Source organism: Sarcophilus harrisii, chromosome 3 (genome assembly GCF_902635505.1).
Source record: "Sarcophilus harrisii chromosome 3, mSarHar1.11, whole genome shotgun sequence".
Classification (NCBI taxonomy): domain Eukaryota; kingdom Metazoa; phylum Chordata; class Mammalia; order Dasyuromorphia; family Dasyuridae; genus Sarcophilus; species Sarcophilus harrisii.
In genome coordinates, this window is record NC_045428.1 from 118,377,700 (window position 1) to 118,521,878 (window position 144,179).

Consider the following 144,179-nt stretch of genomic DNA (forward strand, 5'->3'; position numbering starts at 1 on the left):
TAGACCAAGGACTTTTGCTTATCCTAACTCTGGCTGATTCTAAGGTATCCATGGTGCTAACTCAGTCTTCATAGATGTATATACCTATTTTATATATCTACTCAGATTCTTTTATTCAAAATCTAGCAATTTTTTTCTTATTCTTAGTAGCATTTAATAGAGAATAGTTGGGACCCCATGTAGAGTCACATAAGAAAGTGGGGGTTGTGAAATTATGATTTATTATCAGTAAATATTTGATTTGTATACCTATTTCATATACCTATATATCTTGACTGGCATCAAAATTTCTCAAGCAAAAAAAATGAAAAAAATTTAGGTCGTATTATAGAGGAATACATGAAATTATGTCATCTCACTTTCACTGTCTTTACATCCTATTTTTTATTTGAGCAATCTATGTTCATGGCTTGTCCAAGTTTGCATGGCTATTTACTGGTTGAACTGGAACTTAAACCTGTAGACATTATAATGAAATTTTAATTGTCGAAGTACTTTCAGATGTATGTCCAAAGAAGTGTTTTTTCAACAAAGTTAAAGTTTCAGACTGAAAATTAATTCAAAACAAACACCTCAGCCAGTCATTTAACTCACAGGGTTAAAAATCCTGTGATTTCTATAGTATTAAGTGACTATGTCAGAAAAAAAGTCTTAAAACCTCAAACCAACAGCATGAATGGTCAGAAAATCTTTCTATATTGATTTAAACAATATGAACTTGTGGATTCCTATAAGATTTTCATGGTATCTAAGTACCAAGCAATAAATTAAGGATTTGAGTGTGAAAGACTTTCCAGCAGTAACTTTGGCTGCTATAAAAGAAGTTCAAATTGCACATGTTTTGTCAGTACTCCAGGTTAATTTCATATCAAGCATGCATTTTTCCTCATTGTTTAATTATCTTAATTCTACTCTTCTATTTAAATTTAGGGATAAAAATTTTGAATGCATGAAATACTAATTAAATATAAAATGTTATACTTATAAGGACATTAGTCATTGACTACATTCCCCACCCTATAATTTTTTCCTCAAGTATTGAATTGTAAAAATGTTTCTATGCCATGATCACTTTATAGTGATATATATATATTTTTTTTCTTTTAGAATTAAAAAGGACAACTTCATTAGATAAATACAAATTAGATAACCCTTTAAACAGCTAAACCACAGAAAGTTGGAGCATTTAGGAGTGCTTTGTGGAAAATATTCATACAGGAGGGAAAAATGGAATTTCTTATTCCAACCCCTTTCTATCATGCCAATTAACAGAAACTTTTCCAAAAGGAGACACATCTTCCAACACTTCAATAATCCACTGCTTATGAAAGTTCAAAGCACCATTAGGGGAACATTTCAGAGAAACATGGATACAGAAGGATATTTGAGGGAAACTGTACCCTGAGTTTTGGGGAGAAATGTTTTGCAGCAGCTGTTTTACCTGTGCCTTGTTTAAAAGTTTATTGCATCTGATAGTGGATTTTGAATGGAAACACTCTGGTGGAGACTCCTGAAGTATTCTGTAATGAGTAGGTCCACAGGGTTACTCATAAAACTCAAGGTAGTCATCCCCGTGGGGACCTGTCTTGTTACTATAAATGCACCAGAGGAGATGCTGATTTACAATTATACTATTACAGTATCTCAAAGTAGGAAAGAACCACAAAGACTTTTAAATCAAATCCCTATATGATTCCAAATCATTCTTCAATAGTACCTAAGAGCAGCACATCCTACCACTTCATATTCTCAGATTGGCTAAGATGCCAGAAAAAAGATAATAAATATTGGAGAGGATGTGGGAACTAACACATTGTTGCTAGAGTTGTAAATTGATTCAACCATTCTGGAGAGCAATTTGGAACTATATCCAAAGGGCTATAAAACTGTGCAAATCCTTTGATCTAGCAGTTTCACTACTGGGTCTATATCTCAAAGACATCATTAAGGAAGGAAAAGGACTCACATATGCAAAAATATTTGTAACGCCTCTTTTTTGTAGTGACAATGAACTGGAAATTGAGTGGATGCCCATCAATTGGGGAATATATCTGAATAAGTTATGATATATGAATGTAATGGAATATTATTTTTCTATTTAAAAAAATGATGGGCAGGATGATTTCAGAAAAGCCAGGAAAGACCTACATGAGTGAACTGATGCTGACTGAAGTGAGCAGAACCAAAAGAACATTGTGCATAGTAACAACAAAATTAAGCAATAATCAACATTGATGGATTTGGCTCTTCTTATCAATGCAGTGATTCAAGGCAATTCCAATGGACCTGGGATGGAAAATGCCATTGGTATCCAGAGAGAAAATTATGGAGACCAAATATGGATCAAAGCTTAGAATTTTCATCTTTTGTTTGTTTGTTTTATTCTTCCCCTTATCTTTCCCCTCTTTTTTGGTCTGATTTTTCTTTTACAACATGACAAATATGGAAATATGTTTAAAAGAATTGTGTATATCTAACCTATATTTGATTACTTGTTATCTTGGGGAATGGGGAGGAAAAGGAGAGAGGGAGAAAAATTTGGAACACAAAGTCTTACAAAAATGAGTATTGAAAACTACCTTTACATGTTTTTGGAAAATAAAATACTATTGAAAAAATAAAACAAAAAATTCATCTCCCATATGTAAAGACAAATAAATCAAATCGAAATAACTATACCATTTTCATTCATTCATTTATTCAACACACACACACATTTACACACACACACACACACACACACACACACACCCCACACACAAATACATGAGTGGCTCCCTTTTAAAGAGAGTTTCCTTTTATATTGCTCCTGAGCTGCTGGCTGATATTTTGTGAAGTTTCATGTGACAAATGTAAATCAACAAAGTGCAGCATATCCAGGGAAGGTTGATCGGTATAGTAAGAAGATGGAAACCTAAATTCATGAATATCAATAGAAAGTGTAGAATATTTAATATAGAGCAAAAATTTATAAGGAGTTTGAAAATCATCTTCAAGCATATGGACTTATTCTACTTGATTCTATGGGGCAGAACCTTTGAAGGAAAAGTCTCAGTAATGTGCTAACCAAAATTCAGGTTTCCCCTCAAAGAAAAATTCTTACAAACATTCAGAAAGAAATAGTACAAGTTCTAAGGTATTGCAAATGGGATAATATAAGTACAGATAAGCAGGACAATTTTGAAAGTACTACATAGAATTTTTAAAATAAGTGTCATTTAATAGAGAGTTAGTTTCATTTTGAATCCTTTGTGTTCTGCTGTGTATGTGGAAATGCTCTTCTTTTAGTATTTAAGTTCATATTTTTTTTTGCAAAAATAAAAAAAACCCCACTAATGGCTATGTTAAAGTAATGATAATTTTCCAATAATGAGATCCTGGAGATATCAGAATTCAGGTAAAAAATGACAGATCCAGAGTAACAGGGCATTGGTTTAAATGCTACCTGTAACATTTATTACTTGTGTGATCTTGGACAAGTTTTCTATCCTCCCTTGGCCTTAGTTCCTAATCTGTAAACTGAAAGATTTGAATAAATAATATGACCATTTGACTCTGTTTAGTTTTCTCAACTGTAAGATGACTATATTAACAGCATGTACCTTGAAGGGTTCTTGTGAAGATCAAATGAGATAATATTTTAAAGCATTTAGCATAGCAACTTGCTCATAATAGAATTATGTCCATGCTTATTCCCTTCTTCTTTACCTTTAGCTGTATAACTGTGATCCTATATCGTCCCTTGAATAAGTGAATTGGACACAATCCAAGAATTTACCATTTGAAATGGGAGACAGCTCAAATGAATGGAATATGATACCCCATTTGCCCAAGACAAAGTTAGAGAATCTCCCTCACTACAATGACTGCAGGTTATTTATAGTCAGATATTTATAGTCAGATACCTAAAATAAAGGGGATGGCATAAATCCAAATTTGATATAGTTGGGACTCAACAAGATTAAAAAAAAAACTATCCAGAAATACTCACCATCTACCTGGTCACCTGAAATATACCAGATCTTATCATGTACCCTTCCTTTATCCCTTGCATAATTCCCCTATCTTCCATAATTTCTATTGCTTTAAGATTCCTGGCTCTTAACCATTTGCTTTGCCATGGCATACTTAGGATTTCTTAGCTAATCATTTCTGTGTGGCTGATGTCCTCCAGGTTGATTATGTGCTCCCGGAGAAAAGGAAATAACTAATTTTGTCTATTTGTGTCCCTAAAACTTAGAACAGTGCTAAATAATTTTTCACTCATTCTGTTTCTTCTTCAGTCAGCAACTCAGGTTGGGGTCACTGAAGAAAATAACTCAGCCTAAAACTGGAGTCTAGATATATGATAAACTAGAAAGAATGAACAACATTCCAAAGTGACACAGCTCAAGGAAAGAGATGGAGGGAAGAAGAATCTGCAACATATTATTTAGTATGTTAACATTGTGGCAAAATAAACTTTTCAAAATGTACTGAGAATTTATACCCCACTTTCTTCTAACAAGTACTTGAGGCTGTGCCAAAAGGAAAAAAATCCAGCATGTAGAGCGCATACTTGTGACTTTCCTCCACCACATACCGTTCTTCCTGGGAGTTTTTGTCATATTGTAATGAAAAATAGTTGTGCCCATTATATAGGCTCAATACACTGAACCCAAGTGATAACCTGTTAGAGGAGGATTGTCACAGTGAGAGCAAAGGGAAGACTGAACATCTCTAGGGTTTGTTGTTTGAAGGAGAATTTTTTCCGTAAGTTCTGAGAGAAATAAGGATGGAAAATTCATTTGGGGAAAACCTACCATCAGAGGGAAGGGGAGGGAAATTCTTAAGTTTCATAAAGGAAAATGAGATGATCACATAATTGTGTTCCTTTCACACATAGTAGACTTTAAAATAGCAGGTGCTCTCTCAGTACTCAATAGTTCTTAACCTTCATGCTCTGGAGGTTCTTGGTTAAGATTGAAAATTCTAAAAGTTAAAAACTCTAGTGGGAATCTTAATAATTCTAAAAACTAAATCATCATAGGGAGAGTTGTGAATTCTAATCATTTATGAGACATGATGTTTTTTAACTCAATAACAGAACCATGTATCTGCTTTTGTGCATGCCTGAGGAATAGAGCTTAGCAGTAAAATGTCTCCCCTACCAGACAAAATCCCCAAGATCTTTTTTTTCAGTTAGACTCGATTAAAGCTAAGATGATTTTGGGTTTGAGTTTTTTTTTTTTAATTGTATCCCTGTTTACATCAAACTTACCACAAAGGCACTTTAGTTTTTGCTGTCTCTAAGCCCAGACTCTGGAAGTCTTAGATCAAAATAATCCTCCCCTCTGCACAGCATATTCTAACTGCTCTACTTCTGTAAAATAAGATATTTGGCACCAATGTTATATTTTTCATCTTATAAAAGCTAACTTACAATAATTCTTGAGCCCCCAAGGTGAGAGTGAAAGGGGAAAAAAGATAACACATTTTTAAAATGTAAAGCTATTTTTATTAAAATAATTTTATTAAAATTACTCCAATGCTTATCATAGCATGAAGATTACTCTCAATTTTTAAAGAGTATAAACTCTGAAAACAGGTCCTACCAGACTGAAAAGATTCTGAATAAGGGCCTGATGATTGCCTATATATCTGTCAACCAAAGACAGCCTAGGTAAATTTGAAGAGGTTCATTGCTGAAAGAAGTGATTTTTTTCCTTTCCGTAACAATTTAGAAGACCTGACTACTAAGGAATGGAGAAATTGCCAGCTGAATTGCCATGCTGATTAATTCATGAATTCTTAAAGCAGTTTTTTTTTTTTAAGTAATTTACAATAAAACAATGTTGAGCACTTCTTAAAAAGAGTCAACAAATGTTTGAGGCTTCATGTATAGGGTTGTAACACTGTACACAAGATTCCTTATGGAGTACAGTAAAAACATGTGCAGAATTTTTTAAAAATAGGAAATAAAAAAGCAATTCTATGAAGACTCTGAAATAATTGTTTGCTTAGAATATTTTGAATATCCATTTGGATATTTGAATACTGAAATTACATGAATGTCAGTAGCAACTATGGAGGGCTGGAAAAAAACAGTGGTGTGCCACTCCAAAAAAATTGGGTTCAAGTACTGGCCCTGACTAATTTATGTGATTCTGACCAGATCAATTGATCTGTCTCAGTTACAGTCTGTAAAATGGGGATGATTACTTGCAGTATCAGTTTTTCTGAGTAGGTCTAAGGTAATGTACTATTTTTAAAAGTAAACATTTAGTACTAATTTCTTTTTTGGTTCAAGTTTATTAGTCTAAATTAGGATAAAAGATAAGATTCTTATTTTCAAAATATGTGAAAGGGAATTTTCAAAGAGATTTTGATAACTCCTCCTTTTTTGCTTTTGCCTAGATACTATTTATTCTTTTAAGGAAAACTTCATTTATTCCTATGTTCTCTAGTGTTTTTAATAGGAATGGGTGTTGTAATTTGTCAAATAGTGATGATGATAGTGGACAACCTTATTTCACCCCTGATCTTATTGGGAATTTATCCCCATTACATATGTTTACTGGTGCCCCCATCTTTTGGTGGAAATCTAAAGGCTTTAAACTAAGCAGAAATGATTAATATTATACATACAGGGGCACATTTTTTTGATTATTAGTGTGTTGACACTCTAAAGATTTCTGAAAAAAAAAGTTATTACATTCCTATCAGTCTTGAAGAAAATATAGGCAGCTCTAGGCTGTTGAAATACTCAACCTTTCTAAAGGCAAGAAATGTCTCATTTTTCCTTCCATCTCTATCTTCTGTTCTTAGAGAAAGAAAATGGATGCTAAGTGGGAGCACTAGTGGTGTTTCTATAAAATAACTGTAAAAAGAGGAGTATCTGAGAGATCTTGAAAAATCTTGGTTTTCTATCTCCCAACTTCAAGACATAAAGAAACCAACAGTTAAGTAATATGAGTTTCTTCCCCTAATTTCTCTTCCTTCAGGATTCTCTCCGGAAGAATCAATAACAAATAATGAGAGTTCCATCCAAATAGTCTCTTAATGTTGGATTGTATTTAGAACAATGAATTTGAGAAATTTGAAAGGGAAAAAGGGAAAAAACCCTGCTCTTATTGATTACTAATAGAAATTTAGGCACACATTTTCCTATATAAAGTTCTCTTTACTGAGTCAAATTTATTATAAAATAAGAACCATTCCCCAATTAATAAATGATCAGAAGACCCTTTGACCTAACAATGTCACTACTGGACATGAATCCCCAAATAGATTTTTTTAAAAAGGAAAAGGACCTATATGTACAAAAATATTTATAGTAGCTCTTTTCTCAGGGCAAAGAATTAGAAATTAAGGGGATACCCATGAATAAATTGTGATATGTGATCATGATGGGATACTGTTATTTTATAAGAAATGATTAGCAGTATGTTCTCAGAAAAACCTGGAAAGCCATTCATGAAATCATACATAATGAGAAAATAATATCACTGTTGTGTGATGATCAGCTGTGAATGACTTTGTTATTCTCAGCAAAACAATAATCCAAGACTTCCCTGAAGGATTTTTGTTGAAAAATGTTAACCATATCCAGAAAAAGAACTGATTGTGTCTGAATACAGATTAAAGCATACTTTTTTAAATTGTTTTTTTCTTAAGTTTCTTTTTTGGGGGAGTGGGGAAATATTGGAAGTCTGTGTTTGCTTTCACAAAATAATTTTATGGAAATGTTATGCATAAAATAATTTCTCTCTTCCCTTTCTCATTACTCAAAATTCTCATAATCACTCAATCTTTATAGACTATATAACACCCCACACACAATTTCCCCCTTTTTTATCCTTTTCTACTGATAACATTTTATTCATCTTATCATTACTGTTACCTAAAATACTGGATTACTAGTACAGCTCTAGCTAGCACCTCTCTTTTCACTTTCTTCATTCCAATCCATTCTGCATAGAGCTTCAAGTTGAATATCCCTAAGATACCAAACTTCTGTAAATAATGGTTTGGCTGATTATTATTGGTGTAAAAGCTGTAATATGAATTGTTAAATAGTACCTGTCTGAGCCAGAAGAAAAATATGATGAAGAGCTTGAACAAAGATATCCTTTTTTCCCCCTGAGGCAATTGGGGTTAAGTGGCTTGCCCAAAGTCACAGTTAGGAAGTGTTAAGTGTCTGAAGCCAGATTTGATCTCAGGTACTCCTGACTTCAGGGCTGGTGCTCTATCTACTGCACTACTTAGTTGCCCCAAAGATATCAATTTTAAAATAAGTTGGGAGTATACCTGCTAAAACAAATCAGAAATTACATAAAATTATTTTTAAAAAATTTTATACAAATAAATTCAGGTGTAAATCATTGGAGAAATATTAATTGTTCATGGACAAGCAGAGCCAATATAATAAAAATGGTATTTCCTCCAAAATTAATTTATATATCCATCCCAGTTTAATTATTTTTAATAAATTAAAAAATAATAACAAGTTCATTTAGGAAAAAAAAGCTGAGACTATCAAGGGAAAAAAAAAAACATAAAGGAGGCTTAACAGTACTAAATCTTACCTTACAAGGTACTAATTATCAAAACTATCTGATAATGCGTAAGAAATAGAAAGGTAGATCAGTTGAATAGAATAGCCATACAATTCACAGTAGCAAATAAACATAATAACCTTGTATTTGAAGGGCAAAGAATTAAGATTTGGGGATAAGAATTCATTATTTAGTAAAAAAAAATTTTTTTCTGGGAAAACTGGAAAGTAGTATGGCAGAAAATGTGTATTATCTTACACCATTAACTAAGATAAAGTCAAAATGAATATATGACCTAGATATAAGGCAGATGTTTCAAGAAAATTAGAAGAATATAGAACATAGCTTTATCAAACTTTATCCAACTTGATAAGCAAACAATTTATGAATAAACAAGAGATAGAGAGAACAATGTTAGGTGTAAAATGGATCATTTTGATTACATTAAATGAAAAAAAGTTTTGTACAAATAAAACAAATGCAGCCATGATCAGAAGCAAAATAGAAAATTGGAGGAAATTTTATAAGCAGTTTATCAAACAAAGGACTCATCTTTAAAATATATAAAATGTTTTGTCAAATCTATAAGACTGCATAATTTCCCAATTAATAAATGGTAAATGATATGAACAGGAAGGTTTCTGATGAAAAAAAAAAAAACAAAATTTATATACATATGAAAAATACTCTAGTTTAAATCATTCCTGATTAGAGATATGCAAATTAACAAAACTTTGATATGTCATTTCAGACCTACCAGGCTGACTAAAACGACAGGAAGGGAAAGTGACAAATCTTGGAGAGAATGTGAAAAATTGGGACAATAATTCATGGTTGATAGAATTGTGAATTGATCCAACCATTTTGGAGATACAACCAATCTGGAAGTATGCCCCAACAGTTATTACTTGGTTTGTTTCCAAAGATAATTAGGGGGAAAGGAAAAAAATGTTCTTAATGTTCTAGTATTCTAAAATGATTATAGTAGTTGTCTTTGTAGAAGCAAAGAACTGGAAATCGAAAAGATACCTGTCATTTAGGGTATGGCTGAACAAATTATGATATATGATTGTGTTAGAATAATACTATAGCATATGAAATTATGAGTTTAACAATTTTACAAAAATATATTAAAACACAAAATAATGAAGAACAGAACAAGAGAACATTGTATATAGTAAGAGCAATATTGTTTTGAAAGTGACTGATCAAATAAGTGATTTTGACTATAATAAGTATCCAAATTAATTAAAAGAGACAGGAAAAAGATGTTATCTGTATCCAAAGAAAGAACTGATAAAGTATTGAACGAGATGAGGTGAGATCTTTCAAGACAGTTGTGAAAATCGAGTAAGGCTTCATCTATTTCAGAGTTGGAGTAAGCCTGAAGGACTTTAAGCATCAAGTCAAGGGCATACTTAAGTTCCCTCCCTGCTATCCCCTAAGGGCATACTTAAATCCCCTTGTTATCCTCCTATGATATCAGTGTCTTTCTGTTAGGTCAAATATGGGCAACTATGTACTTATTGGTCAAGTTCAATTTCTTGGGTAAGATCCTCAGCCAATAAGGATGAGGGTCAGTGGTGGGAGAGGGTATTTGCGTTAGGGATAAAAAGTGTTGACCCTGCCCCCTACGGTGCTTCCTCCCTTAGATTGTCTGCTGGATGGGTGGGACGCCCGATTCTCGAGAACGTGTAATAAACTTTGCTTTGCTTCTAGATATTTCTCCAGCTTTTTTTATTAAATGTTATCTGAACCACACAGTATGTTTAGAAAAATTTTACACATACACACATATACATGTATATAACATATATGTATATATGATTATATATATATAATATGCATGTGTGCAGATACACAAACCTATTTATATCTAATGGTATGCACCTCTATGGTGGGGGAGAAAGAAAAAGAAATTTACATGACAATTACAGGAATAGCAAGTTGTACATTTGAAAAGAATAGCAAGTTGTACATAGTATATTTACAATTTCATATATAATCTTTTTTATTATACTATGCTAGAGAAGTGCTCATTTTATTCCATAAATTTGGAATAAAATTCCAAAATAAATTTTAAAAAAATATTAAAAATCTAAGTTTCTCCCCTCCCCCCATGATAAAATGATTGTTAATTTAGATAGGGGTTCTTAACATGTTTTTAATGTCATGGACCCCATTGATAGGCTGGTCTTATAATGGTTTTAAATGCAGAAAATGAAATACATAGTATTACAAAGAGAAGCAATTATATTGAAATACAATTATAAAGATGTTTTAAAATTAAGATTTTGGATCCCAAGTTAAGAACTCTCTATAACCAACTTCTAATTTAACCATACTCTAATATCTCTCATGGTCTAGAAAGGACCCTGTACTCTTAAAATCCATTTAGCAGAATGAAACTTCTGGCAGTTTCTACCAATTTAAAGCTAAAAGTAATGCCATTTAATACACAGACTACTGAATGTGTATACAGAATATCTAAAAATCAGAGGGTCGAACTGGGTGAGCTCTGGTTACTTTCAGTTCTATCTATTAGAACTATGCATTTTTACTATCATCTTTATTAAATAAGTTTTCCATGAATTAAAAAGAACAAAAAAATTTATATGTAAGAAAAACTGAATTAAAACTTAACTATCAACTTGTTTTATATGCTCAATATTTGTTTTAATTCAATAGAAGTAATTTTTAAAATAAAATGAATGGCATTTTCTTATATATCCTCAAATTTTTCTTGCTTTGCCATTGCTCTGTTCTGTATAAGTAATCTTCAAAGTCTTTACAGATTTAACTCTCTGTTTACTTTAATTCATCTTTAAATTGTTTTCTTCCTGAACTTCTAGAATCAGTGCTTTGTTTAGTAAGTCAAATGCTCATTAATTCTAATAATCAGTCTTTCAATAATTTAAGAAATATTTACTAAGCACCTATTATGTTCAAAGAACTATGCTAGTTGCTTAAAATGATCCCATGTTCCCTATAAGATAATCTTCTCCAAAAATGTAATGAGTTTTATTTTGTATACACTCAGTTCTATCTTAGTGATGAAAATTCAGGAGAGGTTCAATAATGTCTCATTTTCTTGCAAAATCACAAATCTGTAGATTTAATGGTGTTCAGAAACTTCCACAATGAAGTGACAAATGATATACCACTTTTTAAAAATAAAGATATTTAAAATTTTGAATATTGCCTGCATTTTCCCTGGGGCAAGTGAAATGAGAGGACAGAGAAAGAGTGTCAATTCCCAAAAAATGTTCAGCCCTTACCAAACAATTTTATTATTCACTTAGACATCATTAATTGCCCTCTGAAAAACTAATTTCCTCTGCAAACTAGTAAGGCACTAGTATAGATATTCTTTGGTTTATTTTGTTTACACTACAGACTTGAATCATTTGCTTTAGCAATTTAAAAAGTGAAGAATTGTATTCATTGTCTTACCAAAAACTAAGCTTGCTAGCAATCTTGACCCAGGTTTAGTACCTAAGAACTGAAACCTGGTCTGTGTAAGTAACCTCTAGCCTGAAGTATGTTTTGTAAAGCTAACTCTCTGGACCTCATCACCTTAAGCTTGGAAGAGTGAGAATATATTAAATATTTAATTTATAATTATTCAATACTTAATTTAATTATTTAATATTTAACATCTAAATATTTAATGAATAATTAATTCAAATATATTAAAACAATGATAATAATGATGAGCAAAAAATGTATGTATAGGTATATTTTATAAGAATACAGACTGGAAAACTTTAAAAGCTTAAGCAATATTTGGAGCTTGCTATAAAGAAACTGAAATATTATTGAAGCATTAGATCCTAGGTCCCAAAGACCTTAATTCAAATCTAGATACTTATATGCATTAGGTGATGGAACAAAGTCCAATTCTTTTTAAAAAAAATTTTTAATTATTTATTTTTAATACACATTGCTTTATTAGTCATATTGGGAGAGAAAATCAGAGCAACAATGAAAAACCATGAGAGAGAAAAAAGAAAAAAGTAAACATAGCATGTATTGATTTACATTCCATCTCCGTAGTTCTTTTTCTGGATGCAGATGGCATTTTCTGTCCAAAATCTTTTTAAGATTGCTTTGAATCACTGAACCACTGAGAAGAACCAAGTCTTTTATACTTGATCATTGCACATTCTTGCTCTTATTATGTACAATGTATTTCTGGTTCTACTTGTTTCACTCAGCATCAATTCACGTATATCTTTCCAGGCCTTTCTAAAATCAACTTGATCAGCATTTTTTATAAAATAATAATAGTCTGTTATTTTCATATGCCACAACTTATTCAGCCATTCCCCAAGTGATAAGCATTTTCCAATTCTTTGTTACCACAAAATACACAGTTTGATAGCCTTTTGGGCTTAGTTTCAAATTGCTCTTCAGAATGGTTGGATGATTGCAGAACTCTACTAACAATGCATGTGTCCCAGGTTTCCCACAACCCCTCCAACATTTATCATGATCTTTTCCTGTCATCTTCTCCCATCTGAGAGGTGTGAGGCAGTACCTCAGAGTTGTTTTAATTTGCATTTCTCTAATCAAGAGTGATCTAGATCATTTTTTCAGAGATGTCTTCAATTTTGTCATCTGAAAATTATTCATATACTTTGACCATTTATCAATTGGGGAATGACCAAGTCCAACTTTTAATAGAATGCCCTTTATATAACAATTGTTTGATAATTGCTTATTAACTGACAATCTCTCTCTGCTTCAGTTTTACTTGTCTATAAAATGAAAATAACAATAACACTTATCCTTCAAAATTGTTGTGAGAATAAAACTAGATAATCTGTTAAGTTCCTTGCGTAAATTTTTAAAAACAAAAAACCTTATTTTGTTGTTTTAAATTATATAATGTTCTATATAGAGATGACTTCAGACTGTCTAAAATAGATGATCATTGAGATCAACTATGAAAGACTTGATTCTTTTCAGGAATTCAGTGTTGTAAGGCAATTCTGATAAGCTTTGGGTAGAAAAATGCCATCTGCATCCAGAGAGAGAACTATGGAGACTGAATGTAAATCAACATATGCTATGTTCACTTTTTTTTTTCTTCTTTTTTCTCTTGTGTTTTTCCCTTTTGTTCTAATTTTTCTCTAACCAACATAATTCATAAAGAAATGTTTTTTTTAAAAAAATTAATGTACATGTATAACCAGAAAAAAACAAAACAATAAAAAAGGGAAAAATAAAATAGACGATCATTCAGCACCCCTTGGGATTATATTGCCTTGCCCTTCTATCAACCAAACAACATATAATTAATGCTCTGATTGAGGAAATAGTGATAGGAACAGAACCTATGATTTTATTTTTATAGACAGCTCACTGTTTCATTCTTTTTAGTCTTATATTCCTAACTAGAAGCTAAACTTGAAAGCAGAAGCTATATATTATACTTTTTCTTGTTTTCCTCCTGGCATTTAGCACATTCTAGGTACTGATCTGTTGTCAATAAAAGCATGTTAATTACTTGGCTAGAGATTTCCTGATTCAGATTTTTAGATGGGTTAGTTACTTAAGAAGCAATATAGTACAGTCAGAAGGGAAAAAAGATAATCAGAAAACTGAAATTAGGATTCTGATTCTATTGTTTATGAAATAGATTATGTAATAGAGAGATTAAAGAAGCAAAAAATTGAGATCAAATGTGGCCTCAGACACTCATTTGCTTGGGGACCTGATGCTCTTTGGTAAAATTATAACAGTAACTTCATTGTGAAGACAAAATGAAATGATAATTGGCAGGTGCTTTACAGAACTGTGTAAATGTTAGCTGTTTTTATTATTAGCTGTGTGATCTTGAATCGATTACCTTCTCTGGGTTTCAATTTCCTCAATTGTAATGTCATAGTGATAATCTAGAGGAACTTTCCAGTCTCTATATTTTTATTGTCACTTCCTTCTTATCAGTTGTCTTTCTATTGGTACCATAGTCATTTCACCAGCTATTCCTTGGACACTAAGTAGTAAAATATTCTTTTCTTGAAGAATCAAAGCCAAAAACTCCCCTCTGTATGAGACAGTCATCTGTTGAACATGTTGTACTTGTTGGGATGTTCAGAATATACTTATGAAGAGATGAAACATGTGGGATCAGGAAGAATCAGTCTCTACCTTTAAGAGAAAGGCAAATAGTATACATTAAAGAGAATCCTCCTGTCTTAACTACTTACTGACCTCAAATATTTAAGATCTTTGATCTTCAGGCTCACTAAATACTGCTTATCTCAAAAGGTGTGGTGAACATTGAATGAGATACTGACTATTTTCAATAAATTGTTACTCTTATGTAATTCCCAGAGCTGGTATAAGCTCAAGTCAAGGATAAATGAGGGTAGAACAAGGAATTTACTCTTTGGATATGATTAATTTGACTTTCAACCTAAGTGGGGTTAATGCTTACATTATTATTACACATATTATGTTATATAATCATTATGTATTTTTTAAGTTAAAAATATAAACTATTGAGTCAGGCAGAAAGGTAGTGAGTAATAAGGAGCAATATCCAATCAGGAAGGATATTCAATTTAAAAAGCATACATTTATTAAATATCTATTATATGCACTGGACAGTTAGATGGCAAAGTGGCTAGAGTACCAGATCTAAAGTTAAGAAGTCTCATTTTCCTGAGATCAGATCTTGCCTCAGATGCTCACTAGTTGTGTGAACCCAGGCAAGTCATTTAACCCTTTTTGTTTCAGTTCTTTATCTATCAAATCTATAAAATGATCAAGAGAAAGAAATGACAAGCCATTCCAGTATTTTCCAAGAAAATCCCAAAAGGTGTCATGAAAAGTCAGACATGACTGAAGTGCACAGGGAGAGACAGCATGAGGTGATGGCTAAAATGCCAGTGTCAGTCAGGAAGACCTGGATTTAAGTGATTGTTTGACCCTGGGCAAGTTACTTAACCTCAAAGTGCCCCACATAAGTCCCTAAAATTATAAATTGCAGAGAGAATATTGGTTTGCTTTGGTAGGTAATGAAAAGGTCTTCCTGGTAGTTTTCACACTTGCAACTCCCTTTACCTTAGAAATTTTTACTCGACCCTAGCTATATAGTTATTTAAAATTGGTATAAAAATCAAACATTTACTAATATAAAAATCATAATTTCATGACCTCTCACATTCAGTTACATGACCTCATATGGACCCATCGTTTAAGAAGCTTTGCTCAACACCGCTGAAGTTACAGATCTATTAAAGAAAAAATAAAACAGTGAGGTATAGGCATTGGTAATATGACACTAGAAAATAATACAATCTTTGATTTCAAGGAACTTACCATCTAATTGCAATGGAGAAAATGTGCTCATATTAGATAAAATATAATTAAGGCAATAAGATATAAGGCAATTGAAGGAAGAAGGTATCTTTTATTAAGGAAGGTTTCATAAAGAAGTAGAATCTAAATTGGACCTTAAAGGAAACATGGATGGATTTTATTCTTCCATTCCAAGATTTACAGAAGAAAGACCTATAGACATTTTTAAAAGTGAGAACAGAATGAGATATAGAAAGTTAGTAGACTAGCTTGAGTGAGGGATGAATAAAAATCCTCCCTTCAAAGTACCTGTTAATAGTTCACTTTGCTTTTGCTTGAAGACCTCATGAGAATGAACCTTCTACTTACTAATGATTCCTTAGGATGCCCATTCTACTTTTGGATAACTTGTTATGAAATTGCTATTAAAATTATGAAATTATTATTATTGTTATGAAATTTCTCCTCACATCAAACCTAAATCTGCTTGTTTGTAGCTTTTACCTATTGATCCTAGCCTTCTCTCTGAGGATAAGTACAATAAATCTCATGCTCTTTCCAAGTGTCAGCCCTTCAAATTCTTCAAAGCAGAAATCTAGTCCCCTTAAGCCCTTTATTTTCCAAGCTAAACATCCCCTCTTCTTCATTTGATGCTCATATGGTATGATCTCTAGATCTCACATTATTTTGTTTTCTTTACTCTACATGTTCTCCAGTTTTATGAAAGTTCTTAAATTATGACAATCAAAATGAAACTTGGTATAGTATGAACAAAGTATGAATAAAGGACTGCTATGCTTAGTCCTATTATTTTTCTTTGATAGCTCAATGTGTTCTGGAATCAAATTCCCTTTTTAAAAAAACTATGTCTAGACTATATTGGTTGCATGCTGAAATTTCAAGCCACTAGAACTACTTGGTCTTCTTCCAATAGCTGCCTAAGCAAACCATACCCATCTTGTGCTTGCCAAGTTGATTTTTTAAAACCCAAACTAAGATAGTACATTTATGTCTCTTATATTTCACCTTAATAGATTTGTCACAACAGGATATCCTGTTAACATTTTTTTGCTTGGAATACAGTGTATTAAAAGGTAAAGTCTCAAATAGTAGAAAGACAAATTAGAGTCAAGTTGCAGAGGATATAATAGAAACAAAAAAAAACAACCCACCACTGAATTTGAAATTGGATGATCTTGGTTCAATACAATCCCAATTCAGGCCTTGGGCACACACATAAACCATCTTTAGTCTTCAGTTTTATCATCTGTAAAATGAGGAGCTTGGGCTAGATAGTCTTTAAAATCTCTTCCAGTGCTAATTCCTATCACTTTAAATGCCAGACTTGTATTTTATTCAGTGGACAACAAAAAATTACCCAGATATTTTGAGTGGGGCAGTTAGATCTTTTTATTTTGAAGGTTAATAAAGCAACTGTTTGAAAGATGGATAGAAGAGGGAAGGAATTATAGATAGAATATTTAAGAGGCTATTAAAATAGTAATAGAATCCTGGGATCATAGATGTAGAACCAGTAGTTAACTGAGATCATCTTACCTATTCCTCATTTTTAAAAAAATGATTTTACTGATAGCCTTTGTTTTACATCACCTAGATTTCTCCCTGTATCATTTATCCTTTCACTCTAATGAAGCCTTTTTTAGGAGAGAAAAACAATTAAAAAAAAAAACTAATGCATCAAAAATAAATCAGATATCATAGGCAAAATTTCATACTTGTGGATCCAACATCTACAAAGAAATTGGAAAGGTAACTTCCTTTGTCTCCTCTTTGAAGCAAGCTTATTCTTTATAAATTCACAGCATTTTTATAAACCATATTGTGGTTATTGCTCTATTTACATTGTTTTGGTTACTGTATATATTATTTACTGAGTCTGCTGACCTTACTTTGCCTCAATAAATGTAATTTTTGTCATAGTTCTCTTTATGTAGCATGTATTTCTTCTACTACATTCTGTAGTAATGTTCTACTACATTCATGTGCTACTATTTTTTTAACCATTTGACCCAAAGATTCACCCTTATTTTGTATCCAGTTGTTTATTCTCCCTCCCCCCCCAAAAAAAAACCACACACATAGTTTGGTATATGTGGCCTTGGGATATATGGCTATTTGTGGAATCTCTGAGTGAAATGATATGAAAATTTATTAATTCACTTGCAGAATTCCTTGGTGCTTTCCAAAATCCTATACCATCTCACAGTTCACCAACAATGCAGTAGTGTGCCTATATTTCCATAATCACTTCAACATTAAATATTTTGTTCTCTTGTCATATTTGTCAATTTGTTGTACAAGAGCTGAATCCTCAGAGTTGTACTGATTTGCCTTTTTCTTATTATTAGAAATCTGGAAACTATTTCCTATTTCCATCCCACTCATTTTAAAGATGGAGAGACCTCTCCAAGATCACAGAAATCATCAGGTTGAAAGAAAATATTTGAACCCAGTCCCCTGGACTCCAGAACCAGTGATCTTTCCATTGTCCCATACTGCTTCCTTTTGAATGGGTTTAGTATGAAGATAATAGAGTACATAAAAAATATATTATGGAGATAGAATTATTGTGACTTATACCTGAGTGAGGGAGAGGAAAATAAAAATATTCTCAAGGTTTGGAGCCGAAGTGAGGAGTATGTTGTATACATCCACAGAAATAATAGATTTAAAGTAGGGTCAGGGTTTCTTTGGGAGTAAGATAAATTATCTGTTTTGGAATATTGTAAGAGCTTAATTTTGGAAGCAACCAATTAATGAATGCTTCATAGTCTGAACATCATAAAGTGGACTTTCTGCTGACTCTCTAGACTGTGTTAAACGGGAAAAGAACTATAACTATTCTAGATTCAGATATTGCCACTGAACATGGTGGTGGTTTTTTTTTTTTTTTTCGAGCGTGACTGTCACTTTAAAGAGCAAAGGCATGCAACCAAATTCAATAAGCAATCTGTAAAAAGAAAACTAATCTCTGCTGGTTGGCTATGATGAATGCATAGCCAGTCCAGCTTCTACTGTTGTTGTCAAGGGGCTTTTTCACACCAAGTGATGGGCCAAAGTGCTTGGCTGAAAAAGGACAGCATCTGCAATAACACATCCTGGGAGCACAGACTTGTGCTTTGGCTTGAGAAATATCTAATCCAAGTCAGATACTTTCCCATTATGGGGTGCATAGTAATAGCAGAATAACATACACCATCCAAAGTCTGGCTGTGGTTTCTGCCCTGGGAGATTGATTAATCACACTGACAAACTTGCAAGCTCATCTAGAAGCCATTAGTTACAAGCATAGGGAAATGATTTAGTTCCACTTCACTGTTGCTAGTGTTCGGATTGAAAAGAAACATTTCTAAAGCCTTCTCTGTATATTTATATATGTTATAGGAAAATACTAAGTGGTCAATGCCAAAACAGGTGCCATTAAAAAATGAAAGCAGAGAGCCTTCCCAGACTCAGTTGACTAGGATTGAGAAAGTCGAGAAAGTCAATTTATGCCTTCCTATCTTTTCCTCAATCCCAAACAAATTAATCTCAAAAACTTTTTTTGCATTTTGTTACCACCAATCCCTTCAGTTCATTGATTGCCTCCTCTGACAATTTCTTATTTCTATAACTCATTTGACAATTAGCTTTGGTAATTAGATTACTGTAAAAATAGTTTTATCTTAAGAATCTACTAAAAGGATCTCTCAGATTCCTGGATGATGCTATGTAAAATGCTAGTAGGAAGACTTCATGGTTCAAAAATTTCCTTTACTCAAGAAGGGTGACATGTTGACTAAAATTTACTGATTTAGAAAGGTGATCAAAGCAATGAGAGATTAAGGATCTTGCTCAGGGTTGTATATGCATCAGGTGTGGGACATGAACTCAGGTCTTTGGAGCTGTGAGTTAGATCCACCTTCCCATATGCAATATTACCTCTCTATTATGATGATGTAAGATAAATTTAGAAATAATTGTGATTAGAAAAGAGAAAATAATGCCAAGAATATCTTACCATTAATCTATCCTAGAAGGACAATACTTACTTGTGATCAAACTATATTTACCCCTTCCACATAGCAAGGATTAGGAATATGGCACTCTCCTAATATGGAAAATCTGCAAAAAGGTTTTTGACCTTTACATCATACCAAGGAAAAAGTCTGAATTATTATGGTATTAAAAGTAAAATATGTTTATATTACAAAACACTTTACACATATTTTATATATTTATGAGTTTCTAAACTTTTTCTGTGTCATCTGCTGGATTTCATATATCATATGCAGCTTCCACAAAACAAAGGTTCCCCAAACTGCCAAAAATTTCTCAACTTGACTTGCAATAATGTCAAAACTATATGGGTAAAGTCACAATGTGGAAGAGAAGGCTGTATAACTGACACAAAAATAGCAATCCTTTACTGGAGAGAAGGGCAAAATCTAAATCAGGATTTATGAAAGCATAAATAAAAAATCCATGTTGGATTAATACCTGTATCTTTTTTCTGCGCACAAAAATTTAAAGGTCTGAGACCACCAGGAAAACTGATTGCAAAAAATGAAATTATCCATCCTCATAATGAACTTAATATTCTAACTTAAATGACACAAATAGAAAGTTAATATATATAACAAATGCAAAATAGTTGAATACATAGTAGTTTGGCAGAGCAGGCAGGCACTATTAGCACCTGGGAAATCAGAAAAGGCTTTGTGGGAGGTTGGGACATTACAGTCTCCACCCTGGAAACAGAGCCCTACTTTAATAAAGAGTTAAAAATCAAGCAATGAGTTGGGGAAAATGTCAAACAATGGAAAATGTTCTGACCAAAGAAAGTTACTATGGAGATAAGGAAAATCACACACTCAGAGGATAATAAAGTCAAAGCTTCTACATTCAAAGCCTTCAAGGAAAGTAGGAATTGGTTTCAGGCCATGAAAGAGCTCAAAAGGGATTTTGAAAGTCAAGTAAGAGAGATAGAGGAAAAACAAGGAAGAGAAATGAGAGTAATGTAAAAGGAAATACAAAAAGTTAGTAAGGAGAACAATGTCTTAAAAAAGCAAAATTGGTCAAATGGGAAAGGATGTATAAAAGTTCACTGAGGAAAATAATTCCTTAAAAATTAAAATTGAGCAAATGGAAGTTAATGGTTTTATGAAAAATCAAGAAACAATCAAATAAAACCAAAAGAGTGAAAAATAGAAAGCAATATGAAATTCTTACTGGAAAAAAACTACTGACCAGGAAAATAGATCTAGGAGAGATAATTTTAGAAATTATTGGTCTACCTGAAAATCAAAAAAAGTCATGAAAACTTCAGATGCACCTTGTCAATTTGGCTGGAATGGGGTGGGAGAAAGGGTAAGAACCTAGAATGCAAAGCTTTGAAAACAAGTGCAAAAAATTGCTTTATATGTAACTTATTAAAAAGTAAGATTTTTTTAAAGAAAAGATTTCATGGTGAACACAGTACTTAAGTTAAAGGAAGATACAGAGTCTGGATGGAAGTAATGGAGAAATATATTCAGGCACATCAGATGTCCATTAGAAAATCATAAAAGGGTTTTAAAATAAAGAATAGAGAGGGGAAAACGTACCTAATGTATCTATCACATGGGAAGATCCATATTGGCTATCTAAATGTACAGGTATGACTTTTAGGTATTATGGATGGATTATATCAGACCTGACTTGAGTCTTTTGAGAGAATAATCAAGGGCAATGCCTGCATAGTAGCTAGAAGGGAGGAATAGGCAGGCCCCAGAATCCCTACCAAAGCTTTCTCCAGTCTTAAAGAGGGATATGGAATTATATCTACCTTGCCAGACCTCAGATTGGATATGTAACAACTCTACACTGGCATTTCTAATCTCTCAGATCCTCTGAATTTCTGCCTCTGAAGGTAAGAATCAAGGGATATTATATATCATTTTTTTTCTCATTCAATCAGTTTTTAAGAGAAAAGATTCACAGGGTAAAGGCATGGTGATGGAGAGATGGCCTATGAAAGAATGGATCCCCAAATAATAACAAAAACATCACTCTCTTTAATAAATTATATTTTATAAAGCTGAGTATTTTGACATACAACTGATACAGAGTTCTTCAGTTTACTAAAGATGCCCTTGACCTTTGCTATTCATCGATAAAGCTTTGGAATGCTTCAATCAATGGTGAGAGATATCATCAAGGTGAATTAACTTGGAATAAAGCAGTAGTAGAAAGAACTTTGCAAAGCTGAGAAATCATTGGCAGTCCTTCAAGGAGGAAGGGGTCCTTTATTGTCTTATGGCTTCTGATTCACATGAATCCATAAAAAAAAATCTGTGCCAGTTTTATGAGCCACAGGAATCCTATCTTTCCCTTCCCAAACTAGACATTTTTCTATTTTGGCAAATAACAGGTAATGGCATAGGCATTAGAAGGCAGCTTAGACCAATTCAGTATGTTGGGTTGGATCCAGAATGACTAAGTGCATCATCAAGATTAACCACTATCTCCAGGCTAGCAGATGCTGAAATATTGAATTCATGAACCTCCAAATGACAGTAGGGCCATTACAGAACTAAAATGGCATAATCCTATACTCATACAAACTATGTTAGGGCTGAGAGACCATTCATTTCTCTCTTTGTACCACATACAGCTGTATTCCTTCCAAGAGAGCTCACTTTGCTAAATATCACCATCCCTTTCACTTGTTTCATTAGGAGAAGAATATCAATGATAGACAACATATGTCCCAAATCATGTTTAGGACACTATGGTCTTAACATCATACAGTTATGGGATTTTTCAACTGGAAGAGAGTTTAAAGGTCATTGTCTACTTCTATTGCTCTTTTTTCATGAGACAACTTAGATTACATTCATAACTGTTTTTTCTTCATATAATATAATTATCTATACATCCATAAGTTCTACTGATGAAGATACATACACACAACACACATATACTAAAGAATGAAACAAAGATAGATCTTATGAGCATTATTTGACATAGAACTAGAAATGCAAACTGCAACAATTATCCAAGAAAGAAAATTAAGGAAATACAATATGAAAAGGAGGTAATATTATTTCCAACTACAGATGCTATTAGGGTTTATTTAGAAAATCCTGGAGAAACAATAAAAGAGGAATCAAGACAAATAAAAGCTAAAATTAAAGCCATAGAATATAAACTAAAAACACCAGCATTTTTTACAATACTAAGAAAAACCAGGAAGTAGTGCTGGGAAGAAATAGTATTAAAATAACAAAATTTATTAAATATCTTGGAACTATCCTTTCAAGTACATGTAATATTCATAATTAAACAATAAAAAAATTTTCATAGAAATAAAGGGAAAGACCACATAATCAGCAAAATGATAGAGTAGTTGGTTTTTCTCAAAAATCCAACCCAAAAGTCTCTGAAAAAAAAGGACATTATGTGCCAGATATAGAGTAACTGAAGCTAAATTCACAAGACAAGACAGGAACGCTTGAAGAGGTTTAAAATGCATGAAATAGCAGTGGAAAACTTAATTTCCTTGAATTTCCACTTAGCATTCTCACTCCACTCTCAACCCAATCCATAAACAAGATGAAGTAAGTACAAGCAACCTCCCAGATGTTTATTTCATGAGTCACCTAGGCCTATTCCTGTCTGACACTCCATGGTAGTGACTCCATCTGAACCCTATCTTGCACTACCAGAGACTGTGGACATGATTCTTTCTGCCCAGTCACAGGAAAAAAAGGTAAGGAATGAAAAGGGGAAGAAAGATGTCAGAAAAGAAGATGTAGGCAGTATACATTCCGGTACAGAGTACACTTTAAAGTTGACTAGATAAGAAAAGCATTTCTATGTCTAAGACAAAGAAAATGCAAATCTGGAGTCACTCTTCTCCTCATAGAGTTTACTCCCAGGACCCAGGACAGGCCCCTAAAACATTTAAATTTAAGAGGCTGAAACACACACCTTTAGCTGGGAAAGAGACTGTGTAGCAATAGCAAGGAAATGGGAAAAAGAATGAAGAGGAAGGCCAGAGACAACTACCAGTTAATGCAACAAAAATCCTAAAAGACCAAAGTTCAAGGGAAAAAATTAAATCTGAGTGAAATCCTAGCACTCAAAGAGATAAACCAATAGAGAAACTCAAATAAACCAAGAATAAATATATAAACCCATAAAGAGCCCCTAACAGTATGAACAAATATTATTGTTCCTTGAAGAAAAATCATCCAAAGTTCAATGATTAAAAGGAATTATCTGAATTCTCTCAAGAGCAAGAAACTCCAAAATTGTTCAAAAGAAAATTATTAAAAGAAGCTATTAAGAATGAAATTACATTTTTAAAAGTTTGATGAAAAATAAGAGAGAAATATGTGGGAACAGAATTTGGAATGTAAAATATGGAGAGTGCCTCTAAAGAAACAGTATCTAAAAGAGGGTACGAGAGATTTAAAAGTCAAAATATAAAGGTCAATAGAAATTTGGCAGAAGAAAAGAAAAAAAAAAAAAAAAAGATGTGTAAAATAATACAAGAATTCTCTACAAGCCAAAGTGACTCACCTTGGAGATTGAATGCACAATGATAACTTAGAGATTACAGGTTTCTGAGAAGAATGTAAGTTAAAAAACATGAGTACCATACAATGCATCAGAAAATACTTAATGGAACTCTGATCTTATTGATTCTTGGAGCTGCCCATGAGAACCCAGATTACAATTCATTCATCCATGCCAATTTTGTGAAATTCTCATCTGTGTCTCTTCAAAAGTTTACCAAAGGGAATCTATCTTATGTGCTACAGATGTTCTTCCCTCTCTTAAGTCTAATAAGTATATCAGTGTAGCATTTCTATCAGATCTATCTCCTCTTTCTGTCATATTATTCTTTGATGACATCTTTTCCTTCTGTGCCCTCACTGATTATACATTGCAACTTACTCATTCCATTCATACCTTTCTATTGTCTTCTTTGTGACATTTATATTTATTTCTTCAGAGGCAATAGTGTTTTGTTGCTAAAAAATTCCTTTTAAAGAAAACTGTGCAGAATTGCTTAATATATGCAACAAAGCATAAATTGATCACATGCACCAAGTAATAACAGAAGAAAAGGGTCATTCTTAAAAGCAAAAGTGTTTAAATTTCACAATACTAGTAATAATGAATTTTAAGAAATTCCTTTTAAAGAAAACTTTGCAGAATTGCTTAATACATGCAATTAAACATAAATTCATCACATCTACTAAGTAATAACAGAAGAAAAATGTCATTCTTAAAAGCGAAAGTGTTTAAATTTCACAATACTAATAATAATGAATTTTAAAGCATCCAGGAAAAAAGTGTGACTTATTCAAAGGCAATTCAAATCAGCCAGGATTATTCTGGAGTTATGAAACATCAAAGAAGACAATTGATATTTCAAAAAGTAGAGGAGCAAAAGCTGCCATACAAAAAACCAAAAACATCTCAAAGTGATTCTGATTGTCAATAAAAAGAAATTGACTGGAGAGGCATTTAAGACATTCCTACAAAATAAAAAAAACAAATTAAGGAGAATATCTGACCCTCAAACATCCTCCTCCCCATCCCCCCCAAAAAAGAAAAAGGTAAATCATTATTATAAGGATGAGGATTTTAAATCCACAATTCTCATGAAGATTAAAGTAATTAACATGAAATTCTACTCTTTCATACCATTATCTGGTAAGAACACTTATTTGCTTGCCTTACATAATCAAATATGTGAACTACTTGTCAACAGTTTCTAGAAACTTCTATTGAACCAATCAGTTGAAGACAAAGTAAATAAGAAAGGTCCTAATAAAATTAGAAGGATCAGAAGTACTGGGTGAAATGAAATGCTATTGAATTAGGATTATCTGAAAATGTTCAAATTATTCATCTATGGAGCTTGAGTAAAAATACAGGCTGTTTTGCAACTTGAGATTTCAATAGCAGGACAGCAGATTGATTAAATGGTTCTAAGAAACAACGCTCTTAAAATATTATCTATACCCAGAGGGGGAACTGATGATATTTAAATGAAGATTGAAGCATATTTTTTCAACTTTATTTTTCTTGAAAGTTTTTTTTTTGGGGGGGAGGTCCATATTTTCTTTTACAACATTACTATTATGGAAACGTTTTGCATAACTATACATGTATAACCTATATTGAATTGCTTCTCAATTGGGGGGTGGGGAGGGAAAAAGGGAGAAAATGTGGAACTCAAAGTTTTAAAAACAAATGTTAAAAATTGTTTTTATATAAGTGGAAAAATAAAACACTGAATTAAAAAAAAGAAACAAAAATATTTTTTTAAAAAGAGTGAATTACTGGAATGGGGAGGAATCCATCCTCTTTCTCTTCCCACTCTCTCTTCCATTCCCCAAACCAAAAACAGAAGACCCTGAAAAAAAAAATGGACTTTCCATCTGTGAAAGTGAGAATATTCAGCATCTCACTTCAGGAGAAGGCACGTCTAAATCCTTGAGAGAGGCTAGCACCCAGGGTGGTCATGGAGAGAGAGAAAATAGGACCAGAAATAAAACAACCTGGCCTTAGGAGAGATGAGAAATTAAACTATGGGCCAATGGAGATCCAGGCCTCTTAATTATAGACACAGCAAGACTCCCACTATACAACTGTACTTTCATTGACCATTCCTTCCTTCATGAATTGTTATTTCTAAGAGTAAAAAAAAAAGGGGGTGGAGGCAGAAAAATGAGAATTTGAAATTAGATCTACAAATATAATAACTCAGAAAGAGGAAAAGGGGGAAGTTGAAATGTAGCACTCCAGTATCTTACTGCGAGAGTTATAAAGGAGAAAATAATTCATTTATTTCTATAAAAAGAAATTTCAATAAAAAGAAATAACCTATTAATTGGATGAGAGGATGCAGAATAGATTAAAGGAGAAGAAACAAAAGGGGGAAAAGGGAGGGGAATCCATTTTGGTAAAAGTGCTGCAAAAGAAAGTTATTTAAATTAAGAGGCTGAAGGAGAGGGTTCAAAGAAAAGGAAGATTTTGAGCTAAATATTCAATTAGATATCTTTGAAAGTATAGCTGAGTAAAACTAGAAATATATACAATAAAAAAAGAGAAATGAAAGGTGTAAGAAAATTTAAAAAAAATAGGATGGAATAGTTAACCGGAAAGCCTGTAGGAATACACTAATGTATCAAGGTACTAAAAGCAAACTAGTTACAGAGAAAAATGTTAACTTAGGAAAGATGATAAAAACTCATTGAAAATAAATTAATGAAAGAAAATTCAAGCCCAGAAGTTATACTCTAAACAATGAATATACTAAACAATAAAATAAATGAGTGGCAGCTCTGATTAGAAAACAAACTCTATCAATTTTCTGTGCAAAAGAAATATAATTTATTAAATAGAAATACATACAAAATGAAAAGTAAAAATTAGTCATTGTTCATGATATGTTTAATAAAAGTGACTATTCTACCTGAAAAAACCTACAGACAATGCTACAGTAAAATTATCAAAAGAATTTTAAATAAATTTAAAATAGAAAAGATAACACAAAAACAAAATATAAAAGACATGAAAGAAAAAAAAGTAGGAATAAAAAAGTTGGCATCACACAACCTCAAAATATATTTCAGAATAGGAATTATCAAAGACTATTACTGATAAAATAGGGAAAACCAAATGCATAAAGAGCAAACACATGCATCAATCTAGAATTTGATGTTATAGAGGGGAAAGAAAGTTCAAATGACAGGTAGAGTTAAGTGAAAAGGTCAAAAGTTATGTTTTGTTCATGTTGAGTTTCACATGCTTACAGGACATGCTGTTCAAAATGTGTAAGAGGCAGTTGAAATTGTAGGATTGCATCTCAAAAGAGATGTTATAACACAGAGATGGTAAGTGATCCATGAGAGGCGATATCACGAAATTGCGGGTGGGGTAGGGGAGGGATGGAGACAGAGAAAATGAGAGAGAACTAGAGAGAGAGAGAGAGAGAGAGAGAGAGAGAGAGAGAGAGAGAGAGAGAGAGGGAGGGAGAGGGAGGGAGAGAGAGAGAGAGAGAGAGAGAGAGAGAGAGAGAGAGAGATCAGAAAATTGTAAGCATTGAGAAGATATTATATTTGGCTGTTAAAAGAGCATGGGTAATTCTGTAGAAAGCAATAGTAGTTGAATGACAGATGATTTAGGAAAGAATGGGAGAGAGAAAAATGAAGAAAAAATTTCCCCCAAAATGGGGGAGTTCCAATGAGTTTGATTGAAGTAGGAAGGAAGAATAGTTTAGGATAGAGTAGGATCTAATGAGGTTCTCAAAGTCCTCAGGATGATTTTGCTTAATTGGCTCTGTCTCAAATTTGTTTTAAAACTAGACTTACCTACCACTGCATTTATTTTAAGAGGTAACCCTTTTCATGATATTCCATCATACTTCTCCCTAAAGATTTGACAAATAATTTTATACTGTAAACTTGTTTCTTTTCATTGCCACATCTGTTTACTTGATCAGTAAATTGGGTGCTTAAGATGTTCTCTTCATACTTCTAGTTAAAAGGATTGATTTATATCAGCAAAACTTCTATACAAATTATTGTTTGTGTCCATGCCATTTCTTCCATCTATTATTTATTTTTCATCTTCATATTACTCCAAAATGGCACAACTGCTTTTTCAGCCTAGAAATTTATTCCATTGCTAAAGTCCCTTCCTTTCATTGTTTGGTTCTTCACAGAAGTGTTCATATCATTGTTCTTTTCCAGGTTCTGACTTTCCAACTTTTCCTACCATAAACTTATCTATCCTTATTCTCTCTCCTGTGATCTCCACCCCTCCATGCTGAACGTCTGCATTTTTGGTTATTTTTTCCAATTAGAATTTGAGTTCCTTGAGGTCAGGAATTGGGCTTTTTTTCTTGTATTTTTATCTCCAATATTGCACAGTGCCTAACATATAATAAGTACTTAAATAAATGCTTATAGATTTGTTGAATCAGTAACTTTTTGAATAGAATTATTTTAAAGTACCCTGTATTGTCATTTTATTTTAATTTGTAGCAATTTTGATCTTTGCTGCAATGAGTTATCATTCAGATTAAAGAACAAATTTTCCATTCCATTTTTCTTTTTGATGGGTGTTTTGCAAATATGGAAATATTTTAATATCTCACATATATTTTATATCATATGCTTTGCTTCTCAAGGAGTGGAGGAGGAGAGAAAGGAAAATTATTCAAAATTCAAAATTTTTTTAAACAAATGTTAAAATGTAATTGGAAAATATTCAATAAAATAAAATATATATTTAAAAAATAAGCTAGCACTCTACACAGAATTAAAGAATAACTTATTTCAGTAATTAAGTGATCCTATCTGATAATATAGAAATAATTTCCTTATTTGTTAGATTATTCAGTGCTCCAAAGCCTATTCATCTCTCTTAGAAAGTAATGACTTCAAGATGACAGAATAAAAGCAGTAACTCAGCCTTTCTCTTCCAAACTCCCCTCCAAAAAATGTTAAAATAATGCCTTAAAAATGAATTCTGGAGCAACAAAACTAACAAAATGACAGGATGAAATAATACTCCAGTCTAAGACAATCTAGAAAATGGGGTGGAAAAACTGTCTCATTAAAGTAAGAGGGTAAGTTCAGTATATGCATCTGGCATATACTGGCATATACTGTATGTTTCTGTATCTGGCAAACCACCTGGGAAGCCCTGAGCCCCTGCCATTAAGAACTTTGTTGCCATTAAGAGACCACTGACCACACTCTTTTAAAATTCAAGTCAGAAGTGAAAATTTACAGACTCCCAGCACTAGATCTGAAAACAAGAGGACAAAATTGTGAGTCTTCAGACAGTGTCATCTCCATTCTGGGAGAAGGGACCAACTTTGATAAAGTAAAAAGTCAAGAAATGGTTTGGGAAAATATGCAAGAGGAAGGCAGAAGAGAGTATGGCCAAAGGAGAAGAAGAAGAAAGTTATTATGGTGACAGGGAAAATCAAAACACAAATTCAGAATAAAGTAACAATGTCAAAAGGCTACATGCAAAGAGCTCAAAAAGTATATTAAAAATCAAATAAAAAAAGAGGTAAAGAATAATGGAAAAAGAAATGAGAATGATGTAAGATGAAAATAGCATCTTAAAAATAGAATAGGCCAAATGGTAAAAGAGACACAAAAAATACACTGAAAAGAACTCCTTAAAAATCTAAATTAACCAAATGAGAAAAGAGGTACAAAAATTCACTGAAGAAAACTTAAAAAAATAGAATTGATAAAATGGAGCCAAGAAGGCAGAGAGTAGACAAGACATTGTCTGAATTCTCCCCAGCTTCCCCATGAATCAATGCTAGATCAAGCCTGTGAATGAATTTTGTAGTGACAGAACCCTCAAATATGAACATGACCCAGGATAAGCACAGCATGAAGAAGTCCAGCACAAAGAAGTTGACTGGAGAGAGGCCCAATGCAGAGAATCTAGCAGGAGGCTGTTTGTGAAAATACAGTAGCATTAGTTACTTTGTTGTTGTTCAGAAAGCCAGTGAAACAGCAGACTAGCTGTGAGATCTTCAACAGAGCCACAGATTGCAAATTGAGTGCACTCAAACCCTAGCATAAGAGATGGGATCCTACCCAGTGTAATGAGAAAGTCTGCAGCACCCCCAACACCTGCACAATCACTGAAAATATCTTATCCCCTGCAAAAGAAGCTTGGAACAATCTTCCCTGTGGCATTAAGTGCAGAGCTCAACTTTTTAAAAATGAGCAAAAGAAGCAAAAACTATAGACTATAATTTGCAACTATAGAGTTGCAACTTTGCCTATAGAAATCAACTATGGAGACAAGAAAGATCAAAACATAAACCCAGAAGAGGAAAGCAAAGGCAAAATGCCTTCAGATGAAGCCTCAAAGAAAGATATCTATTGGTCTCCAACTTAACAGGTTCTCTTGGAAGAGTTCAAAAAAGATCTTAAAGGAGAGAGAAGAAATGAGAACTATGAAGGAGAATTATGAAAATTTGGTTTAAAAAAAAGCCAACAGTTTGAAAAAGTAAGCACAGAAACTGACTAAAGAAAACAACTCCTTAAAAAATAAATTTAATTAAAAGGAAAAAGAAAACAACTCCTTGAAAAATAGAATTTACAAGATGGAAAAGGAAAACAACTTAAAATTCTTAAAAACTTTTAAAAGTTAAAAAAATCCTCATTTAAAAAAATAATTTACTAAAAATTAGAATTGGACAAATGTAGGTTCATGACTCAATGAGACATCAAGAATTGACCAAACATAATCAAAATAAATGAAAAAAATAGAAGAAGATGTAAAATACCTTGGTGGGGAAAAAGCTGACCTAGAAAATGGATCAAGGATATACAATCTAAGAATTATTGTATCTCCTGAAAGTGTGATAGATAAAAGAACCTGGACAATATTTTTCAAGAAGTCATTAAAGGAAAATTGCCCTGATATCCTAGAACCAGAATGTACAATAGCCATTAAAAGAATCCACTGATCACCTCCTGAAAGGGATCCCAAAATGAAGACTCCAAGGAATATAGTAGCTAAGTTCTAAAATTATCAGATCAAGGAGAAAATATGGTAAATAGCCAGAAAGAAACAATTCAAATATTGAGGAGCCACAATCAGTATTACCCAGGAACTAGCAGCTTCCAATTTAAGCATTAATGAGTCAGGAATATAATATTCTGGAAGGCAAAGGAGCTTGGACTACAATCAAGAATCAACTAATCAGCCAAACTAAGCATTGTCTTTCAGGGGGGAAAATGAATATTCAATGAAATAGAGAATTTTCAATCATTTCTGATGAAAAGACTAGAGCTGAACAGTAAATTTGATCTTCAAATACAAGACTCAAGAGAAGCATCAAAAGGCAAAAAGTGAATTAAGAAAACCTAAGGTTTTTAAAGGTTAAAATGTTTACATCTCCACATGGGAAGATGATACATGCAACTCCTGAAAACTGTATCTTTGTCAAAGCAGTTAGAAGGCATATACTTAGAGGGTGTTAAATTGACTTTGATGTGATGATATTAAAAAATAAACTAAAGACAGAAAGGGGAGATAAAATGGGGATAAAATACATTACATGAAAAAGGCACAAAAGATCTATTACAATTGAGAAAAAGAATGGAGGGAAATGAACATTGTTTGAACCTTAATCTCAACAGATTTGGCTCAGAGGGGGAGTAACACATAGTTTGGGATAGAAATTTGTCTCACCTTATAGGGAAGTTGGATGAGAAAAGGAAAGTAAAGGGGGAGGATAATAGAAGGGAAAGCAGAAGTAGAAGGGGAAAGGAATAAGAAAGGGGAGATCACAAAGGGAGGGAAAATTGAGGGAGGTGGTGTAAGAAGCAAAACATTGGAAAGGGTAAAAGGAAAGAGAAAAGTAAAACCTGGAAAAAACAGGATGGCAAGAAATACAGAGTTAATAATCTTAACTATGAATATGAATGAGATGAACTCTCCCCTAAAATGGAAGCAGATAGCAGAATGGATTAAAAGCCAGAATCCTACAATATGTTGTTTACAAGAAACACATTTGAAGCAGAGAGATACATACAGAGTAAAAGTAAAAAGTTGGAGTAGAATCTATTACACTTCAGCTGAATTTAAAAAATCAGGGATAGTGATCCTAATCTCAGATCAAACAAAAGCAAAAATAGATCTAACTAAAAGAGAGAAGAAAGAAAACTACATCTTGCTGATAATACCATAGATAATGAAGTAATATCAACATTAAATATATATGCACTAAGTGACATAGCATCTAAATTCTTAGAAGAGAACTTAAGTGAATTGCAAGAAGAATAGACAACAAAGCTATACTAGTAGGAGATCTCAACCTCCCTCTATCAAAATTAGATAAATCTAATCACAAAATAAAAAAGAAGTGAAAGAGATGAATAGAATTTTAGAATAGTTAGGTATGATAGACCTTAACAGAAAATTGAATGAGGATAGAAAGGAATATACATTTTTCTCAGCAGTATATGACACCTACACAAAAATTAATCAAATAGTTGAGCATAAAAACTTCACAATCAAATGCATAAAAGCAATAGTAATTGCATTCTTTTCAGATCATAATGCAATAAAAATTATGTGTAATAACAAGTAATTAAAAAATAGAACAAAAACTAAATAGAAACTACATAATCTCATTCTAAAGAATGAGTAGGTCAAACAACAAATTACAAAAACAATCTATAATTTCTTCCAAGAGAATGACAATAATGAGACAATATACCAAAATGTATAGAATGCAGCCAAAGCACTTCTTAGGACAAATTTTATATCTTTAGATGCTTACACGGTTAAAATATAGAAAGAGAAGAAATATTAATCATATGATTAAATCAATGGATGCAGAAAAAGCATTTGAGAAAATACAACACCCATGTCTAATAAAAACACTGGAAAGCATAAGAATAAATTGAATTTTCCTTAAAATGATAGGTATCATCTACCTAAGACTATCAGCAAGCATGATATGTAATGCGCACAAGCGAAAAGCATTCCCAATAAGATGCCTATTATCACCACTATTATTCAATATTGTACTACAGATATTAGCTTTAGCAATAAGAGAAGACTAAATAGGTAATGAAGAAACAAAACTAACACCCTTGCAGATGATGTGATTACAATGGCATATTTAGAGAATTAAGTAAAAAAAAAAACTACTAGAAATAATTAACAACTTTAGCAAAGTTGTAGAATATAAAATAAGCACAGATAAATCATCAGCATTTTTATATTACCAATAAAGTTCAGCAGCAAGAGACACAAAGAGAAATCCCACTTAAACTAAGTAGATACTTTAAATATTTGGGAGTCTACCTATCAAGACAAAGCCAGGAAATATATGGACACAATTACAAAACAATTTTTACACAAATTTCAAGGGAATTAATAGAAAATGCAAAGGAAGCCCAGCTGGCAGTCATCAAAACTATTTGATACTGTCTAGGAAATAGAAGAGTACATCAGTAGATTAGATTCACAAGATATAATAGTCATAATAATCTAGTGTTTGATAAACACAAAAATTCCAGCTTCTTGGATAAGAACTCACTATTTGGCAAAAATTGCTGGGAAAACTGAAAACAGTTTGGCAAAAACTAGACATTAACCAACATCTAACACCCTAAAACAAGGTCCTTATCAAAATGGGTTTATGATACAGATATAAAGGATGGTACCTTAAGCAAATTAGGAGAACAAGGGATAGTATACTACTTAAGATTTGTGGAGAAGGGAGGAATTTATGGCCAAAGAAGAACTAAAGAAGATTATGAAATGCAAAATGGATAACTTTGATTACATTAAATTAAAAAGTTTTTGCACTAACAAAACAAATACAGCCAAGATTAGAAGGGAAGCAGAAAGCTGGAAGGGGGGAGGTTTTTTTTTTTTTTTTAACAGCCAGTGTTTCTGAAAACAGCTTTATTTCTAAATTTATAAAGAATTGATTCAAATTTAACTGATAAATAATAAAAGAATTTGAACAATTTTCAGATGAAGCAATTAAAGACATTTCTAGTCCTAAAAAAATACTCTAAATCACTATTGATTAGAAAAAGGCAAGTTAAGACAACTCTGAGGTACCACTCCATACCTCTCAGTTTACATAAGATGACAGAAAAGGATAGTGATAAATGTTGGAAGAGATGTGGGGAAAACTGGGACATTAATGCATTATTGGTGGAGTTGTGAAATGATTCAACCATTTTGAAAAGAAATTTGGAACTAAGCCTAAAAGGGTATAAAACTGTGCATACTCTTTGATCCAGCTGTGTCTCTACTGGGGCTGTATTCCCAAAGAAATCATAAAAAAAGGAACAGGACCCACATGTGCAAAAATATTTATAGGAGCAAGGAATTAGAAATTGAATGGATCCCCACCAGTTGGGTAATGGCTAAATAAGTTATTGTATATAAATGTAATGGAATATTATTGTTCTATAAGAAATAATGAGCAGATTGATTTCAGAAAAGCCTGGGAAGACTTACATGAACTGATGCTAAGTGAGCAGAACCATGAGAAGGTTATACAGTCATAGCAAGATTATGTGATAATCAACTGTGATGGACTTGGTTCTCATCATCAATGACGTGATCCAAGGCAATTCCAATCAATTTGTGGTAGAAAGAGCCATCTGCATCCAGAGAGAGAACTATAAAGAATGAATGTGCTTTTCACATACATGGCCAATTAAAAATGATTAATTATGTAAAGGATAGGGAGCACTATAAAAGGAAAAGCAATTTCAAGTACATAAAATCAAGAATCTCACCTAAATAAATTCAGTAAAACATTATGAAATAGTTGAAGTGTAGGAAAATTTTTCTATTAAATGTAACTCTGATATCCAATTATATACAGAACTTATACAAATGTGTATACATATATTGCCAAAAGCTATTTCCCAATAGATAAATGGTTTAAAAATAGAAATTGATAATAAAGAACCATTGCAAACTAAAACTGATCATATGGAAATGTGCTGCCAATCACTAATAGTAACAGAAATGCAAAAAAAAGCAAGTCGTTGGTTTCATCTTATACCGAGCAAGATAGCAAAGATGATTTAATGGGAATAGTAAGTGATAGAGGGACTATCAGAAGATAGTCAGTTTTGCATGTAATTGGTGATATTAAAAATTATATAATTATTATGGATATCAATTTGGATTTTTTTAAAGTGACTAGTCTATCCACATATACCTTGACCTAATACTAAAGCCAAATCTCTAATTTATGGTCAAACTATTTCATCTTTTTGGGAATAAAGAAATAGAATCAAAGTGAACATCTCTCGAATGAGGGATGGCTATTTAAACTTTAATATATAAACGTAATAGAATATGTAGTAGGAAATGATGATTATGAAGAATCAAGAGAAATTCAGATTTCTATGAACTAATAACAAAATAAAGTAAGACCATACTTCCATCTTCCATTGATCTGTTGAAATATACATAATTTATGATTTCATTAATATAGGAACACTCTCTAATGGTGCCAGCTATAACTTATGTATCCCTTCTTACCCTGGATAATTTTTATCTACATCCTCTGATTAATCATCCTTTGGAAGTTGATCCAAGACTACATACTAGAAGCCTTTTTGATCTTTTGAGTTTAAGTAGCCACCAAAGCAATCTGAGATCTTTCCATGTGATATTCTTCACTTTTATTACATAATTGAGTCACCTTTTTTCCAGATGCCCATTGGAGATGTCCAACTCAACCTGTCCAAAATTAGAAGTCATAAACTTTCCCCAAAAATCTTTCTTTGTCCCAGTTTTCCCAGTATCATAAAGGGCATTGCCTTCCTCCTATTCACAAGACTTATAATCTCAGTGTTGTACTTTATTCCTCATAAAGGGCACCACTCTCCTATCATCCACAAAATTCATAATGTCAATATTATCCTACAGTCCTCATACTAATCTGTTGTCAAATTTGTCATTTCTACATTTACAATAGCTCCTACATATGTTGCCTACTCTCTATTCACACAACATAAGCTTTTATCTCTTTTCTTACCATATTATTGCAGTACCTAAATAGGTAGTGTTCCTGCCTCAAGTTAATCCTGGAGTGAGGATTAACCTCACTCCAGTCCATCCTCCACCCAGCTGCCAAAAAGATTTCCCCAAAGAGTAGGTTTAAATTCAATAAATTCTGGTGGCTCTGTATTTATCTCAAGCATCAGGCTTAAATTTTCTTTTTGGCTTTTAAAACTCTCCAAAATACAATTTCTTCCTACATTTACTTCATCATACTCCCCTCTGCATACTCTATGATCCAACTTCACTGGTCTAGTTTCTATATTTCTCACATTTACCATTCCATCTCCAGATTCATACTTTTTAATCATTCCCCATGACTGCCCTTTCACTGCTGTCTCTTAACCTTCACATACTTCAATATTTAATTAAAATGTTTCAATATATTCAAATTATATTCAATATTTAGCTAAAATTTAAAAAGGGGGCCATAAGAGGCTCTTCCCATCTTCCCACCCTCTTCCAATGCCTCCCTCTGATGTTACCTGAAATCTTGGATATCCCTAAATTCTCTCCCTTTAGAATTGGAGTTTCTAGAAGACAGGAACTATAGTTTTTGGTTTTGTTTTTCCCCATCTTTGTATCTCCCTATCTACAAATAAAGTGTTCCACTAATAGTGAGCACTTATTGACTGGCTGATGCCTTTAATGCTACATCATAAATGTGATTCAGTGTTCAAAATGTGCTTCACCCTATGTGCACCCACAATGGATCCCTCCAGTGACTTTTGAATGACCCACAATTGTAAGCCCTTAGAGATTTGGGTAGTTTATGAGTCATACCTATTATCATCAGAAGGATTTTAGTATTAGTAAAGAGAATTTTAAGGTCATTGAAAATGTTGCATAATTTTCTAAATATATTCTAGCCAACTATCTTTTTCCCATTTAACTACTTACAAGCAGTATGACCTTGGTAAAGTAATTTAACACATAATTATTCTCTTTGGGCTTTGGTTTCTTCATCTGAAAAGTAGAAGGTTTGATCATATGATCTTAAATTCTCCTTCCAGATCCAAATATATGATCTGGTAATAATTCAATGACCTTGGAAATTGTATCAAAAGAAATATACTGGTTACAACAGTTATAATTAGTTAACTCATACATGCTGTCTTTTGCCATACCCGTGCCTAGAAGGTTAGGGGGATAATAGTTTTCACTAATGAAGAGCAAATGTTAATATCTTCAGAGAAGAAAAAAATAATTAACAAATTTGTGACAGCCTTCTTTGTACATTTTAATTTTCAAAGCTAGATGTTAACTTAAAAATGGTAATTAACTCTACTAATCTTCTCTCAGTTTAGTTCTGCCAATGAGCCATGCCACAACAAATTTTCTCTGGATGTATTGCCAGTTCCAGTCATAAAAACTAAGCAAATGCTTCTTGATTAACTGATGTGGTCATCCAGTTGAGGAACTACAATTTAAGTGTCATGTTCATGCTTCTTTCTCTCATGTTCTTAACCGTATTAACCCCAATTCCACTCCAATAAGGTTCACACATAAAAAGTGTGAGGATACTGAATAGAGGATGTTTCAAAATGGATGTCCTTCAAACTTCTCAAATGTATCATGTCCAAAAATGAACTGATCTTTTCCAATCAAATAAATCTCCCTTCTAACCATTCCTATTTCTTTCAAAGATACCATCATTTCCCCTCAGGTTCACAATCACAGCATCATCCATTTTCTCATTTTCTCAACTCATAAATTTTATCAGTTTACAAATGTTTCTGTTTTCTACCCATTTCACATTCAATACCTTCTCTACTCACACAGCCACCACTTTAATTCAGGACCTCATCATCTCTTGTGTGGACTACTGCAATAGCTTTCTAGTTGGTTTGTCATCCCTCTCAACTTTAATCCATCCTCCATACAACTACTCAAGTGATTTTTACTAAGTACAGAACTAACTATGCTTTTCCCTCCTAACCCATAAACTATTTTAGGAGAAAATATCAACTATTATATTCAGTCAAATTATATTTCATGTCTAGCACTCTATATTAAGCTCTACCTTTGACATGGTGTCTTTCCTGTTCTCCTCAAATGCATGTATCATCCCCAAGTTTTTTCTTGAATTTTCCTTGATTTGTATTTATTCTCCAAATATTTTGATTTCTATATGTTATTCTCCTATTAAAATATAAAGTCCTTTAAAGAAGGAACTATTTCAAAATTTTTATTTTGGTCTTTTTATCCTTAACACCTAGAATATGCCTGGAACATAACAGGTCCTAAATAAATGCTCATTGATTAACTTGTGCATGGAAATAGGTAAATATTTTCCATGACTTTCATATCTGAATCATAGTTTTCCTATATTTCAGACTTTGCCATCAAACTCTGGAACTTCAATATTATATTGGCCATCCTTTTGACAAAGTTAACTCTCCCTCAATTTTGCCAATTCTAGTGGTCTTTTTCATGGCAATTCTATACCATAGTTGTATGACCACATCTATTCCTCAAAATCCCTTCTGGATCATACTGCTTCACAAATCTAGAATTTCACAAAAATAGTTAGCGAAGTCGATTTTTGTTTTATTATTTCTGCTCTTTCATTCACACTAAAATCATATTATTCAGTTTATCCCTTTCTTTGTATTTCATCTTCCTGTTTTGGTGTCTATTCCTAATTTTTATCCCATTGCTTACCACTCATTTTTTTATAGGAACATTGTGTTGCCTTTTATGGTAATAGGAAGGCTAGGACAAGGAAAATGATTCTGTTTTAGTGTCAGAGGTACCTAAAGGGCAAATGAATAATTTGAAAAGAAACTGGCTCAGTTATGTATTAAGAGTGAATAATGTCACATGGAAAGACTTTGGACTGCTTCAGTTCCTACCTAACATCAAAAGATCAAGAAAGCCTCCAGTAGTTAGTGTTGAATCAACCCCCAGAAGATGGTTATTCAGAGGATATAGACAGGAATTATTCAGGGTAAAAAGAAGTATGTAAGTTATAGCTAGCACCATTAGAAAGAATTTTTATTTTAAAAAGATCATAATTTAAGTATATTTCAACAGATAATGAATGATTCATTCTGCGATTAGTTTATATATACACACCTATTTATGGCTGATGGTAGCCAACTTTAGAGTGGGGGGAGAGAAGAAAAAGGAATTTACATGATAATTTTCTTTTATATTTGAAAAGAATATCAAGTTATACTTAGTAGATTTGAAGTTTCATATGCAATCATTTTCTTATTGAATTTCTAAAGAAATGCTTTTTTATTCCATAAATTATAAATATAGTAAGATTGAAAAGCAGTAAGCAAAAGAAGAGAAAGAGAACCGAGAGCATTGTAAAAAAAAAAAAACAAAAAAACCCTGCAGAGAAGAGGATACCAAAGAGAAGAGGAGGATCAAGAGAGTCAGTGACTATAAGAGGTTAAGGAGGATAAAAAATTTAAAAGACCATTAAACCTTTCAATTCAGACATCTTCTGAGGATTCTGGGAAGATGGTGGAATAGGTTGGCAAATGCCCAACTTCCCCTACAAATAGAACAAATTTGCATTTCAGGGCAAATATAGACTGGTGAAAAATCAAGAAGACAGAGCAGAACAGGGGTCCTCTTGATACAATAGGAAAAGATCTGAAGAAAGACCAGAGAAGATTGGAAGAAAGACTCAGTGCAGGATTAACACATGTGAAGTACAAACACCTCTGGGCTACCTTCAAAAACATCAAGTAGGAACTTCTCAGGCTAGCATGATATGGCTGGAGCATCAGCAGGAACCACAGAAACTTTCACATCTTAGACTATTTGTGGATACGGGATCTGAGTCTGGCAAGACTGGGGGAATATTTCCTGATTAAGAATGCCAAGACCAGCTGTGCTGCAAAGATTCTGGCTAGGCAAAAAGGAACCAGCACCCAGTGAGTGCAGAAGTGGTGGGACAGGGACACTACTGGCTGAGGACATTTTCAGGAGGATAGAGCTCTTGGTTTGGGGATCCTTATCAGAGAGAAGAGCTAAAAGGAATCTTGAGGCACCATTCCCCCACCCCATTATTAAGAGTGCTTACACCAATACTTCCCATTAAAAAAAATTGAACCATCAAAGAAGAAAGAACCCCACCAATGAAACATATTGTGGAAGACCGGGATTTATCTTCAGAGGAAAACACTTGAGTAAAAAAAAAAAAAAAAAAAAAAAAAAGCTTCTATCCCAAAGAGTAACATGAAATCAAATGAGAGACACTGAAGAAAAACTAAAAAATAAAATTCTAAAAACAAGATCATGAGAAAAAATTTAACCAATTAGAAAAGGCGGTACAGAATCTCAAAGATGAAAATCATTCTTTGAAAATTAGAATTGGGCAAGGGGAAGCCAGTGAAGCTATAAGAGGGCAAGAAATAAAAAAACATATTATAAAGAACAGGAAAATAGAATAGAATGTGAAACATAAGAAAAACAATAGATCTGAAGAACAGATCAAGAAGAGAAAAGATAAGAATAATTGGACTGCCAGAAAGTTATGACCAAAAAAAAAAAATTTGACACAATAATACAGGAAATAATGCAAGAAAATTTTCCTTGAATGATAGAATATGAGGGGAAAGTAAAAATAGAAAAAAATCTACCAATCCCTTCCTCAAAGAGATTTTTTGTGAAAAACATACAAGAATATTATTGACAAATTTCAAAACCCCCAGATCAAAGAGAAAATTTTGCAAAAAAACAAGATAAAACCAATTCAAATATGCTGGAACTACAATTAGAATTGTACAAGATTTATCAACAGCTACAATAAAAGACTGCAGGTCCAATAATGTCTACTGACAATCAAAAGAACTAGGCCTGCAGTCAAAAATATCATGTCCAGTAAAAACATACACTTTATTGATCTGGTAATTTGTTGTTCTATATTTTGAGTTTTCCCTGATGCTCTGCTGGACATGGCAAAGTTCTCTTTTGTTTTGTTTTTTGTTTTGTATTCCTTTTCTGTTTTTCTTTTTTTTCTTACTTTTTTTTCCCAAATAAAATGAATTTTAAAATATAAATGCCAATTCAAAAAAAATGATCCTTAGCAACTTCAGAAAATACTTTCAGTTGAAGAATGAGGTCAGAAGTCAAATTTCACAGAGAAGAGCAATGAACTACACAAGACTGACATGTGGCCTGTGGGTATAGTCTTGTATTCTTGCTTCTTTATTTTTGTTTCTTTTAAGTGTAGGAGGTTGGAGATGGGTATGACCTTGAGAGCTGTGAAAGGGCAAAATGATGATAAGAGGTCTGAGAATCAGAATGGCTAGAAGCCAAATGATGAGGAACAAACTCCTAAACAACTTGCCCAGTTAAAATCTAGCAAAAGTACAGATGCATACTCATCCAATCACTTACCAAACTGCCTTTATAAATAAATTTGGAAAGGTGAATAAATTCATGTTGAAATTGCTTTCAATCTGTGCTCATTTTCTTTGGGGATTGAGGTAGTTTCATTAAGCATCTATCCCCCAAATGTTTGGAGGAAATACTTGTGCACCTAGTTAGAGTAACTGATAGAATTCTGGACTTGGAAATTCTACCTTAGATACTTATGAGCTGTATGATCCAAGGAAAAAATTTTAACCTCTCTCATGTGGTTTTTTAATCTATAAAAAGGGGATAATTAATAGCACCTTTCTTCCTGGGTTATTGTGAGAATTAAATGAGATGATGTATGTGAAGTACTTTGTAAACCTTAAAGCATTATATAAATGCTATTACTTTTGCTTCTGTTTTTGCCTTGTCTTCCAAGTAATTGCTTTGTCAAAGCTAATTGATTCCCTAGCTGATAAATGGTCAAGGGATATGAATAGGCAGTTTTAAAAGGAATAAATTCAAACTATCAAGCAAATGAAAAAAAGGTCCCAAATCACTAATTATTAGAGAAATTCAAATTAAACAACCCATCTACCACCTTATACTCAACCAGACTGGGAAATATGACAAAAAAGAAAAATGACAAACGTTAGAGGGATTATGAGGAAACAAGCATTAATTCACTGTTGGTAGAGCAATTCTGAAATACAGCAGTTCTGGAAAGCAATTTGGAACTTTGCCCACAGTTACTAAACTATGCATGCCCAGAGCATACTGATTGACCCAAGAATATCTCTGCATGTCCTATACACTCAGATAAAAAGAAAAAAAAAGAGGACAAAGCTATGTTGTGTATTAAATTATTTGTAGCGGCTCTTTTCCTAGTAGAAAAGAACTAGAAATTAAAGAAGTGCTTGAATTGGGAAATAGCCGAACATGTTCTTGCTATATGAATATAAAGGAATACTATCATGCTATAAAAATGACAAAATGAGTGTTTTTTCTGAAAAGTCTGAAAAGACTTGGGTGAACTATATAAATTGAAATGAATAGAACAAAAGGAATATGTTATATAATAGTAACAACATTACAAAAATAAACAACTTTGAATGATTTAAGAACTGTTATTGGGAAGAGAGCCATCTGCACCCAGAGAGAGAACTATGGGGACTGAGCATGGATCACAACATAGTATTTTCATTTTTTTGGTTGCTGTTTGCTTTCATTTTTTTTGTTTGTTTTTCATTTTTTTTTTCTTTTTTGATCTGGTTTTTCTTATGTAGCATAATTGTGGAAATATGTATAGAAGATTTGCACATGTTAACTTATGCTGGATTGCTTGCCATCTATGAGAGGGAGTAGGGGGAAGGAAGGGGAAAAAATTAGAACACAAGATTTTGCAAGGGTAAGTATTGAAAATTTTCTATGCATATGTGTTGAAAGTAAAAAGCTTTAATAATAAAAATGCATTAAAAAGAACTTTTATTGGGTCAGTGATCAATTATAATTCCAGTGTATTAATAATAATACATGATACCTACCTCCTGACCTAGAGGTGATGGACTCTAGGAATAGAATGAGACATATTTCTATACAGGGCCAACATGGATATTGTTTTAGTTGTATGTGTTTGTGTCTCTGTGGGTATGTATATACACATATCAATCTATCTATCTATGTTTATATCTATCTATATATATAGGCATACATATACACATATATGTATATTTCTTAAAAGGATTCTTTTTATTTTTTAATGAGAGAAAAATAAATTTCTTCTTCAATGAGAAAATGTTTTACTTGGTATGTTAATGCTTATTGATTGAAAAAAATACATTTTAAAAAAGTTAATCACTGTTAATTGAGCACTAATAACACTAGAAGTTAACAGCAGGGTAAACATACTAGAAGGGGCTCTAGCTTATATAGCATTAGCAAAAAAAAAAAAAAAAAAAAAAAGTGCCTCCCCACCTTTTAAGAGGTACTGCCTATTATTATGAGGGAGAACTACAGCTGGCAATTCAAGAGTGAGTAGAGGCACATTGTTCCAACTTATGTGAATATAAATAGACAGTTACCTGAGGGAGGAGGTAGCTTCCAAAAGTAGAATCTCTGGCAGCTTAAAAAATACAAAAGAGAGAGACAGGGAGACAGAGAGAAAGAGAAAGAGACAGAAAAAAAGAAACAGAGACAGAGAGACAGAGTGGGGGGGGGAGAGATAGGAAGGGAATGAGAGAGAGGGGGGAAGAGAGGAAGAGAGTCACTTGTAAATTCAAGATATTCGTGGCATTAGAGAATCAGGTTACAGAAAAAATTCAAAAGAATAGAAAAGACTTCTAGGCCTAAGAATATGACTTAGCAGCTGCCTGAGAAAGAGTGGATTCTCTACATGTGTGCCTTGCTATTTTTGTACTCTAAATTTCCCATGTGTACCATTTGTATTTGTTGAAGAATACATTGAAGCATAAATTTGTACCTCCTAAACCCATGAGACCCCCATATCTACCTCTGACCTTTTTAACTTCTGTTCCCTTCCTTGCTTTGGTAGTGGTACCAAATTCAAACAGAAACAGCAATCACCAAGCCATAATGAAGAATTGGAGACTATACATTGACTTAGAAATCCACAGATTAACAATATCCATGTATTATATCCATTTATTTTTATTTATTTTGTTAAATATTTCCTAATTGCATTTTAATCTGTTTTGGATCCCTTTGAGCTTTCATATTTGACACCTGTCTTAGAACTTTGGCTTCTAATATTAACATTCATGATCATGAAGTCCTCATCTCATCCTAGCTACCCCACTCTACTAACACCTTTATGCCATGTCACAGGAAATATTCATCCCCAGTTTGGAGCTTTGGAGTCTGCATTTTGCTAAGTAGCCTGATCACCAAAGCCAAGCATCTGGTCATTTTGTCCCAATCAAATTCTCAACAATGTTTGAACCTTCCTTTTTTGGGACACTTTGTTATGGCTTTATAGCACAATCATGATATGTGAATATATTACTAAAGGGACAGATGAGGATGTAGGAATGAAACTCTACTCACCAAGAGCCCCTATAGATTCACCAAGAATAAATATTTCCAGACTAACTTCATTTTCTTTTGCACGGACTCAGTTTGCCACAATGCTCTACAAGCTGAACAAAGGTATTAACAAATGTTCTCTTTTAGATGTCATTAATTATTCATTAATTCACATTAATGCCATTCACAGGTAAACTTTACTAACAGAATCCTCTAGGTTAACAAAGTAGAAAAATCTGTAACACTTTTACTCCAACCAAATATTAGCTTTGATCCTTTATTTACTCTTGATTTTAAGGATTATTAAAATATTTTGATTGTCAGTATAGGAGACTATAGGTAATGATGCCTACTTCTATTGTCAAACATGATTGACATGTTCATTGATTGTTCTGAATTTCTTTATTACTGCCTTTTTTTTCATCTTTGTTGCAAAGGATGGATTTCTGGGAGTGGGGAGGGGAAGGAAACTATTCAGAAATCAATTCATCAATATTGATGTTTGTCAAGGTCATGATTTTTAAAAGACATAAAGATGATATAAAACAAAAGTTGTCAATAATATCAATTGAACTTAAGCAAGATAAAAATAATTTTAAAAATTAACTCCCAGGGGAGTATAATAACTGATTTTATAAAGCTTTTTCAAATTTACAAAATGCTTTACACATATAATAAGATTTGAGCTTTACAGCAACCCTGTGAGGTAGGTTCCATGAATACAATCAACCCCCATTTTAGAGATGAGACATCCAATGTACATTCTTAAACCAACAGGTTATCATAGGATAACAAAGTTGGAAAGGAATCAGTGATTTAAAATAATAGTTATTATATAACTAGGATAAAAAGAGAAAAATGCAATAGTTTCTACTTTCAAGGACCTTACATTCCAATTACAAAGGACAAAACAGGAACCTTGGATTATATCTAGTTCAACTTCTCAGTTTTACAGACAAAGAAACTGAGGCCCACAGATGTGAATTATCAGATATCAAAAGTGGCATCTGAACTTGGGACTTCTGCTCCTCTCACTGTAGCTCTTAGCTTCCCATTCTTCTATAGTGATTTATTTAAACTATCCTAAGTCAGAAATATGCCAACATAGCAATTCTCTCCTCCTTTCCACTTCCACCACAGAATTACTATTTACAAGATGGTTTTCATTGTCCTGCTCCCCATATGCAACAATCTCAGCCAATTATAGTAACTTCAAAATTTTTAGAAGGTACAAATTTCTGGAGAAAGGTTTAATATCTGTGATGTTTTATTCTAAGATCATTGTTTCCCTTTTAATGAATTTACCATTAAGTTAACAGGTAATTAGTTTAAACATTAAGGAATTCTTTAATAATTTTTTCCAGGAATGTGTTTATGGATTTGCAAATGATGAATTATCATTCCTTTTAGCAACCTTAGTTTCCTCTTGAATATGCTTGGGAATCAGCACTATCTATAATGTGACCAGGCTTGACCAGGCTTTGTTCCCATAGACAGATTTTTTCTTATAACTTAACTTTTGCATATAAATTTACCACTTAAAAGAACAAGCATTTATTGGAATATTATAATGCAAGGTAAAAATTGTAAGCCTTATATTTACAAATATTGTTGTTTTTGTACAAAAGAATGTTTTGGTTTTCTCTGCCTCTTCATATAAGAAGACATTTTTGTTTAAATTCTGTGGGTTTAGATTTAATCAGTTTTTGCTATTTGAAGATAAGTTGGAATGTTGTATTTATTTATTTACTGGACATTTTTTTCAAGTGAGGTAACATATGGAAAGCACTTTGCTGACTTTAAAGCACTATGTGAATGCAGGCTCTAATTATTATCATTATTACTACTTATTACTATTATGCTGATGACCTATTTACCAATTAGTAAAATATAAGCTCATTGCTTTAAATATCTGTGAGGAAAATTAACAGTGAATGCTGTATTGAAATTTATTTTTATATGGGCAGGAATAAGTCTTATTGAAGATATTGATAATTTCACCTTTGGGTCTATAAATGATGGTCTGAAACAATGAGTGAAACTTCCAGTGGGAACAAAAGAAAAGACTCTTATAGAGTGACTTAAGATAGCCTGAGAGTGGGCTACCTTCATATAACTCTGGATGCTGAGGGACCAAAAATAAGCAATGCTATCCATATAATATGAGAAAATTGATTAATAATGAAAGATCAGGAGCCAGAAAGACTTAAATGTGAACAACCTTGTATTTCCAATCTTGGCTTTCATCTGAGATGGTAACAAGATACTCAGGCATAAATGCCTGAGGCAGAAAGGTATATCTTAGCTAACTGATTAGGGACAGCAAATCCAGATGATTTTAGATTTTGATTGTGAATAGAAAGAGAAAAAGATGATAAGTTGGTGGGAGGCTTAGAGAAAGGCTTTTTTTTTGCTTGTTTGTTTTTAATTAGGATAGGAGAAGATAAATATCATACAGGGGGCAATAGAAAGGAACAAGGTGGGTATTAGCAGATTACATCATATAAATAATCTATCAGGAACTTTGAAGAATAGGAGTAAAAGTTGCATGATGGAGAACATGAAGAAAAATAAGCATTCTTCCTGATGATTAATAGTTTCTCTGACCCTGAAAGAGAGGACATTTTCTTTGTTATCTTTTCATTCTTGATCATATTATGGGGTTTTAACTCTGAAGAACTGGGGAAAATGTACCTGCCACTCCACCTATTCAGTCTTGTACATGTAGCTTGAGAAATACCAGCCTCTGTTGCCCCCTGGTGGTAACTTCTGAATTTCTTTCCCTGCTATGATCAAGTTTTCTAGATTATATCCAATTAATATTTACGGAGCCCTTTTTACGACCAAGGGGTAACACTGGCTGTTTTCATTGTCCTTTATTTTTGTCCTGCTTTGCTATCACCCTAAATTTTTTTTCTCATTTTTCCCTACCAAAAGAGATGCTCATATCCCCTAGAAATTCTGAGGGAGGGCAAACCAGATAGCCACCTAAAAAACATAAAAACGAAAACCACATTTAAAAAGGACTTAGTTACATGGTACTATGGAAGTAGGAAATAAGAATGACTTTTACTGAATCCAGCAGCCATTATAGAAAGGTGTGAGCAGCAATCTAAACATTTATATAACTTAAATAATGTTATTTCTTAGAAAGAGTATGTCTATTTCCCTCTGAGTTCCCAATAACAATTTTTCAGCTTGCATTTTTATAATCCCATGTATCTCTGTGCCTATGCTTTTGGAAACCCAGGATAAACATTGGATGCTTCAAAAGCACAGGAAGAGGTTGAAATTCAGTCCCTCTTTTGCAATCTTTTCATCAGCCACATTTTGGTATTCATCAAGAATTCTGCCATGAGGACCTTTTGAATTATAGGGCTGTTGGTTTTGAGGTATTTTTTTAAAGTAGTCCAGAAAAGTACATCTTCAATTGCTAATCTCTACTTCTGATATCTGGAGACTATGACAGAACTTCCATCTGATTATATATCTTTTTTTTTTTTTTTTTTTGACTGAAGGGCCAGTGAAGAAAGTCTTTTGTCATCGTCGATTTCATTTGAAGAAATATTTCCTAATAAGATCATTTTCATTGCGTGGGCAGGCATCTGTTCCCAATTTATTTGTTGGATGTCAGGCAGAATCCCTAGCCACTTAAAATGATGTGATATTTTTTCCATCTTTGTTGCCAGTAGAATGAAGAACACTTTCACATTTTTATCCCATCCAGTTGAATTAATATCCCTAGTTTGTGTTCTTTTCAAATCTAATGTTCAAAATTCAGAGTGATTGCAATCAAAACCTTCCCCATGGCTATTTGGAGGAACAAGGTGTTCTGTGCATTTTTGTTTATGGAACTAAATATCATTCTAAACATCCAAATGACATCATACTGTAACTAGCAGACTCTTCATTTGGTGTTTTTAAATTTATATACTCAGAGGCCATGTGGTTTATTTTACTATTGCTTAGTTCTGATGGAATTTGAGGATATGTGGTGTCTTTCCTGGGGTGTTAAAGGTGTAGCTATGATACATGGATGCTTCAAAAATGCTGGAAAATTCAGTTTGTTTTTCATCTCTCCCACAAATCATAAAAGCAACTATGTATTTTAGAGCTGACCTACATGCCTCCCTAGATATTCTATTATTATAAAGTAATCTAATCTAGTCAGAATAGAAAAAAATGATTGAATGGAAATACAAAGGGGAAATTAATTGCAGTTTGGAGCAAAACAAACAAGAAAAGGCACAAAATTGAATTAGCAGAAACCATCCCAATTCTGAGTTAGTCCTGGGATTAGTGTGACTTTTGGCTCAAACTAAATCCCAAATTGCTTAAACTTTGTTATAAATTTTGAAATACACATGTAAACATTTCATAGACTTTTCTAACAGTTCTCTTGTATATGATCTAGTAGGGAAAGATTTCACTTAAAAATTATACTTTTTGAAGATCATTTTCTTTGTATTCCTGCATGAATATTTAAATAATTCTGGACATTGTTTTAGCAAAGTTCATGAACTTTTATTTGGTTGTGGGCAAGGCTGTTTTAAATGCAGCTTTTTTCTCAGTCAGATTTGGTTCTGGTTGTCAAATATATAACTTTAATGTAACAGGACAATGGATTCTTTTGTATAGAAGTGGGCATCATAGAATCAACCAATTAGCATTTATTAAGTGTCAGATTCTGTTTTGATGCTAGGGATAAAACAGAAACAAACAACAAATTCTGAAAATAGTCCCTCCTTTAAATCATCTTACATTCAATCAGTAGTGATAACATGTAAATAATAGATAATATATAATAGATTATATTATATTTATATAGGTAAGTATAATAGATTATAATATAAAACAAATATGAGATAATTGAGGGAGAGAGCTAATGATTAAGAGGTTCAGGAAAAACTTTGCACAAAAGGTAGTGCTTGAGCTATATGGAAGGAAGGGGATTCTAAGAGGCAGAGGTAGGGAGGGAATGTATTTCAGACATTGAAAGAACCAGTACAAAGTCATGGAAAAGAAAGATGATATACCACGAGACCAATTTAGTTGTTTCATAGCATATTTGACAGGGAAGAATATATAACAAGGTTGAAAAAGTAGATAGAGGCCAGCTTGTAAAGGACTTTTAAAGTTTTTATTTTATCCTAAAAGCTTTAGGAAGCCATTGGGGTATAGTGTATGAGGAAATGATCATGAACAGATCTGACGGCAGCTGTGTTAGATGGAGTACAGTGTTCAGACAAAGTAGAAGACCAATTAGGGGACTATTAAATAATGAAGGTGAGAAGTGAGTGAAATAAGGTGGTAAAATTCAGTGTAGAAATATGGTAGAGCCTTCCATAAAAATAGGGAAGTCTGAAAGAAAGGGTAGATAGTAATTCACTGTGCAACTATAAAAGAATAAGTTAGAATTATTCAGTCCTTCATTAAACTAGCTGTGCCCTGTTGGGACTACTAATTTAATTTCTGTTTATCATGAAAAAAAAATTGTTAAAGAAGGAAAATTTATTGCTTTTTTTTTTTTTAAATAGAAGTTCTTAATCTGGGATCCATTGATAGATTTCAGGGGATTCATGATTTTTTTTTTTAATGATCAGAGTTTAGTGTAGGTTATTACCCCATACCTGAACTACTAAGTAGCCTGCTGGTTGGTCTCTCTTCAAGTCTCTCCCTACTCCATTCTGTCCTTCACTTCTCTGTCAAATGGATCTTCATAAACACAGGTATGAGTTGTTGTCACTCTTCCATTCAATAAACTTCAGTGACTCTATCATCTCTGTTTGGTATTCAAAACCCCTCACAACTCAGATCCTTCCTATCTTTCTAATCTTATACTTTATTCACTTCTAAATAATTTGGGATGCAATGATGTCATGTTCTTTGTTGTTTCTTGACTTAGACACTCCATTGTCTAACTATGAATTTTCATTGCCTTCCCCATGCCTAGAATTCCCTCCCACTCCATCTTCACCTTCAGTCATACTTCAAGTTTCAGCAGAAATTTAAAATTCACCTTTAATCCTCTTGCCTTCTCTTTATTATCCCCAATTTATCCTTTGTATCTTGTTCAAACATAATTATTTACCTGTTATCTCCCATATTTGCTTTTTAATTTTTTTAAGAATAGAGATCTTCTTTTGCCTTTATTTGTTATTCTTAGCATAGGATCTGGCACTTAGTAGGTATCTAATAATGTTTACTGACAGACTAAAACGTTTTTAAATCTGTATCTTGACATAATTGGTTTCCTTTGTTCTAATGTTCATTTTTTATGCATTTGAGAACAGTGTTCTGTGAAAATATGCATGGGTTTTACGAGATTGTTAAGGCAGGCCATGATGCAAACACAAAAAAGATTAAGAACTCCTCCTAATGTTTTTTCCATAGTCTAATATACTTGAGAGGCAGAGAGTGGGAGCTTAGCATATAAACTTATGTTCATTAAAGGCAGGAGAAAATAAAAAGTACTTTCAAATCAATTTTGCTCTACTCTGTGTTTTAAATACTGCATGATTCTGATTTATTTCTTCTGTAGGCCCTCGGTCCATGGAAGCCAAAGGTAGCTATATTCCCCATCACATATGAAGAAAGGTAAGGGTATGGAAAGGCAAGAATCACAGATGACCTATTAGCCAGCCCCCGAATCTATAGAGTAGTTAAAAAATATTTTTTGTAATTGTGCCAAAACAAAGTACACTTGTCCACATCTTAACGGCTGGTAGATTTCAAATTCACTTCAAAGGAAAAGAGAGGGATGATCCCCATCAAGATTGTGCCCCAGGCAAGAGCATTTTCTCTGTTCCTCCTCTTCAATATTGTAACTCTCTTCTGCCCTGTTCAGTATACATAGATGTTTAAAGTGTACAAATTTCCAGTAGGAGAAAATTTCATAATAATCTATGCTCAGCCTGAATGAAGCTAATGGTACTTGGTTAGCTTGGTTTTTGTCTATGCTACTTGGACAAATCATTTAACCCCTCAATTTAAGTAAGTCTCATTTTCCTCACTTGCACATTGTGGGGGTTAGACTAAAAAGGGCCTTTGATATCCCAGCCAGGTCAAGGTCTATGATCTTTTTTTAAAAAATGCATGAATTCAAAGTACTAAACAATATCTATCATTTTCCCTGTCATGAACCTTTATTTTTTCAGGCTCTTCTATTTAGACTTGACTTTTACAGTATACATTAATTTTAACAACATCCTCAAATTCTGAGCACCAGCTTCTTGCTCTGCTCAAGAAACATCAGTTGCCCACTATTGCCTTTAAGATAAGAGATAAATATCTTTCTGGGGCATTTAAAATTCTTACAATTATGTCTCCAATCTGATTTTCCAAATGGATTATAAATTATTTCTCTCTCAAACATTGTTTCTGCAAAACTGACTTATTGACTTATTCCCATATGTAACATTATATCTTTCATGTCTGTGGCATTGCATGGGATTCTCTCATTCCTAAAATCCTTTCTCTCTCTCTCCCTTCCCTCTTTCCTTCTCTACCTAACCTCCCCTTACCTCTGCTTTTTGGGATCTTTAAGGACAAGTTCAAATTCTACTTCTTCCAAATGGCCTTTCCTTATTTTCAAGTTATTCTTCTGATTCCTAAATTATTTGTTATGTACTTGTATGGATCTATGTACATATATGTTTTATCCCCTCTCTTAGGTTAAACTTTTTTTTAAATATAATTTCCTTTTTATCTTTACATCCGTAGTACCCAGCCCAGAGTCTATTCACATAGAAAATGTTTTCCCTTAGGCCCCATTTTGGTTTTGGTGGAATATATAATCTTTCATTTTTAGACCACAATGTGCCTCTTTTTCTAGTAAGAAAACCTGTCAGCATAGGTAATATTCTCATAAAATCATTCAGCATCCCTCCTCCACCCATTTTGACATAAGATTACTGCATTCTCTCTTTTCTTAACTCTTTTGTATGGGATGGCACTGGAGAGTTTATGAGGAAAGAGGCAGGAAACTGCAGATCACACTACAAGTAAGAAACAATATACAAAGCCAATTGTAGAAAGAAATAAAAGGAAGACAGAAAATAAAATATCCAAACAGCCAAAAATCCATCAGAGATTTAAAGTCCTTAGTTGAGATTCCTTTAAGTCTTCAAAGAATCTGCTCATAATTAAACAGTGGCTAAGAAAGGCTTATGCTAAATTTGGATTTAGACAATGTCACAGGTCAATAACAACATGTGTTGACAACAAGATGAAAGAGTAAGGTTAATTCAGTTTAGTACTTTATTGGATTCTGTCCAACTTTCCAAGAGAAGAACCTTGCATTGAATCTTGCATTCAATTGTTATAGGCTATGGCAAAATTCTTTTCAGAATGCCTCCACACACAACATTTAGCAGAGGGCATGTCAGTTGGAATGCATTTACCAACTCTTGAACATGAATGTAAAAAAGGAGGTTCTTTCCTTTGATTTATAAACTCCTTATACTTGACCAATTTGAAGAGATGCTTTTGATACCTTCAAGAGTCCATGATTCTATAAATGACATCATAAACTTATCAAACTCTCATGACATCTAAGAAGCGATTTTTGTCTATAAGTTAGGTAGAAAATGGGTTTCCCTTAACATGGATCAGTAAAACGTTATGCAAGTTTAAGTCAAGGTGGGAAATTTTGAGCAGTATATCACAAAACTTCTTATGTTACCATAAATGGACTTGTAGACCAGACAACTATCTGCTTTTATGAAATAGATACGATAGGATCTGGAATATACAGAGAATCATGAGCTGGGGGAGAGGAATGGGGAAGCAGGTAAAATTCAAGACATACTGAACCATTTTTCTCTATAGGCACTTGCCTACTTGGTGGGTAACCATTTGGAAATAGGTACTGGAGTACATATTCTGTTGATAGCAATTCAGATCCAGAACATTTGTTTGAGGTTCAGTTGCCATGAAATTCTCAGGGTGCAGTAACCCCAACCAAATAGATATACTGTTAGAAGAATCAAGACACCAGCTTTCTAATTGTGGCATCCTGGAAAGAAAATTAAAATAAAGTCAAACTGGGCCAAAAAAATTTATCCCACTGTATCTGTTGCTGGTTAAATTTGTAAGTGGTTCTGGAGATAATCCAAATTTTTGTGATTAATGCATGCCATTTTAAAATTCTAGGACCCCTAAAATGTACCCAAACTTAAGTATGGTTTTGTAGATAGGAACTCATCTTTTTAGACAAGAGAGTTCCTTCTGACTGAAGAAAGCTTACAAGAGAAATACAAACAATGTTGGAGTACATCAAAAACCATGACAAAACATGAGAGGATAGGGCCCATGGCTATACTTGATGATTAAATTTCAAATATAAAGGATAAGAGTTAGCCTAGTTATATATTCCCAGAGGCTGAATTAAACTATTCTTGGGAACTTCAGATGGTTCAGGTTTGAGGAGGTCAATCAACAGTTGATCAGTAAACATTTATTAAGCAACTACTACAAGGACAATTCTAATTTTGGAGGGTACAATGAAAAGCAAAATGAAAACAGGTGTGCACAAATGAGCTATACAACAGTGAGTGAAAATGCAAAAAGTCAAGAAATAGTCTCTTATTGGACCTCAAGAAGGTCAGTATCACTGGGTAGAGACATGCAAATTTTGTCCTTTTTTTTTTGAAAAGACATCTTTTCCACTTATCACCTTTATGAGAATAATTGTGGAGTGCATTTGATTAAAGGTACACTGTGATATTTGAAGAACATAGTGCATGTGCTTATTTGTTTTTCAGTTGTGTACCGCTCTTAGTGACCTCACTCGGGATTTCTTTGGCAAAGAAACTGGAGTGGCTTGTTATTTCCTTCTCTAGCTCATTTTGCAGATGAAAAACTGAAGCAAATAGGCTGTCCAAGGTCTTTCATCTAATAAGTGCCTGAGGCTAGACTTGAACTCAGGAAGATGCATCATCCTGACTCCAAACCAAGTTTTACCCAGTGTGCCACCCAGCTGTCCAGCCATTGTTTTAATATTTATAATTCTTAAAAAGATGAAAACTAGTCTGAGTTCTGTGAGAATGGGCATATGGAAAAAATGATAGTAAATATTTGGTTCAGGTATTTTTTAGCTGTGAGACTTGGAGAATGAGAAGCTTCATTAGTAGTTACAATGAGTGTCCCTTTTAAGCAAAAAAAAAAAAATTACCTCTAAAAGGGAGAGTTAGGTGATTGCAGAATTTGTGTGCCCTCAGTGCTGTTGAACTATACTTGCAATGGAATTCATTTCACCATATGAGCATTGAGACACAGTTGTAAATTTAGGGCTTGTGACTTGTTTGTTCTCTTTTTCACATAGCATATATCAATCAATACATCATAATCAAAGTTTGAGTAAAACACAGTGAAAAATCATAGACAGCTAAACTCAACTTTCAAAATTAATCTATGGAAAACTGAGTCCTGGGCAGTCAATCTACCATTTTCAGAGGCATTTTCTATCTTTAGGCTTCTCCAATATACCTGCCAAGAGGGCTGATAAGCTAGGCTTAAAACCAACTTTCCAATACATGGACCCAATGATCTTTGAAATCTTTCAGCTTTAATATTCTTACCTGTTCTAGTCCATGAAAATACCCTATTCAAGGATTTTAAACATAATAAAGGTAAACCTTACTTTACCCAAAGAAGGTCATAGACTCATTTCTGAAATATATAGAGAACTGACTCAGATTTATAAGAATTCAAGCCATTCTGCAATTGGTAAATTGTCAAAGATATTTTTCAGATGAAAAAATTAAAACCATTTCTAGTCATATGAAAAGGTGCTCTAAATCACTTATTGATCAGGGAAATGAAAATTAAGACAACTCTGAGATAGCACTGCACGTCTCTCAGATTGGCTAAGATGACAGGAAAAGATAATAATGCATGTTGGAGGGGATGTGGGAAAACTAGGTCACTGATACATTGTTGGTGGAATTGTGAATGCATCCAACCATTCTGGAGAGCAATTTGTTACTATGCTCAAAAAGTTATCACACTGTGCATACCCTTTGATCCAGCAGTGTTACTACTGGGCTTATATCCCAAAGAGATCTTAAAGGAGGGAAAGGGACACACATCTGCAAGAATATTTGTGGCAACCCTTTTTGTAGTGGCTAGAAACTGGAAACGGATGCCCATCAATTGGAGAATGGCTGAATTATGGCATATGAATGTTATGGAACATTATCATTTTATAAGAAATGACCAGCAGGATGATTTCAGAGAGGCCTGGAGAGACTTACATGAACTGATGCTAAGTGAAATGAGCAGAACCTGGAGCTCATTATACACAGCAAACAAGATTATATAATGATCAATTCTGATGGACATGGCTCTTGTCAACAATGAGATAATTCAGGCCAGTTCCAATGGTCTTCTGTTGAAGAAAGCTATTTGCACCCAGAGAGAGGACTATGGGAACTGAATGTGGACCACAACATAGTATTTTCACTCTTTTTGTTGTTGTCTGCTTACATTTTTTTTTCTTTCTCATTTTTTTTCCTTTTTGATCTGATTTTTCTTGTGCAGCATGATATTTGTGGAAATATCCATGAATTGCACAAGTTTAACATATATTAGATCACTTGCTATCTGGGGAAGAGCTGAAAATTATCCATGTATATATTTTAAAAATAAAAAGCTCTAATTAAAAAAAAAAACAAGAAGACCATAGGAAATTACATTGGCATCCTTAAAAACAAATATTCTTATTTACATTTTAGCAAAGGAACATTGCTCCCTGGTTTGCCCCTTTCCTTTAAATTTATAGTAACTCCAGATTCCCACCATTGAAAAGCAGGTTAGAAGCTCCTAAGGGAGGAAATGAAAATCACAGGGATATTGGTGGCAGTAGTACACGAGATCACAATCCTTAGGTCATAAACCAGAATAAAAATCTTAGTCATTCACATGGAGGCGTTATGAGACAAGCTGCAGTATAAATACCATCTAGAAGTTCGCATAGCAAAGAAAATCAGGGCAGTCCAGGGATCATCAGTAAAAAGCAGCAGATAGATTAAGTCCAATTCAATATATGTTCCAAAGGGGAATCTTTCAATAAGGTCAAAGAAAGAAGCATCACCAGGAGGTTAAAATATAAAATTAACTGGATTTGCATTTTGGGAATGGGGAAGCTACTTTTGTCTTTTATATAGTATTCACTAGTGTTCAGTGCTATGTAGTACTCAAGAATGATTTTCTGGATCTCTGCTACACTGAGTTAAAAAGTCATTGCCAAATTCTTAGTAGATACCATTAATTGTATTACTAGGATATCTTCAAGGGGAGCTATTTTTAAAGTATTTTTGTTCCTTTTTTTGTTTTTTTCTTAGTTTGTTCCTTTGCTTTATTTCTCATTCTAACTCACATTTTATATTAAATAGGAACATATAGTTGGGTAAGATTTTTCCAGTTTCAATAACAATTTAACAATAATGTTATGAATCATGATCATTAAATTATTAATTTAATAAATTTAATGTTTTACCATCCACTACTGATTTCCATGTATATCTTTCACATGGCTTTAGATGCTGGTCAGTAGTCCTGGATTGCTTTCAGAAAACACTAGTTATCATCCAGAACAAAAACCTCTCTCATTAGAAGCAGTCATAACTACAACACTGATTATTAATGTTGCTTCTTTAAGTGCTTGGGGGCAGAATTCCAACCTTAGCACTATTTCTATATTCAAAAGATGTTAATATACTATCTTCTAGAGCTCATTTAGCACAAGGATGGAGAAAAACAGATAAATGTCTTATCAGGCAAAAAAGTAATTTCATGTTCTTGAAATCTTTTATGCTTCTATTCAAACTGCTAGACACCCTTTCATCTTCTCCAAATGGCTTTCTCTTAATCCACAAGAAACTAGTTCATTCTTCCTAACAACATCATTATATTTTGAGTGAATTATCATAGAACAATTAGGAGCTGTTCATGTGGCACACTTATCTTTGGCTGTTTGTTTTAGGATTTGATTCAGCTGCACTCCAAACTATTTCCTCATTTTGTTAAATGCTTTTGTCAGCTTCAAGGGAAGAAGCAAAAGTAATAGGGGGAAGGGTAGAAGTCAATGTACTGTGGGGCATCATTTTCAATAACAATAGTGCTCTATTCTAGAAAGTAGTTCAAGGAATTTGTAACCACATATTGTACTCTTCAAAAGAGGTTGCCCTTACAGGGCCATGCTGTCACTGAATGCAATCCACTAACCTATGAGGCACCTAAATGAAAGGAACAAGTAGTTTCATTTACACGTTGGAAGAAATGTCTTTTTTCCAAAAAAGAAAGAGAATTTTCTCACAAAGCCTACTGTTTCCTTTATGTTGTTTGCAAGAGATTTGGGGAAGGTGAGTGCATCTGTATCACAGAATCTTATTTAGATAGTTTGGGGCATGGTAACTTCTGTATGGCTTATGTGTGAGCGCCCCCAAAATGACTCAAATCAGTGAAGACTCTGTCATTTCATCAGATAGACAAACTTCTCCATGTCGGATTGTAATCCTTACATACCTTAGTAGAAAAGTCCCAGGTCGTTGTCTGAGGTTCTGAAAGATTGTAACAAGTCCATGATCACACAGCTAGAAAGTTTCAAACATAGAATTCAAATCCAGCTCTTCCTAAATTAATTCTTTTTACCATACTACCTCTAGTGGATATAGGAGTATTTATTCCATTTCTACCCCATCCCCACACCCCCAAGAGAACCAGCTCTCTTGGTGTTTAAAACATAATGGAAAGAAAATTACCATGATTCCAACTGACTTAAGGACTATCTCATGGGCTAATTTGCTGTTTTGAAAGCTCAGGTTTTTATTTTGTTTTATTTTGTTTAAATTAACACTTCAGTCACAATTTTCTAAATACCTAGATTACAATTGTTTCCCCTCTTCATTTATTTCTTTTTTTCTCCTTCTTTACTTCCTCCCCCTCTTCCTGCTTTTTTTAATGGTTTGTGTCATGATGGTATCAAGAATCCCTGACAGCCTCCATGGTACCTTTTAGCAGCATCCACTGGCAACAACACTGAATGAAATAAACAGCTGTAATGATAGGACTACTTGATCAAACTTAGAAAGCTAACTGCCTTTGTTAGCACCTTTCAAAAACATCAGACTACTAGGGCTTTGTTCTCCCTGCTTCTAAATAATGTCTTTGAATTTATGTAATGAGTCCAGCAAATTCAATGTTTGCTATTCACAAATGTATAAATAAATTCAGTAAGGACTCCTGTTACTAAATTAAGAAGAGTTTATAAAACAAAATAAATATGCTAACTGCACAGAAAGGAAGGTCAAAATGTATCTTTAAATAGCTGTATGAGTTTAACAAAAATAAAGGGGTTTATTTGTCCCCCAACTGAATAAGCTCCTGAGAGCAGGGATAGTATTACACCTTCACTGTACACTTAGGGCTTATCACAGTACTAGGTACATTGTGGCCATTTAAATGTGTTTTATAATTTTCTTTCAATCCTGTAGGTATCAACGATCCTTTTAGAATCCTTTTCTGGTTCCAAATTATGGGAAATCTAATATCTTTAAAGAAGTCATCTGAGCAAATTGGAAAGATAAGAAAAGTTGGGAATAATTGTTGAAGGGATACTGGAGGAGTTATAGAAAGGCAAGTATGCTTAATGCACCATTAGTAAAGCTTTATATTAGCTTCAACATTCTGAAAAGCAATTTACAATTAAGTGAAGAAAGTGTCTAAGTATACCTTTTGATTCAGAGATTCCATTACAAGGCATACACATCAGGGAGATCAAGGATATGATGACATGACCATTTACATCAAAATATTTACAACAGAGCCTTTTGTAGTGCCAAGAAACTAGAAACAAAGGAGATATCCAGTGAAAAGAATATGTCCAAACAATTGGTGATAGATAAATATAATGGAATATTTATCAGTGTAAGAAAGAATGAATGTGGTAAATCCAGAAAATTAGTGATAGATGAATTAATTGATACAAAGTTTAGTAAGCAAAAACAGGAAAACAATATATGCAATGTTCTATCAAGTCATTTCAGTCGTAACCCCATTTGTTGTTTCCTTGGCAAAGATCCTGGGTTAGTTTGTCATTTTCTTCTTCAGTCCAGTTTATAGATGAGGAAACTGAGGCGAACAGGATTAAGTGACTTATCCACTAGAAAATGTCCACTAATCCATTAGTCTATTAAGTATTAAGTCCACTATTTGAACTCAGGTCTCATCTAGCTAGCACTCTATTCACTGCACTATCTAGTTGCCTATATATATATTATACATAATATATATACATATATATATTATATATATAATACAATATCTATTGCTATATAAATGAAAAGAAAATTTTTATTTGTTTTGAAAAAGTGATAATAATAATAGCTAACTTTTATATATCTAATATATGCTAGAGACTATGACAAACACTTTTCAAATATCATCTCATTTGAGATTTGCAACAACCCTGAGAGGTAGGTATTATTATTATTATTATCCTCAAATAAATTCAAAAAGATGAAACTCAAGTGACTTGCTCAGGGTTATGGCATTAGTAAGTATTTGAGGCCAAATATGAACTTGGGTATTCCTGATACCAGATCCAGCACTCTAGATACTGTGCCCCTTATTCTTAAGTTACCAAAGGAAGCATATAAGAATATGCTTATTCTTCTTCTTATTTTTTTTATTTGTAATGTTCGGGTTAGCTTTCTGGAAGTCCTCCAGAAGGGCCTTGGTCTCAGCAGGATAGATACCAAGAGAAAGGACAAGAATAGAGTCCAAAGTCTTATTGTCTCTTACACAGTTTGTGTCTGTCATAGTCTGACCCAATCTCCTCCAGCAGTCCAGCAGTCTAGCAGTCTGACAGTGTCAACCAGTCTGTTTGAGTCTGACTTTGTCCTCAGTTTAAATACCTATTACAATTATATTATTACAGAATACTAAATATGTGTGAACTAGAGAACCATTACATTACCATGCAAAGTACTAAGTATATATGTGAACTGGAGAACCATCTTTTCATCAATTCCACTGAGTTAATGCCTTGTTTCAAGTATACTTGTCCAGAGTTCCAGCCCTCTACACTTATTCATATATCAATTCTTTGCAGGAGTATGGAATGATACCTATAGAATATTTGATCTAATACTGAATTTGGCTGATGCTGGTTACTTTCACTAAAACACTAAAATGTCTTTTTCCCCTCGCTAGTTTTGTGTTAGAAGAGAGGACTTTCTTGGACAGTAGGATAGAGAAGGTACATTGAGAAATGTAGGGGGTATAAAAACAAAGTACAATTTTTATATATATATAAAAGATAAGCTGGAGAGTATTTGCCACAAATCTACTAACTGAGGCAAGAAAACTTCACAGAGTCAAATGTTATTTAGATTGCAACTTGTTTAATTTCCTCAAGGCCTGGTTTTACCTGAAATGCTTCTCTGATACTAGATTTCACCTTCATTCCTCATTTGTCTTCTCATCTCATCTCATCTCATCAGGCTACTTCATTGAACCTTCTGAACTAAGTTTCAACATTTGTAATATATAATTGCTGGCTGTTTCTTTAACTTTGACATCCTCAACATCTGTTCCTGGCTATTATTTAGACATTGGCATTCTCTAGTGTCCACTTATGGTTGGTTGTTATTGGTTCCTGGCTTAATGGAGCCTATCCGCAAATCACCTGGCAACTATTATTAAAAGCCTTATCTCCACTCTCAGACCAACAGATGTGGCTGGTCAGTAAGTGGTGATTCATCATTGCCATGTTTGGTGACATGACATTTCACACAAACACAGAGTGTACACATATGCACTACTGGAGTTTTTATTAGTCCTGGCTTTGAACAGAAAATCAGTAACACACTGTGGCTGACACTACTTTGCAATGACCTGAAAAGATGGAACTTTGGCTCAAAAATAGGAGTCGGTCTTGATGGGTCCAAGCTTCAACACTGTATTTCTTGTATTTCTCTCAAGTGAAACAGATCCTTTCCGATCAATCCTCTCCCTCTCCGCCCTCTCCTCACTGTCTCTCCTTTCTCTCTTCCCTTTCTTTTCTCTCTTGTCTCCTTTCTTTCCCATCTGCCCCATCTCAGTTTAGAGGATGCTTGGATTAATTCCACTTCTATTGCTGTAGGGAGGGAACAGTGTTAACCACTTGACTCCAGTCCTGCTTATCTGGAATGCTTTAGGGCTTCATCTACTTCTGAGGTTGCTGCTTTTCTTCTCCTAAATTCTATTCCTGCCTCTTTATGTGATCTCTTGGTCACAGATACTGTGATGCTATTGCTTTTCCATTAATTTTTCCCTTTATACTAGTGAATGTAGACCATGTATTCCAGTCTCCCTAGTGCTCAAAACTAACCAAGATTTTCATTCTTGTCTAGCAGATGGAGTAAATCTACATAAATGCCCTATTTTCCCTTCCTCGGTACTTGATCCTTTTCCAATTATTACACCAGGTACATTTTACACAACTTCCTCACATTTTCTCCATAGTTTTCTTTCTGTCAGAATCTTCCTCTATCTCATACTACCAGAGGATCATGTATAGCAGGAAAGTTCAGAAGGATGTAAATTTACACCAGATGTGGAAGCAAGAAAATGACCTGTTTTTTGAATGGCTCTGCTTGGATTCTGATGTTATGTAACTATTTTGTTTTCAGGTTTTAATTTATTTCCATGTCCCTTAGTAGGAAAGTGATATGATCTGATGTCTAGGTAAGGAATTAGTAGCATTAACTGGACTAATTACAAAGACCCAGTACTTCTTTCAGCAATAGCCAAATTCTAGGGATAGGAAAAGAAAATAAACTCATCTACAATTCAGATAGGCTCTTCTCTATTAAATCTGACTTCACAGTTTTTTCTTCACTTCCTTCCCAAACCATTCTGGGTATTGCAACAACATGAAATGTAAACTCACACTGACACAAACATCTAATGATAATGCACAGAAAGAAAATCCAAGATAAGTCAAGGTAAAACACCATCATTGGTATCCCCACCAAACAATACCTCTTGGCTTTTATTGGTCATAGAACTCAACTGGTGTCTCCATCATATTTCTTTTCAAACCTATTTCTATACCCTGCTCTTAAATAACACTCCAGCTGAAATGCTAACATTATCAACCACTCTTCTTATCAGGTGCTATCTCAACAGAGAGAGCTGCTGAGAAAACTTGTTCTCAATGATGTGAATGATAACAATTATGCTCCGATTCTTCCAAAAGTGGAAATAGGAGCACCCCAATTCCGCCATACCATTAAGTGATTTCCTAATTGGTTGAGAATGAACCTGTGATTAGAAATAATGAGCCAATAAACTTTTTTTCAGGAAGCCCAGGTGAATGTATCCCAAATTCAGGTTGAAATAAAAAACACCATTCTTGCCTATGATAGGAAAGGAGATTATGTATAGCATTGCATTCCACTCCTGGACTGAAGGTGAAACAGAAAGGCTAGACTAAGCTTGAAGAACAAGATAATTTCTAAATTAGGGCAAGTTAATATATTTTATTTTCTTCACTAATTACCTGGTGAATATATTACTTATGAAATTATTCATTCTCTTTTTCCTTGTAAATAAACTTTAGAAAACATATTCTTCTAGTATAGAGAATAGGTTAAAGGGAAAAAGGTGGGAAAACAGGTGCTGAGAAAAATCATTTAAGATAGAAGCTGTAATAAAGAAGTCAGGTACAACAGATTTCTTAATTAAGGGAATCAGGTCAGTTCAGGGCCCAGAAGAGTCCATGAAGCTCTGTGGGTTGTTTTCAGGGCAGTTTTGATAAAAACTGCAAGGTGAAAGAACCCTGAGGCTAACAGCAAGCTCTTCTAAACCGATTCAGTATAAATGAGCTAGTGGTCTGAGAAGTTGACCAAAGTGGGGCCAAAGTCCTTGGTCTGAAGCTCTTTATCCTTCACACAGAGCATTGGGACTCAAGGCTTGATTTTTGTTTCCAACTCCCAGACTCATATTCACCCCATAATGCAGCCTGCACATTAACTGGAAATCCAAATTGCCTGAGTTACATTAAAATCGAATGCCCCTAAAGATTTGCTTGAGTCTTAATTCCCCATCTTTGATTAAGCATTGTGCCTTTGAAGAACATCATAAAAATATGCCACAGGGATCTAGCTTAGTACTAAAGGGCTGTGTTCAAAGGACCCAAGAACATGGCTCCAGGCTTTGTTTGTTTCTATTTGGATAAATAATTGACTTTTCTCTCTCTGATACTTTGCTAATTTATTACTTTCATCCCAAGAAGTAATTCCAAGATTAGAAGTTTAATATTTATTATATGCCATGCATCACATTCTTAAGTGTGAAGAGGAAATACAAACAAGCAACAAATATTTGTTGTGTACCTACTATGTGCAAGGCATTATATGTGTTTGCATTGCTACATTGAGCAATTGTATTGCTCAAATGTACATTGAGCAGCTTTCAATTTAAAAAGAAAAATGCTGTTTTTTTAATCAATCAATAATCCATTGACTATTATCCTAAGAAAATATAAAGCAAATTAGGAAGCATGGTTCAAAAATAATTTTGCTTCATTACTTTTCTTTCTCTAGATGTAATTTAACAAAGAGTACTTCAATTTAAATGCTTATACACTTATACATACATGGACATACACACAGGTGAAAAAGGATGGTATAGGGAATAAAAGGTAGGCTTTAAAACCAGGAGTATCTTCGTTCAACCCTTACTTCTAACACATTGACTATGTGTATTCAAATATTTTGATCAAAACATAGGTTATTGCCTTGTGCAGTCACACATATAATGTACTTAACCTCTCAGATGCCCAGATAACTCTGAAAGCTGAAAATAAAGTGATGATATGCATGAATAGAGAGAGTTTCCTCAACTGGAAGTTTGCTATATTGATGAAACCACAAGTTTCATCTGTATACATATATATACACAGATTATAGTTATGTCCATATCTATAATCTGTGTATATGTGTGTATATATGTGCATAAATATATGTATACATACATATATACATGTATATATGTATACACATGTCTATAGATATGTCTATGTCTGCATATGTATGCATATATACACATATATATAAAGGCATGTATATATATGTACACAACATATTATATATATATTTAAAACAGAAGTCCATTGATACACTATATATATGTGAGTAGTATATGTGGGTATATGCATGCAAACATATATTTATTTATTGGCATATGTTCAACATTTTTGCCATAGTCCAAAAATTTGTCATTGTATGTCCAACCTAGTAATGATGAGCCTCTTTATATATAACTAGACTGGTTCTCAGAAGACAGACTTCCTTTGTTGCTTCCTTTGCCTTCAAGAACCCCTAGTCACCTCCATAATGTGATGAGACCTTAGAATAAGACTTTGTAGTTATAAAGATCTTGTCAAAGAGATCAATAATTAAAAGATGGGCTGGTCATGTAGCATGAATAATTAACAATTGACCAACAGCCCATATGTTCCACTGTCATTCTTACAACATCAAAGGAATGAGAGGAAAGACCTTAGCAAAATGGGTTGACTCCCAGTGGTAAACTTATGGGAGTTCATTAATGAGAGTAACAGGATGTTCTCACACACATGAGGTCTGATATACAACTTAAAAAGGCATACCGGTGTTTTTGTGATAATATCAATTGAAATGCTACAGTATAGACATAATCAGCAATGCCTACGGTGACCAGACATCAAAAGAAAGGGATGAAATATTCTCAGATTTCCCTACTATTGATTGGTATATACCCAAACAGACAATATTCCTGTCTTGCATCTTTCATTATTCCCAGCCTTTCCAATCCAGTATATTCATGGCAACGGATGCTCATACTCCCTGAATAACTGGAGTTATTACATCATAATATCATATCACTAAAATCCTTAAGAACAGGGGTATACAATTCCTTTCCACAGAGAATATTTTTAAAATAAATATTCTATCAAAAAGGTTCTGTCATATCAACAAACTTGAATATTTCAGTTCCTGGGTCAATCCTATATCCAAATCTTAAAATATCTGTTATGTTTATATAGCCTCATGCATATTGTTTATTCTGAGTTTCTTAGTGATTTTTTTTCTTTTGAAATAGCATATTTTCTTAAAGGAAGGAAGGAAATCAGCATTTATTGAGTACCTAGTATGTGCTAGACAGTATGCTAATATTTCATTTGCTTCTCACAACATCCCTGGGAGGTAGATACTATTATTAACAGCATTTCACAATTGAAGAAACTGAGGCACATAGGTTAATAGATTTCCCTAGAATCACATAGCTAATAAGTGTCTGAGACTGAATTTGAACTCAGGTCTTTCTTCTTCTAGGCACAGCCTTCACTACCAAATTACCTTAAAGACTTTAAAATTTTGAGTTAGGAGATACCTGGATTAACATCCTTCTTTGGCCACTTACTAATTGCATGACTGTGCAGAATCTATAAGAACACTGGTATTTGGCTTTGGAGGAAGTACTATATTGATAGCAAAAAAAAAAGGAGATTCCTTCCTTCAGAGCTGTCAGGAAGAACATCACTGTGGACTGCAGCAAAGATGGAAGAAATGGGAAGTTGCAGTTGCTTAGGGCTTTCCCCTGAGTTACAATTGCTGGAATTAGATCATCAATGTCTTTGTGTCAAGAACTTGAGACTAGGCTTTCTTCTCTAGCTTGGGGTCCTATGTGTGGGCAGAATGGGGCAGGAAGACCCAAAAACTATTGACAGGGGACCCTGTAGTCCAGAGATATCCTAATATTCATTGTTCCAGGTTGAAGTAAAATAACAGGATAGAGATCAGGCTGAGGAAAGAAAGATAAGAAAGCAGATGTCATCCATTATATGTGTGCACTTCTGGACACCACATTTTAGGAAGATTTACCAAAATGTTGATAGAATACAATCTTGAGGAGTAGAAATGTTTTATTTTATTTCCTAGTTTAGTGACTGGCATGCAAAAAGCATTTAAATTCTTTTGATTGATTGATTCATGGTGAAAGGACTAGAGACCACATCATACTAGAATTAGCTAAAGGAACTTGAAGGAATTTATCATGGAGAACGTAAGACTCAGGGAAGATATGAGAGTCGTCTTTAAATATTTTAAGGGTTATCATGGGGAATAAGAAAAAGATTTATTCTGCTTGTTGCCAGAGGGCAGAGGTAAAAGTGATAGGTGGAAACTAAAGAGAAATAGGTTTCATTTGTTGTAAAGAAAAAATTCTGAAAAGTCCCAGCCCTAATTAAATTGAACAACTTCTACAACTACTAAATTTCCCATCATCAAACATTTTTTTTAGTAAAGATTACTTCTTGAAAATTCCAAGTGTTTAGCAAGGGGTGAACTAGATGGTTCCAAATCTCTTTGAACGCTGGGATGCTATGATACATAAGAAATTTCCCAATATAGATTTACTAAAATATGGATCAAGTTGAATCATGTTTCTATTCTGATATAAATTAATATAAAATAAAATGCAATTCTATCACAAGGTTATGTTATCATTCCCACTAATTTTATAAAGATTTCTCTCCTACTGAACTCACTGCTTAGTTTTTTATTTAGGTTGGTGAAGCTGAACATTTTCTACAAGAATATATGACCAGTTGCACTAGTTAAAACTATTGTAAACGAGTCTGATCTCTGTGACTTTGATATTGGACAAGTTATATAAATTTTCTTTGTTTCTTCATCTTTAAAATAACAGTGAGGAAGGCATAGAGGAGATTCAAGTTATGAACCTATATTCTTATGGAATATCCCACTCCATGTAATTGGGACATGAATCTTTAAAGATCTGAGGCCTGTTCCAATCCTTAGTATTCAACATTTTTGCTTTTCAAATTAAAGCACTCACTGAACACTGAGCCAGTGAACTAGTGGTCAACCAAACTCTAATCCTCAAGACACAAACATTTGGATGGAAAGCTTGTATAAATATCAGAGAGTCTGTGAAACTTGAGATTGTCAGTATCAAGTCTAAGTCCCAAACAGATCAATTGTATAGTTCTTAAAGTTCATGATTTTTTTATGTAGCCTACGGTTACAGTTTTTTTTTTTTTTAAGGTAAACACAAGAATGGCAGAGAAAAGAGAAGTCTAAAGGAAAATTAGAACTTTTCAGTGTCAAAACAAAAACAAAATAAACCCTAAAAATATCCATTCATTTTTTCTTATTTCAGCGGAGAAATAATAGAAAAGAGTAGACTCTTCAATCTCACACAAATGAGTAAGTATGATGTTGATGTTGGACTAACTTGTTGCAAAATACATAATAAAGAGAAATACACTGCTTACCCTTGGCACTTTTCTCACTTTGGCCCAGAGCATGTTGATTCTGAAATGAAGGAACCTTCTCTAGTCCTTTTAATCAAAGTCAAAACTCAAAAGGATAACCAAACCACATTAAAATAGTCATTTAAGTAACTCTAAAGTCTGGATCTTATCTACTTTTGCTATTTTATTTCATATTCTTGCCTTTTGCTAAAACCACAATGTCCAAATTAGGTTATTAGCTGTTCCATTAGAACTTGATACTACTTCTTCCAGTTTTACAATCCAACAAGAGCCATTATTCTGAACTATGTTACATTTTCTCCTCTCCTCTCAAATCTCTTGTCTTCCTTCAATGATCAAATCAAATACCATGAAAGTTTCCCTAACTCTCTCAGTGCTTAATGCTCAATTCTCTTTCAGTTTTTCTTGAATTATACTTATTTGTGAACAAGCTGTATTCCCCAACTCTCTCAAAATGGTGGCAAGGCAACAAGTAACGCTTTTTGTTCTCTGTCTTTATATCTGCCCATTGCATAACAGATGGAATGCTGGATGCCTGAAGACCTGGTTTTGAATCCTGCCTCAGATATTTACTAGCTATGTGACCTTGGAAAGATCACATAATCTTCCTCAACCTCAGTTTCCTCATCTATAAAATGGGAATGATAATATTATTATCTATTTTACATTTATAAGGATCAAATGGCAAATTGTATGTAAAGTGCATCGCAAACTTTAAAGTACTATGAAAACATAAGGTGCTTCATAAATGTTTCTTCAATTGAATTGCCACGAACATTGTTGCTGTTCATCATTTCAATTATATCAACTTTTCCGGACTCCACTTGGGGCTTTCTTGGCAAAGACAATGGAATGATTTGACATTTCCTTCTCCAGCTCATTTTATAGATGAAGAAATGAGGCAAACAGGGTTAAGGGACTTACCCATGGTTCATACAACTAGTAAATATCTGAGACCAGATTTGAACTCAGGAAGATGAGTCTTGCTGACTATAGACCCAGCATCCTATCCACCATGTCACCTAGCTGCTCTATTCATGGATAGGGTATTACTAATGATTACTTTTTATTGCCTTTAAATCAGGATATCACCAAAATGGATAAAAAGGAAAATACAACTTTGTGTAACCTGAAATGCACTTGGTAGACATTCTTAGCCTTTATTATGCTCAGCAGCCTCGCAGACAGCAAAGAAAAGCTGTGCTGACAAGGAATCAGACAAAGAAAAGAAAGGAATTAGCGCTCTGAAAAAGTCCTGTTTGTTTTTGCCACTTCAGCACTGCTGTAGAAACAAGACAGCTTATGGAAGTCGATGGCTCCTAACCACCCCCTCTTCTTGAACAAGGCATCTTAGATTGTGTTGTGAAAGCTTTTCCACTGTATGAGTGTGATGGACTTTTTGTCACACTGATGTTAATTTGACAATGCTATTTCAGGTCTGGACTAAATTCAAAAGCACTATCTGATAACCAGAGTTTGCCTATAAAGGGAAAAGAGAGAAAGAGAATTTTTTTTTTAACAATCGAAGACAACCACACAAACCAAAGGAGATATAACATTAACCAATTACAGCTTATAGCAAGAAAAAAAATATTTTTTAAAAATCTCAGTCTATTTGACTCTACTCCCTGCAATTTCAGATCTATTTAGATGATTTCAATTAATCAACAAACCTAGATGTGTAGGATACAATGACAAAAGTGCCATAATCATTTGTGCTTTTACAGTGCCTATGGTCCATCATACTATACCATGACCTCTCTTTCTTTGACAAGTCACAGTTAATAATCTCTGCTATTCTAACCCTTAAGCCTATGAGTTCAGCTACCTAGTTTCAAAGGAATTCTGATTTGCTTAACTAGGGAAATCTAAACCACACCCTTTTTAGATATTGCAGCTAAGAGGATCAGGACTTTAAAATGCTTTCCTTGGCATGGAAAGCTATATTTACAGTCCTTATGTCTACCTGTCCACAGAGGAATCTAAAAGAGTCTACTGGCAATTAGATGAAATAGTCCATCTCTGCCAGCTGCCAAATGCTCACACCAAATGGGATACTATAAATTTTAACTGCCCATTTCTCTCAACCCCTCATGTCTGCCAAAGTTGGACCAAATTGTTGAAAAGTCCTAGAAACGCCAATAGATTTAAGGTTCAGATCTTCTAAGAACAATTTATATTTCCCAAGTCATTTGAGAACTACTTCCCGGTACTTGGATGGTGAGACCTTAACAATCCACAATTCATATATTATTCTTACAGAATTTGCTAAAATAAAAAAGTTACTTGGATTGGTTATTTTCTAAAATACTGAACAGAATCCTAGAGATCAGGGGGCCTTTTGAAATCACCTTGTTTAATCCATTCTCTTCTTTTTACAAAGAAAAAAATGCAATCTAAGAGAGGTGAAGAGATTTTAGTAATATACAACCAGATATACTTGCAGAATTTGCTAAAATGTAAAAAGCTGATTTTGATTTGGTTGTCTTCTAAAATATAGGACACAATCTTAGAGATAGTGGAGCTTTGGATATTATCCTGTTCAAATCAATCCCTTTTTACAGATGAGAAAATGTAATCTAAGAGAAATGAAAGAACACATGAAAAGTCACATAATAATTATCAGTACAACAGGGGGTGTGTGTGTATAGAAATGATGTATTTGTAATTGAGGAGTTCACAGAATGCAAGATGAGTATATTATTAGGTATGTTGAGGACCTTTTCCTCATAAAAAAGTTAAAGTATATACTCCAAGTCTTGATCTTCTTGTAGAGAAAAGGAGAAGTTGTATGATTTTGCCTTTAATCACATAGTTATTAAATGTTGGAGCCAGAACTTGGATAGAGAGCTAACCTTGAGATCAAGAAGAAATGGGTTGAAATCCTGCTTCTGGCACATCTTGGCTTTGACCTAAGCAAGTCATTTAACCTATCTATTGGTGTTATAAGCAAATAATTGAGACCCTAAGTTGCAGAGAAAAAGATGCTGACTTCCATTGGTGGAAGGCAGTTCCTTATCCACTGTGTTCCCTATACCCAAGAAATCTCAAGGCCAGTCCTTTTTCCTAAAAAGATAGGATGTTATTTGTCCAACATTCTTTCCTCTATCATCATGCTGCTTTATATTTTTAACAATAGTCAATAGTATATTGGTGGGCTGAACCTTACTGAATAGACAATTCTGTTGAGTTAAGAGAGGGGACAGATCATTAATGAGAATATTGCATATGAACTTTCAGAAAATTTCTAAGTACAGGCATACAATTCTAAGATATAAGTAGAAAGAGAGATGAATTTGGATTTGGTGGACCTCCATTCAGTTCTTGGCTACGTCAATTATTACCTGTATTACTTTAACCATATAACTTAATTTCTTTGTTTTAGTTTCCTCATTTATAAAACAAGTTGAACTAGATGGAACCAGAGATCTTCTCTAGGTCTAAATGTATAATCTTTTTTTAAAAATTAATCCTAATGAAAGAAGATAAACATATATTATCATAAATAACAAGTATAATCATAATAATGGTTGACATTTTCATAGAACTTTAAGAATTTCAAAGTATATTAAATGCACAATCTTACTTGGAATTAGGCTGTCTTTCTTAAGCTTGGCTGAAGCTACCTTGTGTGAGACTATGTAGACTTCCCAAATCATAGGTAGGAGAGGAAGAGAAATGAGGAAAAGAGGTTTAGGAAGCCACAGTAATGATAAGTGGTGTCCTAAGGCTATCAACTGTAATGCCCAAAACAGAAGTAATAGTAATATTAATTTGATTACTGTTCTTGGAAAGAGGCAGAGGAAAAATTTACATCAAGCAGATGGGCAGTGTTGAGTTTGCCCTCACCAATCAGAATATCTCAGGTTTAGGGTGGAATTCTAAAGCCAAGTATATTAATTCCCTTATAAACTGTCTGTGAAGGTCTGGTCTTGTAGGTACTATTTCAGGTAAGAAAAGCCAGTAAATGCAGGGAAGATGGCAAGATGTCCAGGGTGGATGGATTTCTGCTTTCTGTAAGGGAAACCAAAAATAAAGAACACGAGACTCAGAAGACCTGTGGACATCTTCCCCCTTCCCCCTTTTGTTACTTTAATTAGCTTATGTGTAAAAATCTGTCTCCTTTTAGGAATTTTAAGACTTTTAAGAGTTAACATTCCCTAAAGGTTGGTGACAAGATCATCTCTTGTGAATTCTATTGTCTATGCCAAATCTGAGAATGAATAAAGATTTCCTCCTTGGAATGAATCCAGCCATATTTTGTGAGAGTTGGGGGGAGGGGGGTTGTTTTTTGTTGTGTTTTTTTTTTTTTGGAAGGAGATTTGTTTTGTTTTGTTTTTAGTGTAAGTTATCTTTTGGAATCAGTTATCATATCCTGATGAAATCGTAAGTACAATAATTATAACCAACTCTGTTGCTTTCTCCATAGCTGATGGAGAAGTGGGATCTTATGATATTCTGCCCCCCATACCAAACAGCTGCTAGAAGGTAACCCACTGATAGTTGACAACCGTGATACTTTCAAGGATTTCTAAACAGGTAGACTCCCAAATTATCTTCACTTGTTACGAAAGTTAAGTAACCAAGATCATCAAAATGAAGTGACCAATAGCATGAAAATAGCAGTGTGTTACAGGAGGAGAAGCAGGGTCTCTAAAACAGAGTTTTTAACCTTTTCTGTGTCATGGACTCCTTTGGAAACTGAAGAAAGCTTACTCCATTTTTCAGAATAATGTTTTAAAATGCATAAAATGCATTTTAACAAATGTTTCTAAATATTTTAAATGCATAAAGTAAAATGCACGATTATAAAAGAAATGAATGCTGTTGCATATCAGGCAAGAAACAGTGTAGTGGACAGAGTGCCAGGCCTGGAGTCAGACAGACTTATCTTCCTCTGAGTTCAAATGAGGCCTCAGATATTTACTAGGTGTAAAACTATGAACAAGCCACTTAACCCTGTTTGCCTCAGTTTCCTGATCTGTAAAATGAGCTGGAGAAAGAAATGGCAAACTACTGTAGTGTCTCTGCCAAGAAAACCCCAAATGGAGACACAGAGTTGGATACAAGTAAAACAACCAAACAACAAATAAAATAGTTACCAATTTTATTTAAAAGTCCCAGGTTAAGAATAAATGAATGAATGAATGGAAAAGTATTTATTATACCCTTAACCCTGTGCAAAGCACTGTGCTAGAGATAGAAATAGAAAAATTAGGCTGAACTTTCTTTCAGGAATCTCACATTCTACTAGAGGAAACAATACTTATGGAAGATTTCAGTTGCAGATCAGACAAAAAATATCCTGGAAAGTTAAATTGGTTCTTAAGGCACAATGACAAAGTAGATGGTAATGTTCTTTTTAAATGACATTTTCACTAATAAAATCATATTGTTTAAAAAAATTGATAAGAACTTTCCTTTTGTAGATCTCCAGTTAGCTATGGTTATAGTTACTGCAGGGGTAGTCACCAGGCTGCATCTCCATAGGGTTGCTCTTCAGAGGTTTTTGTTTGTCCTTTGTTGTTGAAGGGACATCAGGGAGATAATGTCATGTAATGAAAGTGAATTAGATTTAACTGAGGTCCAGTGGCTATATATAGATCAAAACAACTAAAGATGGCCTTCAGTTGCTCTTCAAGATGATGACTGAAAGCCCTGGATTAGTAGCATGGCTATTCCAAAGGCAAATAGGCTCCCAGTCCTGAGTAATAGTGATAGGGTAATTATAGCGATGGTGATGATTTTACTTGCCTGGTACATGGTAATTCAGGTACCTTAATACTCCTGCTAGGTTGGCCTACCTATATTGTGGGTGACAGCTCACTGGCAATTGATGGGGTTGACCAGCCCCTTCTTCACAAGAGATGCTTACCTGGATAATAGTTCCAAACGCTGGTATGGAAGCAAAACTGATTCAAATTCCATTTCTGACAATTATTATCTTTATGACTTTTGGCAAATCATTTAACTTCTAGGCCGCAGGCTTCTGTCATTGCAGTAAAAAGCTCCAAGGTCCTTTCCAGTTCTATATTCATGATTTTCCAAATGCATGAAAAGGATGTGATCATGCAAGATCAATTAAAGGGCATAATTCCAGGGTTATTCTATTATCTCTGAGAAAACCTCTTTGATTCAAGTGTCTATGTATCCCAATTTGTGTTAACATGTTTCTATAAGCCAATCATCAACATGTGTCAGAAAAGGATTGGAATTAGAAAGGAGAGAACATAGAGTAAGAGATCAAAAATAAAAAGTAAAAGCAATTTGTGGTTATATTAAGTAGATAGTGCTATCCCTTAAACATATCTATAAAGATTTACAAAAGGTTTAATTAGCAAAAGGAGCTATTTCCACTCTCCACCCATATGAATGTCATAAACTTAAGTGGATGCTAATGGACAATAGGAACCAAAACTGGGTATGTGATTATTTTTATTTTATTATTTTATTTTATTAATTTTATTATTTTTCACTACAGATTGTCTTGCTAAAATAAATGCAAAAATATACAAATATAAAAAAGTATATGCTTCATAAAATTTAAAGGTAAGAAAGGACCACAAGGGATAACCAAGCAGAATCATACTATGAAATTATCATTGATAGAGGAGAATCAATCCAATTATTAAAGATTGCCAGAAGGAATTCTATAGCCTCCCATAGGAACCTAATATATTATTCAACAGTTCTCACAGCCAGGAAATATCCCTTTTTATTCAGGAAATTCCAGCTAAAGCACTTCACATTACAACTCAAATTCCTGGGGAAAAAAAAGGAGAAATACTGAAGGACTGGAGGAAGGTAAAAGTTTTCTCAATTTTCAAAAAAAATAGGATCTCCACACTATATGCTAGTAAACTTGACTTCAGTTCTTGGCAATTCAGAAATATATTAAAAGAGAGAATGAATGAATATTCAAAGGAAGAAGTGATCATCACAATACAGGATGGCTTCATCAGGAACATGTCATGTTAAACTAACCTTATGTCTTTTTCTTTTCAGTTATGGAACAGGCTCATCAAGGGAAATGCAGAAAACAAAATTTACCTACATCTTAGTGAAGTATTCACTCATATTCTAGTTGAAAAGATAAAAAGATACAGGCTGGATTAAAAAAAAATAAATTTGAAACTAGTTGAATGGCCACACATTTTTTAAAAAGCTATTTATAATTTGATGACTTGGAATGGTGTCTCTAGTGGAGTGCTCCAGGGTTTTGTGGTTGGCTCCATTCTGTTTAAGTCAATCAGAAAAGATAAATGCAAATATACCACAGATATCAAATTTTCAGATGACAAAAATTCTGGAAGAATACTGAATGATAGTCAGAATTAGATCTAAACAGACTAGAACAAAGGTTGGCAAACGATGGACTATAGACCAAATCCAACCCATTAGCTAAGGCTAGGTTTAATGTCCAGGCTATAGTTTGCCAACCCCTGTTTTAGGAAATTGAGCTTAATTCTATGAGATGAAACTTAATAGGGATAAATGGAAAAATCACACTTGGGTTAAAAAAAATCAACTTCACAAGCACAAAATATGAGAGACAGGGTTAGACATAACTGTGTCAGAAAAAAAGGTCTAGGAGTTAGTGCTGCCAGCTCCATAGCAGGCAATAGTATGACATGAATCAGTTAAAACTAATGTGATCCTTAGGTATATTAAAAGTGTCATAAGTGTAAAAACTACAGATGCCAAATTCCCACTAATCTCTTTCCTGTTTAGATCACTCTTTAATATATTGTGTCTATTTTTGGATGCTAGAATTTAAGAAGGATGTTGTTAGTAAATTGTAGTTAGTGTTTTTTTTTTTTTTTGATAAATAAATGATTAACAGGATCCCCCAAAATTCCTGGCACACTTTTTACTTTGATCTTCATCATTAACATTTTCTCCTTCACTTCTTTAAGTCGAAATAATCAACAACAAAAAAAATCAGGTCCTAATTTGGAACATTTGCCAATGTCTGATGTGTAACAGTTCACATTGAAAGCTTGATTAATCAATTCTAATCAATTAATATGAGTTGTCTCTAGCACACTCCTAGAAATGTAGAACTTCTAGAGGTTAGTAACTAGGGGTAAAGAACTTGAAATTCATCCTGCAATAGTAGTCTAAGCTTTTTATTGTGTCTGTCTCTTTGTGACCCCATTTTGGAGGATTTTCTTCACAAAGATGCAGGAATGGTTTGCCATTTCCTTCTCCAGCCAATTTTAAAAATAAGGAAACTGAGGCAGAGTTAAGTGAGTTGTCCAGGGTCACAAATAGTAAATGAGACCTGATTTGAACTTATAAAGATGAATCTTCCTGATTACAAGCTCTATCCATTGCACTACCTAGCTGCCTTCAGTGACCTTATAATTTGACTCTTATCCAAAATAAAAACTGCATTATTGAGTTCTCTTGATTACTACTTATCTGATGAATAATTACTTATGAAGCTCTCTGATATAGAGTAACAATACTTCCCAAGAGAGCCTGTTCCACAATTGGATAACTCTAATTGTTAGAAAGTTTCCTCTCAATTAAATCTAAATTTGCTTCTTTGCAGTTTCTACCAACTATCCTTGTTTCCTTCCTCTGAGGAAAATTAGCACAAAGTCTAATCCTTCTTCCATATGACATATTTTCAAATACTGAATAAAATTCTCATTTTCCCCCAACAAAGTCTTATCTTCTTTAGGCTTCTTTAAGAACTATCCCAGGTCTTTTAAATTATACTATCACAGGATGAATTTCAGATTTTTAACCCTAGCTACTAATCTCTAGAAGTTCTGCAATTTTAAGAGTATGATAGAGACAAGAGTCTGGAATTCTAGGGTTCTGTGATTGTCTATTCCCTGTGACCTATGAGGCCTTCACCACTGGGGATATATGAAAGAGATGAGAAAAGGGAGATCATTTCTAGCCCTGAAACTCCCCAATGCATTCTCTTCTTCCCAATTTTTAACATCGATTCAATAGGTACATAGGCCATGCAGTGATTATATCCATACCACCATTCTTGAAGAAAAGGAAAATTTAGAGTCTAAATATGAAGAAAAAGTAGAAATACAGTGATAGAGATGAGGAGGTAAAAGGACCCTTGACAATCAGATATATTGAATTCTCTTAGTATTATACTTATTAGAAGAAAAGGAAATACGTTAAACATAACGGATCTCAGAGAAATCCTCCTAACTTGCCCTAGTGAAATCCCAGAAGCAAAAATCTAGGGAGGATTCTCTACTCTTAGTTATATCTATCATAGGAACTCTGAGTATATCTTCCATCCCAAGCATACACATTTCCCAAGTCCTCTGTGTTTCTGAACTTGCAAGATACAATAATATCAACATCCACTGGAGGTGGGAAAAATCCAGATTATCATCTCTTGGATGCCTACCATTCCCCAAAACTGCTACTTGTGAGGATCTCTCTGGGCCAGAGAATAGTCTGTTTTCCTTCAAGTCAGTCTATGCAAGAAAGGCTAGGAGTTCACTCATGTATTTTTCCTTTGTTTTACTTGTCCTCTCAAATGTCAAAACTAGAATAAATCAGTAAAAATTTCAGAGAGGAAGATTTTATCTCAATAATAATGAAAAACTTTCTAACAATGATGGCTGTCCAATAGCAAAATGTATTGTGACAGAGTGACCTTGGAGAGTTCTGAGCAAAGGAAAGATAATCACTTCTTGGGCATCTTGTGGAATTACTACTTTGGGTAAGGATAAGGATGAATGATCTTCAAGGCTCCTTCCAGTTCTAAGATTCTAGGAAAATACTTTGTATGCATAATCTTATCTAACCTTCTGAACAATTGTATTATATAATACTTTTATTATTAGTTTGGAAACTAAAAAATAAGGGATAAACTATGTTAAAGAAGTTTATCTTTTCACATAAAATCCTCATTTTTGTTCCTTGTGTTTTAAAAATTTATGTTTGTTGGGAATTGTTAAATACACAGAATTTTGAAAGATTAAGTGCTATTTTCAAGGTCACATAGATTGACAGTGTCACATTTAAAACTCATTTATCACAAATCCAGCATTCTTTTGACTTTACTCATGTTGTATAGTGAACTTTTTCTTTCTCAGCTTTAGACTTCATTATTCTCACTATTTTTCTGATCTTTTGCCTATCTTTCCAAGGTTATTTTAAATTCTAATTCTTTTTCCAAAGTCTAAGCACTACATTCTCAGGAGCTGGGTATCATCTGCAGGCTTAATGAATGTTCTCTTTGCTTCCAATCTTTCCCTACAAACTTTCCTATTACTAACCATGGAATTCTTCATGAATCAATTTTATAAATCCTCTTTTAATAGTTGTAATAAATAACTATGATGGACTGTTCATGTCATTCTAAAGATCAAAGTAAAAAGGAGTGGGGGAAAGTCCCAGTGCAATGCTTAATTTTCTTGACCCATTTTTTTGTGTGTGTGCTTATCTCTATTTTATAGCTGTTCCAGTGATATTTTCTAAAGTTTCTCTTTTAAGTCTTACAACAGTCTCAAAAGGACTTGTTCCTTCCCTCCTTAAAGTTACTAGAATACACAGCTATTTTTTTTAATCTGGATTGCTAAACCTCATTTCAAGCTGTGACCAAATCTCTTCTCTGTTATTCTGCCTAATATAAAAATCTCTTCCTAAAGAGTTTGATTGGTTCCTTCCCTACTTGCCTACCCACACCATTATTTAGCACTGCTTGATCAAAGAAGGAAAAATGGTAGCTTTCTGGTTCACAAACCTTCTGACTGAATATAAATGCACATCCTCCTTCAAGAAAATACATTCCTAGTGTCCATTTGACCTCCTAGTGATTTATTACCCTGAGAAATACTGTCACTGTCAATTAGTTGGATGTGGGAGAAGCTTTAAGAATAAATAGAATTTCCTCACCTGTATCTGGACTTGCTACAAAGTTCCTTTGGTTTACCCATTATCAAAAACTTTTCATGAATTAAGACCACAGGGAGAACACAACCAACTGAAAAGTCAGTTGGGACCATTCCATTCAACCTCAGGAGACAAAGATCAAGACCCCCTTTATGTTCTTAGAAGAGCTAGAAAGTGTCTTAGAGAAGAAGATAAAAACTATAGAGAAAGACCTGTCCAATTACTTTTTTAACTTGTCATGGTACCCAATGAAGCATGCTAATTAGTTTATGAGGAGCCAACCTTTTTTCTTCCAGTCATATGTAGTCCTGATGATGTCCTTTCAATCACTTTTTATGTACAAATCACTATTGGTAGCATGCTACACACTAATAACCATTATTCATCTTTCCATTTACCTAAGAGCCATCTGCAATTATGATTTTCTAAGGCCCATGATTCCCAGACATATTAGATTCCCATATTTCAATTCCTATGTTTCCTATTAATTTCAATGATGTGTTTTTCCAGCAGAAAACAACTTACTGTTATTGAAAGTACCATACAGTACATCAATTGAGCCCACTTTCCTCCTCCTCCTCAATAATGGATCAAAGTCTCTGAATAAAGTACTTTCCCAGATATGTACAATAACAAACTGATTTAATGACCTTCCCATCCAATTTCATGTCACAAACTGGGTGATCAAATCTTCATCTACTTAGGGTTTTTTTTTCTTGTGTGGTATTGCTATACCAATCTCTTTTGATCAATTTGGATACCTGTATTTTTCTGAGGCAATAAGCAATCAGCATTTCTTCTGAAAATAAGACCATTTGGACAACCTTGCTTTCAATAAAGGATTCATCTGACTGCTTCTTCTCTGTCTCCTTTGCTGGATCCTCTTCCAGACCATAGTCTCAGAATTCTGTATAGGGTCCTATTCTCTTCTCTCCCTATACTACTACACTTGGTAATTTTTGCTTTCTTGGATTTAATTATCATCTCTATATTAATGATATTTCAATCTACCCATCTAACCCAAAACTCTGCTGATTTCTAATCTTACCTGTTCAACTGCCATTCAGACATCTCAAACTGGAGGTCCAGTAAACAGTTAACACTCAATATTTCCAAAGTATAAATCAATATCTTTCCCCTAAAACCACCCTACTTTTTAACTACTGTACAATAAGTAATGTCAAAACCCAATCTCTCAGACTCACAATTTCAGATTCATTCTGGAATCTTCACTATTTCTTACATCTCTCAACTATGTCCCTTCCTTTCTTCTGTCCCTATCGCCACTCTAAATAAAAGTTCTCATCACCTCCCACCTGGATTATTACAATAACCTATTAGTGTGTCTACCTGCCTCAAGTCCAATAAAGTGATTTTCCTAAAGCACAGATCTGATCTGAAATTAATGTTTCAGATGGAGACTGGAAGTGAGACAAGAATTGCAGAATTTTAGAACCTCAGAGGGGCAAGAAACACAGGAAGCATCTAATTCAAATCACTAACAATTAGAGTTTTATGTATATCTAGTTAAAAGTTTAGAATGCTTAGACTACATTGTCTTATTTGAATCTGGTAACAAATCTGTGATGTAGATTCAACAAGTACTGATTTTTGACATTTTACAGATAAAGTAACTAAGACTATGAATGCTTTGTGATTTGCCTTGACCATATAACTGGTAAGTAGAGAAGACAATTCCATATCAGGTATTCCTAATTGTAAGATTAGTGTATTAGCCACAGAATCATGCTATCTTCATTAACCAGTGCATGAAGCTCTATACAATAGTACATTGGACACTTCCAGTGATAGAGAAATCACTATGTCATGAGTTAAGCTTGACCCCATTAAAATTATGATTACAATTATTACTCAATCACGCTGTGACTAGTCTGTCTCTTTTTTTCCTGGTTAAAAATAGCGTTACTGATATTTACAGCAATCCCAGCATTCAAATCATTTTTGATCATTTGCTGCAGCCAACATAGGCCTTCTCCTCTGACACTCAACTTTTCATTGCCCTTGGGGGTCGATGGAAAGGTTAATGTTCTAAGATTATAATATTTTGTGATTATAGCAAATTGCCTAGATCACATTTTATGCCTAAATATGAAGAATATTAATATTAAAAGATGATTTTATAGCACCAAGCAGCTTAGAATCATTAAAAGGACATCATGAGTTCCTAAATGTGATATAGTCCAATCATTCATTAAATTTTGGCCTTGACTAATAGTCATTATATATGATCTGTTGAGAATAACTCAATTGGTTGTCCAACCAACTTCAAAGGAGTGATCTGAGCCATTCACTCTCTTCCTGTGCTTACATCCTTTTATTATCTATGGATCTCTTTTAAAGGTTCTTTAGCTACAAAGGCACATTTCCTCACCTGTAAAATGAAAGACTTGGATTAGAGGTCCTTTAACATCCCTTCCAAAGATAAATCTCTGAGCCTCTAAACCTATGATATCTGACAAATAAATATCTAATTTTCCTCAAAGACCTCCAATATTAAGGAATCCACAATATTTGTGGCAGCCCATTCCATTTGGGGAGCAGTAATGTGATATAGTGGGTAGATTCATGTTCTTGAATTTAAATCTGGCCTCAGACACTTACTAGCTGTGTAACCTTAAGCAAGTTATTTAACTCTTATTTGCTTCACTTTCTTCATCTGCAAAATGAGTTAAAGAAATAGCAAACCACTCCAATATCTTTGCCAAAAAACAACAACAACAAATAGGATCATGAAGAATCAGATATGATTGAAAATCACTGCAAAAACATTAAGCCGATATTTGCCTTTATTATTCTTATTGTGGCTCCTAGTGTTGTCCTCTATGGTCATGAAGAAAAAAATTCAGTCCCTATTCCACATCACAGACATTCTAATACTTGCAAGTAAATACCTTATCTTATTACCATCCCTTCTTCATGCCTGTCATAAACAATTCCTCAATCCCTTCAGATTGATAGAAAAGCAAAAGGGAGAAATAAAAGACAAAAAAAAGACTGAAATATAAATTTTACCTGAGGCTCTAAGGTAGAGTCTTTAATAGGCTGATTGTGAATCTCAAACCACTTCAGACAGCAACCACTGACAAGCCACCTCCCTTCTTGGAAAAGATACTAGAGTGCTTTGCCATTTCCTCTTCCAACTCATTTTATAGATGAGGAACTGAGGCAAATAAGGTTTCAGTGACTTGTCTAGAGTGACAGACCTAGTAAGAAGTCAGATTTGAACCCATAAAAATGAGTTTGATTCCAAGCCCAGGAAGTGATCTACTTGTCACCTAGCTGCCTTCAATGGGAAGATTAACAATACCTACCTCACAAGGTTGTAGTGTGGCTCAAAGGAGATTATATTTGTAAAGTACTTGGCTTAGAACCAGGAAACTATTACAGTACTTTCTTCCAAATAAAATAAAAGTACCTTGAAGAAAGGTTCTACATTTCTTTGTTTGTCTTTGTCTTTGTTCTCCTCCCTACTAGTCCACATAATGCACATTTAAAATTTGTTTGCTGAATTGAATTAAACTGAATTGAGTTGTCTTCCCTATCAGTTACTATTACTGTACCACACTTATGGTTCACCCTGCTTCATGAAAATATCTCAAGTCTATTCTGAGGTGAGCTTAATGAAATTGGTGTTTTGTTTTTTGAGGAGGTATTTATCAGGTCACCTCTGATTCTGCTAATCCCTTAAAATTTTGATTATTGCTTTTGGAAGCCATTCCTTACTCTTTAACTTTTCTTATAGGTTCCATATTTTATTACTATATAGCAGCTCCCATGCCAAAAGGGATATAAAACTGTGCATACCCTTTGACCCAGCAGTGCCATTCTGGGTCTGTCTCCCAAGGAAATCATAAAAGAGAGAAAAGGAGCCACATGTGCAAAAAATGTTTGTAGCAGCTCTTTTTGTATAGCAAAGAATTGGAAAATGAGTAGATGCCCATCAGTTGGTAAATGTCTGAACAAGTTGTGGTATATGAAGATGATAGAATATTATTGTCCTATAAAAAAAATTATGAACAAGTTGATTTTAGAAAGATCTGGAAAGATTTACATGAATTTATGCTGAGTGAAGCAAAAAGAACCAGGAATACATTGTGTATAATGTATTTCTATGAATGAACTATGAAAGACTTGGTTCTTCTCAGGGGTTATGATCTGAAGCAATCCCAATAGACTTTGGACAGAAAATGTCATCTACATCCAGAAAAAGAAGTAAGAAGACAGAATCTAAATCAATATATGATATTTTTTTTCTGTTTTTTTTATCTCTCCCATGATTTTTCCTATTTGCTCTGATTTTTGTCTCCCAACATGATTCATAAAGCAATGTATGTTAAAGATAAATTTAAAAAGAAAATATAAAACTAGTGAAAAGAGAACTTTAAAATTCAATTTTTATTCAATTCAAATTTGTTCAAATTTTATTCAATATTATCTTATTTTTTAAAGGATATAGCAGCTTTAGGAAGAGTCAATATTGACAAGGAGTAGAGAGAGGTTCAGAAAGATGGATGAGCACAGGAGTCACTGGAGGAATACAATTAAGAGGAATGATAATAATTTCACATCAATAAGCTTTGACTTTTTTATTGTATACATTTTTGAAACATTAATGTGGTAAATTAAGAATCAGAAGTTTTGAATTCAAATCCTACCCTATAAAAATAAGAGTTATCCTAAAAGATCTCTAAATTCCCTTTCATTTTTTTGATCTTAGATGTTATGATCAAAGATAGGAGTTCTATACTCAAGAAGTTTGTAATGTAAATAGGGAAATAACATTTATAAACACATGAACAGAAAATAAAGTGGATAACTATAAATGTATAGCAGAGGCATCAAGTGCTGAGAGATTTCAGAGGAAGGGTAGCACCCTTCTAAACAGGGCTAATCAACAAACATTGATTAACCTCCTATAAAGTGCCCAATACTATACAATGATAGGAAGAGAAAGAAAAACTGAAATCATCCCTACCCTCAAGATACTTAACTTCTATGGGAATTAAGACAAAACTACATATTTATATATATGCAAATACAAAACTATATATGTGTATCTTTGTAAGTATGCATGTATTGATACATACACATACTTCAGTGAGTTTATATATACATAAAAATAAAAGGTAATTTGAGGGGGCAAAATATTAGCTATTAGAGGAAATCAGAAGAAGCTTCATATAGAAGATGGTATCTGAATTGAATTTTGAAGGAAACAAAAAAATTCTGAGAGGCAGAGATGTAGAGGGAGTGTAATTTAGGTGAGAACCAAACCAAGAAGTGCATTATGTTAAAAATAGTCCAGGCAGGAAGTGGTAAGGATCTAAACCACAATGGTAAAGACCTGAACCATAGTGGTAGCCTCATAAATAGAGAAAAGGGGACAGTTTTTGGAAGAGTTAGTCTTATATGAGAGGATAAGTGAAGGCACTGACATTTAAAATGAGTTTTGAAATAATATTATAGGAAGTAAGATTTCAGAATTTCAAGAGTCAATGAAAAGAAAAAAGGATTTTAAGTAAGGAGAATGATTTCAGTTAAGATTGAGATTAGAAAGTACTAGATGTGTTTGAGGAGAATAGAACAATCTATCTTAGCTCCCTTCTAGGAAAGTCTGGAAATGATGGTAGAGTATAATAATACTTTCTAGGCTTCTTGGCTCATTCTCTGCCCAAACCACTTGTGTGGAAAATAACCAAGTGCCTTTGCTGGAGAATGTGTATTGATCTTTTAGGACTCTTCCAGAGGGGGAAAAAAAATGTTTGTGGAAGACACTTTCTCCAAATAGCCCTGAGTGTTCTTGATTGTTGTATTGTAACAGTCATAGCTACAAAACAAGCTAGTTATCTTTACATTATTTTTATTTAAGGAATTTGTGAACTTTTTCCAAGCACTCCAGTCTCTCTTCACTCAAACAAATGGACAGATGAAACAAAAGACAATTAAGGGTACCATGAAGCAAACTGTTTGAAGGAGAATGGCCAGGAAGATTTGACAGATTTCTTATCACTCAACTTGTCACCCTCTACTGTCACTCCTACTTGCTGGAATCTTAACAAACTGTTAAGCCATTACAGTTGATAGAGACAATAATTATCTAATTTAGCATGGTTCAATATGATTGATTTGATCTTAGAAGGAGATATTTTGGGTCAGAACTTGAAACAAGGTACTAAGTACAACTGATAGAAAAGATGCTTGTTTTCACACCTTTAGAGAGCTCATAGAAGCAAGAAATATTTAAGTACTCATTGGAGTTCACATGTTTGGGAGATTTCAGGGTTTAGAAAGAGATATCTGAATTCACACCTCCCTTGAAGCTCTTAGGGCCAGAGAGCACGCTGGGAAATATCCTATAATCCCACTCTCAGAGAAGCAGCATAAATACAGCTCCAGTGAGTCACTCAGAGAGTTACTTGGGAACATTCCCAGGGGTCAGAGAGGAGTACTCTGGGAGGAAGCCTACAAGCCCTATCTTGAAGGCAGGAGAGATTCATTGCAACTTCCACCTTGGGGCTGGCTGGAGTCGGAAGGACAAACCTTTGGATTTGGAGACATTCAGAGGGAGCTCTTGGAACCAAGCAGAGAGATAGGCTTCTGAGCTAACCGGGCTATATTGAAGGACACAATAAAAGATCTGAACTTTTATCACCTGACTGTGTTTTGGAAAAAGAACACCACACCTACTGAATTAATGGGGCAATTTCTGAAGACTGTTGATTGTGCCTATAAAGAGCTATCTGAGGAATTACAGGAAAGAAAAAATATGGTTCTTCTATGCTGCTTATAAAAGGACTCCTCAACCAACAATGAGTTTGCTATTGTTTCTTAAGTCCATGGTTCACCAGACATCGGTTTACCTTTCTACTACCTGGACCCCGAATAAATCATTATTATAGCAGTCCCACTGTTCTAATTTGATCAATTTAGCCTACTAACACTATCCGTGCCCTTGAATGCTTTTGAATGTCTTTGTCAGAAGGTTAACAGAAATTCTCTAAATTTCTTTACCCTCCCTTCTTCTTTTACTGAAAATTTGAGCAGGAAAAACAAACAAACAAAAACATGGTAAGTTGGAGGAGAGGGAAGACTGTGAGCCACTGTGGACTCTCATACTTCTCCTATCAAGACCCTGCAATAGAAATCAAGAAAGACAAGTAGAAATTATGTTGTGGTAGAAGTACATGACAATAGCATCCAGGTACATCTCCAATCATCCTGATCTATATCTGGCCACTGAACTCAGATGGCTCTGGATGAGAAAGTAAGACACAACCCTCCCTTACTTAAATCCAACTGACTTGCACATGCCATGGTATCACTTCCCTGATGTCTTAGTACACTCTTTGAAAACAAAGGACTAATGATAATAATAACAATATGACAGTAAGAAGGAACTCCATAGAAGGCATTAGTGAGAGCCACCTGATGTTGAAATCACTGGGACCCAGCACTTGTCTTAGTTAATGAGACTCTCAGAATCTAGAACACATCATCTGACCTCCTTCTTTCCTGAACAAATAGACTCCTTTAATCATATAACTCCTTCTCCTTGGGAGAAGGAGGTTTGAGAGGAAGAAATTCAGTTTCCCTTAGTTATAGCTGTCACTCACTGTACATGAGACTAAAATTCCATTTCTTTAAATCAATCTAAATCTTCTTCTTGTTATAGAACTCCTTTAGCTACATGGAGAAATATATAGGTTTCTTCTTAGAATAATCTTTTTAAATGGATGAAATGAAATAACATTATAAAGGAAACCAAAGGTTAGTGACAATAAAAATGTAATTTTTTCTCCATCCACATTCAAAGATATCTTGAATTCTGCCTTGGGGCAAAACCTCTTAATGATCCTTGGACTCAAAATTAAGAATCCCAATTTAAAATGCTTATTTGAATTCTTTTGGTATTTGAAATCACTATGAAAGCATGTAGCCATTTATGACAATTTGTGTTCAGATCCATTAGTGTGCTGTATGTGTTTGAAAGGAAAAAGAGACAATCCCAAAGGGAGAAGATATTTTTTTCAACTCAGATTGACATAAAGATGAACCACTAGAAAAATCCTACTCCAAACTCTTTTGAACTCCTTTTGAGAGATTTAATGTAGCCCATATAACTCTAGGGATCCTTATTGACTCACACAGATGAGTCTCAGATGCAAGAACAAAGCTACATTTTCACCTTGAGGTTCTAAGGAAATCCCTGAATAGTCAGCCATGATTTCCTAAGGCCACTGTTTTGAGCCCCTATCAGGATAATTCTCCCAAGATTAGTTTAGAATCAATTATTAGCTCTTAGAAGTACTGTTTAGAGACTAGAATTCACTGAGGTGTTAACAGAAAGTTCAGCTGGTGCAAAATATCTCCCAAAAGTTTGTAATGCCATCTCCCATAAATATATGTAATTCAGGATAAAGTGGGCTCAAACTTAGAGAGTATATGTAGAAAAGGGGTGTAAGGAAGGCAACCAACATTTAATGAGCCCCTACTATGTGTCAGGCACTGCTAAGAAGAAAGGAAGGGAGGGAGGGAAGGAAGGACGGAGGGAGGGAGAGAAGTAGAGAAGAAAGAAAGAAAGGGAGGGAGGAAGGGAAGGAAGGAAGGAGGGAAAGAGGGAAGGAGGGAAAAAGGGAGGAAGGAAGGAAGAAAAGGAGGGAACGAACATTTTAATCCTTTTATCTAATATCTACACAAATGCATATATATTTACATACACCTATCTACTAAGGGGTAACATAGCAACTTCTGGTGGCTGAAGAGGTTTTCCTGTAGATATGGTTTAGTTCTTTTGATAAGACCCTTTGTGGATTTATGAAGATGTCTATTTTTGCTTTAGGTGGAAGCAAATACTGCAGTCAATTCCTATGTGGCTAGGTCACTGACTAGAAGATGGGAAGTCAAAAATCCTTCAAAATGTCTTAAAGTTCATAAGGTCATCTTTGGTCAAAGGTGAGGAGTAGACTCTATTAAGGCTCAATCAAAGGCTTCTCTTTCCAGCAGTTTCTTCTCCAGGATGCATTAGAAAAGCATATTTGCTTCAATTTCTCCATGCTAATTCAGTGCCTTCATACAGGACCCAGAGGGCATGACAAAATCTTTCAGCTAATGGGAATAAACTAGCATCATTTCAATTAATCAAATAGCTTTCAAAGATTTTTCCAATTGGTCTATGATTGAAATGAATTGATTGGGCATTTTATCACTTATTTAAGTGGAATAGCGTTAGAGTAAATCAATCACCCCTATTCGTATATTAATAAGGAAATAAGCCATTGTCAGTGAGAGTTGAAATGGTGCATTTGTTCATTTTTTGTAATTGGATCCCTAGCATCTAGAGCAGTACCTGGCACACAGTAGGTACTTAATAAATGAATATTTTGTAGTTGATTGATATTTTCCATAGCATTCAGTTAGTTCCCCAGACTACACAGGGAAAATAATGATAAAAATCACAAACTCTAAGAAATTGAAGTTAAGAAGTCATTTCCAATTCATATTTTATCTAGTCCACTCATTTTTAATTACACAAGTCTTTGCAAGAAATCATGGAGGCTGGATCATGGTGGGTTCCTACCACTATAATTGTGTTACAGAGCCTATGTTAGGCAAAATCTAGAATGTATGATGAAGGAGGTATTTCCTGTTTCACATCATTGAAATTTATTTATTTAACCATTCCAGATTGTTATATCTTGCCTAGGTCATTACAATAACCTACCTAATCCTTCTACCTTCACGGGGAAGTTAATAGAACAGAGAACAGAAGTAGAAGTGGAGAGATATAAGAAAGAGGGAGGACCTGCAAAAGGGGAGGGCCATTTGAAGGAGGAGGTGGTCAGAAGCAAAATACTGGGGAAGAGGGAAAGGGGGAAAGGGAAGAGAAAAGTATAACTGGGGGGGAAAAAGAAAACAGGAAATACAGTTAATAATTTTATCTGTGAATATGAATGGGATGAACTCTGCCATAAAATGGAAGTGGATAACTGATTGGATTAAAAGCCTGAATCCTACAATTTGTTTTTTGCAAGAAACACTTTTAAAACAGAGTGATACGTTCTGTGTAAAAGTAAAAGGCTGGAGTAGAATCTATTATGCTTCAGCTGAAGTTTAAAAAAAAAAAGGAGAGTAGCAATCCTGATCTCAGATCAAGCAAAAGCAAAAATAGATCTAATTAAAAGATAAGGAACAAAACTCCATCCTACTTAAAGGTGCCATAGATAATGAAGTGATAGCAATACTAAACATATATGCACCAAGTGGTATAGCATCCAAATTCCTAGAGGAGAAATTAAAAGAGCCGCAAGAAGAATTAGATAGCAAAACTATACAAGTGGGAGATCTCAACCTTGCTCTTTCAGAACTAGATAAATCGAACCACAAAATAAATAAAAAGTTAAGGAGGTACATAGAATTCTATAAAAATTAGGTATGATAGACCTTTGGAAAAAAATTGAATGGAGACAGAAAGGAATATACTTGTTTTCTTGGCAGTACATGGAACCTACAAAAATTGACCATATATTAGGGCATTAAAAACCTTAAAATCAAATGCAGAAAGAGAAAAATAATAAATGCATTTTTTTTCAAATCATGATATAATAAAAGGCCAGGGGAAAATAGGCGAAAATTAATTGGAAACTAAATAATTTAATCCTAAAGAATGAGGGGCTGAAACAACAAATCACAGACACAATCAATAACTTCATCCAAGAGAATAACAATAATGTGACAACATATCAAAATTTGTGAGATGCACTCAAAGCAGTTATTAGGGGAAATTTTATATCTCTAAATGCTTACTTGCATAAAATAGACAAAGAGAAGATTGTTGGTGGAGTTATGAACTGATCCAACTATTCTGAGAGCAATTTGGAACCATGCCCAAGGGGCTATCAAAATATGCATACTCTTTGATCCAGCAGTGTTCCTACTGGGCTTATATCCCAAAGAGATCATCAAGGAGAGAAAGGGTCCCACATATGCAAAACTGTTTGTGGCAAGGAACAAACCTTTTTATAGTGTCAAGGAACTGGAAACTGATTGAATGCCCATGAATCTCCAATTGGAGAATGGCTGAATAAGTTATGGTATGTGAATGTTATAGAATATTATTGTTCTATAAGAAACGATCAACAAGATGATTTCAGAGAGGCCTGAAGAGACTTATTTAAAGTGAAATGAGCAGAACCAGGAGATCATTGTATACAGGCAACAGTAAGATAATCCGATGATCAATTCTCATGGATGTGGCTCTTTTCAACAATGAGATGATTGAGGCAAATTCCAATGATTTGGTAATGAAGAGAGCTATCTACACCCAGAGAGAGGACTGTGGGAACTGAATGTAGATCACAACATAACATTTTCACTCTTTTTTTGTTTTCTACTTGCATTTTGTTTTCTTTCTCATTTTTTTTCCATTTTGATCTGATTTTTCTTGTGCAGAATAATAATTGCATAAATATGTACACATATATTAAATTTAACATATATGTTTAACATGTTTAACATATATTGGATTACTTGCCATCTAGGGGAAGGGTTGGAGGGAAAGAAAGGAAAAATTTAGAACACAAGATTTTGCAAGGATCAATGTTGAAAAATTGCCCATGCATATGTTTTAAAAATAAAAAGCTATAATAAAAAAAGATGAAAAATTTAAAAATATATTATCCTTTCACACAATCCATGAATACTTTTGCTAAATATTTTTTTTTTCAAATGAAGATTTTACCATATTATTCCTCTACTCGAAACTATGCCAGCTGTTTATCTGGCATTTAAGACCTTTCACAATCTGTTGCTGACCTAACTTGAAGAATTCTCTCATATAGGACTCCACTTCCAATCGAACTAGATTGCTCACTGTTCCACAAAGACAACCTTTACTTTCTTACCTCTATGGCTTTGAACATACTATTCAAACTTGGTTCACATTGGAATGCTATCTTCATACTCCCAAAGCCTTTATACCAATCTTTCAAGATATAGTTCCAATGCCACTCCATTATAATGGTTTCCCACTCAGAAAAAAATCTATTTTTCTTTGGGGACTCTCATTTTTATCATTCATTCACAAATTTATTTCATCAAAGCAGTAATACTATATTTTAGCCATTTTTGATAGAAATCAGTTTTTCCCTGTATAATTTTAAAAGAGTCCACATACATTTTTAACTTTTATAGGTACGGTCATCAGCATAAATATTATTATTAAGATAGGTTGTGTATGCTAAGTTGTTTCTTCATTAAATGACTAAAAATTGACATTGATTTTCTGAATATACACACAAAACTGGTTCATCTCCTAAAACCAAACTGTCAGTAGTGCATTCTTACAATTGCCATATATCAAAGAAGTGTGACAGTGAGATCAAAGATCTGAAGTCAGGAATATCTGCACTCAAATATGACCTCAGACTCTTACTAATTGTATGACCCTAAATAAGTCACTCTGTCTCAGTTTCCTCAAATGTTAGATAGGGAGAACTATAGTACCTACATTTCAGGATCATTGTGAAAATATATCGAGATCTCTTTTAAGTGCTTAGCAGAAAATCTAGGAACTAATAAGCATCATATAATTCAAGTTATTTTATTGTTATTATTAACAATCAAGCATTTTCCTTTTCAATTTTTGCTTGAAATTGGCTACTAATTTCATGCACTAAGAAAACAGAGAGGGCAAGATTATTAAAATTGTGTGTCAAGAAAAAGTAAATAATTACTAAATAAGAGTAAGAGGAGGATTCTCTTAGAAATCAACCACACAAGCGTGAGTGTATGCAGTTTTTAAAAAATATCTATCTTGGTGGTTTACAAGTCATACAATTCTCCCTTCCATATTACAGGGGTATGGCACTCTTGCAATCTGGAAAATTCATGTAAAATTTTTTGGCCCTCTCTTATTACCAGAGATGGCTGCATATTTTTTCTTTCATAACATGTTTACTGTACCTTTTTGTAAAAATTTAATTGATATTATATAATACTATGTATCCATTTTAGCATTTCTGAGTTTCTAAACTTTTTCTATGGTATTTGCTGGCCGTCACATATCACTTGCAGCTTCTGCAAAACTTCCCCAAAATTCTCATTTAATTTCTTATGCCAACCTGTGTTGTATTAAAACTGTGATGGGGAAGTTGCAATGTGGAAGGGACAACTGTATTTATTTTTGTCATACATCTTGATTTAGGACAGTCCTGGAGAATGGAAGCTTCTACATGAATGACTTCTAAATAAGCTGTTTCTATAATCTTTTCTCTCAGACTACTAGCATGAAATATATATTTTTATCATTGCTGTTCACTTAATGCCATTACACAAAACATAAAAATTTTATGTTCTATCATAAGGCTAATGTTGTGATATTATTCTCCCAACTTTGACATATCAACTTTTTTTTTTAACAGTTTATCAAAACTTGTAAAAATTCCTAAAATTCTTGAGTTAAGATGTTCACAACATGACTAAGTTTGGCAATAAATAAGATAAAGCTCTTCACACTTTCACCTTGATTTTTGGCATTTAATCTAAGGAAGAGCTTCCTTTCAACTACTTAATTTGAAAAGCAATTGCTCTTGAGGTAGAATAGATGTGTCTTTCCAATGAGGTAAAACATAAATTAGGCACTAGTGAAAGACTCAAATTCTCAATGTTATAATTTAAGATATAATGTGAGGTATTTCACACATAGAATCATAAAAATGTTGGGAATGCATTAACAGCTTTTAAAGTGCTATTTTGAGGCATGTGCCTCCCAAATCTTGCTTTTTTATAAATGGTGTACATTAGTACTCTATGAATCCTTGTGCAAAATTAGGAACTGAAAATAATGATGAAGAAGATGATGATTGTGATGATGATGATGATGATAGCTAACATTTGAATTTATTGTTATTGTTCAGTCATATCTGGTTCGTCATGAGTCCATTTGGAGCTTTCTGGGCAGTGATGCTAGAGTGGTTTGCCATTTTCTTCTCTAGTGCATTTTATAAGTGAGGAACTGAGGCAAACTGGGTTAAGTGAATTGTCCCTGGTTATTAATTGTCTGAGGCCAGATTTAAAGTCAGGAAAAGGAATTTTCCTGACTCCAGGTATTCTACTGTACCAATTGGTTTTCCAATAAACATTTATATAGTAATTATTATGTTACCAAACATTGTGCTGAGGACTTAACAATTATTATCTCACTTGTCCTTACCATAGCCCTGGGAGGTAAGTGCTATTATTTATTTGAGGAAACTGAGGTAAACAGGGTTAAAGTAAAGATCTGAGGCTAGATTAGAATTAAGGTCTCCCTGACTCCAAGCCCAACAGTTTACCTAGATGCCCAAATGAGTATTTAACAGACTCCTTGTAAAATATTAACTATGTTATCATGTGAGGTAACACACATGAGACATTTTACACAGCTTAAAGTGTTTTGTAATCCTTAAATTTATAAAATGTGGTGAAATTGTAAACACTTTGAAAATGTATCTTATTTCTGAAATCCAACGAGAGGCACAAGTTTCTTTAGTCTAACACTGATGCCCAATTTCAGTGCCAGAAAGGTGACAAAGAATGTAAGAAAAGAAGATTTCAAATTAGTGATGGTATCTAAAAAGAGAGAGGTTATAGAAAGGGACAATCAAAAGCCTAAGGGCAATGAGAAATGTGTTAACAAGACAAATTGGATGCTTCCTGATATTTTTTTCCACTTCTTCAAGATATTCTTTTTAAAGTAGATATTGTAGATAATTATAAAGAAAAATAAAGTAGCTAGTCCTTGACCTTGAAGAACTTCCAATGAAATATGGAAGATGGCTGGAAAAATATATAATATATATATAAAATAAATATATTTACATAACACTGAATTCTGATATAGGCAATGTAGGTGTCAGTCCACATGGTAAGATTTCAAAAACTCCTAGAGATTCTCTATGTTTCCTAAAATAATTCCTTTGCTAAGTCTGAAGTTGCTTTAGCAGAGAACAAAATCATTCCTTTCACTATAAGAAAAAAGTTGACACACTTTTCCTTTAAAGAAGAATTTTCCTTATATATTTTGCTACTTAATTTTTGATGCTGTGAATCATTATTCCTTACAATAGATATGGTGATAGACAGGTAGGTATATACATGAAAGGGGAGAGGGAGAAGAGAGACAGACACTCAGAGAGAGACAGAAAATGAGGGGGAGAGAGGAGGGAGAGGGTAGGAGAGCACATTTACTAAGTGGTTACTATACTTATCCCTTCTACATCATGGAGTTTAGGAGCATATCCCACCCCTCACCTCAGTGATTTGGAAAATCTGTGTAAAATGTTTTGGCCCTCCCATCTTACCAGAGAACTCTGATTTCTTTCTCTCTCTTTTTTTTTTCTTTTATGGGATATTTCAGTACTTAATTGTAAAATCTGGGTTAAAAATTTGGTTATATGTATGTCATCTGAGGCTGGCAAAAAATTCCCCCAAAATTCCCATTTAATTTCTTATGCTGACCCACGATATATCAAAACTGATGAGAAAACTCACAATGTGGTGGGATAACTATATATATCAAACCCTATGCTAAATGCTGAGAATACAAATATAAGCAACAAGAAAAACAATCCTTGTCCCCAAGGAGCTTACATTCCAACAGGGAAGATAGCTCATAAAAGGTTGCTGAAAAGTGTGGCCAGGGGTAAAGAAGCCAAGATATTCAGAAACCGAGACAAGAAAGGAGTATGATTGACTTGAGAACTTCTTTAAATGGAGAGGAATTCATCAATTGGACGTGAGGGCAGAAAGATACACAGGTAACTTCGAGGGTGAGGAAGTTGTTAGGCTGGAGAAAGAGAAGTCCAGTCATTTAATAGTAGAACTCTAAGAAGATGGAGCATGATTGGCTTGGAAACTTGCTCAAATGGGGATACTAGGGAGGAACTCAACAACTGGAGGAGGTGATTTACAGAGTAAAAAGACTGATAGGATAGTTTTACAGGACTGCACTACATTTTACTAAAGCTTTGTAAGTGAGATTAGAATGAATGAAGCTGGGTGATTTAGTCTAGCAGTATTCTGTAATGTATATCTTAAATTGTGGAAAGGGCAATCTTCCATGTGTGAGAAATTTATGGGCAAAAATTTGAAAGCAGAAATGAGTTGTGGAAGGGCAACACTAAAGTTTCCTTGATGAGAATGAAGTGTCCCCATATTAAAAAAGAAACTGAGGGTCATTGGACAGTGAGAGGCCAAATGATTAAGAAAACAATTCATGTTTATTTCATAGAATCTAGGAACTGAAAGGGATAACAGAAACTGTCTAATCCAACTAGTGTTTAACTAAGAATCTCTTGTATAATATCCCTGATAAGTGTTCATTCCCTTGGACTTCCAAATGAAGACCTCCAATGAGGATAAACGACCACTTCTCAAAGTAACCCATTTCTTTTTTAGATAGCTCTAATAGGAAGGCTTTCTTATTCTGTATCAAGACTAAATTATGTTTACACAGACAAGAAAGCAAGGTAATAAAGTAGTGTAATTTATTTTCTGTTTAAATGCCTCACTTCAACAATTCCTAAACAAAAAGGAATGTGTCAACTGTATAGTAATTAAAATTTCAACAGGAAAAGGAGACAGGAAACAACTTTTTGTACCTTTTGAAAGAACAGCAGAGGGCACATCTGCCTCAAGCTTCCATTCTAACTACTCAGTCTTTCTATATGCCACAAACCCAGGATAAACAACATGACCAAATAGCATTTGCTGTGATTGCTTCCATTCCATCTTCCTATAGCAACTACTAAATTGGACTTTTTTCCCTTCCCTACAACATATGAAAAAAATTAAATATATTTAACCTTGTGCCAGCAAAGGGACTCAACAGTGAACCAAAGGAGATGGGCTGAAGTTCAGCATTACAAAGCCAGCTAGAGGAGGAGGAACTTCCATGCCTAAGAGAAAGAACAATTAATGGAGATAATTGGAACTGATATTCTAAAATGCAATGAGATCATATATTCTCTAGAGGCTGAACCAAATTATCAATGAAAAAATATGGAAGGATCAAAAAAAAAAAAAAAAAAAAAGGTATATATTGTAATTCCAGAGAAACTGAGCAAGACAGAAATTAGAGAACAATTTAACAGTTCATTAAATGGAGAGATATACTGGGACTAAATGGATCCATGGTTGGTCCCAGGGCTGGATGAGACTATAATCTCAAAGAATCCAGCCCTAAGTATCAGACAGCAAGCTTTTTTATAGGATAACAAAAACAATGATATAATGGGGAAGGCACCTGGATGGGGATAACCTAATGGGGGGAGGCACCTAGGATGACATAATGGGAGGTCCTGGAGAGGCTCCTGATATTCTAATGATGTCTAAAATGGATAAAGACCTTTATCCCATTAAACATTAAGAGGGAATGGTTATAACCTGAGGGGCAGAGTAACTAATCAAACTTTAAGAGGGAAAGGTTATAACCTGAGGCAGATAGGACAATGGGGAAACTCGGTCAGGACATCAAAAGGGAACTGTGGTACAACTATATATATATATATATATATATATATATATATATATATACACACACACACACACACATAATAAGGGCAACAGACTGGAGAATCAGAGATATACTTCTGCCTTGGGTAAGAGTAAAAAAATAATATCAGCATCTTTGGTCTGACAACATGCAGGGGAATTGTTATTCAATCATGACTCTTTGTTACCTTTTTGAGGGTTTTGCTTGGCAAAGATACTATAGTAACTTGCCATTTCCTTCCCCAGCTCATTTTGCAGATGGAAAACTGAGACAAACGGGTTTAAATGCCTTATTCAGGGTCATACAGCTGATAAGTGTCTGAGAGCACATTTGAACTCAAGTCTTCCTGATTCTAGGATAGGTGCTCTATCCACAGTGCCATCTAGCAGCTGACACATGAAAATGTATAGCTTAAGAATAGTGAAGGGAAAAGATTGTTGTTTGTCCTTTGTTCTCAAAGAGGACCAAGACATCAGGAGAGTGATGTCATAACATGCAAGTGAATTGGATTTAAATGTGGGAGAACTGTACAAGGTCACCTGCCTCATTTTCCCCTCCAGATCCATTTGGGTCCAGTGGCCAGATATAGATCAGGATGACTGGAGATGGTTCCTGGTTGATAGGAGACCTTGACCTTTTTAAGCTAAACTCTTCAACAGGTCTCAGTTCCACATAAGCTACACCCATTAAGTGATCAAGGCTAGATAGCAATTAAGGCAAAGAATCTCCTCTTTTACCTAGTCCAAAAAAATCTAAATAAATGAATGAATAAATCTGGGAGGGGAAAGCCCTCAAGTGTTTCTGGGCATAGCAGAAATAAGTACTATTTGCATTCAATCTGAGTCAATCAGGACCCAAATAATGACCAAATGGGGCTTTATTTAGTGAGGAACTTTCCCCAGATAAAAGACTGGTTTTGCAGACAGGAAGGAGGCTCTGATAAACCAGATCAGTTTAGTTCCATGGTCCCACCCATTGGAGGTAATCCAGTTAGAAATCCAAGTAATGTCAAGTCCTTGAGGCTAAATTTTCCCTATAAAACAATTTATGACACTGTGTCTTTGCTATTACCCTCTTTTGGGTCAGTCCCCCACAGCACTCTGACTCATGGTGTCTTTCTCCTTACCTCTTCCCAATGCCATGTGGCATCTCCCCTAATTCCACTATGCTTCCCACCCTACTTCTCATTACAGCTAACTTTTTTAGGGTACTAAGTTCCTTTCAGGATTCAGTTTTTTAGTTAAGGACAAGCACCATGGGGTGCTCCCTTTCTATTGGGTAATTATGAGTTCCCCTGAGGAACTTGTCTTTCATATGCTCTCCCTCTCTGTTTCATATTTACCATTCCCAGTGTCTATTGTATCCCTCCATTTTTGTCTGTAACCTATTTCCCTAAATAAATCTATCTTTTGACAAAGAGAATGGCCATTGTGAATTCTTTACATGACTAAACCCCAACTTTTGGTGTCCACCATCTTTTGGTGCCAAATCCCACATCATAGATCACAACATAGGGATCAATCTTTTGATTGGTGACCTTACACAGTTATCCCTCACTTAAAACAGAAATCTTTCATTAAAGTCACTATGTGAAACAAAAGGGTAGTGGGTATAAGGGAGCTCATGACTTAGGATGTACTGTAGTTACCATTGTAGCACATTTTCTCCTTTATGAATTGATATTTCTAGGAGTAAGACTCAGTAACAAAATTTTCAAAAACAAAGCAAAAAATAATTGAATAAAAGATGGTCTTAGAGTATTAGTTAAATATTCAAATTAACTAAAAAAAATAAATTGAAAATGGAAAGAAATTTTGATCTTTCGGAATTTATATCTTATTTGAGATACAAAGAAAATTAAGAATCAAATGTCTAAATATATGATCCATAAGTATTCCTAAGGCCAGGAGACTTTGAAATCGTTGATAGATTGTTAGAACAATAGTACTATAAGATCAAGGGAACTTGGGATTACTGTTGTATTTTCCTAGAAACTGCACCCATCATAACTTAGAGTCTAGAGTCTAGAGTTATATAGATTTTTGAGAAGTTAAATAACATGCCCATGATCACAAAGCCAGGATGTGTCGGAAATGAGACTTGAATCCAGATCTTTCTAGCTTTGAGGCCAGCTCTGCAATGAATTCTGCAATGAATATATAGATATAGATATATGTGTCTGATTTACATATTATTTGATTAAATCAATTAACAAATTAATTAAAAATCATTAATTAATTCAATACTGTGTGATATTTATATATTACATACAGTGTATTTCATCATATGTACATATGAAATATATATCACATGTACATACATACACATATCTTATGTACAATATGAAATACATATCCATATATAAAATAAGTATATGCACATAAATTCTACTGTTTTTCCTTTTGTGATTTTTTTATAAAGGTTACCTAATGGTTTCTTAATATACACACATGCTACCTCTAGAATTGATGAGAAAATAGCAATTCCTGAGAAACTCTAAGGCTACCAGCCTTGAGAGTACTACAAATAATGCTGGCCAATCTGTTAGTCAGTAAGCTATAGAATTCAATGATGGGAACTACTCCACCCTTACCACAGCTCAGTTGTGCCTCTAAGCCATAATATTAGTATGTCAACCTCCTCTTTGTTTCTCTTTCCTATAAAATCATTTCCTTGCTAAACTTCTTTGAAACTTTAGCCCATTGTCAAGCAGCATAATAAGTCTTTGCCCCTTAATTTGGAGAAAAATTGAGTGTCTGAATTCTTTCGCCAAACTCACAACACCAAACAGAGGGACCCTAATCTTGTTGGGGTGTCTTCTACCTCAACAGAATCACATCACAATTCTTTGGAGTAACTGATACTGAGTGAAACAAGCAGAACCAGGAATACATTGTACACAATAACAATAAGAATGTGCTATGATCAGCTATGAAAGATTTGATTCTTCTCCTTGGTTCAGTGATCTAAAGCAATCCCAATAGACTTTGGATAGAAAATGCCATCTGCAGCCAAGAAAAAAAAAAAAAAAAAAAAAAAAACAACTACAGAGATTGAATGCAAATCAACATATACTATATTCACTTATTTTTTTCTGATTTTTTTTAATCTTTCCCATAGTTTTTTCACTTTTGCTCTGATTTTTTTCTCAACCATGTGATTCATAAAGCAATGTATATTAAGAATAAATACTTTTAATTTTAAAAGAAGGGAAAAAAAAGAAAAAAAAATAATTCTTTGGAATACAAAAAGCCACTTCCTCCAGAGATGGTCCAGTTCATCCTTCTGTTATTGCAGGGTCTTTAATCTTTTCTCTGTGTCAGGGAGACCTCTGGCAATCTGGTAAAGCAAGGCATGCCTTCTCAGAATTATGTTTTTTTTTTAAACGAATAAAATAAAAATCGACAAGATTACAAAATAAACCACTTATATTGAAATGCAGCCATAAAATGTATTTTAAAAACAACATGTAACTAAATTAAGAACTCTCCTCCTCTATAGGAAGAACTTATTATATAATAACAACTATTCAATGATTCTTCTTCATTTCCTTATCTTTGTAACTTTCACAAATATCCAATCTCCTGACACATACAAATTCCCCTTTGTTTCTTTATATCCTTTTTTCTTTTTTTCTTTCTTGAAACATTTTTTCTCAAGAATAGTTAATTCTCTCTGATATCCTAAAAAGTACGAAAATGCTCATTCCAGTTTTTCTTCTTTTTCTTTTAGAAGAGAGAACAACTTGTACTTTGTGCCTGCAGAGGTGTTACATGGGACTGATAGAAATGCAAACACAGCACATTCTGCATATTATTTCAAAATTATCTTGGTCCTCCTACTTACTTGACACAAGTTTCAAGTTTCACATTTCTTTGGTAACCACTTTAATGAATCCTAGTGGTTAATGATTACTAAAAATTTCCTATTTGCAAGATATGACATGTAAAATGCAAATATAATGATATTTCATTCAGTTCATCTTTATATTGCTTTCCAGAATCTTTTTATCTACTGCTTGGATTTTGGGTTGGGTTTTGATATATGATGCATTTCGAAGCAAAGCAGAATAATCAGGAGAATGAAATAATCAAAAACGATACTGAAGGCAAGTTTTTTGTTTTTGTTTTTGTTTTTTTGCTAAGATTAAACATCTATTTAAAAATGCAGAAGCTGATAATATAAATTAATAGGAGTTTGGTGTGGAAGTCCTGGGGCAAGGTATATAAACCTTGCATTTGAATTAGTCTATGGATCCAGGAAATGATGAAGGCAGGAATGAGTCTTTGTGTGTTTAAGTTGACTACAGTTTGATTCAATATGAAAGTGTTGAGATGATAGACTTTTGGATCTGGAAGCCCATGACCTGCTTTCAATTTTAAAAAGGAATGGCTTGTAACACAAAGTGAGAAAAAAGAAGAAAGGGACATTCAGGCATATAATCTCAAAATTTATTATTTTCTTTATTTTATACAAGCCAAAGTCTATTCCAGTTCCAAGTGATTCCATACACATACACAAAAAGTTATTTCAATCTGGTTTCTGTTTCATATATGGCTAAATGATGAATATCCAAAGGTACTATACTCCCTTGTTGCTATGCTTTGCTATTTCCAAAATTTTCTTGTGTCTGGTGCATTGAATATATGAAAAAGGAAATAGAAAGTGAAGTCACTAAGTGCTACTCCATAGTCAATGTGGTCCTGAGTTCATATTATTGTTTAACACACTGATCTGATATATTTCATTAAAGTTTATGCACTACCTTCCACAGTTACAAAAAAACTTGAATTTAGAGAGAACTCTGAGAGCTTATATGACTTCAAGCAAAAGCTGACCTACACTTGTTAATTTTTTAATGCAAACCAAGCAAAATAAATAAAATAATAATTGATGCCATTGTATAAAGGATCAAATTTCCTCCAAGGAAATTATGCACATCCTTTCCACAATATGGTGAAAAGGATGAGTCACCTGTCATTGACCTTCACATATTTATGTGTACTTATCTAAACCTCACATCTGTTCTTTATTTTCCAATAAAAGAGACCATATGCCCCTTGACTCACATAGAAGAGCATAATGTTCTAAAACAAATACACCAAAATTAATTTAAGGGATAAAATGAACTTTGAAAAGGATTCACACACACAGTACTCTCTCAAGGGGAATAAAAAAAACAAGTCCAGGAGTGAAAATGTGTCTCTTCCTCCCTCATATCCCAATGGTTTGTGGAAATGAAGAAGGAACAAAATTGCTTAAAATCAGGTAGTTTTATTATCCATAGAGGTGACTTTTTAATCAAAGGTGATGGAATAAGCAAACAGCCATAAGAATTTTATTCAAATTCGCACAAAAAGCTGGTTATTTTGCTATCTTCAAAAACATTTGAAATTAGTCTCCCATACAAGTTTTTTTTTTCTTCTCTTTCATGCAACAATGCTTGATTTGGGAACTGAATGGATGACCCAGTCATTTATAGAGCTGCAAGAGACTAGAACTTAAGAGTCTTAGAGCTCAAAAACAAAGGCCAGGAATTGTTCTAAAATCAAAATTTCAAGCATATCTTCTAATAGGGACTTCCATCTGCCTTAGCATCCATCCTAAACTCTAACCCCATAGGCCCTGATGGCATCATGGAAGCAATAATTAGCAACTTGAAAAGAAAATAGAAAAAACACAAGGAGAGTACTTTTGCAACTTTAGCAATTCAGAGAATTAGAGATCTCTGTGGGTTCAAATCCTGGTCCCAACTTTTATTTCTTTTATCCTCTATTTCCTCATCTGGCTATTGGTTGTTGATCAAGTAAATTCCTTGACTAGATAAGTTTAAAAGGAATTAAGCTTTTTGTTTAAGACTTTGACTGTATCTTATAGACATATTCATAATAACAGCATTGTGAAGCCTGGGGATCATCTACTTGGCTATGCCCAGGAACAACCAATAGAGAATGAAGATCTCTCCTGAGTCCCATTGACTGAATTAATTTATTGGTCTCAGGATTATTTTTCTAATTTTTTTTTCTGTTGTTTGGGGATAAAGTGGTGTGGGTCAGGTTTTTTGCATACCTTTTTGTTCTGGACTTATAAAAAAGGATCAGTTTGCAGAATCAGTTCTTTTTTAGAAACATTCTAAGAGATCTCAGAACAGCAATATGGTTGCAACCCATAAGGTTTTAAGGCAACTAATTAATTCATTAGCAATCAGTTAGACTTAATATGAAGAGTTCAGTTTTAGTGAGGTGTTTTCAGATGTATCCCAGAACTTTACCTCTTCCTCCATTCTTCTGGGTTTGTCCTCCATACCTTCTATAGGAATATGCAAAGTCTCTACAAAAAGCTCACCATCTTGTTATCTCATCAAATTAACCAGAGAATCTCCATTCATCAACTTCTATATATAGAATCTAGAATTTTAAAAATGATAATAATATACTTGTACTATCTAGTTAACAGTGTTATTGTGGAGAAAGTACTTTCTATATGATCTCAAATCATTTAGAAATTATTCTTGTAGTGATCATAAACAATAAATACTGTCATTCTTGTAAAGAACATGTCAATCAGTTGACATGTTACTCAAATCACCAATTCTATTATTTTCCTGACCAAGCAGGAAAGTGCTCTCTGGTCACTGCTCCCCCATATATATTTTCTTTTTCTTTTAGAACTTGTTATTTAAAGAGAGAGACTATCATGCTATTTATATTTATATTACTAGTACTTATCACAGTGCTTGGTATAAAATAAATGCTTCCCCCCCACCATTCATTCATACATACATACAAAGTATAAAGTAAAAAGAAAAAAAGTAAATAAATAAGTCACCATGGCAGTTTGCATAATAATATAAAAATGTCTTTTGTACACAGATTCATGTCTGGTCTCCATGACTATGGAATGTCACACATTATTGTGTGTGACTATGGGCAAGTCACTTCTCTGTGACTATCTGGAAAATAAATGGATTGAACCAAATAATTTTTATAATTCCTTCAAGCTCAGTGATTCTCTGTACCTTCACTAAACTAAGCTTAAGGTGGAAATCTTGAGAAGTCACATACACTAATACAATAAAATCTTAACATCTATTTTCACTGAAATCAGCCAAGCTTTATGAAATACCTACTATGTATATCTCACTGTGTTAGGCACTGAATATTGAAAAACAAGAAAAAGAAAATCATGACTCATAAGTATTGATTTTCTATTGTTTTTATCCATTCAGCTCAGACAAAACTCTTTTTATCCAAAAGACAACAAATGCATGAGGTATGTTCAAGCATCAAACTGCATCTTACCTGCTCATGGCATCCCTACATCTTTCTCTCCTCTATCAAAGGGTTAGAAATTGTGGGAGAAATGGGGAATTTCCCAGAAGTTTTGATATATTCCAAATAATGCACAATGCCATCAGCCCAATGCATCCAAGTTGCCCAGCAGCTGACCCAAATATAGGTCATAACTCTGAAGGATCACATCCCATTGTGCATTACCTTGGAAATAGTAACTCCATTCTTGACCCACTGTAGCATCACTAACTCATTCTATTCAATTTACAGTTTCTCTAAATAATGCATACCATTTTCTGTCACTTCAAACATACCAATTTCTTCTCAGAACCTTCGTGCTTTTATGCATTGGTATTTTTTTTTTTTTTACTTTATCTGAAATATACCTTGTGCTATAAGACTGAACTTATGGCTTTTATTTTAAAATTATCTGCTCTGACTGAAATTGTGATTGTTCTGTGCTTATACAGAAGAGTAGATAAATAGAAGTTTCTTTTCTCCTCTCTTCCCTGTCCCAAAAGAAAAATTCTGCATTGATAGAATAATTACATTTGATAATGTGTTATTTTAACATTGAACTTTCATCTTTAATTCTTCTGCTGATAAAAAAAGTAATCTGTGATTTACAGACAATAGTAAATTTTTCATATTTGTTGTATACTCATGTTTGTTATAGTGAAACTATTTATCCTATTTGGAGTTTTCTTGGCAAAGATATTAGAGTGGTTTGCCTTTTCCTTCTTCAACTCATTTTACAAAAAAAGGAGGCAAACAAGGTTAAGTAACTTGCCTAGCTATTAAATGTCTGAGATCAGATTTGAATTCAGAAAGTAAATTCTTTCTGACTCTGCACTCTATGCACTCTATAACCTACCTGCCCCTTCTCCTCAACTATCAGAACATTGAACAAGGAGAAATCAGCTTCTATGTTTTCAGGCATAATTTCATTGCCTTCCAGCATAATCCCAAAAGAATGCATTGTTGGATGGGTAACATTTTATTCAAAAAGAAGTCACCTCAATAGTCCCTGTGGCATACAGTTTTTTTTGGAGATTGCTAGAATTAAACTAACTTGTCCTGGATTCCCATCAAGATCCATCAATGTCTAGAGACCAGACATGAATCTGTGTACAAAGGACATTTTTATATTACTATGCAAACTGCCATGGTGACTTATTTATTTACTTTTTTTCTTTTTACTTTATACTTTGTATGTATGAATGAATCTCTAGTTGTCTACCATAATTTTCCCTAGCTAAATTTCTAATCCAGAGAATTATACATAGAAGAAGGGAGTCATTTAAATGATCACATATTCCCCTAAATGTTTATTTAGAAGTGTAGAAATCATGGATTTCTAAGAAACATATCTATAATTGCCTTTTTAGGGATTAAGCTTTTAAGTACATTCTGATTTTTCTCTTTTAGCACACATCATGAGAGAAGAATGTAAGTAGATTTATAGGTATTATATGTGATTTCATTCCATTACTCATTTTAGCACCTGCCTCTTCCTATATCAGCAAAGGACTGTGCTCTTCTTCCATTTCCCTACTTCATCTGCTCCAGAATTTCAGCCAACAGTAAAGAACATGCTTGAGTTCTTGGCAAACACAAGGCCCAGATGCTGAGCTTTGGAACAGTTCTCACCAGCTTACCAGTTACTAATATCCTGATACCAACTCTTTGGCTAGAGCCAAAGGGACAATGCATTGACTTATAAGACAGTATTCTCACACTGAATTTAAATCGTCTTACCTTCATTAATGTCAAATAACTGCATATGAAACAGGTTTTCCTTATGCCCAGTAATTGTGAGTCCCTAATGAAATTAGGATCCTTCAAAATTTAATAGTAAAGAGGTGATTATTTCCCAAATATAGAGATGATTCATGTTAGGAGAATTAATTTTGCCATCCTAATTCCAGAAATAAACCCTTTTCAGTAGTTAAAAGCATACTTATATATTTTGTCATATATTTCTCCAATTTTATCATTCTTTTAAATGGGTTTAGTTTTCTATTATACATAATAGGTTTTTTTACTTTCATGGCATATTTTATTATAAAAGTTTCCCTGATATTTTTATGAAGGAGACTAATTTTCTTCCCCTAACAGGCAAACAGGTAAAGAGCAATTTAAATGGGATCTACATAAGCAATCAGACCAACCATTGGACTTACTTAGTAGATAATTTGATAAAAGCTAGCAGCTTCTACGGTCAGTCTTAAGATCACCAAACAACTCAAAGCACAGTTGAATGCTTCAATAATTAGATATCGCTGACAACAGTAGTTTAGCTTTGCCTTGTTTTTAAATATAATGAGGTTAAAACTAACCCATTCTGAATATGTGTACTATATAGCATGGAGGATTTATTTCTCATCAAATGTCACACCCCTTTTAAGAGTGAATCCTCTTCTGCAAACAAAGACACTTCATTCTCTTAACCAATGGTAACTAATGAACTTTTAGAGTATTTTCTTTACATATACCTCATACCCCCAAAATTGGTTTTCAACAATTTCTAATGTCTTAGCATTAATGAGACCATAAGACAGGATACCTGGTGAGCTCTACAAGTATAGGTTTCTGTCTTTCATAAGGACTACTTGCTCCCTCTAGCTGCAAGGGAGTTGCAGTATAACTTGAGTTTTTCCCTCCCAAGAACTGCCTTATTCTAATGTAGTTTAACAAACATTTTTGTTTTTTGTTTTTTTAATGCATCCATAGTTATTTCATATGTTTGAAATATCAAACTAATAAGCACAAGGTCATAGATACAGTGTTCATATGATAAGGTAGCTAAGTTCATCTTCACAGCCAAAGACTATATCCTTAATACAAGTCTACCAGATCAAAAGTGGACAACCAGAAATCAATAACAGGCAGAAAAGGCTACAAGGAAAACCAGACAAATGTTTTCGTGAATTAGCATAGTTACCTCAACACTCTTGGAAAGGCAACTGAAAATGCATACTAATTGGTATCATTATCATTGTACATAGATGGAGAGAGAGAGAGAGAAAAAGAGAGAGAGAGAGAGAGAGAGCTAAAAATTATGATGTTTAGATTTAGGGAGCATATATATATAGATTTTATGTCAGTCAATAAACATTTATTAAGTATCTGCTATTTTCTAGGCACTGTGTTAAGCACTGGGAATATGAGGAAAAGCAAAAGGTATTTCCAGGCTTTGAGGAGTTTTAAGTATATATCCATATCCATATATATATATATATGTGTGTGTATATGTGTATATTTCATGTATATATATTTTTACATAGCATGTAGATTTTATGTACTTCAATATCAGATATATTATAGAAGGTATATATATTTAGATTTATATGTACATACATATCTACTTTGAAGTATAGATATTTAGATCTTATGTACATTTATATAGATATATTGTAGGCAGCATAGAGAAAGAGAGAGAAAAATGAATAGGTAGAAAGTTAATAGACAGATTCTATGTACACATATTCTAGAAATATTGTAGGCAGCCTGTATTTTTATATATATTAGAAATATTGTAAGGAGTATGAATATAATAAAGATTTTATGTATATATATTTTAGCTATGTCATAAGAAGTATAAATACAGATTTTTTTGTATGCATGTGTACAAATATTTATGTATAAATATGTTCAATTCAATTCAACAAGTATGTATTAAGTGCCTACTAAGTTTTGTGCTTAGCACTAATAATATAGTCAAGAATAAAAAGGCCTCTATCTTTAAGGAATACACATTCTATTGAAGGAAAAACAATATGTATAACAATTATGTGAATATAAAAGAGATCCAAGGTCCTATGGAGGGAAGGGGATAGGATAGTAGCAAGAGAGGAGATGAAGATAGATTTTATAAATTGTGATATTTTAAACTTGAAACTAAGAAAAATAAGAGTTCAAAGTAAAGAAGAAATATAGTCTGTATAGAACAGCTGGTTTAAAGCAATGTGGTGAAGACCTCAGCTGAGACACAGAGGAAGAATTTTAATGAAGATAGTATGAGGTTAAGTTTGAAATATAAGGTCAATCAAGGAAAAATAAAAGGGTTTTTATGCATTAGTGAAGATCTCATTGAAATCATATAATGAACCTGTAGTATACCCAATCAGATCTGTTGCCTGACTTTTTTCATCAGTGTTCAGTAACACATGGACTCAATGACTCAAAGGACAGTAGATAAGGAATATGGCTAAGTAATACAGAATTGGAGTATGTTTATATATATCTATATGTGATATATTTGACAGTGATAAAATTTACCTCAAGAAACTACATCATGAAAAGTAAATGAAAGTTTTCAAAGTAATGGCCTTTTATGTACTTTAAATAGGTATAAACTCAAGTGCTGGTCTTTTTAATGGTTAATATATATTGTCTTGGAAAGGTAACATTTCCTTGGAGCCTCCATTTCTTCCTCTATGGTGAGAGTGAGAAGTTTTGAATAGCTGACCTTTGCTCTTTTGGAAGCATCAAGTTTAAAAAAAATAAACCTATGATATTCTGTTGATACCAAAACTTTCTACCTCACCCCCTTTTTAGAGCATTAGAAATTTCTTTCAGTTAATCAGGAAATAATTTTTTTTTCTATTTTAAGTGTATCTATTTAGGACATAGGTTATTACAATTAGGAAAGGATTATTAAAAATTCAGTAATAAAATTGAGAGCTTAAAGTATTATTTTTCTTTTGCAGGAAGTTCTGAAGTAAAAGCTTAAAAGATCCATCATATAAAATAAAGACCATACTACTCACACTAGGTGAATAATAGAAGCATTATAACCATCAGTCCAACAATGAAGAAAACTGGTTCAGTTTACCTAGTTTGGTTCCCTGTTGAAATAATGCCCTCATCATTATCAAAGTATTCCTAAACCTAAATCAATTTTTACTGAAATATTTTAAAGGAGAAATGTATGAGTACAAGAGATATTATTGGAACTAGGTTTTCTGAGATAATCTTATGAAATCTCCATTTTTTTCCTCTAAGAAGTAGATTCTCTGCCAAGGGAAAATCAGAAACTTTATGAGCAAAATTACAGACCACTTTTCACACAAATTAAGTCTGATCTAACCAATTGGAAAAATATTAAATGCTCTTGGATAGGGCGAGCATATAATAAAGATGACAATATTACCTAAACTAATCTATTTATTTAGCGCTATACCAATCAGACTCCCAAAAAACTATTTTAATGACCTAGAAAAAATAACAACAAAGTTCATATGGAAAAACAAAAGGTCAAGAATTTCAAGGGAATTAATAAAAAAAAAATCAAATGATGGTGGCTTAGCTGTACCAGATCTAAAACTATACTATAGAGCAGCAGTTACCAAAACTATTTGGTATTGGCTAAGGAATAGATTAGTTGATCAGTGGAATAGATTAGGTTCAAGGGATAAAACAGTCAACAAATATAGCAACCTAGTCTTTGACAAACCCAAAGATCCCAGCTTTTGGGATAAGAACTTACTGTTTGATAAAAATTGCTGGGAAAATTGGAAACTAATATGGCAGAAACTAGGCATTGATCCATACTTAACGCCGTACACCAAGATAAGGTCAAAATGGGTTCATGACCTAGGCATAAAGAATGAAATTATTAATAAATTAGAGGAACATAGGATAGTTTACCTCTCAGACCTGTGGAAGGGGAAGGTCTTTATGACCAAAGCAGAACTAGAGATCATTACTGATCACAAAATAGAAAATTTCGATTATACCAAACTGAAAAGTTTTTGTACAAACAAAACTAATGCAGACAAGATTAGAAGGGAAGCAATAAACTGGGAAAATATTTTTACAGTCAAAGGTTCTGATAAAGGCCTCATTTCCAAAATATATAGAGAATTAACTCTAATTTATAAAAAATCAAGCCATTCTCCAATTGAAAAATGGTCAAAGGATATGAACAGACAATTCTCAGATGAAGAAATTGAAACTATTTCTAGTCATATGAAAAGATGCTCCAAGTCATTATTAATCAGAGAAATGCAAATTAAGACAACTCTAAGATACCACTACACACCTGTCAGATTGGCTAAGATGACAGGAAAAAATAATGATGATTGTTGGAGGGGATGCGGGAAAACTGGGACATTGATGCATTGTTGGTGGAGTTGTGAACGAATCCAACCATTTTGGAGAGTAGTTTGGAACTATGCTCAAAAAGTTATCAAACTGTGCATACCCTTTGATCCAGCAGTGTTACTACTGGGATTATATCCCAAAGAGATTATAAAGAAGGGAAAGGGACCTGTATGTGCACGAATGTTTGTGGCAGCCCTTTTTGTAGTGGCTAGAAACTGGAAACTGAATGGATGTCCATCAGTTGGAGAATGGCTGAATAAATTGTGGTATATGAAAATTATGGAATATTACTGTTCTGTAAGAAATGACCAACAGGATGATTTCAGAAAGGCCTGGAGAGACTTACACGAACTGATGCTGAGTGAAATGAGCAGGACCAGGAGATCATTATATACTTCAACAACAATACTAGATGATGACCAGTTCTGATGGATCAGGCCATCCTCAGCAACGAGATCAACCAAATCATTTCTAATGGAGCAGTAATGAACTGAACTAGCTATACCCAGAAAAAGAACTCTGGGAGATGACTAAAAACCATTACATTGAATTCCCAGTCCCTATATTTATGCACACCTGCATCTTTGATTTCCTTCACAAGCTAATTGTACAATAATTCAGAGTCTGATTCTTTTTGTACAGCAAAATAATGTTTTGGTCATGTATACTTATTGTGTATCTAAGTTATATTTTAATATATTTAACATCTACTGGTCATCCTGCCATTTAGGGGAGGGGGTGGGGGGGGGTAAGAGGTGAAAAATTGGAACAAGAGGTTTGGCAATTGTTAATGCTGTAAAGTTACCCATGTATATATCCTGTAAATTAAAGGCTATTAAATTAAAAAAAAAAAAAAAAAAAAAAAAAAAAAGTATATATTGACTTGCCCACACTGTACTTGTGCAGGTCAGAGACAGAGAAATAATGAAAATAAAACACCGAAAAAGAAAAAAAAAAAAAAAAAAAAAAAAAAAGAAGTAGATTCACTAAATCAATTTTTCAAAGCAAGACAAGATCATTTTTGAATGTCATATTTGCTAATTAAAAATGATTCAGTTATAATTATTTGTAGTTATTTTGTTAATCTGGAAAACAAATGTATTTAGGTCACTTAAATTATTTTTTCAGAAAAATAAATGAGAACTGAGGGGACAATATCTTTGCTCTTTCAGCTAGAACTTCTCAAACTCACCATTGGAAATTTTGTTCTTGTTCAACTTTCAATAATATAGTAGGTCTTGTGGAAAACAAAAATTAGTCCTAGTTCAATAAAAACCACTGTGGCAGGCACATACCCATCTTGCCCATTATTGTGAACCTCACCAAAAAGGTAATAATATTAATGTCTTACTTTTTTTTTCCTTCTATTTTCTAGGAAGTAGTTTTTGTTGTTGTTGTTGTTGTTTTAGTTCTTGAAAGACTCTCCAAAGGACAACAAGTTTTTTTCCCCCCCAAACATGTGCCTCTTCTAGGGTACTTTCCCAGAGTATAAGTAATTATAAAGGGTTTACTAATATTTTTTCCATCTAACCTTTCAAATATTAAATATTCACAAGCACACACACACACACACACACACACACACACACACACAAAACCTCCTCATCCCAAATAGTGCTGGCTCATCATCAAATGTGCATATTGTCATCTGTAACCAAAAGAGATCAAAGAATACCCCAGAGTTTTAGAATACAAGAGCTAAGGGTAGCTATACGGAATGAGGAAAGCTATTCAAGGGTAATGAGATTACCTTGGGACTTCTAATATCCACCTAATCATTTCATCTTCTAAGGAAACAATTCTAGTGTGGTATGCTTCTAGTATAAGTAAATTTTAAAATAATATCTAATAACTTGAACTCAAGACCTGATCACTTAGGGTTTTGGGTAACATAAATCTCATGAAAGTTGTGAAACTATGGGGAAAATCCAAAAAGAATTCTAAATTCTTAATCATAAAATTCTGTCCATCGCATGAAAAATTAATACAAAACAATCTGTACTTAAATTAAGTATTTATATAAGGTAAGAATTGGATAATTTCCCCATTTTAAAACATTTGAAAATTGAATGTCTAATGAATAGAAATATAAAGCATAAATAGTATAAAAGAAAAATTCTAGTTGAAGCTGTTCCATTTGGCTGGCTATGTTCTATAGACAATTCCAATATGTTATTTTTCCAGTAAGATAGAAGAATTTAGGTTCATTTGCTTTCCAACAGCCAGGAAAATCCTTAGAAATTACTGCATTGTTCATTTCATTGCTGGAAAGAGAAAAATTATTCAATGATTGGTATTTGCATGCAATACAAAGTCTCATCATCAAGATGAGAAAAATGCTCATTTATTAATCAAATAAATCAAAATGAAATTTCTCAAAGTCATATATATATATATATAATTACATATACATATATACATACTATTCAGCCTTTAGATACATATATGTAATATGTATAATATATACTACATATGTCTCAAGACTAAACAACACACATGTGTTTAGAGATAAATGCCAGTTATAATAAGAATTTTATAAGTTTTAAATTTTGGTGACTCAGCACTTCAGATGACAAAAAGGCTTTTAGGCCATTTAGGTCATTAGGCCTATAATGGAATATGATACATAAAGAGCTTTCCTAGATTCCTGAAAGTCTACCAAAAGTAATGAAGTAAACAAGTTCTGTGGAAAAACACTTAACAAAAAAAAAAATGAGGGAGGGTTGCATTCAACAATTGATTTTACTATACTACAGGGTGAAGTCAATATAACTGACATGATGCTATTATCAATGTAGACAAATGCTATCTTTGGTCCTTAACCTTATCCTTCTTCCTTATCCTCCAATAAATGAAAAGTTCTCTTTCTTCTTCTTCTTTTTTTTTTTTTTTTTTTTTTTGGAGGAAGGGGAGGAAGATTCATTATCATCTAGACAGCATGTATTAAGTGGTACCCTAGATCTGCTTCCCATTACCTTTCACCTCTGTAGAAAGATGAACATGGTATTATTATTAGATTTCATTTATTTGGTCCTCATATTTTTACTGTTCCAAACATTACTCTAAGTTTTGCCTAAACTTTAGGCATTCATCAAGTAATAAAAACAAATAATATGAATATCAATATTTCTATGTAGTAAGGAAAGCACAAGATTAGTTCTTTTTAAAATCTCACCTTGTCTGCAGATCAGTTAGAGAATAAAAAAAGAACATTTTTGACTTAAAGTTCATGAAGGGGCATAAAATAAAAATACACAACAGAAGAAAATGTTAGAATAGGAAAATATGGGCCTCCCCAATTGAATGTCCTTCCAAAAAATGAAAAACAGGGACATGTTTTAATGAATCTTGAACCCTTCAAGGATTAAAAAATCATATAGAAAGTAACAGTAAAAGCAAAATAAAAAATATCTGATTTTAGATTTGGCAGCTGGTGGTGGAAAAAAGCATCTGTGGATGATGCTATGACCAAATTGTCTCAAACAAAACAAACTCCAAGTACCAAGTGGTTTTTTTTAAGGAAATAAGTAGAATTGGGGGACAGTGCTTGGCTTAGAAGTGTATCTATGGACAAGAGGCATTTGGAATCATTTTAAGTTAAATAAACCTTAGCAATTTAGTGACAATTGCTTTTTTTAAAAAGTAGAGTAATAGTTTTTAAAACTCAGTAGCATTGCTAAGACCTATTTTGATCTGAGTTACCTCAAGGCCCAGGCCCTGGAAAGTGTCAAGTTTAATCCAGCAGTTTTGTACTCTGGCAGTAATGGTTGGGAAATACCAAGATTTTTATGGTGTGCAAAAAGTGGACAACTTTTTATCCCTAACCCAGTTCCATCTTTGACCCTTCCTTATGTTTGTCTCATTAGTCTAATGAGGTATAAGTGATGAAGATTTATCCAATCAAAACAAATGGACTTTGCTATAATAGAATCAGTCGTGGTAAGAGAGATATGCTTGGTAATATTTTAATTTTTTGCACAGAAAAAAATGGAACAAAATAATCTGTAATAGAATACCTACTCTGTGCCTATCATCCATTCCTCCTATACCTAAACCATCCCAACAAGCATGTGTGGAGTCCCAAACCTAGAAGTTTTAGAAAAGCCAAGTCAGTGGCCTTGGTCCCATTCTTTACTTAGAATATCAAAAAAAAATTTTTTTTTCAACTGGTTTTGTACTCACGTCATTTAATAGGTTAAATCCTTAGATTAAGGATTCAAAAGTTTTATCTGAGATTTGGTTCTTCTTTATGATATGGAGATGTGGACTCAAGGGAATTCCAGATAAATCAGAATGCCCTAAAGCTGATTTTTTGATGACTTTTCTATTCACTCTATGTCTCCAATGTCTCTCATCTCATATCTACTGAATCAATAACAGTCTAAGAACCACAAAGTTTCATAAAAATGAGCTGAGAATTAAGAAAAGAGCAGACTTTCTGTCTTCTGTCTCTGTCCCTCTATCATCTACCTTATTGTTCTGAAGAAAGGTTCTGACCTTTATTCATTCATTTTTTTTCTTCTTAAGAAGTAGACTATTTCTCTTAAGTTCTTTTCAATTCAGTACTAAGTTTGGCTATACCTTCTGAAGGGGATGTAGCTGAAGATCAAAAAGAGTGCTACAATAGGCTTTAATGGAAGCCTATTGTGGAAGGAATGGAAGAAAAAAAACTAACCTTAAATATTAATGGACTAAACTTGACTATTAAATGGAAGACAAGCATACTAAATAAGAAATTAGAACCCCAAATTCCCTGAATACAAAAATAAACACCTTTAAAACATGAAAATTTTCACCATATAATTTATTATAATGAAGAGTTGTACTAAAATTTATTGTACTAAAGACATGTCCTAAAACATGGCTTTAGAAAGAGTAAAATCAGAGAAACAAATGGGGAAACCGCATTATGTGAAAACACCAGAAATAAGAAATAGCAAAAATATCAAATACATGCATAGCCTACCCAATGGCATAGTATTTATTTATAAGATAAATGGAAAAATAAACCAAAATAGAAAAATATCTTTATAGCAAAACAATAATTATAGTCATCTCTAAAGTCTTCTTTCAGTACTTCATAAATGCAAAGATTAAGAATAAGAAGCCTTAAGAAATTCTCTCTATATTAAAAGTACTGCACAATTTAATCTTGGTTTCCTACACTTGATGAAGAAGAAAATTCTGAGTATCTGGAGCCTGCAGATGTCAGACAAGCAGATGTCACACTATATATATCATCTATTGTCTGTTGCTAATCTGTCTCTCCCAATCTTTTTCCATACCCACACAAACACAACTGATTCATCAATTGGGAAGTAGTAGTCTCTGCCAATATAGCTGAAGCCAGATTGCAAAGGACTTGAAATGGAAGAGGAGTTTGGTATTTGATATTAGATATAATTGAGAGCCATTGTACTTTATTGAATGACATGATCAAAACTGGGATTTAGGAGCATCACTTTTTGGGAATATAGATAAAGAATAAGTATGGAATAAGGATTGGAATGAGAAATAACTTGAAGCAGGATAGCTAATTAAAGGCTGTTACAATTCTATAGACAAAAGATGATAAAGATGAAGTACTGAATTAAAGCACTGTCAAGTAAGTGGAGAGAAGGAGACAGATTCAGAGATCTTGGGGAGATAGAAATTGACAACTGATTGGATATGCAAGGAAATGCTTCTAATATGGTAAAAACTCCTTACCACTCTATATAAAACCTATACTTACTTCTCCATGATCCTTATGGTACATTGTCAAGAAGTAGAATGGATAGTTTAGATGTGGTCTGATCAGAGAATAACAGAAGATTATTTCTTCTTTTCCTAATATGATTTCTATTAATATGACTTAAGAGCAAATCCCTTTTTTACTGTCATGCCAGAGTCTTGACTCATTTTTCATCTGAAGCAAGTAACACCCTTAGATCTATTTTCATATGAAGTGCCTTCCAGACATATCTTTTCCATCTAGCTCTTGTGCAATGCATTATTTAAACTGAAGTTTATAACTTTGCTTTTATTACTGTTCAGGTTTATGTTTTTAACTTTGGTCTACTGTCCCATGTTATCAGTATTTTTGGAAATCCTAATTCTGTCCCCAAGGTATCTCAAAAGCTATTTAAGGTATTGAAACTTAAAAAAAATACTAAGTCATTTGAGACTATCTGAATATTAACTATTCTTCCAAATTTGTGTCATTTACATATTAATAAATATCATATGCTTTCATTCAAGTAATTTAAAAAAGTGTTGAACAGAATGGATCCAAGGTCAGAATCCTATAGAACAGTGAGAAAAATTGCCCTGTAGGTTGTCATCGATCCATTAACCAATAGACTAGAATTTCTGCCTTTTCAATTACCCATTATTAGGGCTTTAACTATCCCTAATGGTAATTTTCTCCTTTTCCTAATCCTTTTCCTGCTCCCAACACAGATTTAAAAGCCCTTTTGTAGTCTTTATACTAATGACAGAGTGAATAGAAACAAGTCCTTGGAGCCAAGAAGATCTGTGGCTACTGGATTGATATCTACCAGAGGTTCCTCACAACATTCATTGGGCCCACTCTTCTTCATCTTCCCACCCTCCACAGTGTTGAATTTTCCCCAAAGTCACAAAGCTATGCCCAGAACCTGAATGTCTACTGATTACCTTGAAGACAGTTTACTTATTATCTAAGGGCATAAAAAATCCTGCCATGAAGTCTCTGAACTGGGAATAAGGGTGGGCAAGCCAAATAGAGACCACATGGACCATCATACCCTGCCTAGCTGACCAAATATACTTCCTTAGGGAATCTAATAAATCTACTATGAAAGCCAAACTAATGCTGTTATATCCTTGCTGATTTATGCTATAATTAAGTAAATACTTTTTGTTAATTGAACATAGGAATATCTCATATCATTCCAGCATTGAACCTGAACTAACAGGATAGTGGGGTCAGGCTTGTTTCTAACATATGTGATCATGTTCTGCCTCTGAAATTTACTGGTTGTATAACCCTGACCAAGTCACATAACTTCTCAGGATTATAAGCAACTCCCTAAAATTCTAAATTGCAGAAAAAGTTCAGATTTATATTGTTAGAGGGAGTTTTCTAACTGGACTGGACCAACCTCTCATTCGCATTTAGTATTAACCATAGTTCAATTGCTCTTGACACTATTCTTACCAGAGCATGACTTACTTTTATGTTAATCCTAACTGATTATATGTCATTTGAAAATTGAACATGGGACTTTTAGCAAAATTGTTATATGAGATCTTACAAGTCTAGATCTCCTAATTACTAAAAAGTAGTAAAAAGTATATGAAATGAGATGATTTTTTCTTCTCTTTTATTTTTATATTAAATTCATTTTTTAAAAGTTTTCCTCACTATCCAGTAAGACTGCCTTCATAACTAATATTTAAAAAGAAAAGACAATTCAACAAAACCCGAATACTGACCATATTTGACATCAGATTCAATATTTCACAACTGTAGTTTCCAATCTTTATGATGTAGGAAGGGAGGATCATTTTCTCCACATTTTTTCAGGGCCAAGTTTGGTTATTATTACACAAAGTTGAGTTTTGTTTTATCATTCCTTCATTTGTCGTTATTGTATTTACTGTATACATTGTTGTTCTGGTTTTACTTTTATCATTCTAAATCAGTTGATATAAATTAATATAATATGTATTCTCTGAAACATCAGTAATGTTCCAATTCATTCATGTGCCATGATTTGTTTAATCATTCCTTTATCTATAGGTATTTGCTTTGCTTTCAGTTCTTTATATAAATTTTTATATGTAATATGTATAATATACATTATAAATATTGTATGATATATATATATATATATATATATATATATATATATCCCAGTAAAAATTTCATTAAGACTACAACTTTTAAAATTAAAGCATTGTTAGTTAGTTGAAGCAGACCTTAATTTATCTAGTTCTTCCTACATTAGAAGAGTTGGACTAGATGGTCTCTGAGTTCCATTCTAATTCTAAACATCTGATTCAATTTGTATATATATGCACACATATGCAAGCCACAAAAGCAGCAATGGTAGCTTTCATCTAGATGGAATGAACTTTTTATTTAGGTACCTAATTAAATCAAGGGAAAGAAGGTAACACCCCAGCAATAGCAATAGCAGGATTTAAATATAAATCTGATATGGTTTGAGCACCAACATAATGTAGGTGATGTAGACACCAGATGATGGTAAGCACCAAAAGCTGGGGTTCAGTAATATGAAGAATTCACAATGGCCGTTTTCTTTGGTAAAAGGTAGACTTATCTAGGGAAGAGGTAACAGACAAAATGAAGCGCTGCAACAAACACCAAGGATGGTAAATATGAAATAAGAGTGGGAGAACATATAAAAGACAAGTTCCTCAGGGGAACTCACAATTATCCAGGAGAAAGGGAGCACCCCAGGAGGTTGGGGCATGTTCTTAACTGGCAGGCTAAATACCAAAAAAGACTTAGCACCCTAAAAGAGTTAGCTAGAAGAAGAGAAGTGGGATTGGAAAGCATAGTAAAGTCAGGGGAGATAACACGTGGCATAGGAGGAGGGGAAGGAGAAATACATTTCGAGGCAGAGTGCCATGGTGGACTGATCCAAAGGAAGGCAGTAGCCATCAGATGACCCTAAGTAGATTTTATAGGGAAAATTTAACCTCAAGGACATGACTGGGATTTCTGAGAGGGCACAGCAAGGTGAGACTGCTCGAGACCTCTATAGAGAAGTCTCAGGGGATTGACAGAATTTGGATTTCAGATTGGGCCATTTCCCCAGAGAGTGGGACCAGATGAGCTAAACTGATCTCTATCAGAGCCCTCTCCTTACCTGCTTCAGGAATTAATTTTAATCAATTCCTCTGCTAACCACACCTAACATTGAAAATCTCATCAAATCCACCAATGTGCACCTTGTGAGTAGTAGAGGACTGATGAAGAAACCTGGGAATAAGAAGAATGACCATGGAAGAAATAGAAAATGGAGCTCAATAAGTCAAAGAAAGTGGGAGAGTTAGTAAGTAATTATGAGATTAGCTGGGGGTAGCCACCTCATCTTAGAATAATATAATATTCAACTCGATGTAGGAGGATAGTTTCACTTTCCCCCTGATCTTGTGCATTCCAATTTTCAGATGAGCAGTGAATCATCATTTTCAGATGAGAGAACTAGTGTAGTGAATTCTGGGGGTGAAGGGGAAGGGTTAATAAAAGAAAGATAAAATTTGGGGGGAAATGTTTAAGAATTTTATGTGGACTGACTGCATATTTAATAGAAAGGAAAATATTCATTCACAGAATTGCATTAAACCTTCAGCCAACTATTTCAGTATTCAATACAAATAAATGCCAAATCAAGTTAAAATTTCCCATTGATACAAAAAAAAAAAAAAAAACAAAAAAAAAACCCACAGGTAAGATGACTGGATAGAGGTTAAGGGAGTCCAGTAAAATTTTACCAGGACTACTATAGCTCTTTAAAACTTCAGAGTAGTGAAATAGTGAAGGCAGATTTAATATATCCATTCTTCCTAGTTTCAGACCTCTCACTAAAGATATTATATCTTTAAAAAAGTCATGAAATAGTGTTAATAATATAACCTTGACTATCTTATAGATCAGCACAGTATAGGCACAAGAATATCGAGGCTTATTTATTGAATCCTGCTCTCCAGTTATTCAGTTTAAATCAACTAACATTTTATTAAGTACCTATTTTACATCAGGCATGCCTTCGGTAATAGAAATATAAAATCAAATAGAAAATCCTAATATTAAGGAACTTATTTTCTACTGAGGAGAAAGAAAATAATATATAAACAAACAAATAGAATATGTAAATTCAAAACAAAGATGATACTACTAACTCAGAGTTTCAGGAAAGGTTTCACAAAGATGGGGACAAGAAAGTTATCCTTTGAAGGAAACAAGGGATTTTTCAAAAGGAATGTGAGAAGAATGTACTTTCCAGACATGGAGAACTACTTATAATGAAGTACAGAAGTAAACTAGGGAATGTTATAAGAGAATTCATGAAAGGGATTACTGGGGCTATTTCCAAATAGCCTAATCTATATCTTTCCACTGGACCCAGATGGCTTCAGAGGAGAGAGTAAGGTTGGTAATTTTGCACAGCTCTCTCCCTCTTAAATAAAATTTATTTGCATGTCATGGCATCACCTTCATGATATCATGGTCCTTTTCGAGAAGATAGGACAATCAACAACAATGTATAACTCCAAAGGATAGGTGATCATCTCCGTTAAAGAAGAGGAAAATAATTTACATTGTAGGCTTCCCAGTGATAACTAATTTATTGCTAACTAATCAGCCATCATTTGTTATGTTTTCACTAAGAGCCAGGTATTGTGCTAAGTCCTTAAGCTACAACCTTTATTTATATAAGACCTGGAAATAAGGATATACTAAAGATATTTCATGAGAGGTAGTGACATGGTCAAATCTGTGTTTTAAGAATATTTATTTTAAAGTTGTGTCAAAAAAGATTACGGAAATGGGGAGCCGGGATGCAGGCAAACCAACTAAGAGATTATGATAAAAGCATAAGTAAAAAGTTATGAATGTATGAACTAAGATTATGTGTTATAAACTAGATTATGTGGGAAGAAGGGCATTTTTATTGTTCAGGCAGTTCAACCATGACTGACTTTTCATGAACTTATTAGCAAAGACATTCTTGCTTAAACTTAGCAGAGATATTCCAGTTCATTTTGCAGAGGAAAATGAGACAAATACGGTTAAATGATTTGCCCAAAGTTTCAAAGTTAGTATCTGAGACAGGATTTGAACAAAGAAAGATGGGTCTTACTCACTCTTTTTGTGGAGGTAGGTTCAACAAGACTTAGTAACTAATTAGCTATAAATATTGAGACAGAAAGTAGAGTAAAGAATGAGTTGAAGTTTGTGTATTTTCACAAATGGAAAGATAGAAGTGCCTTAAGTAGCAATGGGTAAGTTTGAAGGAGGGAAAAACTTGGAGATAAATTCAGTAATTTATATTTTAATAAGTTAATCCTGAAATGCTTAAAATATATCCAGGAGTCAGTTGATATTGGTTAGTCAGAGTCCAGGATCTACTCATAGCTGCATATCTAGCTAAAAAATGCAGAACAATAAAACTTCTTGTCTGTTGCTCTTTATTTGTCTCCTATAAAAGTTTCATCATGACTTTTTATTTGTCTTCGGTACAAACCATGTCCCAGCCCCCCAACTGGTCTTAATTATACTCCTTGCCTGATGACATCCTGACCCTCCACCTGGAAAAAAAACTGCATCCTGATTTCTTATTTCTCTTCTATACTTGATGACTTTGCTCCCCCATGTAGGCTATTAACCTGAAGTTCAAATTTTCACTATGTAAGCTCTCCTAATTTTCCATTACTTTACTAGACTCTCTCAGAGACTAGTCCATTTCACTTTTACATTAATAAAGCCTTTAGTGATTACAAGAGAATGTCTTTGAATTCCTTTTAAACCAAGTATGAACCAAAACTCTTGAACTCAACAGTAATACATACCTATGGTTCAGGAGTTAGAAGATGACTATGTATAGAGATTTGAGAATAATCTATAGAGATTTACAAGGAGCAACCAGACTGGTTGGAAAAAAGACAAGAAAAAGTAATGTCCCATAGTCAAGGGAAAAGATAGCTTTCAAGAAAAGGGGTTAACTTACAGTTTTGATATTTACAAATGAATCAAGAATGATGAGCAGCAAGAAAAGCCCGCTAGGTTGAGAAGTTAAAAAATAACTAGTTGCCTTGAAGAAAAAAGTGAGCTCACATAGTAAGATCAGAAGTCAGATTTCAAGAGATTGAGAAAGGAAATAAAGGTAAGATAATGTAGACAAATAAGTATATCCAACTACTTTTTAGGAGTGAAACAGTAGAGATTCAGTATAAAAGCTGGAGAGAATGGAAGAGTCAAAAGAAGGTTGTGTGTGTGTGTGTGTGTGTGTGTGTGTGTGTTTGTGTGTTTTTCAAGCCTGGAGAAGACCTGAGCATATTTACAGAGAAGAATAAATAAAAAGAGAATGAGGATGTGAAAGAGAAGAAACGATGGGGTGGGGAGGTGTCAAGCTTCCAAAGGAGACAAGACAATTCGTAAATAATGCATTTATTATTAAGTACCATGTGTTGGGCACTGAGCATGAAAATACAGAAGTGAGAAAGTCATTGACTTGAAGCTGTTTCTACTACAGGGATGAGATCAATGGAGAGATTATTTTTAATAAGGCTGTTTCACTATCAAAGATCATAACAAAGGAGAGAATAATAGGCATTCTGTCATGAGAGACCTTGAGGATAGAAGACAAATGGAACAGGTGACAGGTGGTTTCTATTTTCTGAATGTATACAAGGTAAAGAACAGGACCTGACTGATGTATAGTTGGAGTAAATGACCATTTGAATGGCACAATTTCAATTGCTCTGGAAATACTCTGTTGATCTCTGAAATGCCTTCTTTACCCAATACCCTGAAGTCAGTGTGTTAGGCTGTTAAAGTGTAAATGTCACTCCTGGATGCTTTTCTAAAAGTCTGCTTTTGATAGCAGGAATTGGGGTAAGACAAAGTAGGCAGAAGGAAGGAATGGGACCAGGAAACAAAAGACCTGGGAGTGTGAAAGCCAAAGCCAAACACATCCTATCACATAATTCTGCATAGGGGCAGTCCTCTGGGACAAAATTATCAATCAATTAATTAGCATTTATTAAACACATATACTCTTTACTAGGACTCTGGATAGACCCTGAATACACAAATTAAAAAAACAAACTAGCCCTTGCCTACAAGGAGTTTTCATTTAATTGGGGGCAAATAACGTGTAAATATACATATGAGTATATGTGTATATAAGTATACATATATATATAATTACATATGCAAATATTGAAGAAGGAAATAACAAACTCCTTCAGTATCTTTGCTAAAATAATGCCAAATGATATCACAGAGTTAGATGTGACTAAAAAATCTCAAAACAAAAGCATGTATATATATGTATATATACATATATGCATACACAAACTAAATATAAATTTCTCTTCTGGGGAGTTGGATACTAACAGCTAAGGAATAAGGAAAAGCTTCTTGGAGGAGGTATTGCTACAATACCTTTTACTTCTAAGGAGTATGAATGACAATATTCTCATGTCTCATTAAGAGATGTTTGAATTCATTCCAAAGGGATTACAATAATAAAACACACACATAAAGTCATTATCATACTGAAGGAAGAAGGACATTCGAGGCATGGAACTAAAACCTGAGCAAAGACATAGAGATAAGAGAAAGAACTTGGCATGAAAGGAAAAGCAATATGGTCAAAGTGACGAAAGCAAAAGGGAAATAATATGTAATTTTATTAGAAAGAGAGATTGGATCCAAATCATGAGAGATTTTAAATGCTTCCTTGAGAAGTTTGTATTTGATTCTAGAGTTCATAGGGAACTATTGGAGACTATTGAGAGGAAAACAGCATACTCTTTTCACAATGATGCAAGGCAATTCTTAGACTTAAGATAGACTTATGATGAAAAATGCTATGTATCTCCAGAGAAAGAACCAATGAAATCTGAATGCAGATTGAAGCATACTTTTTTACTTTCTTGATTTTTCTTGGTTGCTTTTTTTTAATCTGTTTTCTTTCACAACTAATTACTAATATGGAAATGTGTCTTACATAACTGCACATATATCAAATTGCTTGTCTTCTCAATGATGGGGAGAGAAGAGAGAGTAAGAGAAACTGGAACTCAAAAGTTTGCAAAATAAATATTGAAAATGGTTTTACATGTAATTGTGGAATTTTTTTTCCTGAGGCAATTGGCATTAAGTGAGTTGCCCAGGCTCGCACAGCTAGGAAGTGTTAAGTGTCTGAGACCAGATTTGAACTCCAGTCCTCCTGATTTCAGGGCTGGTGTTCTATCCAATGTGCCATCTAGCTGCCCCAAAACAAAATTTTTTTTTTAAAAAAAGAAAACTATTTTCACACTTAACGTGAAGGATAGATTGGAGAGGGAAGACATGAATCAAGAAGATCAATATTGTAGGAGATACAGCAATAATCCAAGTAAAAGCTGATGATGGCCTTCAGTAGAGTGGTGACTGTGAAACTCCAATATGATGGCATTTAGTCCATATCGGTTTTTAGGCACATATTTAATCATTAGAATGTTTGTTAAGCTATTTGAGCTCCTTAAAAGTTAAATCCTCAGTAAAACTGAAGTGGTTTTTTTATGCGGTTCTATTTCTGTCTTGTCATGAAAGAAGTAGAAAATTTCTACATCAATTTCCCAAATCAGACAACAGTTAAAAATTAACTGAGCCAGAAATTTGCTTGACAATGAAACAGTTTCCCTCTAATTGGTTCTGCTATTCCAAAGGACTGCTGAGCCATAGAAAAATTTCTTTCTGACTTTTCTTTATGAAATAAGTATAACATTTATGTAAGTATTGTCCAAATCAGTTCAGTGATTTGGAAGATGGGGCCAATTAGTCAAGATCATATTCCCTTATGGGTCAATTAACTGTTTTGTTTTGTGGCTATTTGACTGTAACTTTTATCATTTAAGAATGCATTCAAAAAGCATATTGTTCACAAGAAGGGATGGGTGAGATACTGAGCAAGTCTATCACCATGGCAAGAAACCACTTGCCTTACTAAGGATAGTGTTATAGTGTCAGTTTTTCATTAATAATAATACATTCCTCCAACTCTTGAAGGTTAACTGAAGTGTTTTCTTCGTAGCAATTCTGGAAGATTGTATTATTGTCACCAGTTTACAACTGACAAAACAGAGGCTTAGAGTTGTTAAATGACTTGCCTGAAGTCAACACTGATGGGTGTCAGCTGGGATGTGAAATCAGTTTTCCCAATATGCCACAATGAATCAAAACCATAAAGGGTATTTAATAGAAAGTTATTCATTTCTGAATATTGTTTTCTATTATTTGTGTTTGCTTTTATTCTTTTACTCACTCAAGCAAAAATATTAAGGGCCTCCTACAAATCATTACACTAGATAGTGGTGGCTGACAAATTTTAGCTAAATTATCCATAATTCCTGCCCTGATGAAACCTACAGTCTAATAAAGGATGAAGTAGATCTAGATTGAACCATGCTCAAGATCATACTTTTTGAGTATTAAAAGTGATATCAACAATTAATCTCACCTATCATGTAAGAATGGAGAAGAACAAACCAAGCAATTTTCAGAACAATGTCTAAGGAATCGATTTTTAATCAAAGAATATAGGTGATCAGGAAAGATATAACTGATAAATTTGATGATATTTGCAATTGGGATTTAGAGTTGAAGCTGGTGTTATATATCAAATTGAAAAAGTTTTTCATGAATGTAATTAATACAACTAGGATAAGAATGATAATAGTTCATTGAGGAGAGGAATATAACAAATATCTTTCATAAGAGTTTGATAGCCAAGGTATATAGGCAGTATATATGTAAGTATATAAGACAAAACAACCACAGCATCCCCCAATAGATAAGTGATCAAAGGATAAAACAGAGATCTATAAAGAAGAGTCACAAACCAACAGCAACCATATGAAAATTGATCTATATTAACAATAATAAGAGGAAAGCAAATCAGAACAATTCTGAAATTTTTCCTTACATCCAGTAAATGGGTAAAAATGTTTAAAAATGAGAATAGTGAAGATTGAAGGAATTGTATGCTTATAGACCTGCTAATACATTTTTGTTAGAACTGTGAATTGGTCCAACCATTTTGGAAAGTAATTTGAAATTATACTAAGAGACTGACTAAAATATTCATACTCTTTGACTCAGGGATTCTATTACTAGATAGACAGATAGATATACTTCATAGAGAGTTTATATATATATAAAATATATAAAAATATATTTAAAAATATATATATAAGGCTCCAAATACAGCAGAATATTTATAGTGGCATATTTATTGCAGTTAATAACTGAATAAAGGATATGTCCATTGAATAGAAATGACTAAAAATAATTGTAGCAGATAAATATAAGAAATATTGCTGTGTGGTAAAAATACAGAATATTATCAAGATCCATAGGAAAACATATGAACCATTTCAAAATGAAGTAAACAATAACAGAAAATGAATATACACAAGGACTTCTGCAATGTTAATGGAAACAATACAACAATGTTAAAATATTTAAACCAAATACTAGGAATTTATAATGATAAATATTGACACACACCTCCAAAGAAAAGATATCCAAAAGTAATTTCTTTACTTCTTTTTGGAGATGTAGAGGGAATATGGAATATGGCAGATAATATTCTATATGTAAGTTGGTTTTCATGATTTTCTCCCTAATTTTCATACTTTACAATAAAGAAGGATTTTATAGGAGAGGTTGGGAGAAGGGCAACATTGGAAAATGCAGGCAATATAAAAATTAAAGACAAATTAAAACTTACTTTCAAAAAAGAAAAATAAAAACCTATCTTTTTGACAATATTATTATTGTTTGAATCCATCCCAGTGACTATGCAGCTTTGATATGACTTAAAATCAAACTCACTGGCTTATTGTTGGCAGACCTTCTCCTTTACCACCTTTTTTTAATTCTCCCTTTCTCTCTCTTTTAAAAAAACTAAACATTTGTCCTTCTTCAACATGGGAGTGACTCACCTATTTTCCAAGATCTTTCAATTATCACTGACAGTTGCTTTGTAATAACATCTGCCAGTTCTTTCAGGATAGGGGGGGTATAGGATAAATGAATATAATTTTACACAGGTTAATATATACACATACACACATACACAAACACACAGAGACACTACATATATATATATATTATATATATATACTCTCACAGAGAGTTCATATATATATAAAAGCTCCAAATACAGCAGAATATTTATAGTGGCATATTTTATTGCAGTTAAGAACTGAATAAAGAATATGTCCATATATATGCTTAAGTATATTTCTTCATCAATCAAAATTGTAGTTATTCTCCCGCCATTTCACCAGTAGAATCACCTTCTAGGAAAAGAAAATGGCTAAACTTTATTCCAGCAGTAATAATTCCATTATAAGATGTTAGTTGAGTTCAATATTTTAATTAATGATTTTATCATGCTTGTTCCCCAAGGTGTTATTTCTTTTTTCATTTTTTGCAAAGAGTACAGTTCTCAAAATCTATTAAAGATAAATACACTGCTTCCCCAAAGTAACTACATACAAATGTGCCAAAGAGTTCCCGGAGAGAGTCATTTATTTGAATCTGTAATTAAGTGACATCTCTGTGCATACACATAGAGCCATAAATGTTTTATTTTATTTTTGATGACACTGTTCCTACATCAAAAATGTACATCTTTTTAAGATCATTTTGCTAGTGTTGGTAATTCATTAAAAATAAAAAGTGCTCAGTATACTAATTTTTGGCTATATTTTTTGACTAGGAATTGAAATTTAAATAAAAAGTGCTCAGAATATTACTTTTTGGCTATACTTTTTGACTAGGAATTGAAATTTAAGTATAAACATAGAAACCAAAAAAAAAAAAAAAAAAATCAAACCCTCCACACTCCATACTACAATATTCTAAATGCCCTAATGGGAAACACCACATTGGCTTCTGAGTCAAAGGACTTGAGTTCAAATTTTAGGCTTCTGAATTGGAGGACTTGAGCTCAAGCTCTGGATTAACCACTTCCTACCCATGTGATATTGAAGAGAGTCACTTCTCCCTAAGCTTTAATTTTTGTTTTGCAGAATCAAAAAACTTTATAAGATAATATCAAGCTCTAATTTAAAAAAAAAAGAAAAGAAAATTCATCGTAATCCTATGTCCACATATGCCCAACTTTTAAAATAAGTTGTCCACAGGTGACCCTTACACTTTTCTCAGTCTATATAAGGATTTATAGTTTATATGGCTGTAGAACCATGAAGTTTAAAGATATGTCATCCTAAACTATATTGATGCCTTATTCCTTTGACTTGAGACTTTATTTTCTTCTTTTCCCTGAACACTACAGTTAATTTTTAAAACTATGGTCAAAGACTGGGGAGCACGTGTGGAAGGATATATCTTGCTTACCCATCCCTCCCTCTAATATCACAAAATATCATTGTTATTTTAGAGGATACCATAAGACTTGTATTATTTAATTATTGGTCCAAATCCAGGATCTAAATCCAGATGTTCTGCCTAATTCAAATTCATTTCACTAACCACTATACCACATCTGTTCCTCTCACCCTATTAATTAATCTGAGTTAAACGATGCTGACAAAATTATATAGCATGTGATGTATTTTCAGGAAAGGAGTATATTCAGATGACTTGTTCTATCTCCAGTGTGATATTTTTGACATATATCTTGCTGATATATTTTGGAATTGACAAGTGAACATAATGATTCATTTTAAATTTACATACTGATTCATACCCCACGGGTGAGAGGGATGATATACTAAGACCATGGAATTATATATTCCCTTAGTTATCATCAGGAACTATCAAAAATTAAAAAAATTTGAAATGACCATGAGAAAATGCAATTCACTGATATTACACAATGACCATCATAATAAATAATTCACATTAACCTTGAAAATGGCATTTGCTACTGAATATACTAACCACTATTGATGAATTTTATTTTTAAAAATGAATGATTTAGGCTGTGATTGAATCACTTAAATCTATTGTGTTTCAACAGAGTTCTTCCTGTAATTCAGAAGCTGAGAGGCATTAAGTATTTATACATTGATTTGGGTTGGATTTTTTTTTTTCAGGTAATCAATTCAAATCCTATAGAATCCATTCCCCAGGAGACAATTGCATCCACATGAAAATTTCTGTGACTATAAAATTCTGTAGCATATTTCAGAGTGCTATAAGAAATCATCAGGGAAATGCTAACTGTACTATCTATCCCTGCTTCAGAGCAACAGATGATGGTAAAGTGAGTTGATAATGACTGAATAACTAATCCATTTTCTCCAATGTGGAAAAAAAAAGTGCCTTGTAGAAAAAAGGGCTCCACTCAATGTTTCCAAAAAAAAGTGGATTCTGCAGGGTTCACATTTTTTACTGAACTTTGGCCACTTATAAAGTTTGGCAGTTATAAAGACTGGAAGGAATCATATCTATAAGGTCATCATTTCCAACCCTCTTATAGCTGAAGAAATAATAGACCACCATTTATTGTAAATTATTTAACTATGGTTTAACTATAGCCTTACCCCTGTAATTAGATATTAACTTTTTTAGGGAAAAAATTTCTTAATCTCAATGTATCTTTCACATTGAGCTATGCATATAGGCATTCAGTAAATATATTGGTTGGTTTGATGATTTCTAACTTTGATCCTAAGAATGACTTCTGCCAGTTTCTCTGGTTTCAGCTGTCCTGACAAGAATAAGATAGTCACCAAGAATAAGTCTCTTTTGTGGGAGGTACCTTGGATATATCATCTGAAAACCAATAGAGTGACTAATGGGAAGCTCCTCTTAACAACAACAGTTGACAGTGTTGTCTCAGACAATTGGAGACAATCCAGTATCTGGATAGAAGTCTCCCCTAAAGAAAGCATTGGTTGGCACAGTCCAGGGAGGGAGGATAAAGTGGTAGCCAAGAAACCTGGAACAAATGGGAATCCAGATTCAGGATTATTCAAAATTAAATAAACAGCTAAACACCAGGAAGGTCTAAGTAATGGGGAGAAAGAAAAGTATTGTGAATGCAATACAAAAAAGTTGAGATTAAGAAACACTGATTAGAATCAGATACTCATTCATGAGAATGGCATATTGGAATATAAAATACACAGGGGATCAGAAGATAGCTCTGGTCAGTTCCAATCTCTGTTGCTTGCTAGCTTTATGAATTGGGCCAAGTCACTTAAACCGAATCCCAGTTTTTTTTTTGTAAAATGAGGGCACTGAACTCTCTGTGTTTGAAATTCTTCAGAGCTACATATCTCTATGTAGCATTATGTTGGTGGTGCTAAAAAGAACAGATTAAAGAGGTAGATGCTTTCTGACTCACAGGAACATTTTCTTCCTTGATGCCTCAAGGCATTTGCCCTAACCTGAGAATTCAGAGGCAGAACTCACAGATTTGCCAGTCCATTTGAATGTGGGCTACTGAAGACATGTAAAAGCCAAGAGGAGCAAAAGAGCAGCAATAGAAGGATTGGGGCCACTAAAACTAGCAGCAGAGATGGACACTAGAAAGCCGTGGAAGGAAGCAGTATTAGTCATGAGATAGAAAGAAGGAGAGAAGGAGGAGAAGGGAGGAAGAGACAGTCTGGAGAAGAGAGAAGGGAGAGGTGAGGAAGGTGAGGGAGGGAGGGAGGGAGGGAGGGAGGGGGGGGGAAGGGAGGGAGAGAAGGAAGGGAGGGAGGGAGGGAAGGAGGGAGAAAAGGAAGGGAGGGAGGGAGGGAAGGGAGAGAAGGGAGGGAGAGAGAGAAGGGAGAGAGGGGGAGGGAGGGAAGGAGGGAGGGGGAAGGAGGGAGGGAGGAAGGGGAGGGGAGGGAAGGAGAGAAGGAGGAGGGGAGGGAGGGAGGAGGGAGGGAGGAAAAGAGGAGGGAAGGAGGGGAGGGAGGGAAGGAAGGAAGGAAGAAAGGAAGGAGGGAAGGAGGGAGGGAGGAAAGGAAGTAGGGAAAGAGGGAGAGAAGGGAGGGAGGAAGGGAGGGAAGGGAGGGAGGAAGGGAGGGAAGGGAGGGAAGGGAGGAAGGAAGGGAGGAAGAGGAGGGAGGAAGGAGGGAAGGAAGGAGGGAAGGGAGGAAGGGAGGAAGGGAAGGGAAGGGAGGAAGGAAGGAGGGAAGGAGGGAGGGAGGAAGGAAGAAAGGAAGGGAGGAAGGAGGAAGAAGGGAGGGAGGGAGGAAGGAAGGGAGGAAAGGAGGGAGGAGAGGAAGGAAGGGAGGAAGAAAGGAAGGAAGGGAGGGAGGAGGGAGGGAGGAAGGGAGGAGGGAGGGAGGAAAGGGGAGGGAGGAAGGAGGGAGGGAGGGGAGGGAAGAGAAGGAAGGAAGGAAGGAAGGAAGGAAGGAAGGAAAGAAGGAAGGAAGGAAGAAAGGAAGGAAGGAAGGGAAGGAAGGGAAGGAGGGAAGAAGGAATGGTGAAAGGAAGGGAGGGAAGAAGGAATGTTGAAAGGAAGGAATGAAGGAGGGAGGGAGAAGGGAAGGAGGGAGAGAGAAAGGGAGGGGGAAAGGGAGGGAGGATACAAATAATGAGGAGGGTCAAGGTGCTGAGCAATAGTTCAGAATGGGAAAAGTTCACAGAGGCATTATTGCCGCCATAAGGAACCTTTTATCCAAAGGATACAACAGGCAGATCAAGATGATCTAGCTGTAGTTGTGAGTAGAAGGATGTCATTTAAAGTCAGAAGCAAAGAGGAAGAAGAGAAAAAAAGGCAAGGTCTAGACAGTTAAGGAGGACTCAAGAAGGTTCTTAGTGGATAATGAACTCATATATGCATTATATCTGTCAGCAATTGCCATGATGGGAATAGAGGAAGAGAGAGATGCTGATACAAGATAATGAGGGTGTTTTCATCACAAAGGTTACTTGTAGGGCAAGAATATCTCTAGTATACCTGCTCAGAGGAAGGAAGAGTCCTTTGTTTGAAAGGTCCTTACTAATTTACTTGGTCAGGTAAGCCTTGGTCATGATAACAAGATAAAGTAGTCCCAGGTAGGTGGTCTCTCTTTGTGTGGAATGAGATTGATAAGGGGAACAGGGTGGTTTCAATTAGAGTTCATGTCAAGTAATATGCCATTTAATGGCATATTACAACAGCCCTGGGAGGTAAACACCATATTTCCTCATTTTACAGTTAAAAACAGTAGAGGTTGACTTTTATGCCCAGAGTCACACAGCTAATATCTGAGATCAGATCTTGATGCGGGAAAGATTCCAATCTTTGATTCCCAACCCCCCTAGCTAATGTAAATTACCCTTTGACTCACAAATCCTGGTCCCTTTGAATTCCAATAGAAGGTCCGGACCTGTCCAGCCCCACCCTGGATCTGAGCAACTTTGGGGCTACACCCAAAGCCCCTCGAGCTAAGTCTCCAACTTAAAAAGGACCACACTAGAACCCCTCTTTGCAGAGATTCCAACATGGTCGCCATGTGAGGATCCTTCTGTCCACTGGACCCTCTGTCCAGTGCCCTTTATCTCTACCTTCACCTATCTCCCTACTTAGACTCATAATAAACTTTTTATTAATCTAGCTCTTCTAATAATAAATGCTTTTATTGGGAATCCATGGTTCTAGACCCTATATACCCCTAGACCTCAATACCGCCGTATCCTTGCCGAACTAAGGGGGTTGAGGGGAACCTGTTGACTCCTGACCCCAAACCTGCCACTAGACCTTAACTAAACCCTAATTTCATTTAGGTACCCCAAATGTAGACCTCAACATGTGGTCTACACCTCAACATTCGGTTCCTGACCTCAACAATCTGAATGTAGGTATTCTGATTCTAGACCTTGGGCTCTATCTACTACATCTCATGACTGCACACCCCATTTCCAAATCTGAACCTCTATACATTGTACTTTCAAATACCATGAAATAAATCTGAGAATATTTACTACTCTTTCACAGTAGCATTGGGCTTTGGTATAGATTGTAAGTTCCTTGAGGAAGGGCCCAACTTTGGCCTCTTTTCATATCTTCAATGCTTAGCAGGTATTGGGCACATAGTGGATGGTTAAAAAATACTGATCAATTATTTTTGTCAGACTTGTGATTTCAGTGAGCATATATTGCTCCTAATAAATTTATACTGATGTAGTTTGTTACTTGGTTTGAAATTCAGAGGACTTAGAGAGAGAGTTGGGGCATTAAGTAGTTAGAGGTTTTACTCAGAATCACACAAGAAGTATGTGGTAGACTTGGAATTTGAGTATAGGTCTCCCAGATGTCAAGGACACCATTTAGTGCTATATGGCACAATGATTATCCATGTTCTCTTTAAACATTATATCTGTGTCACCCATCATAAGAAAATTCAGATAGCAAAAGTTCAAATTTGCAGAATTAATTAACAAAATTGAGGCACAATTTTTTTTTTTTAATTGTATGAAGTCACATTGTGAGATAATTAAAACAGGACAATCAGTTCCTTGTCCTTGGACATTCAAGTTTAGCTACTGTTGACAGCACTTGTACTCATTCACCAGGGTGGAAACAATTGAGTCTAGCACCAAATTTACATAAGAAGCTATCAGATAACTATGCTCCCTAGGAGTTCCCCCAGAGGAACTGTCTGTAAATAAACAAGTTTATTTTAGTCCCTGGGTCTCTGCCCATAAATAATGGTGTTCTAAAGTCTCTGTCTGCTTCCATCCCAAAATAAATTTATTTTATTAAAGATGGTTAAAGAGCATTTCCCTGCTACTTATCCCTGCCAATATTTGGGAAATTTGTCCCAACAGAGAAGAATATTAGTTGTCTTTATTTTCAGACCTTCATTTAATCAACTGCAACAGAGCCCCAGTTCTCTTAATTAACAAGCTTATTTCTATTACAGCAGGAATATGAATGAATAAATAAAAAGGCATTCATTAAGCACTTACTATGTGTTAAGAAAATATAAAAATCGGCAATCTGTCCTCTCAAGAAATTTCTGTTCTAATGACAACATAAATGGAAATTTCATCTATAAATCAGATGCGGGCCATCTCCAATCATTCTGATCTATATCTTGCCACTGGACCCACAAGGCTTCAGAGGAAAAAGTGAGGATGGTGATTTTGCAAAGCCCTACCTCATTCAAATTCACTTCAGTTGCAAGTCAGGGCATCACCACCTTGATGTCATTGTGTGTAAAGGTGAAGAATTTACAGATTAAGCATATAGGATCAGATGTCATTAAATAAAGTAGATCAGGCCTATAGGCCCCAGTCACATGATTTTTAGATAAGGATTGCATTGTCCAAAGAGGGGGATAAAGGTTTATGCAACCAATCACACCATATAGAGGGTGGGATTTTGGAGGGTTTTTGTCTGAAATGTATAAAAGCTGTGAACATTTTCAAGGGAGTGGCTCTCTCTCCTGCTGTGAATTTGGCTCACAGACCAGGATGGTGTCCACTTCTCGAGATTCCAATAAATAATTCTGCTTTCTATGAGTGATCTCTGTAGTAGTCAATTTGGGTAGGTCTTTTTGTCCCAAACATCATTAGAGAAGGAAATGCAAACAATCACTTCTGTAAGTAATAGTAAGAGCAGTCCACTGGGGACTCAATGAAATCAAAACTGCCAGTTGGGCAACTGAATTCCTCTCCCTTCCATCCCCTCTCCTTTCCCTCTCTCCTATTCTCTTCTGCTCTTTTCCTTTTCCCTCTCTCTGTTCACATATCATACCCTTATCTGATGGTGCTCTGCCCAAAAAAATGTAACTTTAAAAGGCCAAAGTCTCCCACTGCATCCAAAGCCATCTTCCCTCATCCTGATCTATATCTGGCCCCAGGACCCAGATAATTTGGAGGTAATAGTGAGGCTGATGACTTTGCACAAGTTCCCCTCACTTACATCCAATTCACTTGCATATCCTGCCAATGAATGGAAGGAAACAAGGGTCAATGAAGGACAAGCAAGAAGAAGTCAGATGGAAAAATCCCATGGTTCTTGGGATATAAGGGCAAAGCAGTTTGTAATATATTTGCTTCAATGTTATTTCCACTGATGAAATATCTACTTATGAAACCAAATCATTTAATAGTCCAAAGACTTTGTATGGGAAGAACTTTCTCTCCTGGGTCTTCAGCAGCCACAGCCACCACTAAGGACCCAAGCTTCTAGCCCCAACACAAGCAGTTGCCACCTCCAAAAAGTTTGCTTCCCAGATCGATAATTCTGCCCTTCCTTCCTCCTATACCTGGGCTATTTATTTGACTAAACAGAGACATTGGAGTCTTGAGGATCAGAGCAGTAAGGATCTTGCCACTTTGGCAATAGCAATACCAAAGAAATCCCTGACCCCAAAAGGCCTTTAAAGGGATTGTACCTTTAGAAACCTTATCGAAAATGAATAGATGGTGGTAGTAGAGCAGAAAAAACCTTGTCTTGATATCACCATTCAACCACATCAAACTTTATGCCTTCAGTGTGATATAGTATAAAGAACACTGGCTTCTAATCAGAGCATTCAAATTCCACCTCTGATGTGCAATTGGGAAAATCAATTAAGCTTAGTTTCCTTATTTGTAATTGAGAAAGTTAGACTAGATAATCTCTAAAGAAACCTTATCGAAAATGAATAGATGGTGGTAGTAGAGCAGAGAAAGAACCTTGTCTTGATATCACTATTCAACCACGTCAAACTTTATGCCTTCAGTGTGATATAGTAGAAAGAACACTGGCTTCTAATCAGAGCATTCAAATTCCACCTCTGATGTGCAATTGGGAAAATCAATTAAGCTTAGTTTCCTTATTTGTAATTGAGAAAGATAGACTAGATAGAGCTTTATCTCAAGCTCTAGATTTTCTGGACTCTTCTTCTAACCAAAAAGCTACATCATGGGGACTTAGAGAAAAAATGCTTGACATAAAACTCAGGTTCTTTATCTATAGGGCTTTCTGATAAACAAACATCTCCATGTCTACATAATGAATATTGCTGTCTTTCTGGTAGATCCCCTTTGGTCAACTCCTTACCATAGTTACTTGGAGAGCAACTTAGGGTGTCTGCTTCTGATTCTAACAAAAACAGGAAATACTGAGAAATGAAGAGCCAAAAAATTGTTTTAATTTAAAAAGAATTTTTTTAAGGTCTTTGGTTTGGCTTAATGCTGCTCATCAAGTCAGCAAAATAAATGAAGAAACATCTTAGAAGCCTAGGTTCCAGTTTTAAGTGAGCTCACAATTTTTCAGAAATTGTGTTTGATATTCATCCTTAATCTTTTCCAAATAATATTCAATTTGGTGTGATTTCAATGGTTAGCTCTAAACGGAGGCAACTAAGGCTAATTTTTTGTTTCTTAGAATTTCATAGGCTCCAGAGGAAGAGGGTTTTGCTTCAATTTATCTTCTAGATTACTTGCCCACTTTTGCCCTTTGCTTTAATTTTTTGATTTGCAGAATAAGAAAACATGTTTTTAAAACTACCTCAATGAGTACACATTTGTCAAGGCATTAACTGATCTTTCCATGGTCTACGGGATTTCCTGTCCTAGTCCATCTTGAAATATATGTCATATGATTTTTGTGAAATTTTTGATAAGAGAAATCTAGTTCAAAATAACACTATCTCCATCCAAGTAACAAAATGTCTCCTTTCTTTTAATCAAGAGACAGGATGACAATAGAGGGAATGTTGTGATCTAGAGTAAGAATAACTTAGTTTCAAATTCTGAGGCTGACATTGGCTGGTGTTACTATGGGCAAGTCACTCTGTGAGCCTCAATCACCTGATCTATACTTCTCAGAGCTGTAAAACTAATGAAATCAATCAAGCCTATAAGGTACTTTGCTAACTTTAAAAATGAAGAGAAATTGAAGTTACCTTTAATTTAGCAAACATCAGCAGAAAAGTGTATACTACTGCAGCCAAATACGGGCTGGCTATAGTTCCTCTGATATTCTGCAGCTCAGATATCTGCCTGTGGGAGCACCCCATGAAACAATGAATTATGCCTGGCAAAGTTAGTGGGTAGGAGTGGCAGGAAGAGATTACAAGTAAAGGAATGATTTCATCCTGGGATTCAAAGTTCCAGAATTCTTAAGTAACATTCTCGTGAGAACAGGAAATAGACAAAGGAGAAATGAGCTGTAAAAGTAAAGAGCCAATTAGGCAATATTAAAAAATAAGTTATTCCTTGTATTTAAAGTTTATACATATTCCTGTAATTTTTCTTAACATAGAGTCGGGTATGTATTTTGACCATGTAGATTTACGTGTGTAACTTGACATATGTCTAAGTGAGGCTCAGAATGAGGAATGAATAGATATCTATAGAGTCTCCTTCACCTCCTGTTCTCCAAAGGCAGACATTTTGTTCTCATCAGACAGAGATGTACCAGACTAGAATTAAATCTAACCACTAAATATAGTTAGTCTAGAGGGAATAAAATTTAGGTTCAAAATGAATGCTTGATAACTATCCCATAAAGGGAGAAAGTATCCCCCAAACTATGTATCAAGCCTTGATTCCGTTCCCCTCTAACACCAGTTCTACAAAAATCATATTTAGCAAACAACAAATAAACTCATTTATCTAAGCAGACAAATAGCAGAAATTAAAGTATATTACACAGATGAGAATATGCCATATAGTACACAGAATGAATTGGCTTTTTCAGTGGGGAGCAAGAAAGTTCAGCTCAACTTAGAGAGAATCCCAGATTTCATCCAAGAAGAAATTTCCTGAAGTCTTTAGTGCAGAGGTCCTCAAACTACGGCTTGCGGGCCAGATGCGGCAGCTGAGGACGATTATCCCCCTCACCCAGGGATATGAAGTTTCTTTATTTAAAGACCCACAAAACAAAGTTTTTGTTTTTACTATAGTCCGGCCCTCCAACAGTCTGAGGGACAGTGAACTGGCCCCCTATTTAAAAAGTTTGAGGACCCCTGCTAGTGTAATAAGCAGGAGATGGAAATATGAACAAGGTTCTAGCTTATTATATGTATATATTCTGGGAATATATACATACATACCCAGACACATATTATTCTCTGACTCTCTGCCAAGTTGATGATTTCACAAGATAGGTCAGCAGAATGAACACACATCCCTAGGTCACTTTTTAGCAGAGATCAAAGAATCATAGATTTAGAACTGGATAAAACCTTTTGAGTCATTTAGCCCAACTTCCCTGATGTTACAAATGAGAAAACTGAGGACCAGAAGCTTTAAGCAGCTTGCCCAGATTTACACAGCTAGCAAGTGTCTGAGGTGAGATGTAAATCCAAGTTTCCCTGACCACAAGTCACTAACGCAGGAACTTCTGGCTAACTTGTAAGGTATGCCCTTGTAGGAATAAGATTGTTCAGAACAGCTTTTGATTCTTTCAAGGATTTGCCAAACAGCAGAAAAAAGAACAGAAATCTGCAATTTTAGCCATGTGTTCCTCAAACCACAGAGCCTTTTGTTTCCCCTGCAAACTACCAGGTTACGCTTAAAAAGAATCTTTGTGAAGAGACAAAATAACTGATATCAAATGCATTCACTTTAGCATTTAGCAGCACAAAGAAAAATAATCTATTCACCATAGAGATTCTGATCACTCTATTTACATAATATTGCTTACTTTATTAATAGAAATTCAGTGTCTTTCCAGGAAGAAGAGTTATTTCTTTTACAGATACTTTTCTGTAGGAACTTACTGAATATTTTTAATGGATTTTTCTTATAACTGAGTTCCTCTTTGCATTTTAATTGAGGAAATATCACTTTCTCTTGGGTTGTTTTCTTTTTTAATTAAATAAAAGATGAATAATTGATATATAAAACCGCAGTCTGATTTAAAAAAAAAAAAGATATCTCAATTAAAGAGTCAGAGAGAAAGAAAGATAATTAAAAAGTCCTACTGAGAAAGACTATAGGTATCAATCTAGAAACCATTCACTGTCAATGATCTTGGAAAAAAATTATCATAACCCATTTATTCTACTTGTGATACATTGAAAAGGTTTTACTACAGGCTCAACTACCAGAATCAGAAAATCTGGGTTCAAATTCTGTATCAGGAGAAAATAGCTTAGGGCCACTGGGATTTTGGCCTCTTGAATTGCTAAATAGACATACTTCCTCCTCAGTGTCATTCAAATCCCTATGATGCATGTCTCATGTTTTATTCCTCACAGAAATAGTCATCCTTATATACTATGGTCTTCTACTGGATTATATCATGCATTATAACCTCACACTCTCCTGTAGCCTTACCTCAAGAGTTCTATTGCTATAGTTTCACTTTATTTGTTGCTTCTCTCATCAGCTTTCCCCTACTTCTGTTCCCCACCACTACCAACCCTAGGCTGAAGCTCTCTCTAGGATAATGCTTTCTGGCAAAACCGCATTACAGGTTTTTTTTTTTTTGGGGGGGGGGTTGTTTTTTTTTTTGTTTTGCTATATATATGTGTGTGTGTGTGTGTGTGTGTGTGTGTGTGTGTATATATATATATATATATATATATATATATATATATATATAATTTTTATTTATTTATTTAATAGCCTTTTATTTACAGGTCATATGCATGGGTAACTTTACAGCATTAACAATTGCCAAACCTCTTGTTCCAATTTTTCACCTCTTATCCCCCACCCCTTCCCCCAGATGGCAGGATGACCAGTAGATGTTAAATATATTAAAATATAAATTAGATACACAATAAGTATACATGACCAAACTGTTATTTTGCAGTACAAAAAGAATCAGACTCTGAAACATTGTACAATTAGCCTGTGAAGGAAATCAAAAATGCAGGTGGGCAAAAACATAGGGACTGGGAATTCAATGCAATGAAAACTGTATTACAGTTAAGCTATTTTGTACATACACAGATACTTTCATCAATCTCACTGTTGTCATATCACTACTACCTCTACCTTTCTCTACACCTGTCCCAATCAGAGCTTGGACTGAAATCAGATAGACCTAAGTTCAAATTCAGCCTCAGAGACTCTTAAACTGTGTGACCCTAAACAAGTCATTTAGTCCCTATTTCCTTTAGTTTCTTCATCTGAAAATTAGGGATAATAATAGTACCTAACTCTCAGGGTAATTGAAAAGAATGAGATAATAATTATAAAGTGCTTAGTACATAGTAAACACTATATAAAATTTAAAATTTATGAAATGAAATGAACAAAGCAAAACCTTCTCATAAGATAATGGATTAATAGCTATGTAAATGAAAACAACTTTATACATCAATGAAACTGAGATAATATAGTAATAATAACCAATATGTAGATAGATACAAAGTTCGCAAAGTTTATATATGTATTTGTATGTATATATATATATATATATACCTACATACAAACATGCATACACACATCCATCTATAGCTTTTTATCTATCTTCCTATCTGTATGTGTGCATTTATCCACACATACACACACACACATATATACATATACATATATATGTGTGTGTGTGTGTGTGTATGTGTCTGTATATATATATATATCTCCTCTCAATTTCTCAATTGATTCTTCCAACAACCCTGTCAGCTAAGTAGCATTATTATACTGATTTTATAGACAGTGGGAAAAATTGTGGTTAAGAGAAACTAACTAAAGTATTCAGTCATAGATCTTATAAGTGGCCAGGACAAAATCTGAACTTAGATTGATAATGAATAACATTAATACTATCCAATAAAAAATACACTAGTCCTTTCATTTGACAAATGGAAAAGCACCCAAAAATAAGGGTACTTCTGTACCAATTACAATCATTTCTTAATATTTATTTCCTGAACTTTTATAGAGGGTTGTACATGGAGGTTAGGATCTCAATCAGAAGTATGAGAATGTGGTGTGTTGAAGTAAAATTTACCAATTGTTTTCAATGTGTATTCCTTCACAAAAAAAAATATATAAAACTCTTAGAAGTTCTCGCTTTGAATTTTGTACATTTTTTTTTTAGTATAACACACACTGTTATACTTTTAGTATAACAAATCTCAAACCCTATTCATAGATTCAGCCTTAGGTCTGGAAGGTATCTTAGAGATCATCTTATTTTACAGGTCAAGAAATTGAGATTCAGAAAATATAAAGAAGTTGTCCAGAATTTCAGCATTTGTAAATGCTGATGTCAAGTTTTCTTGACTCCATGTTTAACACAATGCCAGTAGGTAATTACTATAAAAATAGACAAGCCACACAAATTACCTAAACATTACATTGTTGTTGTCCTTTGTCCCCCAAAGAGAAACAAAATAACATCAGTATGTTAGAATCGAGGTGCAGTGTGTCCAATTGTGACTGATCAGACCAATATGAGCTCAGAATGCTCTGCCACAGGTTGGACACAAATAGTCCACAAGAACATTGCACATCTCACATTTCTTCTGGGCTAATTCAGTTCTACATTGCCCATAAAGCACAGCACTTTCTCTGATGAGGGCAAGATTTCAAAGATAAAGAATAAAGAAATGTTCTCTATGTTTGGGTTGTTATGACTGTTCGACAAATTGTATTGAGACCTGAAATAGTTAAAGAGAATGTCTTTCCCACACACATACACATTTATCCACCATAAGCTAGATCTTCTGCCAATCTTATCACCGTGTCATTCTATTAGAGCATCTGCTTTTTAGTGACTACCAAATGAAAGGCCAATATCAGTTTCATCAAGTTTAATTATTAATAGCAGCCTCATTAAGCTTGATAATTTAGGCTGAGAAAACATGACAGCCTTCCTCTTTGCAGCTCTTCCCTTCTACCTAAGGTCGTTTCTTTTTGTTGTTGTTTCTTATTAAATTGCATCCATTTACCTCACTTGTTCTGTCTCCCCTCTTTAGTCAGTGTCCTGACAATTAGACCAGCTGTCACTCTTACTCTAAACTAGCAAAATTATTGCCCAAAGCCATTTTTAAAAACTTTGCATTTAGGAGACTTTAGTTTTAATCAAGTTTAAAAGCAAACTAAAAAAGCTCTCTGTCCAGATTTACAATCCATTATTAATTTGTGTTCTTTCCCTCCTTGGAACATTGTTTTTATGCACTGCTGTGAGACATATATTCAATCCAAATTCATTATTTTTCACTTCCTTTTTTTAATCAGCCCTGATGTTCAAGAAAAGTTGAAACATTTGGAGTCCTGGAAACACTTGTTCCAAAATCTACCTACCTTACTACTGAAGTCCTATTTTTAAAATGCCCTCCATAACAATTCAACCTGACATATCTGGATGTCTAGATCATTTGCATTTCATGTGAGATGATTTGCAAGTAAATCTCTCTGGTTCTGTATTATAATTCTCAAGTTCTTGATGTTTCTGACTAAGATGATCCAGATGAAGAAATTAGCTTGTGAAATGTGGCCTGTACTGCTAAATCAGCCCTGAGCACCCCTTTGATGTCCCTTGGGTATTCTTTGGCAACCACAGCAGCTGCTTGTCCAGTCTTGAGAAACAGAAACCCTTACAACCCTTACAGGGAGATTTCTCAAACCATAATAATGAAGAAATCAGGAGACTATTGTGAAAAGTTCTGCTATCTTTGAGGATCATAATTTCCTATTAGGTACAATGAAGCAGCAACTTCATTGGAAGCTGTAGTTTCTTTCCCCCATGAGAGAACCTAAGACCTGGTATATTTGCATAGCCCCCTTTACTTTGTCATTTACAAGTCATTATCTATGCCTATTCTAGTCCTTCATTTAATTTTTTTATCTAGATACCTTGATTCAATAGTTCTTGCTACTCATGAATTCATAGATTTGCAGCCAGAGAGTATTTTAAATATGATTTAGTCCAGTTCTTCTCATTTTACAGATGAAAAAAAACCAGAGACTGAATGACACTTAAAGTAACGAGATAATAAATGAAAGAATTGGGATTTGAACTCAGATCCTCTGGCACCAAGTCCAGATCTTTTTGCACTGCATCACAGTGCCTCGGTTGTCATACTAATTTCTATCATTATCTTATGTCTTGTTTCCTGGCCTAGATTGTAAGATCCCATTTGTAGGGGACTGACATACATCTCTGCTCCCCTTCCCAATAACTACCAGTACATTGCAACAGTAAACATTAAATAAATATTTATTGATCTACATTCATGATATTTACTGTAAAAATAAAGACATTGAAGAATTAAAAAAAAATATACATTACTGAGTGGCTAAGTGTGGTGATAGCTGACTCTCCAGTTCCTTAAGGTCTCCTATAAAGAGAAATAATATTTTTCATATTATTTTCCCCTGGATCTATATGCGTTTGACCTCTGGTCTTGTACATTTCTGAAGAGTTGGATTGATAATAATATTTGAGTACAATGAAACTATTGCTGTTCAGTTTTTTTCAATCATGTCCCATTCTTTGTGACCCCATTTAGAGTTTCCTTTGCAAAAATACAGGAGCAGTTTGCCATTTCCTTCTCCAGCTCATTTTACAGACAAGGAAATTGAGACTAATAGGGTTAAATGACTTGCCCAGGGTCACCCAGCTCATAACTTTCTGAGGCTAGATTTAAATTCATTCTCCCTGACTCCAAGCCCAACACTTTATCCACTGTACTCCCTAGCAACCCTGCAATGAAATAAGAAGAGACATTAGATGACACCTTTCTGGATGGGTACAGAATATAGTCTTTTATTTGGCAATTGTCAGATGATTTTACAAGAGATGTATAGATTTTCATTTAAAGCACATGTCCTTAGCAAGATTGTTATGAATGGATGAGTTTATGTTTTTAAAGCACTTTAAGGCTCTAGATAAATACAGTTATATTCTGTAAATATGATATAGGCTATAGGCTATATTATGACTGTTTTCAGTTCTAGAAAATAAGCCTATATATGCATTTACACATAATATATTTGTCTTCATTAGACTGTTCTCAGTTATATGAAATAAAGTCATACAGTACTGACATTTTTTATTAGAAAAGGGGGAAATATGGCTCAGAGAAGCTACATCATCTACCCTAAGCAACACAGAAAGACTTGGGCAGAGTTAAATTCAAGTACCAAGCTTCCTTTACTTTTCCATTGGTTCTAACCACTAGAGAGCTCTGCCTTCCTCTTACTTATCTTTAATGGAACTGGCTGTCTCTCTGAACTACTTTTAACTGTGACTAGTCTAGAAATCAGTCAAGTAATTGCCTTTTCCAGGCCAGGAAATTGATATTGTCAAACAAGGCTGAAAAACAAGAAGTCAAAATGGGACAAAGAGGTCATAGAAAAGAAGAAGTAAAAAAAAAAATCAATCAATCCCTTTATCAGAGAGGTCTATGTCTTTTTTAATCATCCTACTTTATTCATCTACTGAGCAGAAAGTCTGAAAATCCATTTATTTATTTAGTCAAAGAGACCTTTAAAAGGTCTTTTAAAGGTAAGGTTTCTGTTACATTTTTGATTTGAAAGAAATTGTGGTTTAGTTTAGGAAACAAAGGCAAATTATATTGAGAATTAGTAAATAAACATACATTCAGTAACAGATTTCAGATTACACACAGAGAAT